Source organism: Chiloscyllium punctatum, chromosome 5, assembly GCF_047496795.1.
Source record: "Chiloscyllium punctatum isolate Juve2018m chromosome 5, sChiPun1.3, whole genome shotgun sequence".
NCBI lineage: Eukaryota > Metazoa > Chordata > Chondrichthyes > Orectolobiformes > Hemiscylliidae > Chiloscyllium > Chiloscyllium punctatum.
The window spans coordinates 135,260,788-135,404,966 of NC_092743.1; the positions used below are offsets into that span (position 1 = coordinate 135,260,788).

Below are 144,179 nucleotides of genomic sequence, written 5' to 3' on the forward strand. Positions count from 1 at the left end.
TCTTGTGAATATGGACTGATTCTTGGGATTAGTACATGTTCATAGTGTGAAAGGATTAACTTCACAAATGAACATGATATGACTACGATTTGGATCTCTGTGTAAGGAACTTGGCCTAGTGCAGCTTTTTTGGAGTTTCTAAATTAATTTTGTTTCCATAAATAAAATATTTGTTCTATTTGCTAAGTAAATGCAAAATATTTAATGATCTGAAAGACAAAAAGATTGTAATTCTAAATTACTTTGAAAACATAACAAATATTATTATTTTAAAATGTACAATTATTTCCATTATTATACCCCTAGGAAATCAGGCATTCAGCTCACAAGTTACTCTTCAGTATTTCAAAAGTTTGTCATTCCTGCAATGTGCACTTTGATGTACAATCACAGTTTGCACAACTTGCATTTTTTTGCTGCAGCGAGCTGTGTCAATTCCTTAACTGTACTGTTCTCTAATGTCATTAATATTCCATTTATCTTCTCCATGGTACATTGGTCAATTATCTTATTCACCTTGCAGCACTCATTCTCTTTTAATCAAGCTGAAAGAATCCCAAACTTGTTGGGACAATTGCAAAGGTTGGGGCTTCTGACCCCTGGATCCCTCACCTACCACAGTCATAGTCACATTCTCCTATTGCTGACCACTGCCCAAATCAGACAACACGATTCAAGGAGTGTACCTGCTACCTCGTACAAAAAATTCAGGTACCCCCTCCCTGATGCAGCATCTGTAATTCAGTCTCTGGTTCATCAATGTTTAGCCAGAGCTGCTTGGTCTTCAAACAGTTACTGCATGTATGTTTGCCCTGCATCAAACTGGCATCCAGGAACTCCCACATACTGCAGTTGTGACACGGTACCCATCCTGCCACCCATATGGTCTTCCAATTAACTATTTAATTATTTTAAGTGAATATTTATTTACGTTTTTGCATATTTTATTAACTTTACCACCAGTTGCTCTTTAAGGAGCTTCATTGTCAATCAAATGAACAGTACCAAGTCATCCATTAACTGCAGAATATCTGATAATGTTTATTCTAAGACCATCAAAACAATTCATTTCAGAATTCATTCTTCCTTTACATTCACATATATATTCACAGTTTTCTGACAGCTAGTATAAATTAACCATAAATTAATGGACACATTCTCCCAGCAGCTGGATGCACTTAGCAAATGTTGGTCATTTAATGATCGTGTTTTTTTTGACCAAAGTAGACATCAAATGCCTTAATTACTTTGTAATATGTGTCCACTTTCTCATCAATTTCTTAACTGACAAAAATATTATCCACACAACCTCTTATTCCACACAAGACTGTACTGACCAGGTCTCTGTACAGCTTTGGAGTTAGTCCAAATGGGTTGTAAATCTGCAGCAGCAGTTCATTACTGTCCAATCTGGCTTCAGCCTGCAACTCCCTTGAAGCAGTTAGCTAAGGGCTGTGACTTCTCCACTTCCTTTCTCTCTTTTGATGTTGCATTCCACATGGTGTTTGATGACCACTGCTCTTCTTTCCGATAACCTGCTTGCTTCTGCCACCCTGTACTATGGTTGGGGTCTGGGACAGAGCTTGATAAATATAGCAAGAATCCTTTGACATCATTTTTATTTCAACATAGTAAATACTAACTAGATAGTCGGTTCTGATGTAACATGGCAGTTCCATTCTCGTGCACTCTTGCATTATATAAAAATCGTGCAATAGCCGCACCATTTAAACTAATGGGGCTGGAATCGCGTTATAGCTAATGCAGGTAAGGAAAGTTTGTGCTCTACAAATAATGGTGCAAATTCTTCAACCACGTTAAAGCCAATTCGCGCTGAAGAAACGTGCTATAGCAGAATCAACTATACCCCGGTGTGATGGTGCTGTGACTTTAAGAGGTGTATTTTAGTCCTGGGATTTTTTGAAGAGAAGTTTTAAGGCAGAGATGATGAGCAGACGACCAGAGCCATTAGAGTAAACAGCTTGTGAGGTCTTGGGGTTTGTTATGGACGGGGCCAATCCCTCTCAAAACATTTTAGCCCAGACTGTAACTTTTTTACTCGTTTCAGGCAGATGTATGTTGGATATTCCAGGAGTGATGCAGCTGGTCCAAACCACTTGGCCTCAAATAAAACAGAATTTATTTACATACCACTGCATGAAACACAAGCAAAAGAAAACAGAATTTAGAATAACAACAATTTCAAAACCCAACCGATACGATATCCCTGCAACTTAACAAAGGAGCTGTTCCAATTTCCTGCAACATCCACATAAACACAACCCTTGGCAAAAAAGACAAGTTCAAATATAGGTTCTCACAGGAGAGATTTTAGAGAGAGAGAGAGAGAGAGAGAGAGAGCAGCTTCAAACAGACTGCATGCTAAAACCCAAACCAAACTAGAAAAAGAACCCTGAACTGGGAGAACTGGCCACTCCCCTCTCAATGTACAAGCATTAAAGAAAATTAAAAGCCTTTTCCCTGCTTGTTGCCTTCGGCAGCATCTGTTAGCCATTAGCAAAGTCCCTTATCCCAGACAAATCGGAACCTCTGCCTTTTACAACCTCTCTTGAAAAAAAAGGACAACATAACCTAGCTAAAGGAGCAGCATCGTTACAGTTTTTCAAGAAAAGTTGTAACAATAGAAGCAGCCTGATGAGTGGGATCCAGTCTCACTTAACAAGGATTAGTGTTTTACTTTTTCAGTAGCAGCAGTTATTGCTGGGGTCTCAGCAGGCTGGAAGCTGCAGTAAATCTCTCCTAACTGCTATACTCTGTCAGAATTTTCTCTTAATGTTTCTTTTGCTCCAGGACTACTAGGGCTGCATGGGAGACAGTCTGGTTTCTGAATTTGGCTTTTGCCAAGGGTGCATTTATGGGATGTTATTATATTGAAACAGCTAATTAGTAATAGTTACTGTGTCTGTGATTCTGTGAAGTTTTCCAGCAGAGTTAGGTTATTCCAATCCCTTCTTTATTTTGTTGTCCACTATAGTGGAGAAATAAATTATGTTTTACTTTAAATCCGGTAATTTGATCAGTCAAACTGAATTTGGAGTGCAACACCCTACATTTACCTTTAAAATAAGAAAAAAATGAGGGTCTTCTGAATATTTTGAGGGGTTTTGGTTTGGTCCATAACATCAGCAAAGGGGCTGCAAGATAGAACCAGCTTCAAGTAGCCATGTGATCTTACATCACTTCCCAACGATCAAGTAAACTACTTGATGAACATATTCACACTACACTTTTACACTATAGTCGACATGTCACATTTGATGAAAGAATGATAAAAAGAGCAACAAGAGTTTCCTCAGGGTCTCAAAAGAACTCTCATGTTCTCATGCTTGCTTCACCTCCAGATCCTCCAGAAACCAACTCCTGGTGACTTACCTGTTTGCTGGCAAGTTTTTGTTGTTTTCTGGCAGCTTCCAGAAGATCTGCTTCCATTTACCAGCCACATGCCATTCCCCAGCTGCCCGCCACTCCCCCCACCCCGTCCCCGACCCCATTTAGGTCAGCCATTGCCTTGGCAGCGTGTAGACGATGCCTTTGACCTCCTCAACCATTCAAACCATGAACTGAATTAAAAACAAAAACTACTGCCCTGCAGTTTTACCAAGTCTTGCAGACAATCTGGGGGCTTCCTGTTTGAACAAGAGCTAAACCATCATGTTTTACAGAGATAGATAAATTCTTGATTGCCAAGGGGAATCAAAGATTACAGGAAGAAAGCGGGAAAATGGGGTTGACAAACCTATCAGCCATGATTGGAGGGCAGAGCAGACTGACTGGGCCACATGGCCTAATGTCTGCTCCTATATCTTATTGCGTTATGGTCTTATTTTAATTGGACCATAGTTTGGGGGAGCTGTTGCTGCTCCTTTCCACTGGAACAAAACATGATTGAGGAAAGTGAAATCCTAATACATCAATGGAATTTTTATGATTAGATTACCTACAGTATGAAAACAGGCCCTTCAGCCCAACAAGTCTCCTCCCACAGTCCAAAGATGTGCAGGTTAGGTGAATTAGCCATGCTAAATTGCCCGTAGTGTTAGGTAAGGGGTAAATGTAGTGTTCTGGGTGGATTGAGCTTCGGTGGGTCGGGGTGGACTTGTTGGGCTGAAGGGCCTGTTTCCACGCTGTAAGTAATCTAATCTAGTCTAAAAAGTTCACACCAACTCCCTAAAGAGTAACCCACCCCGCTGAGCACTATGGACAATTTAGCACAGACAATTCACCTCACCTGCACATCTTTAGATTGTGGGAGGAAACCCGTCCAGGTACAGGGAGAATGCACACACTCCACACAGACAGTAACCCGAGGCAGGGATCAAACCCGAGTCTTTGGCACTGTGAGGCAGCAATGCTAGCTGCTGAGCCACTGATGTTTGCCCAGACCCTGGGAAAATAATTTCCTTTGACAAGCTGCTGCTATTTATTACTGTTATGGAATAATATTCTTCCCTGAACCTTTTGCAACAGCATCGATTTTAATGATTATTGTTTTCCTTGATTAAAATCTATGTCTTAATGGTTTGGCTATTCACTGACTTATTGTCTTAACTCTTATGTCCAATTATTGCATGATCAACTTGGGCAGTGAGTTCTAGGGATTTGACCCAGGATCAGGATATAGGACTTACCTGAAATTGGCCAAGTGCCATCTGTGACAGGTTTCATGTGCAGTTTCTTTCTGCCAACCTTAGTGAGTTTTCTCCCACTATTGTCTCAAATTTGCCTCATTAACCATACCTCAGAGCAGCCCCCCTGCTGGGCTCTCCCGTGTGCTGTCGGGGGAAGTACTCCCTACTGCCAGGATATCCCAGGATTCCTGGCACTGGAGCCATATTTAAAAGGCCATTGTGTACCTGGTCAAGGGCTGTCAGTCTGGAGATACTCTGTGTATCTTTTGCATCAGACAGGGTAGATAAGGGAAGATTGGTGACCCAATCATTGCAGCCTGTGACCTGGATGTCCCTGTGGATGAGGTGACACAGAGTGGGCCTATTCTCTTCCACCCACCTGGCAGAGGAGACCACAGCCACATTGCTATGCCAGTCCAAGATTGCTAGCTGTGTCAGTCCAGGCTCAATGGTTCAGAGGAACACCCAACATTGTCAGACGATGTAGAAGGGACTTTTCCCCTCACTGGTGGCATGGTAGCCAGGCCATAACCTCAGAATAAGGGGTGGGCCATTTAAGACCGAGGTGAAGAGGAATTTCTTGACTCAGAGGATGAAGAATCTCAGAATTCTCTACATTAGAGGACTGGGAAGTTCAACGATTGAGAATTTTCAAGACAAAAATCAATAGATTTCTTGATACTAATGACAGGCTTATGGGGAAACTGACCGAAAATGACATTGAGGTAAAGGATGAGACATGATCTAATTGAACGGCAGAGCAGGTTTGATGATCTGAATTGCCAATTTTTGTTCTTATGTTTCTAGATACGAAATGCATTCGCCAGGGATAGAAAAACCATCTTACTTTAGGTCTAAAAATAATTTTAAAATGTTGTGAATGCAAATTACTGACAGTCAACTTCTTTGGGACTGAAAATCAAATACCGGGATGTGGAGTCTCATTCCTTTGGTTTTAACTGTCTTTGAACAGTTCAAAAAGTTGTTAAAAAGTATAAAATTTAATCTTTTAACGATTTTCTTTCTAGCTTTATATTACTTCTTCTTAATCGCATGTACCTTTCCCTCTTTTCCTGTGTCTAATTTTAATTTGAATTCACAACTTGAACTTATAGTTCCTTGTCCAATCTTGTGTCTTAACTTCACAATGCTCCATTGTGGTTGATTACGGACAATGTTACTTGGCCTGTGCATGCAGATCCTGAATACCCTGCAGATTGTTATGTGTCATCTCCAGTTTGCACTTTCAGCAAGTTGCCTGACAAAATATCGTGTCAGGTAGTATCTGAGGAGCAAGAGAATGGACGTTTTGGGCATTTCTGATGAAGGGTTTATGTTTGAAATGTCGACTGTCCTGCTCCTTGGATGCTGCCTGACCTGCTGCGATTTTTCCAGCATCACACTTTTCTACTCTGATTGTCCAGCATCTGCAGTCGTCACTTTCTCCTAGTTGAAAAACTATAATGACAATTAAAAGGGTAAAGTTATATCTACCGGTATCAAATAGCAGCCATCACTTATTGGTCTTGCAGCAGCTTTATGTCATTATTACTTGGATATCCTGTTATGTATTTACTAAGTGTGATACACCAACAAATTGATGATGGTACTGCTACTAATGCTTGCCAATTCTGTTGTCAAATAACACACTTGACTGATTTATTAACCATTAGAGTTGTACTATTGCTTTTCAGGTTCGAAGGTTTGTGAATACACGTCTAAAAGAAAATTAAACAATGCTAGAGGGAAGCAAGGTATATTAAGAGAACAATGAAAAAAAGTGCAATGAAAAATCTTTTCAAAAGAGGGCATGTAAATAATGCTTATTCAACAGTACAAAATGTGCACGAATTAACTTCACAGAGGGATGGAAACATATTTAAGGTATGCATATAAAATATAGCATTTGAAGAAAAAATGATGAATTCTTGCCCATGTGAAATATGACAAGTATTCTTAATACTGCAAGATGTGAAAAATGCTAGCTATTAATTTGGACATGCACTATTTTGAAATTTGATTTTATCTCTTAGCTAGTTGATAGTGGAGATGTCACACAGATTGAAAAGTTAGTGGATGAAGATGTTGACTGCCTCAGCAGAATGGATGATCATAAAGCAACCCCACTGCATCATGCAGCTGGAGCAGGTCACCTTGACATTCTGACACTGATCACTGATCATGCCAACTTTGAAGGTAAGTGCTAATTAGATGATAACATGCACAAAAGTGTTCACTGTTTATACATAACAATAACATAAGCCACACCAATGTAAATTGTGGTATTTTCATAACCAACCTGTTACTCATTGTATTAACTTAGTTGAAATCAAGCATGGGAAGTCTATCCTTTGCTTTAACTCTGTGACTCGGAACTGTGCATTCACCAACTGATAAGATGAAGGAAATTATAGGTTGAGCTGAAAATATGCTGCTGGAAAAGCGCAGCAGGTCAGGCAGCATCCAAGGAGCAGGAGAATAGACGTTTCGGGCATGAGCCCTTCTTCAGGAAATTATAGGTTGCCTGGTTAAACTTATAAAGACCTAAAACCTCACATGCCATTGATTTCAGTCGATAAGGAGATAACAAGGATAGTTTGGGGTAGCTGTTCTACCACAAAGATCTGTGTGGTTAGTGAAAGAATCGGAGATTTGGGTGTAGAGGCCAGGAATTAGCAGTTTTGGATTTCCTTCCTTTTGTGTCAGAGGAACGTTTAGTTTTCAGAGGCTTTGTAATGAAAAAGCTGGTTAGCTGGATCTCCACCAGATACTGGATCTCCACCAGAATTACCTTACTCTTGGCGTTCTGGAGTATTAACCAATGAACACTTGCATCAAGTGACATTTTGAGTTCTTCCAGTGTTATGTTAAAAATAAATTGCAAGGCATTGGCATCAGTTTGCAAATTAAAGGTATGATAATCATCAGTAATTACCAGTGTGTCAAGAATAAACATCAAAATGAATCATTGCTGATTCCCAAAAATGTCCCTCAACTTCATCGAATCCCTACGGTGTGGAAGTAGGCCATCATGTCCACAGCAACCCCCTGAAGTGTATCCCACACAGACCCATCTTCCTAACCCTACATTTGCCATGGCTAATCCACCCAGAATACACATCCCTGGACACTATGGGTAGTGTAGCATGGCCAATTCAACTAACCTGAACATCTTTGAACTGTGGGAGAAAACCCACACTGACATGGGGAGAATGTACAAACATGAAGGTGGCATCAAACTGAAATCCTGGTGCTGAGGCAGCAGTGCTAACTACTGAGCCACCAGTCAATGCTGACTTCATGCAGCAAATGACTAGGACTATCATTGACTGCTGTGTTTCAGGGTCAGTGAAATGAAAACTATTTAGAAATCCTGCTGTTGCTCACTATTCAGTGGCTCTTACTGCATTTACAGGTATGATTATATCTGCTGGTGATCTGCTCAAAGATGAATCTTTGAGCACCGTGGGTGGCACAGTGGTTAGCACTGCTGCCTCACAGAGCCAGAGACCTGGGTTCAATTCCCGCCTCAGGCGACTGACTGTGTGGAGTTTGCATGTTGTCTGCGTGGGTTTCCTCTGGGTGCTCCAGTTTCCTCCCGCACATCTTTGGACTGTGGGAGGAAAAGATGTGCAGGTAAGGTGAATTGGCCATGCTAAATTGCCCGTAGTGTTAAGTAAGGGGTAAATGTAGGGGTATGGCTGGTTTGCGCTTCGGCGGGTCGGTATGGACTTGTTGGGCTGAAGGACCTGTTTCCACACTGTAATGTAATGTAATCTAATCTAATCCTATCACTTTGCTCAATTGTCATCCAGAACTCACTGTCATGCAGATAACAGCTATTTGGTGTTGAAACAGAAGCACTCTCTCGATAAGAATGTAGTTTATTTAAAGTGTCCAGAATAAAGGCCGAAATGGCCAATAAATGGCTGCATGCGCCCCCCTCTCCCCAGTATTAAAATCAGTTTGACTTCACTCTATTCCATTCCATTCCATTGGGCACACTGATCACTTATATCATACGCTGCTCCCCTCTGTCACATGGTCACATGCCCACAGTTCTTGTTTTAAGTTAAAAAGTAGTTAGGGAACATAGAATTAGAGGAAGACAAAGATCACAAACTTGGATGTAACATCAATCAGTGATCAGGAGTTGTCTTATTCCTAACATGTGTTTACTGCTAACAATGAAGGTGCCATAGATGTCACCTTGCAGAAGTGTCCCCATATGTTTTCATTTAATGATTTTGCATTACGCTTATGCAGCAGTTTGTATCAATTCATTACATAGCTGTCATCATGTCATTCTTGAGGACATTTATGTTTGTAACCTATGGAATTTATTATCTCTGACATTTTGCATTAAAAAGGTTTGAGTTCTCATGCCAATAACTTTATGACTTAAAGTCATTTTGATCTTGAAAGTGTAACATTGAGAGCAAGCAAACAATTTCAGAACAGTTCTATTGGCACATGACTAGCTTTCATTCAAGACTACAAGAAACTCAATGTAAGAAAGACACTTAAAGCAGTAATCTCTGGATGCTTGTTAATATCAGCTGACTGCTTTAGGTTTAAATACAGTATATATGGGATCTGTATTACAGGGACCTTGACATCTTGTTTGGATAATCCGAAATTCAGATTAGGTTAGGCTAGATTCCCTACAATGTGGAAACAGGCCCTTTGGCCCAACAAGTCCACACCAACTGCCTGAAGAGTAACCCACCCCCCTCTGACAAAAGCACCTTACAACTATGGACAGTTTAGCATGGCCAATTCACCTGACCTGCACATCTTTGGAATGTGGGAGGAAACCGGAGTACCCAGAGGAAACCCACAGAGACAATGGGCAAACTCCACACAGACAGTTGCCCAAGGCTGGAATCGAACCTGGGACCCTGGCGCTGTGAGGCAGCAGTGCTAAATACTGAGCCACCGTGCCGCCCTTAATTGATGTCCGGATAATCAAGGTTGTTCTGTATATCTAATCTTCTTTAGGAAGCATTCTCAATTATTTGAGGGCCATTGAATCTGGGTGCATGCCACAACTCCACTATGGGGCAGAATGATGCTGGAGGCTCAAAAGCTACTTCAGCCAGCACAGCTCCTTCACACCAGCTGTCTTAACTCATCGCAAAACGCCCCCCTCCACCATCCAACCCTATAGTTAATATACAACCTTCAATAATTCACAATCACATTTGAATTTGCCTTGAGAGTGTGGTAATTAGGGTCTGTACTTATGGCTCCAGTCTGGGTTTGGTCAGCATTTAGTTTGACCATAAGTTCTTCCTCTTGGCATTTGGTCAGTAATATGATGCCAGCATGCTAATTCTAGACATTACTGAAGTCAAGCAGCTGCACAAATCAGCAACCCAACCACCGTTTTTAACATCATCAAATACCTTAAATGTTGAGCCTGTAAAATGCCAATTGTAGAGAACCTTCAGTTGCCCACTGCATTAGGTAGGCATCGAATGGGAAAAAGTTTGGGAGAACTTCATAGGGGAATTAGACAAGGTGCCCCAAGTGTGGAAGGAAAGGCCTGGCTGCATTGAGCAGTAGAATCTGCTAGTGAAAGTGACAATAATTTCATATTTTTGACTAAACTTAATAATTATTTAGAGGCTCCAATAAGAAAAATAAGGAGATTGTGAAAGTAGGAGTCTATTTAATGCTGCGTTTTTGTTAGGTTCCTGTTTATCAACGTAACCCTGGCGCCACATGAGACTGAGGCCTAGTTTCGTGTTTGGATGTGGTAGCCCCTCTCTGTCACTAATTGCTTGTCTACTTGTCAGACAGCTGCTTCTTGGATGTTTGATGCTTGATTGGCTGTTGGCAGGGCAGAGACTAAACTGACCACTCACTTTATCTGACCTGGCCTAAAACAGCAAACCCAGTGCTTAACTAAAAACAGAAGATGTTGGAGAAACACAGCTAGCCTGGATTATGAGAGACAGGAAAGTGGTGGCTTTCATGCTGTTGATAGAGGGCAAGGAAGAGAGACAAAATGTGAGTGTTCCCAGAACAAAGCCAAAGGGAATGTAAAGAACATAGGAACAGAAGAACTAGGAGCAGGAGTAGGCCGTCCAGCCTGCTCCGCCATTCAATAAGGTCATGGCTAATCTTTTTGTGGACTCAGCTCCACTTACCTGCATTTTCACCATATCCCTTCATTCCTTTATTTTTCAAAAAGTATCTCTCTTAGCTTTAAAAGCGATTACTGAAGTAGGATCAACTACTTCCCTGGGCAAGTAATCCCAAAGATTAACAACTCTCTGAGTGTTGAAATTCCTTCTCAGCTCAGTTCTAAACCTGCTTCCTCTAATCTTGAGGCCAGTTCCCTCTGCAAATCAGCATGTCCTTTTACCCTTCAAGTAATAATCTATTTTACTGTTACTCCTACCAAAATGTATGACTTCATATTTATTAACATTGTATTCCATCTGCCAGATCTTTGACCACTCACTCGATGTATCAATGTTTCTCTGCAAAGTTTCACAGTACTCTGCACACTTTGCTCTGCCACTCATCTTAGTGTCATCTGCAAACTTTGACACCCTGCATGTGTCCCCAACTCTAAATCATCTATATAAATTGTAAATAATTGCAGTCCCAACACCGATTCCTGAGGCACACCACTAGTCACTGATTGCCAGCCAGAATAGCTCTCATTTATCCTCACTCTTTACTTCCTGTTAGTCAACCAATCCTCTATCCATACTAATACTCTCCTCTAACAACATGCATCTTTACCTTATGCAACAGGCTCATGTATGGCACCTTATCAAAGGCTTTTTGGAAATCTAGGTACACCACATCCACTGGGTCCCTGTTGTCCACCTTGTTCATAATGTTTTCATAGAATTCCAAAAGATTTGTTAATCATGACCTGCCCTTCATGAACCCATGCTGCATCTGCCCAATGGGACAATTTCTTTCGAGATTCCCTGCTATTTCTTCCTTGATCATAGATTCAAGCATCTTCCCCATGACAGAGGTTAAGCTCACTGGTCTATAATTCCCTAGCTTTTGTCTACTTCTCTTTTTGAACAGTGGCATCACATTTGCTGCTTTCCAATCTGCTGGAACTGACCCAGAGTCCAGCAAATTTTGGAAAATTACTGCCAGTCCACCTGCTATTTCTCCTGCCATCTCTTTTAGTACCCTGGAATATATTCCATCAGGGCCAGGAGACTTATCCAACCTTAGCTCTATCAACTTACCCAACACTACCTCTTCTATAATACTAATTGCTTCCAGGCCCTCACTTTGCTTCTGCATCACTTACTGGCATGTTATTAGTTTTCTCTGATGTGAAGACCGATGCAAAATACCTGTACAGTGCCTCAAACATTTCATCATATTCCACAACTAACTGCCCCTTCTCATCCTCTAAAGGACCAACATTTACTTTAGCCACTCACCTGTGATTTATATATTTATAAAAGCTTTTGCTATCTGTTTTTATATTCTATGCTAGTTTTTTTCTCATATTCTATCTTACTTTTCTTCTTGGCTCTTTTTGTGGTTTTCTGTTGCCCTTAAGTTTTCCCTATCTTCTAGATTCCTGCTGTTTCTGGCCAATTTGTATGCCTTCTCTTTCAATTTGATAGCCTCCCTTATTTCCTTGGACACCCATGGCAGATTGCCCCTCCTCTTACAGTCCTTCCTTCTCACTGGAGTATACTTTAGCTGAGCACTTTGAAAAATATTTTTGAAGGTCCTCCACTGCTTGTCAACTGTCATACCATAAAGTCTCTATTTCCAGTTTACCTTAGCCAGGTCCTCCCTCATTCTATCATAGCCTACCTTATTCAAGCACAGGACCCTGGTATTGGATCTTATCTTCACACTCTCCATCCATATTCAAAATTCAACCATACTATGATTACTCCTTCCAAGAGGATCCTGAACTATGAAATCATTAATTATTCCTGTCTCATTACATCAGACCAGATCTGAAACATTACCTCTGTTTATTTCTGCCAGACTCGCTGAGTTTCTTCAGCACTTTCTGTTTTTATTTCAGATTTCCAGCATCCACTATATTTTGCTTATAAATCTATCCTTAAGATCTTTCCAATTAGTTGGAGGTTGCTTTAACTGTTAACAATTTGATGTACTGTAAATCTCTTGGATGTTTTAATAATTTTGTTTTAAATAATTTTGATTATCAAAATTCCCGTTCACACACCTTCCTTCACAGCGAGGGATATCCCTTTGCGGGAAAGTGTAATAGTGTTGATATCAATTCAGTCGCCCATAATGTATCTTGATTTTTATTTCCAAAATTATTCCCTGCCACTCTTGTATACGAGTTGTATCATAGTTAAATTTTCAATGGAAAATGTCAACTAGTAAGTTATCAATTTTTTTCTGAGAGAAAGTCAGGATTGCAGATGCTGGAGAGTCAGAGTCGAAAAGAGAACAGCAAGTCAGGCAGCATCTGAGGAGCAGGAGAGTCGACATTTCGGGCATAAGCCCTTCATCCATTTTTACTGTTGAACTAAGTGCTTGGGAGTTGGTTAGCACAGTTGCATGCAGTTTGCACTGCATAGTAATGGGTTCAATTTCCACACCCGCTGAGGGTACTATCTCATTATGAACTTTTCCCCTTGCCTGGGGGTCGAGGTGATGACACTCAGGGTAAACCAACACCAACAGCTTTAACTCTCTCTCCCTCTGTCTCGAACAAGAAGCCTTATGGTCTCTTGGGAACGTGGGGACTTTATCTTTTAAACATTTAATTCCAGAACAATGGGCTAAAATACCTCTTCTGCACTGTATGACTCGATGAGTCTGACTCTACAAGGTGAAAAATTAGATGGCTAAAGTGGGAAACAGTTTGTGTCTGTGTGCAGTAAAATCCTTTCAGTTTTAAAATTGCACAGCCTTTCCCAGTTAGAGAAATAACCTAAAATACCTGGATTTTAATATGGGTCAGACCTAATGTTCGTAAGTTAAATGAAGACAGGATTCCAAAGTATTCCATTCACTGTGAAGAAAATAAATCATATAGAGGCATTTTTTGTCTGAATGCTAGTGCAATGAATTGTAAAACTTTTGGAAAGTGATTCTAGTTAGGCAATTCATCAGCAAATTGAAAATCATTACCACTGCAGGTGCCTAGTTGTTTGCTACACATCATAGCACAGTGATGCAATGATGTTATCAGAAATTGCATCGCTCAAAGCTGACCTTCACACCTTTTACAGCAGTTCATTATTTGTTGAGCAAAGAAAAGATATATTGCATTTTCAATAGAGGAAAAATGTTCTGCAATCTTTTGAAGAATGGTATAACAACTGATTTGCTGTGACATGAGGGTTTCATAATTTTGAAAACAACAGCAAGATTAAACGTACATCTGAAGTATGACCATTGATTTTTTTTTTAAGAAACAAACAATTCATTTTTTAGTATTTGTTGATGGTATGTAGGCATTGCTGAGCCGATAATGAACAATTATTACCCATCCCTGGTTGCCCTTGAGAAGGTGCTGCTGAGCTGCTTTCACGACCTGCAGCAGCCATTTGGTGTCAATAGACAATGCTGTTAGGAAGGGAGTTTCAGGACCTTGACCCAGTGACAGTGAAGGAACGGCGATGTGTTTTCAAATCAGGGTAGTGAGTCATTTGGGGAGGAACTTGCAGATGGTGATTTCTCATGTGTCTGCTCCCATGTCCTTGTAAAGGTAATCAATTTGGAATGTTCTGTTGAAGTGGTGAGTTCCTGCAGTTCATCTTGTCAATGGTAGACAGTGCAGCTATTGTCTGTTGCTGGTAAAAGGAGTGGAGAGGGTGCCAATCTGCAGGCTACTTTATACCAGGTGGTGTCAACTTAGAGTTATAGAGTCATAGAGATGTACAGCATGGAAACAGACCCTTCGGTCCAACCCGTCCATGCCGACCAGATATCCCAACCCAATCTAGTCCCACCTGCCAGCACCCGGCCCATATCCCTCCAAACTCTTCCTATTCATATACCCATCCAAATGCCTCTTAAATGTTGCAATTGTACCAGCCTCCACCACATCCTCTGGCAACTCATTCCAGACACTCACCACCCTCTGTGTGAAAAAGTTGCCCCTTAGGTCTCTTTTATATCTTTCCCCACTCACCCTAAACCTATGCCCTCTAGTTCTGGACTTCCCCATCCCAGGGAAAAGACTTTGCCTATTTACACTATTCATGCCCCTCATAATTTTGGAAACTTCTATAGGGTTACCCCTCAGCCTCCGACACTCCAGGGAAAACAGCCCCAGCCTGTTCAGCCTCTCCCTATCGCTCAAATCCTCCAACCCTGGCAACATCCTTGTAAATCTTTTCTGAACCCTTTCAAGTTTCACAACACCTTTCTGATAGGAAGGAGACCAGAATTGCATGCAATATTCCAACAGTGGCCTAACCAATGTCCGCAACATGACCTCCCTACTCCTGTACTCAATACTCTCACCTTCTTGAATGCTGTTAGAGTTGCATCATCCAGACAAATGGAGATTATTCCACCATATTCCTGACCTATGCTTTGGGCATGATGGACAATTACTGGGGAGACTGGAGGTGAGATACTCACCGCAGAATTCGGAGCCTTTGACCTGATCTTGTAGCCACAGTACAATCCCATTCAGTTTCATTTACATTTCAATGTCGACCTCCAAATATCTTTAGTTGTGTTAGTTAATTGGATGAACAAACATTAAGCTAATGGGCACTCATTCACAGACAAGTCTAGCTATTGTATTCATTAAGGTTACTTACAAAGTGCTTACTGAGAAATACAGTTGGGATAGAATTTCCACTTTGCTCACGACTGGCTATCTAGCATTGTTAATTCTCATGGAACAAAATGGAAAATAGCAGCCCAGATATGAAACTGGATAAGAGGCAGGAAACAGAGAAGGGGTCTGTAAAAACAACTCCTGAGCTTCCAGTTGCCTGCCACTTTAACATACCACTGTGTTCCCTGGCCAACATTTCTGTCTCAGACCTGCTGCAGTGCTCCAGTGAGGCTCAGTGTAAGCTGGAGGAAGAACACCTCGTCTTCTGCGTGGGGACCTTACAGCCTTCAGGACTCAAGATTGAATTTAACAATTTTAAAGCATGACTACATCCTTCCACGTTCATGATCTACCCCCACAGCACCAGATCTTGTCATGACTTGGCTTGCTTTTAGCACATCCAATTCATTTTCGATTACTCATTGTCCCCATTGCCACCAATGTAGCTTCTCTTCTTCCCAGGCTTACTATCAACAATTCATTTGCCTGTTTAACATTTTCTCTATTTTTGCTCCACCTCCACCTATCTACTCATACCTTCTCCCCCTCATATTCAGCATAAATACCATCTTCTCCCAGCTGAGAAAGGAACTCAACATGTCATCTCTCTTTCTCTCTCCACGGATAGTGCCGGACCTCTTGAAGGTCTCCTGCAATTTCAACTTTACATTGCTTCATATCTCTAGTTCTTTTGTGTTATTATTATGGTGGTGATTGGTTGGGTTTCTAACTGAACAAAGCTATTGAGAGTGGTACCCAGCTGTTGTAACTAAGATCACCGCTTTCTTGATGTTAACTAGGGATTGCATTTGTGTCAAGCAGGCACACTTCCAAAACTTGAAAATGGCACAAAACCTGAAAGTCTTATGAGGAGAGAAGTGGATCCTGAAGTCCCAGTCAGTGGAATCGATAGGCAGGACAGATGAAATGTTGATGCAGAGAGGTATGAAGTGATATATTTTGTGGAGAAAATTAAATGGAAGGGTACAACTCTAAAACTGAGTGAGAGGAGCATATGTGTGCAAGGGGAGGACAGGTTGAGAGAGGCATGAAGGATCCTGGCCTTTCTCAATGAAGGCATAGAGTACAAGAAAAGAAGCTGTAATGAATCTTTAAAAAGCATAGATTTTGCCTCAATTACAGCATTGAGTTGAATATTCTGCTTCTGAGGAGTGTTGGCAGGTGGTAGGAAGAGTAAAGAATGAGATGGATTAGTTACTGGATAGTTACCTGTCACCTTAGTACTCAAATTCTGGGTGAGAAGAATCACTTTATCTTGCAATTCCTCAACCCCAAGATTACTTATCTTCTCATTGGAACAGATCGTCATGACTCCACAACCTTCAACAAGCTTCTCAGCTTGGCTTAGCCTCTGTTTGGCAATCTGAATTATAGAGTCACACTGTATGGAAGAGGCAAATGGTGCAAACTCGCAAATGGTGTGGGAGCAAAGCGTGCCTGGCTCCTTACCTGCCTTTCTGGAACCCGTGGATTCTCCCTCTCTTCAGCAGGTGTTAACGATACCTTGGAATCTGAGATGGACATGAGAGATGTTTCCATTTCGATGTCCTTGGCATCTGAAAAAAAGATTCTGGATTAGTGGTGCGAGAAGACCACAGCAGTTCAGGTAGCATCTGAGGAGCAGTAAAATCGACGTTTCGGGCAAAAGCCCTTCATCGGGAATAAAGGCAGTGAGCCTGAAGCGTGGAGAGATAAGCTAGAGGAGGGTGAGGGTGGGGAGAAAATAGCATAGAGTATAATGGGTGAGTGGGGGAGGGGATGAAGGTGATAGGTCAGGGAGGAGGGTGGAGTGGATAGGTGGAAAAGAAGATAGGCAGGTAGGACAAGTCATGGGGACAGTGCTGAGCTGGAAGTTTTCAACTAGGGCGAGGTGGGGGAAGGGGAAATGAGGAAACTGTTGAAGTCCACATTGATGCCTTTGGGTTGAAGTGTTCCGAGGCGGAAGATGAGGCGTTCTTCCTCCAGGCATCTGGTTGTGAGGGAGTGGCGGTGAAGGAGGCCCACGACCTCCATGTCCTCGGCAGAGTGGGAGGGGGAGTTGAAATGTTGGGCCACAGGGCAGTGTGGTTGATTGGTGCGGGTGTCCCGGACATGTTCCCTAAAGCGCTCTGCTAGGAGGTGCCCAGTCTCCCCAATGTAGAGGAAACCGCATCGGGAGCAATGGATACAATAAATGATATTGGTGGATGTGCAGGTAAAACTTTGATGGATGTGGAAGGCTCCTTTTGGGCCTTGGATGGAGGTGAGGGAGGAGGTGTGGGCGCAAGTTTTGCAATTCCTGCAGTGGCAGGGGAAGGTGCCAGGATGGGAGGGCGGGTTGTAGGGGGGCGTGGACCTGACCAGGTAGTCACGGAGGGAATGGTCTTTGCGGAAGGCGGAAAGGGGTGTGGAGGGAAATATATCCCTGGTGGTGGGGTCTTTTTGGAGGTGGCAGAAATGTCGGCGGATGATTTGGTTTATGCAAAGGTTGGTAGGGTGGAAGGTGAGCACCAGGGGCGTTCTGTCCTTGTTACGTTTGGAGGGGTGGGGTCTGAGGGCGGAGGTGCGGGATGTAGACGAGATGCGTTGGAGGGCATCTTTAACCACGTGGGAAGGGAAATTGCAGTCTCTAAAGAAGGAGGCCATCTGGTGTGTTCTGTGGTGGAACTGGTCCTCCTGGGAGCTCTTTGGAGAGACTCCAGGCACTGGAGATGAGCTCCTGTATGTTACATGCTGCCTGTATCAGAGACAGTGTTGGAGGAACTTGACCTGATGCTAAAACTCCCCAGGAAGAGCTACAAAACATAACTGGCCTAGACCCAGAGGGGGAAGCATGCAGTGATTGTAATGAGGTCAGCCAAGTGGTCCTCATAGAATATGTCCCCTGACTGGGGCAGTTAATCTGGTCCAATGAAGGAGTTGTGGCTGACAGATATAAACAGGAGTGTCAGAGGTTCTGTTCACTCTGAAAGCTGGCTCTGATGAAGCTGGATCAGTGTCAAGGACGCTCCATGTTTAAATTAAGAGTGATTTGGTGATGGGATACCGGCCTCTGTGGAGTGAGTGCTTGGCGAAGGTGCAGAATAAGTCACAAGTACAGCTCTGGGGGTGAAGAGCCAGCTAATCTGCTTTTGCAGTGAGTCATTAAGGGCTTCACAGGTCAAATGATCTGCTACCCTCATTTTATGGTTAGCATCAATGTGCAAAACAATCAATTTGATTTGGGATCTGGCCAAGTTTGTGGGTAAGGCCAGCTTTGAGCCTGATTTTTTTTTAACCCAGCAGTAGTATCATGAAAACTTGAATCATGCTGAGCATAATTAGTGCTTAAAATTTCCTGTATTTGATTGACAAATTTTGAGCAAATTCCACTGCAGATGCTGATACAACCTAATGAGAACCCATGTCTTTATGTACATGTAGAGTTGTTCACACCATCCAGCTGTAATTGCATGGCAATCAAATAACTTTAATGAAGAATTAATGATATCCCACAAAATAAAACAAGCCCTAATGACAGTTCTGGAAAAGAGTTCTTTAGTGGACTCATATCATTTGAGGGATAATTTCATAATGTCTTGCCTAAAAACTGAAGTACGTCTAGTCAAAGAGTGCATTGTGTTTTGCTTCTTTTCCAGTTTTAAATGTGATTGATTCAAATGGAAACACACCTTTACACTGGGCTGCAGAGAAAAATCAGGCACTTTGTACCCAAGCTTTACTTGACAAAGGTGCAAACCCCAATATTCTGAACAACGCACTCATGTCACCTCTCCATTTGGCTGTTTCTTTAAGTCACAATTCAGTGGTAAAGGTAAGAAAGTTAATGATTGTTTTTATTATTACAAAGAAAAAATGATTATGAATTATTGTGCTTCAAACAGTGCACTGTTCTCCATGTGACAATCGCCCTTATTTCCCAAGTGCTGTACACAGTTTCTGAGGAACAGGCCATTCCTTAGCAACCATGGTGCTCATGTTCCTGTTCATCTGGAAGGAACACAAGAATCATTCAGTCATAGAGTTGTACAACACGAAAACAGACCCTTTGGTCCAACTTGTCCATGCTGACCAGATATCCTAAATTAATCTAGTCCCATTTGCCAGCCCTTAACCCACATCGCTCTAAACCCTTCCTATTCATATACCCATCCAGATGCCTTTTAAATGTTGTCATTGTACCAACCTCCACCACTTCCTCTGGCAGCTCATTCCATACACACACCACCCTTTGCATGAAAAGGTTGCCCCTTATGTCCCTTTTAAATCTTTCCCCTCTCACCCTAAACCTTGCCCTCTAGCTCTGGACTCCTCCAACACACGAAAAAAAAATTGTTATTTACTCTATCCATGACTCTCATGATTTTATAAACCTCTTGCATTGATTTTCCATTTTTAAAATTCATTTTGATAGGTGGAAGATCAAGATGAATTGACTAATGATCTTTACTGGTGTAATGCAGATAATTAAATACCTTTTTCCTCTGCTATGTAATTTTTTCCTCTAGCTTCAGTCAAAACCAATACTCTATCAATTGCCTCATACAAACATCTGCAAGATTCACTTATATAGGAATCATTAACATTGGATAGGCTGGCTGACAATGCAGAGATGGTTCAGACAGTGGGAAAGCATGTTGTCAAGATTAGATTAGATTAGATTCCCTACAGTATAGAAAAAGGCCTTTCATCCCAACAAGTCCACACCAACCCTCTGGACAGTAACCCACCCAGACCCATTCATCCCTGACTAATGCACCTAACATTATGGGCAATTTAGCATAACCAATTCACCTGACCTGCACATCTTTGGATTGTGGGAGGAAACTGGAGCACCCGAAAGAAACCCATGCAGATGTGGGGAGAATGTGCAAACTCCACACAGACAATTGCCCAAGGTAGGAATTGAACCCAGGACCCTAGCACTGTGAGGTAGCAGTGCTAACCACTAAGCCACCATGCCACCCAAAAGGTCATTAGGTTTCTCAAATCTACTCACCATTTGATGTGATCAAGGCTAATCTATGTTTTGAGTTTCCTTTGCCTCTGGAAATCAAACTCAGCTATTCTTCAATTCATCACTAAAGTTAAAGATTTTGTGATGTGCACAGAGTTCTCCAATTTACCTGACATTCAGATCCAAATTGATAAAAAGCACTGACTGGGTTTCTGCATATGCACCACACACACACACACACACAACATATAGAAAGGGTAAAATAGATTATAACAGAGGGGAGAAAAACACTGGAAAGACATTTCAGGTGTTTTTGTTCACAGGTAGTGTTGAGATAATCCTGATGAATTTTCTGCTGGTCACAGCATTGTTTCCGTCGTCTTTCCCTGGTTTCTTCAACAGGGCAGCTGGTACATACATACGTATGTACAACATATGTACAACATACATACATACACTTACCAATTAAAAGTCACAGCTTACAGCAACTGTTGCTGGACAGACAAATGGTTTTATTTCTTTGGGTTTACACTGAATATTGACTCCTTGTTGTGCAGTGTTATGTGAGAACCGATCACACAGTTATTGGCAGGAAAGAAAAATCTCTGTCATTGATAACTGTCACTAGTCCTTAGACCAATCAATTGCTTGTGCCAGCAAAAGTTGCATTGGTATACCCTCCTGAATGCCAAATTGTTTGCAGCTCTACAACTGCTGCTTCTTCAAATAGCTTTTTACATGATGTGTGGGTGACATGAGTTTTAGGTAATTTACATCTCAAAGCTGCAGTCACTCTTTGAAACGCTTTTTTTTAAACAGGTCTTTCTTTTTTAAAATTAGATTCCCTTCAGTATGGAAAGAGGCCATTCAGCCCAACAAGTCCACACCAATCCTCCAAAGAGTAACCCACCCAGACCCATTTCCCCTATCCTATATTGACTCCTGACTAATGCACCTAACACTATGGGCAATTTAGCATGGCCAATTCGCCTAACCTGCTCATCTTTGGACTGTGGGAGGAAACTGAAGCACCAGAAGGAAACCCATGCAGACACGGGGAGAATGTGCAAACTCCACACAGACAGTCGCCTGAGACAGGAATTGAACCCAGGTCCCTAGTACTGTGAGGCAGCAGTGCGAACCACTGAGTGACCGTGCTGTCACCATTCTTATTTCGGTTCCCAGTTTTTACAAACACAAAACAAAATGACATGGTTTTTACACATTCCACATTCCCTCAATAATAAACATCTATCTATCTCCATCTTAAAAATATTCAATGATACTGCCTTCTGAGGCAGGTAGTTCCAAAGTCACATAACTATCGGACAGAAAAAAGCTCATAGGGTCATATAGTACAGAAGAGAACATGCAGCCCTTTGAGAATATACTGCTGCCTACATGAGTCCCACTTTCTCACATTAGACCCAATGCCTTGAATGTTATGATTTCTGACCCTCCTAACTTCCTTGTGTAAGTTATTTTCCTCTTCCTTTGTGTTTGTCAAGGGCCTTGTTTGATTTCAATTTTCTAAAGCTTAGATTTGCTTTTCTTTTTGACTGAACGTTCAATATCTCATGACTTCCAAGGTTCTTGAATCTTACTATTGTTATCTTGCCTCCTCATGAGAGCATGCTGGTCCTGAACTCTGATCAACTGGCTTTCAAAAGGTTCTCAGATATCAGATGTGGATTTACCCTCAAACAACCACCCCTTTCCCATTCCTGCCTAATACTGTTGTATATACCTTCAACCTCTTTAATACTTTCACCCCAAGAACCTATCTAATGTTGAGGAATTTAAAATCATTCAATGCATCAACCCTGTTGCTTTTACATTTTTCCATGATCTGTTAATATATCTGTTCCTCTAATTCCCACTGGCTATTGGGATGCCTTTTCTGTAATACCATCAGAGTGATGCACCGTTCTTATTCTTAAATTCTACACATATTGCCTCACTGTATGAGCCCTCTATTATGTCCTCTCTTTTTACAGCTGTGACATGTCCCTAAACCAGTCATATAACTTCCCAACTCCCTTTCTCTCCATCTCTATCACACCTGAAAGATCTAAACCCTTCAATGTTGAGCTGCCAGTCCTTCCCTTCTCTCAATCAAGTTGCTGTAATGGGTGACCTTATAGAGGTTTACAAAATCGTGAGGGGCATGGATAGGGTAAATAGGCAAGGTCTTTTCTCCAGGGTGAGGGAGTTCAAAACTAGAGGACATAGGTTAAAGGTAGGAGGGGAAAGATTTTAAAGGGACCTAAGGGACAACCTTTTCACACAGTGGGTGGCGTGTGTATGGAATGAGCTGCCAGAGGACGTAGTAGAGGCTGGTACAATAACAACATTTAGAAGGCATCTGGATGGGTATATGAATAGAAAGGGGTTAGAGGGATATGGGCCAAATGCTGCAAATGTAACTAGATTAATTTAGGATATCTGGTCAGTATGGGTGAATTAGACCAAAGTGTCTGTTTCCGTGCTGGAGATCTCAATGGCTTTAAATGCACTTCAGACTACCAGCATTGCTATGTTCATTAATCTGGCCCTGTCTGTTCATCTTATTAGACTTACTTTACGTAACTTTGACCTTCTCCTCAAGCTCTCCACTTGCTGATCTACTGCGCTGTTTCCTACCCCAGCCATACCAGTATAAACCCTTCTGACTGGCACTAGCAAACCTCCCTGCAAAGATATTGATACCTCTGCAGATTAGGTGCAACCCATCTGTCTTGTACAGGACCCACCTGCCCTGAAGAGATCCCAATGATTCAGATATCTGAAACCTTCAATCCTACACCAGCTCTTTTGCTATTTCTGGCCTCACTAGCACATGTCACTGGGAATAGCCCTCAGATTATAACCCTGCTTTTCAGCTTCCTACCTAACTCTCTGAATTCCCTTTGCATGACCTCATTCCTCTTCCTGATTATTTTGTTGGTACCAATATAGACCATGACCTCTGGCTGCTCACCCTCCCCTTTCAGAATATCCTGTGCCCACTCAGGATTAAGCTCAGGTGATGCTACAAATGCAAAGGAGTTTAAACTTATAGCAGTTACAAAGTCATCTGATAAATAGTATGGCAGTTGCAACTCCTTTTCAAGCACTTTATTGTGGACAAACTGTAGAAGGTTGAAGTTGATTTTATGTTTTTAGCCATATAACAAAGTGATAAGCTATAGGATGATTTTCAAATTCACATAAATTGTCCCCACATCCAGACATGCACCATTTTAATGCCGGTGTATTATCTTCTTAAATGTTCAAGTCAGAAACTTATAAATTTCCTGCCATTCTCACCCTATGTCTTCATTCCACTCCAATGGAAAAGCTTACATCTCTGAATATAGACTAAATTGTTTCAGGAATATCTGTTTCAATCGAGAGAAGTACAAATCATGTGATCGTAATTCTTTGAGTACTTGGCTGTATAATGAGCTAATCATTTGGTCTTAAGTGATTTATTTTTAACTTAATGATATTTCTGCATAGAGTTCTGTCCTTTGGGATAGTGCTGTTCAGTTAGAATGCTTCATTTCCCTTTCCCCAAGTATAATTAGGCTTTTACTGGGATGCTTGAAACTGCAGAGAAGCATCATTGAATTATGGTATAACTTGCCTACTCCCATTTCCCTATAATCTCCAATTAATAGAAAGCCTGATATATTCTTAAAAGAATAAATGATTGCTGCAGTTGGTGTATTTGCAATTATTCTGATTTATTCTGATGGAAATATTTGCATCATTGTAAGGGTTAGATCATGACTTTCTGCGATCAGTGAAAATGCGTGGTTGGAGTTGATGGACTACTTCATGACAGGCTGTCTTTTGCCTATCTTTTGTTTTACACTGCTTAACTAAGTTCAATTCTACTGCTCAGAATTTTCATGTGAGATTTTTAATTGCCTTTTGCAAAATTATCATTTCCTTTAGGTATTAGCTTCACATAAAACTACTGAGCTAAACTTGGAAGGTGATCTTCAAAACACACCATTGATGCTGGCATGTTCCAGAGATAATGCTGAAGGACTCTCTATATTGGTATGCATTCTAATTTTATCAGCACTACATTTGTCTTACTCTTTTTATACTTAAACATAAGTGGTTGGTAAAAGTATAATTTTTTTCTGTTTGACATCCTGCAATAATCTGGAGCATTATTGTTTAAGAAATGTTCAATATTCAAAACAAGTTTGAACTAGCCCAGACCAAGAGATCAAAAGTGTCCTTAATTTAGCACAAGCTTCATAATTTCTACATAAAATATCTGGAGAGAATTGAATGTCATAATAGTGTAAAAGGGAGTTGTGCACTAAGTTTGGGGTCAAGATACTGTACCTTTATGAGGCATAATGAACAGTCCTTGCTGAATTTGACCTGAGAGTGCTGGAAGCTAACAAAATTATGCAAGATTAAATTATACAGTGGAGTTTGCCTGAGAGCTATGCCATCAATTATTCAGCTGAAACACCTAAGCATCTGCTTGATTGACAACTGTGCCTGATCTCTGCTATCAATTTCACAATGTTTCATGTGCTTGCAGTTTCAGCTATTGAAACTTTACTGGGTTTGTATGATTGACGCTTTTATTGTCCTGTAGTGAAAAGAAATTTTATTTAACATAGTGGAAAATTTTTAATGAATGACTCTTTTTAAAAACTTTTAAATATAATATATATGTCTATAACACATATCTAGATATTCCACTGTAATTCAAGGATTCATTACTTTTATGTAGCATATGGCAGGTGAATCAAAATGGAAGTGGCATGGAAGCATTTGGGGTTATGGGACTTGTTTGGGTGCATCATGTTGTATGGATCAGATATATGTTGAGCATTGGGGGGGGGGGGGGCTGAAGAAAAAATGGGTTGTGAGGGCTGAAAACAAATCCAGTTTTTATTCTGACTGGGTTGAAGTTACACAGAACAAGACCTTTTAAACATTCTGCTAACAGCCCTGTCACTGCTTCTAAAGATGAGTCAGCTGCTTGTCTCCTGTTTGCACTTTCAACTCTTCCCACAACCACAAGGATTAAAATCCCACATTTCCTGCTACAGTCAGTTCTGCTTTAATGTGTGTTTCTTCAATGCGCTTGGCTTCATCACGACTGAAGAATTTAAACTGTTATTCGTAGAATGCGAACTTTCCTTACCTATATTAGCTTTAACGTGGTTCCAGCCCCTTTAGTTTAAATGGCATGGCTATTGTACGATTTTCTTAAAACGTGAGATTGCACAAGAGCAGGACTATTGCGTTATATCAGAACTGGCTGTACTTTCCTCCTGAGCAGAAAGACTGAGCCTGAAGTTTTACCAATTCCTGCTACCCACCTTGAGGTTGGAAAAAAAAGGCCTTAGTCCTGATTGAGGGACTCAGCGTTAGGAAGAGGATGACTATGCTGAGAGTTACCTTGCTGTTTTTTTATGGCCCATACTCCTCCCACTTCCTCCCCAGTTCCCAAACCTTACCCTTGCATTTTCCCCATTACTGATTTTGGGCTAATTGTTCTGTAATTCCCTGGGTTTTTTTTCTGTCTCCCTTCCTTTTTAAATAGTAGGGTTGCATTTTCCACCCTCCAAACCACATGAATTGTTACAGAGCCTATAGAATTTTGGAAGATAACCACCAATGTAATATTTCCATGCTCACTTCCCTTAGTATCCCGAGATGCAAATTATCAGGCCCCTGGGGATTTGCCAGTTATTAGTCTTCTTAATTTGTCAAGCACCATTTTCTGACTATTTCAGATTTCCTTTAGTTCTGACCTCTCACATTTCTTCAGATTAGTTATAGCCTCTTTTGTGAAGACTGAACCTAAAACGTGAATATATTGAGGATATAGTGCACACAGAAACATCACCCATTCTACTCCTAAGCCATTGAGTCATGGAATCAAAGGGTCACACAGCATGGAAACAGACCTTTGGTCTAATCAGTCCATGCCAACCATAAAAGAGACTGTGATGTTTGCCATTTTAACTTTGTTTCTTGTTTTCCTGACTTGTGGTTATACTGTGTATAGCTGGAATATAACTTTGTTTTCTTCATTTCTCTATTCTGTAACTAAGGGATTGTACCAAGGCATCTTCGTACCGAAAATGGTGCTGTAAGCGGTGACATTAACTTTTCACTGCACTGATTTGAGTACCTTTGACAATAAAGCTCATTCAATTCAATTCATTATTAAAACAACATCACCCTCTCGCTCAAGAGTCATAGCAGACCTGTTTTTCTTGGAGATGTTAGGGAGGAGATTTGTTAGAGGAGTTTCAAATCATGAGGAGTCTGGAGAAAGTTGACAGAGACAAAAATGCTCCACTCCAGAAAGGATTGAGAACAAGAGGGCATGTATTTGAGGAAATTGGGGAAAAGAAACAATGTCGACATAGGGAAAAGCATTTTCAAGTTGTGACTGGTAGTGACGTAGAATGAGCTGCCTGAAATCTCTTGGAGATTCCGTGGAAATGTTCGAGGTGGAACTAAATTATTATCTAAAACTCAATCATGGAATGTGGGTGTTGAAGGGCGAGCCAACATTTACCCTCATCCATAGCTGACCTTGGCAGTATGCGGTGTTATACAGTGAAAACAGGTGGATGGTACGAGGCAGATTGCCCACATGAAAAGTCAACATAAACGTGATGGACTAAATTGCTGTCTCGTGATGTAGAAATTCTGTCATTTGAGGGAAGGTCTGCTGTTGACTTGAGCGAGAGGGTGATATTATTTTAATAATGAACTGAATCGAATTAGCTTTACTGTCAAGTGTACTCAAATCAGTACGACGAAAGGTTGATAAGCCACTACTTACAGCACTATCTGAGGTATAAAAGTACAATCCCTTAGTCACAGAGAAATGAAGAAAACAAAGTTACATTCCAGCTGTACACCGTATAAACATAAGCCAGAAAAACATGAAACAAAGTTAAAAAGACAAACATCACAGTCTCCCTTATGGTCAGCAAGGACTGGTTGGAACAAAGGGTCTGTTTCCGTGCTGTGTGACTTTCTGACTCCATGGCTTAGATGATGTTTCTGTGTGCAGGAATGTTCCTTGGAATTGCAGATTTTGAGAGGGAGAGACAGGGTTTCTTATTCTTTACTATTCTGTTTGGCGCTGTCTGCCTGTCTTTCCTTCAGTAGAACAGTATTTGGACTTCTGTATGTACTTCTCCCTTTGTTCTCCCTTCGTCAAAACTCCTTTCTGAGGATGTTTTCCTTGGAGTCAATCTTTGGAATTCTGTATGTTAAAATGACTGTGCAATCAACTTTATACAATTTCAAGTTGTAACACATGTATTTTAGTCTGATGAGTAATGTTTCCAACTGTGAGGGTTGATTAGTGCATAGCTCTGGGGCTGGATTCATGTATCGTTTTTAAGCTTAGGCAATCAGATTTCAAATTTCCACAATTATTGATTTGAATAGTTCTCACTCTGATATCGGTTTTGCAACTCACAGGAATCTATTGTATTGCCCAGGCTAGGTGTCTTCTAAATGTCTCTCTATTGTAATTTAACACGAAGTAATGGTCTGAGAAAAAATTTGAATAGTTCCACAAGAAAAAAATCTTCTTGTGATTCCCACCATGAAGAAGCTTTTGAAATTTCATTTGCAACATGTAAATCCTGTATGCAGGGAAATGTTTCACCTTTCTTATTTAAACCAATGCTATTAAATGTACACTTGTAATAGCCATCAAGTTTATTTTTCCACTTTATTGCACAATTCCTATTTACGTTATGCTTCCTTATTCCCAAATAACCCAATAACTTTTGAAATGAATTTATGGACTAGTTTCAGTAATGATTTGTGTCTGGTAATTGCATGTTTGCACCATTCTCTATGTAAAGCTTGATTACTACTTTTTTCCTTCATTCTTCTTGAGATTAACCAAAATTGTGACTATTTTTTCACCCTGTGGAAATGATCTGTCTCTACTTAAGTAATCACAATTCTTTTTGATGCACTATTATCTCAAAGAAACCTATCTAGTTGCTTTTTATTTTTATAATAAAAAGTGCAGCAAAACTCTTGATTTCTAAAGTTTCTATGTCCCATGCTAGTAGATCTGTGTTTTACCACATCGAATGTCTTTATGTGTTTTCTACAATGTAGACTGGAGGAGATCAGTTGCCTGGATGGCTCGTTTGCAGTGCAGAGTGATGCCAGCAGTGTGGGTGAAATTCCCATACTGGCTGAGTTCGCCATGCAGGTCCCACCCTCCAGTCCTTACCCCTTACTTGAGGTATGGTAAGCCTCAGGATAAACTCTCCAATCCCCCTCTCTCTCTCATTACCGGGGTCCTTTTGAACAATGGCACCTTAACCTTTACTTGAGAAATATGCTCTTTGTTAGAAACAAAAACAGAAATTGCTGGAAAAGCTCACCAGATATAGCAGCATCTGTGGAGAGAAATCAGTGTTAATGTTTGGGTACAGTGACCCTTCCTCAGAACTGATGGTAGCTGGGAAAAAGTTGGTTTTTATGCAGGAGGTAGGATGGGGGGGGGGGGGGAGGGGGTAAGGAGTAAATGATAGGTGGGGATAGAGCCCAAAGAGAACTAAGAGCAGCTGGGCAGGGAAACAAGTAGATAATGACCACCTTATGTTATGGACCAGGCTAGACCGCCTCAGACATTTCAAGAAAGTAGCCCAGATCCTCACATTGCTGATTGCTTTAAGCAGGGGTAACACAGATATTCCAGGAGTGATGCAGTTGGTCAAACCACTTAGTTTTAAACAAAACAGAATGTATTTATATGATTACCAAATGAAATACAAACAAAAGAGAACACAAAATAGAATAACTGAATCTATCCGAAAACCCAACAAATTAGCCCAGCTTAATGATGCTATTCCAAATACTTGCAACAATCCCCATGTACACCACTTAGCAAAAAAAGGGAAAATCAAACAGTTTCTTACAGGAGAGATGTCAGAGAGAGGGACAACCGGCGTGGACCTGATTCTTTGAGTCTAGCAGCTTCAAATGACTTCTTGCTAAAACCCAAACCAAATCAAGCCAAAGATATGCTGATCTGGGAGAACTGGCCACTCCCCTTTCATCATATAAGTGTATGTTTTCAAAACTCGAAAGCTTTTTTTCCTGAGGCAGTATTTGCTAGCTATAATCAAGTTAGCTGTAAAACCCTTCAACTTAAACTTTTCGGAATCGCTGCTTTTATGACGTCTTTGGAAACAAAGCCACGGTCAGCATCACCTTGTTAAAGCAGGAGCATCATCACACCCTGGGAGAATGAATAGCTACTAATGAGGACTGTTAGTATTTAATAATGGGTTGTGTGTAATACCTGATTAGTGGTCAGGACTGACCACCTGAAGGTGCTGGGTATTTGGTTCGGGGGGGCTGGGGCGTGCGCCAAGACCTGGGAGGAGCGGATCAGAAAGATGAGACAGAAACTAGGCAGATGGGGGCAACGGTCGCTCTCCATCGCGGGAAAAAACCTGGTCATCAGGTGTGAGGTCCTCTCAGTATTGCTATATGTGGCACAGGTCTGGCCTATCCCCAGGACCTGTGCCGCCGCAGTCACCCGGGCCATCTTCCAATTCATTTGGAGATCAAAGATGGACCGGGTCCGAAGAGACTCAATGTACAAAGACCGGTGCAATGGGGGAAAAAACACGCCCAATGCCACCCTCACCCTGATGGCCACCTTTGTGTGTGGCTGCATCAAGCTGTGCGTGGATCCCCGGTACGCAAACACCAAGTGTCACTACGTACTGAGGTTCTACCTGTCCCCGGTGTTGCGAAGGATGGGCCTGGCCTCGCTGCCGCGGAACGCTCCGAGTAGTTGGACCGTTCCGTATCACCTGTCCTTCGTGGAGAAATTTATGAGGAAAAACACCTTTGACCACAAGTCCATCAGGAAGTGGTCAGCACGTAGCGTCCTTGAGACCCTTCGGGAAAAGGAGAGGGCGGATCCTGTCGAGCGGTTCCCTGAGCAGACTGTCAAAGCCATTTGGCAGAATGCCTCATCGCCAGAACTTTCCAACAAGCACCAAGACGTGGCTTGGCTGGTGGTGAGAAGGGCTCTGCCTGTGAGATCCTTTATGCACGCCCGGACTCTCTGCCGCACCGCACGCTGCCCTCGAAGTGGCTGCGGGGGGGACGAGACTGTCACACACCTCCTTCTGGAATGTGCCTATGCAGAGGAAGTCTGGAGAGGAATGCAGTGGTGCTTGTCGAGGTTCGTCCCGAGCAGCGCCGTGACGCGGGACTCCGTGCTCTACGGCCTGTTCCCCGGGACTCACACCGAGACGAACATTAACTGCGCCTGGAGGATCATCAACTCGGTGAAGGACGCTCTCTGGGCGGTCCGAAACCTGTTGATCTTCCAGCTGAAGGAGTTGACCCCGACCGAGTGTTGCAGACTGGCACATTCCAAGGTCCAAGACTACGTGTTGAGGGACGCGCTGAAGCTTGGGGCAGCTGCCGCCAAGGCGCGGTGGGGAAAGACCACCGTGTAAGATCGGCCTGCCGAAAGAAGAACAGGGGGCCCATACAGACGTTTTTTTGGGCTCTGCTGATGCCTCAGCCAAATATATGTATATATACAAGATGGAAAAAATGCACAGGATTGTAAAGGACAAGAATAAAGTCGAATCTGTGTTTGTAAATATGGACATATGTATGGCATGATCCAATGTACAGACCATCAAATCATTTATGAATAAAGTATATTTTTGAAATAAAAAAAAAAAAAAATACCTGATTAGTGGTGCTGGAAGAGCACAGCAGTTCAGGCAGCATCCAACGAGCAGCGAAATCAATGTTTCGGGCAAAAGCCCTTCACTACCTGCCTATGAGGTAACAAGGTCTGATGTGTGGTGGCTAGAGTATGGACATCAGAGAAGGTGCCTCAATTCCTGAACATTGTTGAACTCGATATTGAATCCAGAATGCTGCAGAGTTTCCAGAGGCAAATAAGATGCTGTTCTTCCAGCTTGCACTGAGCTTCGCTGGAGCACTGCAGTACGCCTGAGACAGAGATGTTGGCCAGGGTACATGGTGATGTGTTGAAATTCTTTGCTAGAACAATTCAACATGAATACTGCTATTCTGCTTCTTCACCTTATACTTTCTCTTGCTTACAATATTGATCTAACTTTCCTTTGAAACATTCTATTGTCTGTGCACTTATAACTCTTTGTGGCAAACCATTCACTGCTCTAGTCCTTTGGCTGATATCTGAATCTCCTTCCTCTTCTGGTGACCACTTTAAGTCAATAACTCTGGATGTTCAAAACAAAAAAGGTAGTCTTCCATATTAACTATAACAGAATGTTGCATAGTCTTGAAAATAAAATCCTGCACAGAAATGGGTTTTCTCTGACAACAACTCCTGGGCATGTCTGAATGGAGCGATGTAGTTATTTCAGTTCATGTGGGACTGAGTTCTGTTGGAGAAGGTTCCTATTAAGCTTTAATCGACTGGGCTTATGCGTATTTTTAACAGGTAATAAATATTAATCATTCACAACATTCTCATGTCCAATATGCATTGAGCTCCAAGAGATTGAATGCTGATTTATTGTCAGTTATACTCTCCAATTAATAACACCGTGAAATACAGTGAGAAGCTTCGACTGTTGTCACAACTCGGTGCCATTCGAACCATTCAACAATAAAGACAATGAAAGGGTATAGCAGAAGAAAGTCCACTTTTACTCGAATTCTGAGTCCTGAGTCAGCTGACCAATGGCAACCACACTACCACTGCACCCACCAACATTGGAGTCTGCCCTCTTCAGGCACCATTTCTCGATCGCTGGGCCCACTCTCAGCCCACAACCAGGAGACCTCAGCTCCAGGCCTCCCACAACCAGGAGCCGCTGCCACCATCACACCAATAACCAGGAGCCCCTGCTCCAGACCTACCATAACCAGGAGTCCATGGCTTTGTCACCAGATCCCTGGCTCCACTGCTGATGCTGTCTTGCCAATGCCTGGAGTCCCTGCACCAAACCTACCACAACCAGGAGTCCATAGCTTTGTCACCAGGCCAGCTGCTGCCTCACCAAGAGTCCCGCTCCAGATGCACCCCCTCCGCCATGTCACCCTTTTCGCCACCACTGACAGGAAGAAGATGAAGAAAAAGAAAAAGGAAGAAGACAAAAAGGGTAAGAAAAGAAAGAGAGAAAGTGGCTGCTTGGAGCAGACTGGCCCAGGAGCCCAAACATTGCCTACCTGGCTGGTGCTGCCAACTTGGGTATAATGAGAAGTTTATAATGGCATTCCTACAAACCCTGCCTTAAACCTTGTCTTATTCTTTTTTTAACTTCGGTGAAAATAGTCTAGCTGTCCTAAGACTCCCCTAATGACTGATGTCCAACACTTGTATCATATTAGGAATTTATTCTGGGCCTTTAATGTATAAAGCGTATAAAATGCCAGTGAACTCTAAACATGAGCCGCCATAGTTTTGTAGCAAATAATAATCATCTCTTTGGCTTTAGCCCCATTGCTCTTACTTATGAACCTAAATAGTTTTAAAACTCAATACCTTTAACCTAAATACCTTTAAAACTCATACCAGCAATTCCACCCAAACTCCTAAGAGACACATGTGCACATTGATGTATTGAATTGCTTGATTTTCTCGCAAAGGGCATGCCTTACACTTCTCTACCCTCGACTGCCTATTCTACTTACCTTCACCTGATGTCTTTTATCATATGTTCCACTGATTACCCACTTTCCAACCTTTATGCTGTCAGTAAATTTTGATGTAATGCTCCTTGTGCTCAAGTTCAATTCACGCACACAGATTTGTCAAGGTTGATGGTGCAGTAACATCTCTGTTATTGTGTCTATAAATTCTGGAGTTATGACAGCATTTATTAAAGTTGTAAATCTTATCTCAATGTCTGTCTGAAAAATGCAGCCTGTTTCTGTAAAGGACATCTGTTGCCCTTTACTGCACTTTCAGACATATCAACTCTTAATCAGCTGATTTGCTGTGATTGGCAGATCCCTTACCAGGAATTTAACTTGTTTATCTAAACAGAAACTGAAAGACAGTATGGAAACCTTATGTACAGAGCACAGCAATCTACTGCATCAGATTAAGTGCAATTAGGAAAGATTTAGACAAGAGAAATTGGCAGTTGTATGGAGAGATTGTAATTTTGAAAATAAATCTTGTTGCCTAGTTCACTATCTGTCCATAAGTAGATTTCGATTTATTTTGTTTATTGCCTTTTTGTAAGGAGTGGTGGAATTCTTTCCCACTCGCTCTATTTGTGGACTGACTTTATAAGTACTGTAACACCCCTATTTAATAATTACAAAAACAGAAATTGCTGGAGAAACTCAGCAGGTCTGGCAGCATCTGTGAGGAGAAAACAGAGTTAGCTTTTTGGCTCCACTGTCCCAAAATGTGAACTCTGCTTTGTCTCTCCACAGATGCTGCCTGACCTGCTGAGTTTCTCCAGCAATTTCTGTTTTTGTTGCAGATTTCCAGAATCTGCAGTTTTTTGTTTTTTTTTATTTTCTGTTTAATAACAAAACCAGAATATGGTTTATTCCACATACGAAGACATAGCAGGGAGGTATACTGTGCAAAACAGGTATGCTTGCAAACAGACACCAGGCAAGAAAGAGTCGAAAATGATAGAGTGATTATTCAGTTCACAACAACTTAATTACAAAGCAACCAGGGATACCAGTTTATCAATGTCCTTAGTCTTAGTCTAAAACTGGAGTTAACAGTCTGGGAAACCTTTATGAATGTAAATGATTGGCGAGCTAACACTACAGGGGTTGTCGGTTATTTCTTACCTTTTAAAATTTCTTTTGAGATCATCTAAGAATTTTATTCTTACTAAAACTAACTTCTGATTCATGAGTCATAGAGTCAAAAGTCAGAGTCAGAGATGGAAACAGACCCTTTGGTCCAATTCGTCCATGCCGACCAAATATCCCAACCTAACCTAGTCCCATTTACCAGCAGTTATATTCCTCTAAGCCCTTCCTATTCGTGTCCCCATCTATATTGCCTTTTAAATGCTGCAAATGTACCAGCCTCCACCACTCCCTCTGGCAGATCATTCCATAACCACGGTAACTGGTCCCGTGCATTCAGAGGTCGGTCTGTGCTTTTCCTTGTGACAGCAGCGAATTTGGCTACACTAAATCCCATTAGATTAGATTACTTACAGTGTGGAAACAGGCCCTTCGGCCCAACAAGTCCACACCGCCCCACCGAAGCGTAACCCACCCATACCCCTACATCTACATTTACCCCTTACCTAACACTATGGGCAATTTAGCATGGCCAATTCACCTAACCTGCACACCTTTTGGACTGTGGGAGGAAACCGGAGCACCCGGAGGAAACCCGGTCTCAGGCGCTGTGAGGCAGCAGTGCTAACCACTGTGCCACCGTGCCGCCCATTGTTTTATCTAAGACTATTAATATTGATTGTAAATAACTGAGGCCTCTTCTGTTTCACTGCTTTGAGGGAAAGAGGTTTTTAGTTGGAGAGAGCACAATTACGGGCAATGTTTTACAGGCCAGAAGCTTTTCCTTTGTAGACTCAAGTTTGAAGTTTTAAACTTAAATAAAAACCAAAAGAATTATAGATGTTGTAAATCAGAAACAAAGACAGAAATTGCTCGAAAAGCTCAGCGGGTCTGGCAGACATCAGCGTTAATGTTTCCGGTCTGGTGAGCCTTTCTCAGAACACTGAGAAAGTTCTGAGAATGATTTGAGGAAAGGTGACCGGACCCTGGAACGTTAATTCTGATTTCCCTCCACAGATACTGCCAGATCTGCTGATCTTTTCTAGCAACTTCTGTTTTGTTTCGAGGCTTTGATATTATCAGTAAATACTGTATAGAGCATTGCTGACTCCTTAACCGACTGCTGTCTTCAAGTTGCATGGTTTAAAGGGCAGCTGGATTCACCTATTTGGAGATGCTGGATTCACTGAGGGGGATATCATGTGATCAAGTCTTCTAAGGGGAGAGGATGTGGCAAGGAATAGTTATCATTAAGGTGAAGGCTTGTATTTCAGATGACCACCTGTCTATGGCACATTGGAGAGGTAAATGGATGTAATTAAGGCATTTATTTTATGTTGGCTAGGAGTATGTTTTATATAACAGGTGTAATTTGCAATCCTATTACGTATATTTTTCTTTGGAGAACGCTTTGTCTTTCGGGCAAGTCATAACACAATAGTCAGCATTCCAAAGCCATCAGAAACTACATGAGGTTTTGCTTACCTGGCTGACTTGGGCTTCTGAGAAAGTTCTGGAAGTTTATTGTTAAGTCCAGTCACAATTATATCCGCTGCAAACAATGAATCTCAGAATGGTACAGGGTGGAAGCAGGCCAATTTGCCCATTGAATGTACACTGACCCTCTGAAGAGCATCCCAACCAATCCCACCCCCACTCTCCCTGTAACCCTGCATTTCCCATGGCCAGTCCACCTAGCCTGCACATCTTTGGATTCTGGGTGGAAACTGGAGCACCCAGAGGAAACCCATACAGACACGGGGAGAATGTGCAGACTCCACACAAACAGTCGCCCGAGGCTAGAATTGAAACCAGGCTCCTTGCGCTGTGAGGCAGCAGTGCGAACCACTGAGCTACTGTGCCACCCCATGAATTGCAGCATCCACAGTTCTAGAAATAGCCTTTTATTTCATGAAGTCATTTACCTTAGCTTAGCACTAATAAACACTGAGAGAGCTTTACAATCAGGCAATTGTTTTGATAGGCATGGTTTTACCATGCTGGATTCATTATGGAGATTTTGTCACTGATGGGGTTACATGGAGGAAGTAGTCAGTGGGTTTAAGCCAGCTTTCTAAGACACTGATATTCTAATACAAATTGACTAAAAAACAATTTTAATACTTATACTTGTTATGTATTATATCTGTATGGCTGTTTTAAAAACACATGAAGCAGTCAAAGAAAGGTGGCAGCTCTAATGAAACAAAGCACTGTGGATGTTGGAGATCTTAAACAAACAAAAAACAGAAATTGTTGGAGAGTGCTATTAACTTTATACTAAACATTCAAAACGAAATCCAGAAACAAAAAATTAAGAGCAGAACTATACCAAATATTTTCATGTATTTAAGCAAAATTGAACTTACTGTATTTATAAAGAATTTTAACAAAGTGATCACAATTAAATTTACACTAACGTTTATGAGAACATGGTCTGACTCTATTCCACTTTTAACCCCTCCCCAAGTGTTCACTTATTTTATGATGTTGAGGTGCCAGTGTTGGACTGGGGTGTACAAAGTTAAAAATCACACAACACCAGGTTGTAATCCAACAGGTTTATTTGAAAGCACTGGTTTCAGAGCGCCACTCCTTTGTCAAGGGGACAATGATCCAAAAGCTAGTACTTCCAAATAAACCTACTGGACTATCACCTGGTGTTGCATGATTTTTAACTTTGTCAACTTTTTTAATGAAATCTTCCTAACCTTTCTAGGTCTAATAGAAAAGGTATTCCACAACCCGCTAGAATTTCCTCTACTTCTCCTTACATTCCTGCTGTTCCTCATGGTAAGATTCATTCGAGATCCTTCCATTAGTTTTTGACTGTTCGACCTTCTACTTTTTCTTTACAAATCTGTCAACTGTGGATACCTCAATTCATTCTTTAGGTTTTCAGTAGATCTGACTGTTTTCACACCTTTCTGAGATAACTCTGTTGAGTGCTGCCAGCTGCAGTGCTCTGTGTGAACTATTGTAGATTTCTTCCACTAGCTATGACTTACTGCAAAGCTCTACACTGCCGTTCTTCTGCACATTTCAAATTGAACTCAAGCTTTTCACATGGTGAATGATGAAGCTTTTATTTTCTTGGCTGTCAAGTTTCTTGAGTGTCATTGGAGCTGCACTCATCCAGGCAGCTAGAGAATATTCCATCACATTCCTGACTTGTGTCTTGCAGATAGTGGATAGACTCGGGGAGTCTGGAGGTGAGTTACTTATCATGGAATTCCTGGTCTCTGACCTGCTCGTTTAGCCACTGAATTTATAGGGTTAATCCAGATCAGTTTCTGTAAGTGGTAACCTCTGGGATGTTGACAGTGTGGGATTCAGTACTGATAATACCACTGAATGTAAAAAGGCATTGGTTTGAATCTCTCTAGTTGCAGATGTTATTGCCAGGCACTTGTTCAGCTTAAATGCTAGATAGCCCTTATTGGCCCAAGATTGGACATTGTCCTGGTTTTGCTGCGTCTGGGCATGGACTGCTTCAGTTTCTGAAAGGCTGAAGGTGGTGCTGAACATTGTGCAGTCATCAACAAATTTCTCTGTTTTGGACCTTATCTTGGAGGGAAGGTCATTGATGAAGCAGCTAAAGATGGTTGGGCCCAGGACACTACCCTGAGGGACTCCTGCAGACCTGTCCTGGAGATGAGATGACTGACCTCCAACAACCACAGCCATCTTCCTATGTGCCATGGAGGATTCCAACAGCGGAGAGCTTGCCCCTGATTCTGATTTTGCCAGGGCTACTTCCTCGCTCACTTGAATGCAGCTTTGATGTCAAGGCAGTCATTCTCACCTCACCTCTTGAATTTAGTTGTTTCATCCATGGTTGGACCAAGGCTGTAATGAGGTCTGGAGCTGAGTGGCCCTGGCAGAACCCAAACTGGGTATAACTGAGCAAGTTATTCCTCTGCACGTGCTGCTTGATGATGCCTTCTGTTACTTTGCTGATGATTAAGAGTAGACCGATAGGATGGTAATTGGTCACCTTGGGCTTTTTACGCCTTGGATATGACTTGGACAATCTTCCACATTGTCGGGTAGATGCCAGTGTTATGGAGTGAAAACATTTGCATGATATCTTGCTGCTGATCTGATCTGTCTGTAACTTTATAAAAGGACTGTTGTTTACCCATGGCAATTTGTAATAAGAATGAGAGAAAGCATGAAATGAGAAAAGATCAATTGGTATATCAGTAATCTCCAGTAACCAATGAACTTGAAAGACCCCATACAGACAACAAGCAAAACTAATATCATTTACAAAATACCGTGCAAGAACTGTAACGAACACTACATTAGACAAACAGGCAGAAAACTGGCCACCAGGATACATGAACATCAACTAGCCACAAAAAGACATGACCCACTCTCACTTGTATCCTTACATACAGATAAGGAAGGCACCACTTCACCTGGGACAACACATCCATCTCAGGACAAGCCAAACAGGGATACGCACGAGAATTCCTAGAAGCATGGCATTCCAATCGGAACTCTATCAACAAACACATCGAGTTAGACCCCATCTACCACCCTCTTAGAAAAAGAACAGGAAATTACATCATCACAGGAAATGACATAACTGCAGAAAATGACATCACCAACCCAAAGAAACCCAAGCATATAAATAGAAAGCAGGAATCATGTACAGTGCTTCACCTGAAGCCCATCAAAGATGTTACCTAGTAGGGTGACGGAACGTCTGGAAATGAACCTCCCAGCTCAGCGAGCAAACCGACATCCAGAATGTATGTCTTGCTGATCTCTCAAACAATAATTTCCCTTCTATCACAGTGCAGTAGTGTTGCAACTTAATCTAGTGTTCCTCACTGAGCAGTCACAGTGTAGAACTGCAATGATGGTGTCAAGTTATCCAAACTATCACTCACATTGGACAAATTTCACTGGAACATGTACAGGACATGTGTGTCACTGAAATAAAATCACTGATAGAAGTGTCTAACTACAGCAAATTAAATATTGGAATATATATTTGGACTGAAGGTAGAAGATAAAATTAATTTAAAAGTTCAAAATGTGTAGCTTAAAAATCAACCAATTTAATCACTTAAAAGTATTCCTGATTATAAAAATTAAATTTTAGGGGTCAGTTCTGGTATTCTTTAAAGTCTATCAACTTCATGCTAAGTTATACCTGGACAAACTGCATCAAAACTTTTAAAGAGATTTCAAACAATTATGTGGGGGTGGGATGACTTGAAGGAAGGAAGGGAATGGACTGTGGCCAAATTTACAAACAACACAAAAACTGGGTGGAAATGTGGGCTGTGAGACAGGTCTAAACAGTTTCTGGATTAGTGGTGCTGGAAGAGCACAGCAGTTCCGGAAGCATCCAAGGAGCTTCGAAATCGACGTTTTGGGCAAAATCCCTTCATCAGGAATAAAGGCAGTGAGCCTGAAGCATGGAGAGATAAGCTAGAGGAGGGTGGGGGTGGGGAGAAAGTAGCATAGAGTACAATAGGTGAGTGGGGGAGGGGATGAAGGTGATAGGTCAGGGAGGAGAGGATGGAGTGGATAGGTGGAAAAGGAGATAGGCAGGTAGGACAAGTCCGGACAAGTCATGGGGACAGTGCTGACTTGGAAGTTTGGAACTGGGGTGAGTGGGGGAAGGGGAAATGAGGAAACTGTTGAAGTCCACATTGATGCCCTGGGGTTGAAGTGTTCCGAGGCGGAAGATGAGGCGTTCTTCTTCGAGGCATCTGGTGGTGAGGGACCGGCGGTGAAAGAGGCCCAGGACCTCCATGTCCTCGGCAGAGTGGGAGGGGGAGTTGAAATGTTGGGCCACGGGGCGGTGTGGTTGATTGGTGCGGGTGTCCCGGAGATGTTCCCTAAAGCACTCTGCTAGGAGGCGCCCAGTCTTCCCAATGTAGAGGAGACCGCATCGGGAGCAACGGATACAATAAATGATATTAGTGGATGTGCAAGTAAAACTTTGATGGATGTGGAAGGCTCCTTTAGGGCCTTGGATAGAGGTGAGGGAAGAGGTGTGGGCGCAGGTTTACAGTTCCTGCGGTGGCAGGGGAAAGTGCCAGGATGGGAGGGTGGATTGTAGGGTGGGCGTGGACCTGACCAGGTAGTCACGGAGGGAATGGTCTTTGCGGAAGGCGGAGAGGGGTGGGGAGGGAAATATATGCCTGGTGGTGGGGTCTGTTTGGAGGTGGCGGAAATGTCGGCGGATGATTTGGTTTATGCGAAGGTTGGTAGGGTGGAAGGTGAGCACCAGGGGCGTTCTGTCCTTGTTATGGTTGGAGGGGTGGGGTCTGAGGGTAGGAGGTGCAGGATATAGACGAAATGCGTTGGAGGGCATCTTTAACCACGTGGGAAGGGAAATTGCGGTCTCTAAAGAAGGAGGCCATCTGGTGTGTTCTGTGATGGAACTGGTCCTCCTGGGAGCAGATCCGGCGGAGGCGGAGGAATTGGGAATATGGGATGGCATTTTTGCAAGAGGTAGGGTGGGAAGAGGTGTAATCCAGGTAGCTGCAGGAGTCGGTGGGTTTGTAAAAAATGTCAGTGTCAAGTCGGTCGTCATTAATGGAGATGGAGAGGTCCAGGAAGGGGAGGGAGGTGTCAGAGATGGTCCAGGTAAATTTAAGGTCAGGGTGGAATGTGTTGGTGAAGTTGATGAATTGCTCGACCTCATTGCGGGAGCACGAGGTGGCGCCAATGCAGTCATCAATGTAGCAGAGGAAGAGTTGGGGAGTGGTGCCGGTGTAATTACGGAAGATCGACTGTTCTACATAGCCAACAAAGAGACAGGTATAGCTGGGGCCCATACGTGTGCCCATGGCTACCCCTTTGGTCTGGAGGAAGTGGGAGGATTCGAAGGAGAAAAAATGTTAAGGGTGAGGACCAGTTCGGCCAAACGAATGAGAGTGTCGGTGGAAGGGTACTGTTGGGGATGTCTGGAGAGGAAAAAACGGAGGGCTTGGAGGCCCTGGTCATGGCAGATGGATGTGTAGAGAGATTGGATATCCATGGTGAAGATAAGGCGTTGAGGGCCAGGGAAACGGAAGTCTTGGAGGAGGTGGAGGGCGTGGGTGGTGTCTCGAACGTATGTGGGGAGTTCCTGGACTAGGGGGGATAGGACAGTGTCGAGGTAGGTAGAGATGAGTTCAGTGGGGCAGGAGCATGCTGAGACAATGGGTCGGCCAGGGTGGTCAGGCTTGTGGATCTTGGGAAGGAGGTAGAACCGGGCAGTGCGGGGCTCCCAGACTATGAGGTTGGAAGCTGTGGGTGGGAGATCTCCTGAGGTGATGAGGTTCTGTATGGTCTGGGAGATGATGGTTTGGTGATGGGGGGTGGGGTCATGGTCGAGGGGGCAGTAGGAAGAGGTGTCCTCGAGTTGGCATTTGGCTTCAGCGGTGTAGAGGTCAGTGCGCCAGATTACCACTGCGCCCCCTTTATCTGCTGGCTTGATGGTGAGGTTGGGATTGGAGCAGAGGGATTGGAGGGCTGTGCGTTGTGAGGGTGAGAGGTTGGAGTGGGGGAGGGAGGTAGACAGGTTGAGGCGGTTAATGTCCCGGCGGCAGTTGGAAATGAAGAGGTCGAGGGCAGGTAATAGGCTGGCGCGGGGTGTCCAGGTGGATGCAGTGTGTTGGAGGTGGGCGAAGGGGTCCTCGGAAGGTGGGCGGGAATCCTGATTATGAAAGTAAGCTCGGAGGCGGAGGCGACGGAAGAATTGTTCAACATCACGGTGTGTATTAAATTCATTGATGCGTGGACGGAGGACGATGAAGGTGAGTCCTTTGCTGAGGACTGATCGTTCGTCCTCAGTGAGGGGGAGGTCTGGGGGGATGGTGAAAACTCGGCAGGGCTGGGAGCTGGGATCTGGTGTGGGTGTAGAGCTGGGAGTGGGGGTGGAACCTGTAACTGGAGTGGGTGTGATGGTGGGGGGAATGGGGGTGGTGTCATGAGCAGGGGTAGTGTTCCCCTCAGGGTTCTGGGGGGTGGGGATAGTGACAGTGGGGTCTGTGGGGGGCATGTCAGCAGAATGCAGGTGAGTACAGAGAGATATTGATAGGTTAAGCAAATGGGCAAAAATGTTGGCAAATGGAGTATGACATAGGAAAATGTGAAGAGAGAACAAAAGGACAGAATGTTATTAAATGGGGAAAAACTGCAGAAAGCTGCAACACAAAGAGAGATACTTTTCCATGAAATGCAGAAAACTCACATACAGGTGCAGCAGGGAACCAGGAAGGCGAAAGTCCATTCAGTTATCGGACCTTCCCAGTGCCTCAAATATATGGAAATAGTGTCCTGTTTAAGTAAGAAATGCCTTTGGGTTTGTTAGAACAGTCAGGAAAAGTCAAACTCCAATGTTTGGTTGTTTCTCCATATGCAAAGACTGCTGAACTGCTTTCCTGTTCGTGCACATACAAGAAGACTTTTTTATGAGTAAAGTATACTTTTAAAATTAAAAAAGCTGGAATATATGATATTATTTTGGATTAAACTGGTTAAATTTCTCTGAGCAATTTAAAATAAATTGCTGTATGGCACCGTGTGAAATATGCAAAAAAAAACTTTCTTTTAATTACAGGGGTTAACAGCGTTCAGTTATCTTACAAAGTCAGTCTAAAGTTAGATTAATGTTCTTCTTTGATTAATTCTTTTTAGATGAAACACGGCGCATTAGTATGCAAAAGGAATAGCCTGGGACGTTTTCCTATCCATGAAGCTGCTTTTTCAGGTGCAGAGAAGACGTTGGAAATGTTACTGCAGAAAGGTTGGTTATAAATCAAAACGTTGTTGACTGAGGAGACATCTGTCCATATGGCTTTGTTTGCTTTACAAACAGTGAATCACACAGTATTTGTTTTTTCAAGGTGAGGAACTGGGCAACTCCCGAGAAAAACATATAAATTACCTTGATGAAAGACACCATGCTCCTCTTCATCTGGCTTTGCTTGGGGGGAAAATTGAGACAATTAAAATCTGCATTGACAATGGAGCAAAAATTGATTTACCTGAGGTATGTGTCTTCAATGAAAGAGGAAGAAAAGGGGAAATGAGTTTTAGAAAATCTGAACTAAGGACAAAAACTTTGTCAATGAACAACCAATCAGTCAACGACTTGAAAAAAAGGACATTGCTTTAGGTAGAATTCTTGTTTTTGAACTGGCTGGTTATCAGATTATCATTTTAGTAGGAAGTGCTGGTTAGCTGTTAATTATCTTTGTATTGCCCTTATTGCCAACCAATGCTGAATTCTACTTTTTTTTAGTAGCGGAAAGGCTGAGGTCTGACATGCAATCATTAACATTTAAAAGAGTCAGTGATCAAAATACAAATCGCAATTAGTGATTATGTTACCCACCCCCCCCAAACTAAGATATGAAATGTGACAATCATAGAGGAAGGAAGGACTGAGACAGGTAAAAGTATTGATAGGCTTTGTGAGAATGATTTAAAGTTCAAGCTTAAGACCTTTATATTTCTTTGTTACTTGATTTTGCCTCTTACAGTAATTTTGCTGTGTGAAACCTCTTTTTCACAAGAACGCATAATTTACGCTGTAACGAAAGCAGAAATGTCTGAAGAAACTCAGTAGCTCTGGCAGAATTTGTGGGGAGAGAAACAGAGTTAACGTTTTGAGTCTGGTGACCCTTCTTCAGAACAGAATTTATGCTGTAGTGCTGTCAATGATATATCTACTGGAGAAAAACAGTTTCAGACCACTCCAGTAAAGATTGAAGGAGAAGGAAAGGAAAAGGAAAGAAGGGGAGGTGATATCCTAGTGGTATTATCACTGGACTGTCAATCTTGAGAACTGAAAATGTGTTGCTGGAAAAGCGCAGCAGGTCAGGCAGCATCCAAGGAACGGGAGAATCGACGTTTCGGGCATAAGCCTGAGGAAGGGCTTATGCCCGAAACGTCGATTCTCCTGTTCCTTGGATGCTGCCTGACCTGCTGCGCTTTTCCAGCAACACATTTTCAGTTCTGATCTCCAGCATCTGCAGTCCTCACTTTCTCCTGTCAATCTTGAGAACCCAGGGAATGTTCTCGGGTAATGGCCCACGTAATCCTATCCTGGCAGAAGGTGCAATTTGAATTCAATTTTTAAAAGTCTATAATTAGGAGTCTAAATGAGGATCATGAATTCAATGCCAATTGTTGGAAAAACCCATCTGGTTAACTAATGCCCTTTAGGGAAGGAAATCTGTCATCCTTGCCTGGTCAAGCCTACATGTGACTCCAGACCCACGGCAATGTAGTTGACACTTAACTGTCCTCTGGGCAATTAGGGATGGGCAATTAATACTAGCCTAGCCAGTGACGCCCACTTCCTGTGAATGTATAAAAAAAAAGTTCCTTTGGGGCTCAGAGGAACAAGAAAAGGAAATTTTAGAGGAACACAACTATCACCAGAATGGAGAGAAAGTTCCCAGTTCATACCCAAGTTTCCTTGTTTAACTTGATCTTGTGTTGTTCCAGCACTATAAGTGTGCCAAGGACTGGGAGTAAAATTCAGCTCTTAATGCCCACGATTATTTCAAGCAATAATTTCTAGGCTTAGACCTTTTATAGTTTGTTTGCATCAGAGTTGCCAGGTCTGAAAATGTTTGCTTTTCGTTTATAATTGACAGAAGGATAAGTCTACTGCCCTTCACTTTGCCTGCCTGCAGGGGGCAGTAGAGGCAGTCAAGCACATGCTGTCTAAATATGATGGAGAGAATGATATTCTTCACCTCCTGGATGGCATTAAACAAACACCATTGCACAAGTAAGTCTTTTTAAAACAGTTTTCAGTAAAAGAACTTAACTCTATTTTCAATTATTTTGTTTAATGTATAATGTGTAATTTTCACATGCAGGGCTGCAACATATGACTACTCAGAACTTGTGGAATATCTAATTGAACAGGTATTGATACATAACTCTTTTATACTGTCATAGATGTTAAATTTGATTAATTCTATACTGTTAAGGAAGGACCACAGTCTCCCCTTGGTGCTGAGTTTGCTGATCAAAAAACAAAAGAACTAGAGATGCTGGAAATCAGAAACAAAAACACAAATTGCTGGAAAAGCTCAGCAGGTCCAGTACCCATGGGGATGGCCTCAACAAGGGTTGATCTCACACTACAGGTGACCCCACTGCACTACCCAAGTACATATACACACACACACACTCCTACAGATCCATACGCTCACACAGACCCTCTCTCATGCACAAGCTGGCTCTCATAGGCTCACACATACACTCCCACACTCACACACAGCCTCTCACAGATTTATACCCCTTTACACTCACACTCACACACTCTCTCACTGACACTCGTGCACTCGCCCCCACACGAACGCACCCAGATGCGCGCTCACACACACATATAAGTTTGTGAGGTGAATTTGTACTTGCAGAATTACATTTTATTTTGCTCAAAAACTGCATGAATCCATGTAAGATTCTGTAAATCCCAAATTTAGATTAGAATCAGTCTGAACATTGGGACACAGACAGCCTCACGCAGGACACCTCACACCTTCAATGCATTATCAGGACCAACATGGCACCTAATGTTAAAGTTCACTTGAGAATGTAACTCTAAGGAAGTCCTGGGATGTATATATGAAAGCACTGAAACCAACATGGTCATTCTAAAAGTTGAGAGATTTAACAAACAATCCAGGTCTTTTTCAATAAATAATTTTAGTTACATCACACTGTAATCTTTTGCTATAAACACGGTGGCACAGTGGTTAGCACTGCTGCCTCACAGCGCCAGAGACCTGGGTTCAATTCCCGCCTCAGGCGACTGACTGTGTGGAGTTTGCACGTTCTCCCCGTGTCTGCGTGGGTTTCCTCCGGGTGATCCGGTTTCCTCCCACAGTCCAAAGATGTGCAGGTCAGGTGAATTGGCCATGCTAAATCGCCCATAGTGTTAGGTAAGGGGTAGATGTAGGGGTATGGGTGGGTTGCGCTTCGGCGGGGCGGTGTGGACTTGTTGGGCCAAAGGGCCTGTTTCCACACTGTAATCTAATCTAAATTCTGTGTCCTATGATCTTATACACCACAACCACCTGATGAAGGAGCAGCGCTCCAAAAGCTAGCGCTTCCAAATAAACCTGTTGGACTATAACCTGGTGTTGTGTGATTTTTAACTTTGTACACTCCAGTCCAACACCAGCTCCTCCAAATCACGGCATCATCTGGGAAGAGAAAGCAGAGTTAACATTTCGGGTCCAGTGACCCTTCTTCAGATTAAAGATGGCTGGTCTCAGCCTTCTGAGATGGAAAAAGTAATACATTTAGCTGCTAATGAGCATTTCCACCAGGATCAGATGGGAACAGAATCAGGCTTGACTTCACTAATTCAGTTTAGGAAACATGGTGGGAATGGAAAAGTTGGGCCGAAGGGTCTGTTTCCGTGTTGTATGACTGTTTTCCTAATAAAGGTTTGCACATATATAGTACCTTTGATGTTTAATCCCAGTCTGTGACTGGGAGATTAAACCAAGGACCACATCTGGCCCTCAGGGAAATTTAAATGACCTCATGGTTATATTTTTTTAAACAAAGAAGTGATGTTTGACCATCAGTTAGCATTAGAGAAACAGGTTCCTTGGCCTCTATCACTCTGTGTTTGTGGGAACTTGCTGTGTGGCACATTTTTCCCACATAACATTGATTGTAAATCAAAAGTTCCTTCTTTCCTGCTGCTTTATTCAAGTTGTTTAGAGATGGATTAAAGTAGGAAAGATGGACTGTCACATGTCCGAGCTCCAGAATGTGCATGTACATTGAATAATTTGAAAGTGAGTAAAGCACTCTCTGGATTTAAGTGCAAGTAATTTTCTTTTTTTTTTACATAACAGGGATCAGACATGAATGTGACTGACTGTGAATCCCGTACACCTCTTCTATGGGCTGCTTCAAATGGAGCTTGGAACACAGTGAACCTTCTGGTGACAAAAGGTCAGACACCTTCATTGTTCATATGTAGATATGTGACAGGATGGTATATTGTGCTGACTCCAAGTCGATTAAATGTGGAGCTGGAAAAAGCACAGCAGGTCAAGCAGTATCAGAAGAGCAGGAGAGTCAATGTTTTGGACAGGACCCTTCAGCACGGTGCTACCTCTCTGTTGCTTTATGATTACCTATGATATTTCACCTTCTAGACTCATGACTACTACTGGAAGGGTAAGGGCAGCAGATACATGGGGACACTACCTTCTGTAAGTTCCCCTCCAAGCCTCATACCATCCTCACTTGGAAAGACATCACTATTCCTACAGAGTGTCTGGGTCAAAATCCTGGAACTCCCTCCCTAATGGCATTGACCGTTTACCTAAAGCGCATGGACTGCAGCAGTTCAAGAAGGCAGCTCACCACCACCTTCTTAAGGGCAACTAGGAATGGACAATTAATGTTGGCCAGCTGATGGTAATTTTATCACATGAATGAATTTTTAAAAAAATCTATTTTTATTTCTTTGCTATTGGGTACCATTGGCAATGTTAGTATTATTGAGAGAAAGAGAGGACTGCAGATGCTGGAGAGTCAGAGTCGAAAAGTGTGGCACTGGAAAAGCACAGCAGGTCAGATAGTATCTGAGGAGCAGGAAGTTGATGTTTCAGGCCTAAGCCCTTCATCAGGAATGTTAGTATTGTTGTCCATTTGGAGTTGACTTCTCCTTGAACCATTGTACTGCATTGGATTGAGATGACCCTCAAGGCTCCTTAATTATGGTTAGATGCAGTTGAGCAATTTGCAAGCAATATCTGAGTTTGGTTAAGAACCAACTGTGTTGGTGTGGGACTGCATTAATGTATATGTCAGAGTTGTTATGGACCAGACCAGACTCCCTCAAAATAAATGTTTTCTTATTTTAAAGGTTGATGGGAAATGCTGTTTTCCAGATGGGATATGACTGGTCAAACTACTCGACAATAAGCAAAACACAATTTAATTAAACACTATATTAAAATACAAACAAAAGAAAGAGGGATTTAGAATAATTTAGCTATTGGAAATTTAATCTAACAATAGATAAAGTAACTATTACTAATTAACTGTTCAAATACATTATCGTCCCATAAAAAAACACCCCTTGGCAAAAAGGCAAATTCACACACACATTCTCACATGCAGTTCTCTAATCCAGGAGGAAAAATCATCAAGAGCAAATTCAGAGAGAGTAGCAGCTAAGAGACAGTCATTGAAGCTTCCAACATTTTTGAGAGTCCAAAGGTTTCTGACGTTACTGAAAAAACCCCCCAGAAATCTGGATCTGTGAGAGCTGGCCACACCCATTCAGGCTTCACAATTTGTTTAAACAAATCCTCTGCAGTGGTCAGTTCTGTACCTCTGCCTCACAACCTCTCTTCAAAAGATTCCAGGACAAAGTAACCTTTTAAAGTGGTAAAAACAATGACTGCAGATGCTGGAAACCAGATTCTGGATTAGTGGTGCTGGAAGAGCACAGCAGTTCAGGCAGCATCCAAGTAGCTTCAAAATCGACGTTTCGGGCAAAAGCCCTTATTCCTGATGAAGGGCTTTTGCCCGAAACGTTGATTTTGAAGCTACTTGGATGCTGCCTGAGCTGCTGTGCTCTTCCAGCACCCCTAATCCAGAATAACCTTTTAAAGTGACAGGACTCTCACTGAGTGAATAAAGTACATTGCTAAACAAACAATGTATTGAAAATCCAGTAGCTTCATTTTCACATTTTTAAATTCCAGATTTAGGAAGTAAAAATTGAATTCTCACTCTTGAGCTCATACTTTCTAAAATTGTTATATTTCTTGATTACTAGTGTAGTAACATAACCACATTAATATTGCTCTTAAAATTAAACAAGACTAATTTCCTTTTGTGTTTTAGTAGTGGTTTGAAAGGAATGGATTATAGCTGCTAATGTTATGGGAAATTATCTGCTCTGATGAGCATTTCTTCATAGTCATCTGATTATTAAGAAAAACTAAACAAGGATTACAAACATGCAACTCCTGCTTTTATAAGGTACATTAAAAGTTGCAAATCAACGAGGCAGATGTTCAACTATTACAGTAAATTTCTTATGTTTGGATTAATCTTCCTTTGTTTATCAAACCATTATATGAAATTCTGGTATATTTTTAATAAGAGGAGGTACACCAACCTTGCACTCAGATATGTGCAGATATGTGGGAAGGTACATAGTGAGGAATGCATGACAAGCTTTCCACACTTTAGCATGACCTTTGTGGGTCAGTCCGAACCTCAACAGAGATCCCAAGGATTGATGGAGAGCAGTCCTCCAATCTCATCATCATAGTTGGTGTGAGGAGTTGGGAATGGCTGTTCTTCTTATTGAAGCATTTCTCTTGACCTGAGGTCCGCAGAATTCATTTTCAATTTTCCCGACATTGGAGGGCACAAGAGTTGCTGAAGTGATGAGTGGGATAGGTCCACTAGTTTGAGCCTGTACTGGACATGTAGGATAGGATCCAATGTCTATCTCTGACTTAGTTCAGCATGGCTCCTGACAAGACGTTTGGAATTAATGGGTGGCAGGTGGCACAGTGGTTTGCACTGCTACCTCACAGCACCATGGATCCGGGTTGGATTCCAGTCTCAGGTAACTGTGTGTGTGGAGTTTGCACATTTTCCTCATGTCTGCCTGGTTTTCCTCCGGGTGCTTCTATCTCCTCCCACCATCTAAAGAGGTGCAGGTTAAGTGGATTGGCCGTGCTAAATTGCCCACAGTGTCCAGGGATATGTAGACTAGGTGGGTTACCCATGGGAAATGCAGGGATAGAATGGGGGAGTGGGGGAGGGGGGGAGGTGGTGAGTCTGGGTGGGATGCTCTCTGGAGGGTTGGTGTGGAATTAATGGGCCAAATGGCCTGCTTCCACATTGTAGGGATTCAATGAATGAATTTTTCCTCTAGTTTCATGTGCGGCAGTAGCTCTCAGCAACTCATTGAAATAGGCTTTCCTCATATATTTGGCAGAGGACTTATCAAGTGCCAGGATTTCATAGCTGAGCTTTACTCATATATACACTTACGTTGCATCGATGTCAAAGGGACCTGAAATTCTTGATACTGTCTCATTATTTCTGTAGCAAAGTTTATCTGGAAATCGAATTGATATTTACAAATTCAGCAGCAGGGGATGGGAAGGGAGGTTATTTGAAATTGGAGAACACAATGTTGAGTCCTCCTGGCTGTTGGGTATCCAGGCGGAAGATAAGGTGTTGTTTCTCCAATAGGCGCTGTCGTTTGTTTTGGCAATGGAGAAGGCACAAGCCTGCCGTCTAGCCAATTGAGCTAACCCTTCTTTCTCCTAGCCCTGCACTCCTGTCACCCACTTTATTTTTAGTATTCATGGGACCTAGGCATCATTGGCACAGTCAATATTTGTTTCCTGTACTTAATAGCCATTGAGGAGATTGTCTAACACCTCACAAGATGGGTCACTATCTCAGATTGGTACTTGCAGTTTCCCAGTAACATGTTGGAGATTGAATCTTGGGCCATTTAATTTTGGTATTTACTCCCAGCAGTCTAAAAATGTTTTGTTGCAGAACACAGTTAAAAACTCTTTGGAAATCTAGCTATAACATATCATAAGCTTTTTTTTTATCAATTCCTCTTAAGAGCCAAGGCATTGCATTCTGACTTATCAAATCGATAAACAATTTTATATTATGATTTTCTTAGGTGCTAATATCAACATAAAGAATTGTGCAAAATGTAACTTCCTTCATCTGACTGTCCTGCAACTCAAAGGTCTAAATAACCTCAAAGAAGAAATTCTTCAGGTAAATTCTTCGTTAAAGCTTCTACTTGATAGTTTTCAGGCATTGTTTTTTTTTAATGATTAACAAGTAATACTGTCAGACATAGTGTAAAAATGAGCAAACAGCTGATTTAAAAACTTATGATTTCTGCCACAGAGAGCAGTTGAGGCCAAGATGTTGAATGTTTTCGGGAAGGTGTTAGATATAGTTCTTGTGTCCAAAGGGATCAAAAGATGTGGAGAGAAATTGGGAACGGGACTAAGTTTGACGATTAGCCGATATCATATTGAATGGTGCAGCAATCTTGAAGCGCTGAACGGCCTATCCCTGTTCCTACTTTCTATGTTTTTGTGCAGAATTTTCAAAATGCCACATTCCAATTTAGAAACTACAGATTGCCTCTGAATATTCAAAAGCGAAAAGATGCTGTAAATCCTTTGGATTTGCAGCGCAAAAATTGTAGCAACTTTCTGAGGTATAATTTTAAGAAAATATTTTGTTTTAATCTGTTTACTTATTCTTATTTGTTCGTTCTTTAACATTACTGTGTATACTTACAGTCCGAAAAAGTACAGAAGCTGTTGAACGACCAAGATATTGATGGCTGTACTCCACTGCACAATGTGTGTAAACAGGGACGAACAGAATCTGTGGGGAGAATGTTGAGCTTAAAAGCTTCTCCTTATTTGAAAACCTTAGATAAGAAATCACCACTGCATTTTGCAGCATGGTAGGAAGTCTCTCATTTTCAATTTGTTTGTCTAATTCTCAAAGTTTTGTTTGCTGAAATAGATGTCAGAATAAACTTAAAACTAATGGAAACAACTGTTTGCCTACAGTTGGGTACTGTATTGCACTAAAGAGTATGTCATAAAAAAAGTAAATGATTTGGTAGACATTAAATAGGAGGAGACAATGCTGCAATATTACACCAGACTGACTCAAAAGCTTTCATAAATGAGGACAGCAAAATTCACACTGTTTATATATTTAATTGAGGGAAACTGATGTTTTGTGAAGTGTTATAAATTCTGAATGATATTTGTGCTAATCAGTATCAGTATCAAGATTTTGTACTTTATGATATTTATTTTACTTGTGTTAAACTTGTCAGTGTAACAGAGATAATGGAGATAACATGGCTTCTTCCTGTTTCCATGGTTCACATGTAGAACTCTTGTCTCTGAATCTGAAGCTTATGGGTTCAAGTCCCACAGCAGTGCAGTGAACATATGAGCTAGGCTGATATTTCAGGGAGTACTGCACTGTCTCGAGGATGAAACGGTAATCTGAGGCCCAATCTGTTCTCCTAAGTGGTTGTAAAGAAACACATAAAATTTTAAAAATAACAGTAGGGGGCTTAGTCCTGGTGGCCAAGTCAACATTTCCCTCAACCAACATCATCAAACAGCACATTAAGTTGCAATTACCTCATTGCCAAGTTTGAGACCTGGCTTTTGTGAATTGGTCACCATGATTCCTATGTCAGTGCAATAACTTAATTTGCTGTAAAACTCTTGGGACATTCTGATGACTTGAAAGGGTTCAGAAAAGATTTACAAGGATGTTGCCAGGATTGGAGGATTTGAGCTGTAGGGAGAGGCTGAACAGGCTGGGGCTGTTTTCCCTGAACCCTCACAGGCTGAAGGGTTACCTTATAGAGGTTTACAAAATTATGAGGAGCATGGATAGGGTAAATAGGCAAAGTCTTTTCCCTGGGGTCGGGGAGTCTAGAGCTAGAGGGCATAGGTTTAAGGTGAGAGGGGAAAGATATAAAAGAGACCTGAGGGGCAACCTTTTCACGCAGAGGGTGCCAGAGGAAATGGTGGAGGCTGGTAAAATTGCAACATTTAAGAGGCATTTGGATGGGTATATGAATAGGAAGGGTTTGGAGGGATATGGGCCGGGTGCTGGCAGGTGGGACTAGATTGGATTGGGACATCTGGTCAGCATGGACAGGTTGGACCAAAGGGTCTGTTTCCATGCAGTACATCTCTATGACTCTATATAAAAGGTACTACTGGAATGCAAGTTATCCTACTATTTTGCATGTGCATTCAACTTTTTTCTGCAAAACTGCATTTCCTGTTGCAGTCCCACACATTTTTGTCACATTTTTCATGTAAATTCTGATGCCTTTGATCTGTCTTTATTGTTAAAATTGTCAGTATAAATTTATCAGCTTGTAATTGTACAATGTGGCCACCTGATGGCACCATTTTTAAAGGTGAATCATTGAATGATAGAATACACTAAGTTAATTTGCCTGTTGTATTAAGTTCACTCATTGATAAAGCTTCCCCGCTAGCCCTTCTCAATTTCCCACAGCTCTTTCAATATTTTCCTTCTAAGTCTCTTTGCAGTAAATCACTTTTGTACATTCTCCAAGGTCTTGATACCTTTCTTAAAGTATTATTCTCAGATTTGAACTTGTATTCATAGTTTAAAACATTTTCATTATCTTAGGATGTTCCAAAGATCCTCCAGGAATCAAGTATTATGGAAATATAGTCACTGTGAAATGTTGGGAGTACCTGTTTTCTCCACTTGTCTCCCCAGCTTCAAAGACTAATGTGCATAGTCCATTACATCTCCTTTAAATTGCACCAGTTGGTTTACATTACCTCTCTTCGATTTTCTGACTAAAGTATGTCATTTCACATTCATGCTTCTCTGTGGTAAATTCCATTTGTTATGTATCTGCCAGTTTCTCCACTGTGTTATTATTCTCCTCATTGCTTACCTTTCGTGTCAGTTTGTTTTCTGAATGAAATGTCCTTTCACTCTGCAGAAGGCTCATAGACGTTCATCCGTGAGGATACTGTGGATGTGTGCCTCAACATCTTCTCCTCCCTGACACCTGGCTGGGGGATGATGCTGCCTTTCCCCTCAATAAAGCCTCCTTGCCTGGTTATATCTTCCAGCACTTGTCCACCAAACCGTCATCTTGGCTGTGTGACTCTGATCACAAAACAACACCTCAGTTTGATCCCCTGATCCTCCTTCATCTTCACTGAGCAACAAAGGGCATAAATTGATTCGTACAAATGATATGTGAACAGGAATAGGCTTTTTGACCCCTCAAGTGTAGTCTTCCATTAAGTATTTGATTCATAACCTTAAATCCACTTTCCTGCCTCACCAACCTACTGCACTTATGCGCCCCCCCACCCCCCAACCAGCCTTGATAATGTTTGACTCCCTTCCAGATCAAAAGTCTAATGCACTTTTGAATATCTGCAATGACCCCACCTTGATGACTCTCTAGGGTAGGGAATCTCAAAGATGAATAAAACTCAGAGAGAAGAAATTCTTCCTCACCCCCACCTTAGATTGGAGATTCCTTATTTCAAAATTGTACCTCCTTTTACTAGATTATATTTTCTCAGCACCTACAGTGTCAGGATCCCTCAGAATCTTCTGTGCTTGAATGAAATGACCTTTAATTTTCCTAAGTGCCGATGAGTATTGACCCAACTGACACAATCTCTCCTCACAAGAGAACCTCTTCACTCCTGGAATCAACTGGTGAATGGTGTTAAATGCAAGTCCATCTCTTGTTAAATAAGGAGACCAAAATTGTGCACAGTACAGCGGATGCAGTCTCACCAACATCCTGCACAGTTGCAGAAAGACTTCCTCACTTTTATGCCTCATCATCCTTGCAGTAGAGGAGAACATTTGATTGCACTTTTTAATTACTTGTTATTTGGAGATGCTGATGTTGGACTGGGGTGTACAAAGTTAAATCTCACAAAGTTAAAACTTGTTGTACCTACACACTAATATTTTGCAATTCACATACAAGGTCACCACAATTCCTCTGCACCACAGTGTCCTGCAATTTCTCCCTATTTAAAAAATATTCTACTTTTCTATTCTTCCTATCAAAGTGCACAAGCTCAAAATTTCCCACACAATATTCTGTCTTTCAAATTTACTCCCGTAGCCTATCTATATTCCTTTGCAGACCCTTTGCATCCTCTTGCACCTTGGTTTCATCTTCAACAGCAAATTTAACAACTATGTGTTCAATCCCTTCGACTGAGTCACATACAGTGGCCCCAGCACTAATCCCAATGTCCCCATGCATACCTTGGAGGGGTAAAGCTCATGAAGGGGTTTTAACACAAGGATGAGAACATTAAATACACTGTGATGGAGACTCACTGGGAACCGCCAATTTATTTTTAACCACAGTTGCGGCCGGCTCAGCACGTGCAAGTTATTGCTGCAGAACCTCAACGAGACCAAGCTGTTGAATGAAGGCGATGAGAAAGGAATGACTCCACTGCACCTGGCGACACAGAATGGACATACCAAAGTGGTTCAGCTACTTCTCAGAAAAGGAGCTCTCCTCATGCGGTAAACATGCACTGAGAATTATTTTGACACGGATTATAATTTCTAGCTTTGACTGTGATTTGGTTATGAACCTTGTTTTGAAGCTTAAGCAACTTATTGGCTCTATCATTTATTTACTTTTTCTTTGCTATCATTTATTTACTTTTTCTTTGTTGAACGCAGATAGATTTGACTTCACAAGGGAATAGACCTCTTTCCCTTATCTGCAAACAAGTATCAAGTAGGTTTTCTCTATTTCATCCAAAAATATGCATTGATCTTCACTTTAAGAAGCATCCATATTACACCAATGCAACATGCTTATTTTCCCACATCAGTTATGTTTATTTGGCTTTTGTAATCTACAGTATATAACCAATCTGATCAGTGTTACATTGTGGATTTATATTCATTTGGTGCATGGGTGAGCTGGCTCAAAATTTAAAAACAAAACCTTTTTTATTCACTGTATGTAATAAATGCCTTTTCCTAATATTTATTTGGGTAAGTCTATGAGTTTCCCTGGCTGTCAAGGAGCCTCAATCTCCAACTCAAGTATTTGTCTATCACAAACAGGATTTACAAAGCCACAAGAATTATGACAACTTATCACCTGTGTTAGCTTCCTTACCAACTACCTATTTAGCCCCAGTCCTTGCCCTTTCCTCTTTTCCATTACTTTCAAAAAAAATTCATAGATGCAATGAAGTAACTCACAGAGGCTTCTTTGACAGCTTCTTCCAAGCCTGCAACCTTTACCATCTAGAAGGACAAGGGCAGCAGATACATGGGAACACCACCACCTGCAAGTTCCCCTCCAAGCCACTCACCATTCTGAATTGGAAATATATTGCTTCAGTGTCACTGGAACACTCTCCTGGACTACCCTCAAAAACAGTGCTGTTGATGCTGCTACAGTCCTAAGGACTGTGACAGTTTAAGAAAGCATTTCAATTCCACCGTCAAAGAAATTAGGGATGGGTAATATCTGCTGGAATAACCAGTGACACTTGTATCCCAGGACAAATGAATGGAATTTGTTTCCCTTTTAAAATCCAGAGTCATGTGATCAACTTTAACATCATGATTTATTTGGATCCCATTGGGTCAAGGCCAGCCCCCACTATCCCTACTAGACTCATCTTCCTCTCTATTCAACCTGTATTATTCCAATGGAAAGTGCAAAGATCACATGTGGAGGTAATCTAGAACTCTGCCTTGACATCCAATCTGGTTAGCTTGAGTTCAGTGCCTTGAAGATGATGGCGTCCTGTGTTTGAAATAGTTGTACTCCTCTTTACATGAACTATTGTAGTGTAGCTATGGCTGTCCCACATTCTGTGCAAGATCTTGGACTGAGCAAGATCAATACATATCTGTCCTTGCTGAGTGTCCAGTCAGGTGCTCTGACATTATAAGATCTTGATTAATTGATTTCTCTAATGCCAAGACTACTGACATCCTGTCCCTTAACCAGATTTCCTTACTTGGCTTTATGTTTGATGGAGCTTTCATTCTGTGTCCAGAGTTGACTCACCTCTGCTGTTTTTTTTGCTGTAGCTTTTCTCGGGTTGTCCTACCTTCTTGTGGTTTTGGCAGATTATATTTAACCTGTAACTATGCTATTACAGTTGGGATTTCTGCTTTCACTTGGCCTAGGAAACCCTGATGAAATAATTGGCCCTGTAGGTTATAGATTTGGCACAAGAGACTGTAAGCTCATATGTCGTTTGATGTATCATGTTACCACACTGACTGTGTGCTCTTGCTCTGCACTGTGATACCTCAGTGTTCCCCTTGTGGTTTTGAAAGAGTTTCTCTTACCAATGACTTTGATATCACCATTCCATGATCATACAGCAATAGCTCTTTCCCAAGTGTTATTTTGGGGATTCTGTGCCTCTTTCGCACTCAGTTCCTGGGACTATGTTTTGACCAGCCCTGCAGGACACAGTTTTTCTAAACTCTGTGCCCTCTTTGAGAGATTTTGAAGCTGCGTGAATTTATCTGAGTTTGCCCTCAGTTGTTGGTTATTCTGATTTTATGAAGGTTCATAAAAGCTATTATCATTTGGGAACAAGCTTTCTAAAGTGGAAGAACCAAATGTGGCTTTTTGTTTGAGTTGCATTTCTATTTTGTAAGTGTTGACAGGAGTCATGGTTTGCTTCCTTATGGACTCACTCTTTGAGCGGGCTCAAAGCTTCATAGAATCACAGAGACCTACAGCATAGAAAAGGCCCTTCATCCCATCGTGCCCATCCTGGTCATAACCAACCACCTAGCTATTCTAACCCCATTTTCCAGCACTTGGCCCATAACCTTGTATTCCTTGGCATTGCAAGTGTACATTGAAATACTTCTTAAATTTTAGGAGGTTTCTGCCTCTGCCATCCATTTTTTAATCAATTTCCAACAGTGTAGAAGCAGACCACACTGACTCTCTGAAGACCATCCCACCCCCCTACCCTACTCCTGTAACCCTGCATTTCCCTTGGCCAATCCACCTAACTTCCACATCTTTGGAGTAGGAAAAAAACTGAAGCATCCGGAGGAAACCCAGGTGGAGACATGGAGAATGTACCAATTTCACACAGTCACCTGAGGCTGGAATTGAACCCAGGTCCCTGGTGCTGTGAGGCAGCAGTGTAACTATTGAGCTGCTGTACCACCCCAAACAGACACTGAGTTCCAGGTGAATGGGTTTTACCCTCACAGCTCTTCTAAACCTTCTGCCCCTTACCTTAAATCTATGATCTCACCATCAAGGAGAACAGTTTCTTCCTGACTACCTCCAGTTTGAAGTTTGTTGATGCATGCATTTTTTAACCAGACTTAGGATATACTTTGGGATGAACAGTTCAGTGCATTAGGAAACAAGGATAGAAGAGAAAAAGAATCTGCTGTTGCCTAGCAACAGGAGAACAACATCGCTGAAAGACAGAACCATTCAGAAGGTCATGGAAGAATGTCTAGATGTTAAGGCTTTTATTTTGTTGAAGGCTAAGGGGCGATTTAATATTCTGTCACAAAGGAGAGGTGAGAGGGAATTTAAATTATGATTGCATTTTCCCGTGTAAACACAAAACAGTGAGGTATTATTTGATTTATTTTTTACCCTTTACCCCGCTCCTTATCGAGATAAGTCACAAGTGTTTCCCCAAATCCGAATTTTCAGATTCCAGTTTTTGAAATAAATCCACATCGAGAAACCTTTAAGATTAAGTCAATGATCGGGTTTTCTTCCAAAACACACATCAGTGCAGTCACTACTCCAATCACACACAAGCACTCAGTAATTTGAAGGAAGCAAGGACAGAGAAGGTGATAGATTAGAAAATACACATTTTTGGTAAATCCAGAGAATAAAGCACCAGTTCACATGATTCACAACTTCCTGGTAGTCAGTGCTCAATAACAGTTTCCCTAGTTAGCTGGGCCCATTCATTTCACTTCCTGAAGGCATTTCTCTTCACTCAGCAACTTGGAGACAGAGATGGAAGGTTCAAGGCAACACATTGTGGAAGTCAAACAGCAACTGATTTATACTTGAGCACTGGATATTTAAGCATTTCAACAATTCCACTTTCAGTCATATGATAAAGACAGTCTTCTCAAGTGTCGAAAGGTATTCTTGGACTCTTTTGTCGGTCAAGAAGTTACCAGGGTAGGTCCAACTACCCCTATTTAAATTTCAATTGCTAGTTCATGGGGTAATATATCATGATGTTCCTCTTAGTTTAGAAGCAAACAGATTATCTTGTGGTTCTACATGCCACCTTGAGCTGAAATGGCCTGGGGTTCAGAAGCTTCTCGAAATATGATCACATGCTCAGTTTTGGCCATCTTATGAATCCAGCGTGGCTGTCTGTCTTTTTTAAAAGAAGGATAATTTAAACCTGCAAGAAATGGAAGAGGAAACTTACTTTATTTATGCCATAAGCCCATGAAAATTCTGTTTCACCTTCCTGTATCCCAAAATAAATTTTATCAAGGCTTATATAGTGATTCCTTGTTCTGGAACAGTGAAATTTCTTCTGATTTACATTTCTGTCTCTCCAGCTCTATTCTGCTTTGATATCCGATGTTTTGGAATTTAATCTTTTATCTATATTCAATCTATATTTAAGTTCATGGAACGTATGGATTACTTTGAAACGAACTTTGGTGTGCCTACTTTCAGAAACCTGAGAAAAGTCACAACAACAAAACAACATTTAATTGCTGAATTGTTTCTCGTAAATTAAGAGTAAGCATTGTTTCATCTGAGGAGGAACTAAATCAAAGGGTTTGTGTCTATCAGAGATTTGAACTTTTTTATTTCTAGGCTATTTTTGCTAAACTATGATTGCACGACATTCAGATCTATCCATAACTGTATGAGCTACTGGGTAGTGCATCCTGGCACAGCTTTGAAATAAAACAAAGAACTAAGGATACTGGAAATCTGAAACAAAAATAGAAATCTCTAGAGAAACTCAATGGGTCTGGCAGCACCTGTGGTGAGGGAAAGAGTTAACGCTTCAGAGAGTCTACTTCCTGTTCAGGTTTACTGTAGCAGAAGCTTCCAGCTGTCTGTATGTCTGTCTAATAGTATAAGGTCAGCTCACTCCACAATATTGCTCAGAAATTCAGGAGGTATTTGTGATAGGTGACAATACTAAGGTGTCATCAGGACCAAATGATAGGTAGACCAAATATTTTTCCCTTCAGTATTCGGTGATTCTGTAAAATGACGATGAAAAGCTTAGAGAGGTTGTTAGCTGTGTGAGTAGAGTGCTGCTTAACTGTCCTGATGAGGAATCCTGCAAATTGACTAATTTTTATTTTATTTTTCATGTTTTTTATTTTAATTTTCCTTTTCACTGCATTTTGTAACAAAGTAGACATGACAATAAATAAATCCAATCTTGATCATAGAATCCCGACAGTGTAGAAGCAGGCCATTCAGCCCCTCGAGTCCACACCAACCTCCAAAGAGCATCCCCACTTGGACCTATCCATGTAACCTTGTATTTCCCATGGCTAACCTATCCAGCCTGCAGATCCCTGTACACTATGGGAAAATTATCATGGCCAATCCACCCAATCTGCACATCTTTGGACTGTGGGAGGAAACCTGAGCACCCAAAGGAAACCCATGCAGACACAGGGAGAATTTGCACTGGCGCTGTGAAGCAGCAGTGCTGTCAACTGAGCCACCATATCCCCTCATCCTCATAGTTTAACAAATTTAAACCACCTGGCTTGTATGTGCAGTTTTTAAAAGAAAGCTGTCAGGCTAAAGGTAGTTTACAGAAATACCCTTTTATTGTGACTGATGGGTATTGATATTACCTCTTCATGATGGATAGAAGAGAGTTAGGGCGTACGTGTTAAAACATTAATTTAGGGACCTCATTCCTTTGGCACCTTTCATTGTTTGCTTGTCTGATTGTCCCAACAGCTGCTCATTTCATTTGGTGTTCCAGTTAAAAATTAACACGAATTCCCATGGATTGGATAATGTGGCAGTGAAAGAGAGATGGAGGGAAGGCTCCCCAGGGCCAATTGTAGAATCTCTAAATTGGCAGGAAGAGGCCATTCAGCCCATCAAGTACACTCTCCAAAGAGCATCCCACCCAGACCCCCACTCTATCATTGTAACCTTGCATTTCCCATGACCAATGCACCTAGCTTGCACATCTTTGGTTGTGGCTCTATCAGACTTGTGGCCATTGAGCTAGTCTCAGCCTGCAGAATCTCAAATGACATTCTCCCCAAGCCTGAAATAGGGCCTTGATCTCCATATTTCTTGACTGGAGACCACCCCAATTCCCGATGACCAACTGGCTCTTTCTCACAATGCTGAAATTCCCACTCCTCAATTTCCAGCCTGAATTTCCATTGCCCCCGCACTACCTCCACCTCACCCCACCACCAACCCCCCCCCCCCCCCCCCCCCCCCTCCCCCCAACTCCACAGATGCCAGGAACCATCTGCAAGGGTCTCCTACCCTGCATCTGCCTGGTACTGGTGTTGTTTCTTTCCTGATTGGACGGCTGTTGACTGGAAGGGGAACCGCAAGATGCCTCTGTTGTTAAAACCTGGCAGGATTTTGGTGCCCTTGGCCTCACCTGCTTCCTCCCTTTAAACACGAAAATTAATATGTTTGATGGATATAAACTGAGTAAATTTAACTCGTCTTTCGCTTTTTACTATTGAAGGGATTACAGGAGTTGGACAAATTTACATTACGCTGCTTCTGGAGGATATACTCAGACAATGGAAATATTATTACAAACTAATGTAACACTGCTTGACCGGGTGGATGACAAAGGGGTAAGTAAATATATTCCAAGTCAATGCATGTGCTGGTTATTTGAACAGAATTTGTGCTTTGTTTAAACCAATAGTTCCTTCTTTTATTGAATCCATGTTAATGTATTATTGTTTCATTGACTGGAATCTTCTGCTCAACAAGTCAGGTTCTGGGATTTCCTTTGACACACTTCGACATTGCTTTAATTTAACTAAAATACTCAAACAGTACTCAAATGCTCTGAATGTTGAATACAATGGGCAACATTTACACAGACCTCAAGATGGAGCAATAGGATGGTCAAAGTCTCCAGTGTACTCACCAATGAGTTACTCTGATGATCATTTTAACCAGACAGTTTATTCTGAAGTGACTGCCAGAATAGCTACTGATGCACATAGAAGTTAGTTTCAGCACCAGTTGTAATATCTGACAGCAAAACATATACTCAAATATTCCATACAGCTAAGCCAAACTTAAAAAAAGTATCATGTTATGGATTCATTAACAATATTATATTGGCCAGCTTTGTCACAAGATGATTTAATTTGCTTTAATGAACAACATATCTGTAGGTTTCACTTATCTTGATTGACCATCATTTGTTGATTTTGAGATTCAGCAGAAAAACAACTCAAGATTTAAGTTTCTGAAATACACTTCACCAAACAAAGAAGAACTTATGACACAGTGACTTGGAAATATATCAGCATTCCTTCACTGTTGCTGGGGCAAAATCCTGGAATTCCCTCCTTAATAGCATTGTGGGTCAACTCACAGCAGGTAGACTGTAGTGATTCATGAAGGCAGCTCACTTACCACCTTCTCAATGGACAACTAGAGATGTGCAGGAAATGCTGGCCTAACCAGCGACACCCACATCCCACAAATAAATATTTAAAATGTTCCTCTACCACTGATAGGCCCAGGTTCAAATCCACCTTTTGCACGAGTGGGTCATAACATATCTGAACGGGTTAATCTTTAAAACAATCTAGAAACAGGGTATTGGTGGCAGCATTGCACCCTCAACCGGCCATAGCTCAATGTATCAGTACTGTCTCTCCCTCTGGGGGTTTCAGATCCCATTAGGACTTCACAGTCACTGAAGTGTTACATAACCTGACTGAACACGTTGATAACCACTTTTTAAATGCCCTTGATATGTCCATAATAGGAGCAGACGAGCTTGTTAATCAACTTAACCATGCGGTACTGTTTAATTATATTTGGATTAACAATAGATTTAAGCACAGTCCGAAACAATTGCTGATGAGTTCAGAAGCGCATTAGTGCAACATGAGTCTGTATAAATAAAAGCTCATGAAATGTGTACAGATTAAGCTCCATTTCTGCCCTTCTCCAGCACCAAGCTCTCTAGATGAGGGCGTATTAAGAATCTCCACATGCAGGACTTTGCCATGAGCAATTCTGAAGGACTGTTATATACGCATCCATCGAGTAAAGGCTGTAAGCATTTTTATAAACCCAAATGTAGTTGTTATTTCATGTTATGAAATGCAGGTTTGTGATTTTCTCATTCTTGGCGAACTGGCACTCAGAACTTTCTCTTATAACTTATTCCAAAGAACACTGCCCTTCATTTGGCTGCGAAAGAAGGACACAGTAACGCTGTATGTCTGCTCCTAGCAAAGGGAGCTGCTATAACACTGAACCACGATGAAGCTTCTTTTTTCCATGAAGCAATTCGCAATAAGAGGAAGGAAGCTACTTCAACTATTATTCAAAGTGACAGGTATGAATGTCATGTTGGAACTATTAAGATGCTTGCAGGGCTCTGACTTTTTTTCTAGAAGAAATTTTACTGCTTAATAAACATAATTTATCAACCATACATTAAAAAAGGACTGATTTTAAGATAGTCAGCGAACTCTTGGGCTGACTCCATCTCAGAAAATACTTTGCTCTTTACTTGTAAGAAGCAACAATTCCACAGAAATACTGTGTTTCTTTATAGGATAGTGAAGAAGGCATTTGGTATTCTTTCCTTTATTGGTCAGAGTATTGAGTACAGGAGTTGGGAGGTCATGTTGCGGCTGTACAGGACATCGGTTAGGCCACTGTTGGAATATTGCATGCAATTCTGGTCTCCTTCCTATCGGAAGCATGTTGTGTAACTTGAAAGGGTTCAGAAAAGATTTACAAGGATGTTGCCAGGGCTGGAGAATTTGAGCTGTAGGGAGAGGCTGAACAGGCTGGGGCTGTTTTCCCTGAAGTGTCTGAGGCTGAGGGGTGACCTTATAGAGGTTTATAAAATCATGAGGGGCTTGGATAAGATAAATAGACAAGGTATTTCCTGGGGTGGGGGAATCCAGAATGAGAGGGCATAGGTTTAGGGTAAAAGCGGAAAACTATAAAAGAGACCTAAGGAGCAGTGTTTTCATGCAGAGGATGGTGCGTGTATGGAATGAGCTGCCATAGGAAATGGTGGAGGCTGGTACAATTGCAACATTTAAAAGGCATCTGGATGGGTATATGAATAGGAAGGGTTTGGAGTGGTATGGGCTGGGTGCTAGCAGGTGGGACTAGATTGGGTTGGGATATCTGGTCGGCATGGACGAAGGGTCTGTTTCCATGCTGTACATCTCTACGACTCTTTGACTCTATGGTGAGATCATAATCCACTTCTCCCATTGATCATTGCTTCTAAGAACATTGGAAGCTAACCATTTTGAAAAATTGTTGCCTGGTTGCCACCCATCACTTTTAGACAGACATTCATGTACCTTTCCAGAAAGCTAAGTGCTGAAGGACAGAAATGGAGCCTAATCTGTACACAGTTCATGAACTTTTAATCATGGATGTGTGCGTGGCAAACATGCACTTCCTAACAGATCAGCAACTGTTTTGGACTGTGTTTAAATCTGTTCTTAGTCTGAATATAATTAAACACTTGCTTAATAAACAATTAAAATTGTACTGTTTTGAAGAAGGGTCACTGGATCAAAAACATTAACCCTGATTTCTCTCCACAGATACTGCAGACCTGCTGAGCTTTTCCACCAATTTCTGTTTCTGTTTCTAATTTCCAGCATCTGCAGTTCTTTCAGTTTTTTTATTTTGGATTGTATTGTACCTAGCCTCCAACCTCCAGAAATGCAATGCTGCTTTCCCTCTCTGCTAATGGTCATGTCATAGAATCATAGAATCCCAACCCTGCCGAAAGAGGCAAGATGGTCCATTGGGTCTGCATATCCCTAGACATAGTAAACAATTTAGCATGGCCAATCTACTTAACCAACACATGTGTGGACTGTGGAAGGATACCAGAGCACCCATTGGAACCCAACCAGACAGAAGGAGAATGTGAAAACTCCACACAGACAGTCATAGAACATAGAACATAGAAAAGTACAGCACAGAACAGAACAGAACAGGGCCTTAGGCCCACGATGTTGTGCCGAGACTTAATCCTATGCAAAATATAGTAACTTAACCTATGCACCCCTCAACTCACTGCTATCCATGTGCATGTCCAGCAGTCACTTGAGGCTGGAATTAAATCCAGACCCCTGGCGCTGTGAGGCAGCAGTGCTAACTGCTCTGCTGCACTGTTCATGTCATTCTTTAATAGCAGATTTAGTAGTTCTCCATCTGAAGTAGAGACCTTCCCCTGATCCTGTACTGCCATTTTTGTGCCAGGTAAATGAGTCAGAGTAGCGTGTAATTCTTTGAAGGGTTTTGAAAATGTGTGAAGCATTTTGTCAGCAAGTGAATGCAGAGATAAAGAAGCCGTAGGCAGGATATTGTCCTTTGGGCCAGGACCCCAACCTTGGGGTCAGATGGAGATTGCAAACCTACATTACATTGGATGCAGTTGCTCAGCAGCAACTTCCTTGAATTGGCCAATTAGTGGCTGCTTCTCTGTCCAGTTAAAGATGGTAGACAGAATGTGAAGTTGGAGGACTGATAGATGTCCCTGAAAGAGGGGATCACTCTGAAATTTCAGGTAAGAAGAAGAGAGGGTCCTTCCATTTAGAAGCATCCTCCAATTCTAGTCAACCTCAGACTGTAGATCTTGACAGTCCTTAAAGTAAAGCGTCTATGGATGCTGAAGATCTGAAACAAAAACAGAAATTGCTGGTGAAACTCGGCAGGTGCTGGCAGCATCTGTGGGCAGAAAGCAGAGTAAACATTCAAGTCTGGTGAGCCTTCATCCGAACTTTTAGCAGCAAGGAAAACGTGACAGTTGTGCTGTAGACGAAGTTGTGGGGCAGGTTGAGGGGAAGACGGAGAGAGAAAGATAGAGGTGAGCAGATACGTAGAGGTGTACTCCGGAGAGAGATCTGCAAGGAGTAGACAAACAAGGAGCTAATGGGTATCAGGCCAGGATAGAAGAAAAACCGAATCAGCAATAATAAGAGCGCAGACTAAGAGAGAATGAGTCGGTGTCAACACTCCTCGGCCTATTAACACAATATGGGTTGCTTACAACACAGCTTACATATTCTCTCCAACTCTTATAATCATTAATTCAGCTTTTCTTCTGACTTGGCCTATTTTCTGTAATTGCCTTGTTTACTTACCCCTTTCTCTCTGTACTCCATCTATCCATTAACCTCTCTCCTTACCCAAACTATTTCCTTCCCTAAATGACATTAATGAACCAAATCATTCTCCCAATTGAGAATTGGCTTTCTCCCCATTGACAATGGATCTATGGTCATCATTCTACTCTTACTTCTGGATTTTTATTGAATTCAAATTCCACCTTCCGCTATGGCGGGATTTGAACCTGGATCCCCTGGACATTACCTGGGTCTCTGGATTGACAGTCCAGTGATAATACTGGAGGCCCACCTCCCCTTTACACCAACAATTTCTGGCTTTGTTTCTTAAACTATCCTATTTGGCTTGTAAGTTGCTCACCCTTCCAACATTGATCCTGCCATTAAAGAAAAATGGGCTGTGAAGAAGATGGAAGCAGGAAAATGGAACTTTGGCCAGTGCCACATAGTCCCATAAACAGCCGCCTCTGTGTTTGCCTCTACCTTGGCCTGAAAATTCTGCAGATTGTGGCGACAAACTGAAAGTTGTTGAGAGAGGAGATTGTGTGAAGATAAAGTGAAGGTTTCCATTGTGAGTGGAAAAGACAATTGGGAGGAAATGAAAGAATGATTGATAGCACAGAGGCTAAAATAAAATTCAGCGAGAAAGTGTAGTAGGTCTCATTTTTTCAGAGCCGCAAGTTATCTATCCCGCTCCAAGTGGGGTGAAGCAAAATCATCCTTAGACTAATTAACATCAAGCTTCATATGAAACGCCAGCATTCAACCAAGGGACTTAATTTTAATTCTAATCCCTTGAATTTAGATTGGCTGAGGCGACAGAAGTCTTTCTTCACGGCTCCCCCATGCAATGCCCTGTACTGGAGTTGATTGAACACCTTCCAGATGCTTTCAAAGTAAGTTAATTTCTGCAATTTTTTAAAAAAACTGCAATGTTGGAGGATTGCACTGTTTACATTGACTTTAGCAAATACCACCGGGTAATTTTGTTACTGCGAGCTAATAATGATTGAGACAGTGTGAATGGGTTAGTGGGGGGTGGGGGGGTGGTGGGGGTGGGGGGTTGGTGGGTGGATGTGCAGGCAGCTGCTTGAATGAGTGAGCAAATGACTGAGTGAGTGAGCTAGGTATACTTCCCATTTCTCCTACTTTCTCTGCAAAAACAGACCCCCATGTCAATTATGATAGAACCAGCTTCAAGTTTGCCACATCAGGGGTAAAATGAGCTCAAACTAGAGATGTACAGAGGATTTTACACAGAATAGTAGGTTGGGGGAGGTCTCTTGATAGCCTTTACAGAGGCATGATTGCAGGATGACATATATTATGACCAGAATATCGAACAGTACATGACATTTTGGAAGGAAAGGAAGCTAGGAAAAGGTGGAGAAGCGGCTACGTTAATTACTGATGCAATTAACACACATTAGAGAGGAATGACCTAACATCAGGAAAGTAAGATGTAGAGCAGTGTGACTGAAGATGTAAAATGTTAAAGGCAAGAGGTCACTTGTAGAAATGGTGTACAGCTACCTAATTGTAATCACATGGTAGTAGGAGATATAAAGGAAGCAATAATAGGAACTTGTCATAAAGGCACAGAAATAATCATGGGGGATTTTAAAAGTCTATACATAGACTATAAAAGTCAGATTTACAAAGTTTGCTGAGATGAAAGGTTCATGGTACATTTTGGAGCCAACCAGAAAGCAGGTCCTTAAAAGAAGTGGCTCTTGAGATAGTTGATGTGTGGTTTTGATTTTCTGAAATTCTCTGTATTTGTTCAAAACACAAAATAGTTAATTGCTTGGAAAGGGAGAGAGACAGAAAGATAGAAACTATACACCAGTTAATTGAACAATCCCAAGAGAAAATGTTAAAAGCCATTATTAAGGATGTTATAATTGGGCACTTTGAAGAAAAATCAAGCCAGTCAGGCAGGGTCAACATGGTGCTGAGAGGGAAACCATGTTTAACTAAGTTTAAAATCACACAATACCAGGTTATAGTCAAACAGGTTTAATTGGAAGCACACTAGCTTTCGGAGCGACGCTCCTTTATCACCTGATGAAGGAGCGTCGCTCCGAAAGCTAGTGTGCTTCCAATTAAACCTGTTGGACTATAACCTGGTGTTGTGTGATTTTTAACTTTGTACACCCCAGTCCAACACTGGCATCTCCAAATCATGTTTAACCAATGTATTGCAGAAATAACATATGTGGGAGGATGTACTGCACTCAAATTTCCAGAAGGTATTTGATAATGTGCCATGTTAAAAAAAAACAGAAAATTAAAGTTCATAGACTAATGGGCAACATATTGACATGGATCAAAAATTGGCTAGCTGACAGGAAACGGAAAGTAGATACAATGGGTGTTTTTCAGGTTGGCAAGATGTAATGAGTGGTGTGCCCCAGGGATCAGTGGGTGGGGTCTCAACCCTTTACCATAAATAAAGGTATGCTGATAACACTCTATCCTAAAGATAGATGAAAAAGTAAATTATGTAATATGGAAAAATATGTATTTGTTCATTTTGGCAGGAATGGGTGAAAAAGGCATATTATTAAAACAGTGAGGGATTGATCTAAATGGTGAGGAATTGCAGAGCTCTGTGATACAGAGAAATGTAAGTGTGAAAGTGCAGAAATCACAAAAGATTAGTGTGCAGAGACAGCAAGTAATCAGGAAAGAATGTTACTTATAGTATGGGGAATTGAATGCAAATGTAGGAAACTTATTCTTCCGTTATACAGGGCACTGGTCAGAGCATTAACAGAAAGCACTGGAGACACTCACCGTGAACTCTTCTTCCATTTTGATTCCTCCTCTTTCTCCCCATGCCCCAGTGTCTGTTTGCATGGATTTGCTCTCAGTAAAGCTGACCTATTTTCTGCCATTGACACCTATCATTCTTCATCTATATCTCTTTGCTACCAGGAGTACTCTCTCTGTCTTTTGCTTTGAGCCAATCTTATCATCTATTCCCCTTGTTTCTCCCCATCTCTTTAAAAGCATAAAACCCATCATTTTTCCAGCCACATCTGTTACAAAGAATAGTCATAATGGACTAAAATTGTTAACTCTGCTTCACTATTCATGAATGCTGTCAGCCTTGTTGAGTTTCTCCAGCACTTTCTGTTTATCTTTCAGATCTCCAGCAGTACTTTGTTTTTATTGTATTGGTGAGACCACATCTGGAATACTGAGTACAGCATTGGTCTTCTTCTTTAAGGAAGTATGGAAATGTATTTGAAGCAATTCGGAGACTGTTCACTCGACTAATACCTAGAATGGACAGGTTGTTGTATGGAGAGAGGTTGAACTGGCTAGGATTGTAACAGCTGGTGTTCCGAAGAGTAAGAGCAACTCAGTTCATAGAGTCATACTAGAAATGTGAAAAAAAATGTGAGAAATATAAAAAGGCCAAATCAGATGTTGTGAAAAGCATAGACATATTTTCTCTTCAAGCGTGACCTTGGCTTCACTCAATATTCTATGAGTTGTACAAAAAGGGAAAATTGTAGCTGGTGAATATAGAGTTCATAGAGTCATAGAGATGTGCAATACAGAAACAGACCCTTTGGTCCAACCCATCCATGCTGACCAGGTGTCCCAATCTAATCTAGTCCCACTTGCCAGCACCTGGCCCATATCCCTCCAAACCCTTCCTATTCATAAACCCATTCGGGTGCCTTTTAAATATTGTAATTGTACCAGCCTCCACCACTTCCTCTGGCAGCTCATTCCAGACACATACCACCCTCTGTGTCAAAACATTGCCCCTTAGGTGTCTTTCATATCTTTCCCCTCTCACCCTAAACCTATGCCCTCTAGTTTTGGACTCCCCCACCCCGGATGTCTCTTTAGCCTATCCATGCCCCTCATGATTTTATAAACCTCTATAAAGTCACCCCTCAGCCTCTGACACTCCAAGGAAAACAGCCTCAGCCTATTCAGCCTCTCCCTAAAGCTCAAATCCTTGTAAATTTTTTATGAACCCTTTCAACTTTCACAACATCCTTCCGATAGGAAGGAGACCAGAATTGCATGCAATATTCTCAGAGTGACCTAACCAATTCCTGTGCAGCTACAACATGACCTCCCAACTCCTATACTCAATGCACTGACCAATAAAGGAAAGCATACCAAACACCTTCTTCACTATCCTATTTACCTGCGACTGTACTTTCAAGGAACTATGAGTCTGCAAACCAAGGTCTCTTTGTTCAACAACACTCCCTAGGACATTACCATTAAGTATATAAGTTCTGCTAAGATTTGCTTTCCCACAATGCAACACCTCACATTTATCTAAATTAAACTCCATCTGCCACTCCTCTGCCCATTGGCACATTTGATCAAGATCCTGTTGTAATCTGAGGTACCCTTCTTGCTGTCCACTACTCCTCCAATTTTCATGTCATCTGCAAACTTACTAACTATAACTCCTTTGTTCACTTCCAAATCATTAATACAAATGACAAAAAGTAGTGGATCCAGCACCGATCCTTGTGGCACTCCACTGGCCACAGGTCTCCAGTTTGAAAAACAGCCCTCCACCACCATCATCCTCTGTCTTCTACCTTTGAGCCAGTTCTGTATCCAATTGACTAGTTCTCCCTGTATTCCATGAGATCTAACCTTGCTCACCATTCTACCATGAGGAATCTTGTCGAACCTGAAACATTTAACACCCTGACAGGATACATGTGGAAAGGTTGTTCCCTCTTTTGGGAGAATCTGGTATCAGAGGTCACCTTAAAAGAAAAATTGTTTTCCATTTAAGACAGAGATGGGGAGAATTTATCAGTTTCTGAGGGTTTTGTCTTTGCAACTTTTCCATGTTGGAGGTAGAGCCTTTAAAAATGTTTAAGGCTGAGGTGGATCAATTCTTGATGAAGAAGTGGGTGAAACATTCTCTGGTGTCGGCATGAATATGGAGTAAACAGATTAAGCATGATCTTATTGAATGGCACAGCAGGATCAAAGTGATCCCATTCCTTTTCCACTGTGTTATAGCCTCAGAAAAGGTTGCCCTCTGTTTGTGTCTCTACAGCTTCAATGCTTATTTCTAAAGGGAGTGAGAAAGAAATTTTTGCCTCTTCTCCAAGCCACCATATTGAGGTAAATATTGTGAACCCTGAAACACAACCACTGGGTCCTAATGACAGGTGTAAATAATCACAAACCTGGAAAATGGACTGGACTCATTCCTGATGAAGGGTTTATGCCCGAAATGTTGGTTCGCCTGCTCCTTGGATACTGCCTGACCAGCTGTGCTTTACCAGCACCATGCTCTTGACTCTCAGTACGACCCACTCAATTCTTACAAGTTAGAGTCAAAAAACTGTAGATGCTGGAATCCAAAGTAGACAGGCAGTGGGGCTGGAAGAACACAGAAAGGCAGGCAGCATCAGGAGGTAAAGAAGTTGATGCTTCAGGTGTAATCCTTCTTCAGATCCCGAAACATCTACTTCTGCACCTCCTGAAGGCATCTTTCAAGTAGTAGAATGTCCCAAGACTCTTCCAAGGACATTGTAAAAAAAAACGCACAGTAATGGTATGCTAGATTTTATAGTCCTCTCTTTGAAGGCAGAGATTTGTGAAATGCAGAGCATGGCTTGCCCACCAACTTCTTGTTTGCCCCCAACCCCTCCAATTTGTCAGTATCAGGTCCTTAAGTTCCTCATTCTGCCTTATCACTGTTTTACCCAACACATGGGGAGGCCCAGACAAGCAGGTAGCAAGAAGTGGGGAACTCCTTTATAGGAGGGGAATGTCCTCATTGGATGCACTGATTGTTAAGTCATAATAACTCTTTATACCAGCCTCCAAAACACTGACACAATGGGGACTGTTAGTGGTTAACAATGGGTTGTCTTTAATAGCAGACCATGTAATAACAAGGCCTGGTGTGTGAGGTTGGGCTAACAACATAGAAGAACATACCTCAAGTGCTAGCATTGCTGAAGTTGCTATTGAGTCCAGAACCCATTGTTAGCCACTAATGGTCCCCATTAGTAGCTATTCATTCTTCCAAACTGATCATTAGCTACTCCTTTGTCTGTCCAACTGTTCTTCTCTCTCTCTCTGGGCTCTATCTCCACCTATCATTGATTCATTATCCCTCCCCCACCCCTATATTTGCATAAAACCAATATTTCCCTAGTTATCATCAATCCTGAAGAAGGGTCCTTGGATCTGAAACATTAACCCTGATTTCCCTCCCAGATGCTGTCAGACCTACTGAGCTTTTCCAGCATCTTCTGCTTTTGTTCAAGATTTTCAGCATTTGCAGCACTTTTAGTTTCCAAAATATTGAACATGGCCACTCGCCTCCCTCAGGTCTTCCTTGGTCTTCCTGCCAGATTCATGTATAGTCCGATTTCCCTTCAGGAACTGACTATAGCAGCAGTAGCCACTATTTAACCCTGGCATTGTGGAACTTTAGACCTTCTGACCAATCTGATCAACTGGTAACTCTTGTCCTGAGCCATTTTTTGTGAGTGGGCTCCCAACCAACCCTTTTTATTTAGTGCTCAGCTGACCAATGCCTTGTCAAAGCATTAGGGTCTGAAAAAAGCCTTCAAAGTTGAGATTTATCACCCCAGATTGAGGAAACTCCAGTTTAAGACTGAACTGACTAAAGGTACAACCCCCAATAAAATCTTTGGAAATTGGGAATGCATAGGAGGCCAGAATAAAGGCTATTCTATTCCAGAATTGGATCACAGAGGATTGTTGGATTGCAGGAAGTGATAGAGATGGGAAGGACTTCGGCCGCTGTTGGATTTCAAGGCAAGGTTATGAATTTTAAATTTTATGCATTAATGGACTTCAAAGAACAGCATGAATTGACCTTGTAATGGAAAATGTGTTATTATCCTACTGCATTGGGATATGTTCTGGGTTTCTGTTACTTTACAGCCATTATGGAGAAAATGTGTTCTAGAATGTTTAAACAATCAAATTAAATTATTTTACATAAATCAGCTTCAAGGCAGTTTTAGGAATCATGCATAACAGTACTTCTGCTATCTACAGAGATTTAAATATTTGCAAATAAATTAAATGCAAATTGATAATAAGTCTACTTTCTGCTTTTGTGAAATTGACATAATTGACTCCATTTGAGATATACACATTCTGTCTCTGCCCTTCTTTCTATCTTGCTCAGCATCAATCATGCCTAAGATTTCTACTCTCTTATCCCAGCCAGTTACATCCCTGTTCCAGTATCATACTCATATACAATGCAGTGTTTTCAGTGCTTTCATTTGTAAACTAATACAGTAATCTTTCTGACCGCTTTCATTCTCATGTTGTATAATAATTATATGCTGCTTACTTGAAACTATTACACCTATGTTTAGGAGATGTTTGCATTTATTTTAAGGACCTTTTGGACAGATGTATGACAGAATCATCAGAAGACAGGAAAAGTGTGAACTTCTCAGTAAGTCTGCTCTTACCTGAATTGGTAGTTAGCTATTATTTAATATTGATGAAATGCATCTAACTCCATATTATTTGTTGCGCAGATTGAATATGATTTCAGATATTTACAATGTCCACTCAAATTCAAAAAACGAGCAAAGAAGGAAGAAAATGTTCAATATGCACCGCTAACAGCATTAAATGTGAGTACGCAATGACAATTTTGTATAACCTGTTAAGAATAATATGTAGTGAAAGAAAGCCCCTAGTAAGGGTCACTGGATTCAAAATGTTAGCTCTGATTTCTCTCCAGAGATGCTGTTAGACCTGCTGAGTTTCTCAAATAATTCCTGTTTTTATTTCAGATTTTCAGCATCCGTAGTTTTTTGTTTTGTATCGCTCCACTAGAATTGTCAAGTTAGATTACAGAAAGCCAGATTCAGAGATTTGACAAAGGGACACTTTACAAATTGGAATCTTGTGGGGATGCTCCAATGGATTATGAGATGTTACTCATAAATCTGCTTGTAAACTGGCTGCTAATAGCGATGCGGATCTTTCAAATGGTTGAAAGTGATTGCTTCACTTTCAGAAGATGTCAATTTCTGTGAGCAGAAAGCTATATCAGTCATTGTTAATTGGTTGTGGTTCTAAAATTGCACAGATGTAGACAAGAGGACTCATATGTTGCAGTAGTAGTGTCCCTACCTCTGGGCCAGGAGACCTGGGTTCAAATATCACCTGCTTTTGAGATGTAGCTGGAAACAAATTGACAAGAAATACAAGATCATAATGGTGTATGGTGTGGTTTGTGTGGAGTTGCACTGAAAACAGAGTGTTACAGAGAGTGTTAGTGTAAATTGGAATTTGATATGGAGGGGGAAGCAGGTGTTGCTGCTTCCCACTAATACGTGTAGTGGTTCATATAAGTTTGATTTGATGGAAAGCCTTTGTCCAGTGTTCAGGACCATAGCATCCCTCAAGTTTGTAAGCAGGCCATTTGATCCATTGAGTCTACACAACTGCGACCACTCCCACCCTATCCCTGCAACCTGCATATCCCATGGCTAATGCACCTAACTTACACATCCCTGGACAATATGTGCAATTTAGCACGACGGATCCACCAAACCTGCACATCTTTGAATTGTGGGAGGAAACCAGAGCACCAGAAAGAACCCCACACAGACACAGGGAGAATGTGCAAACTCCACACAGTTGCCTGAAGGTAGAATTGAACCTGAGTCCTGCTGCTATGAGGCAGCAGTGCAGACCACTGAGCCACCATGCCTCCAAGATGAGGTTGGAAAGATGGGGTGGGACTGTTTTCAGGTGCTGTAACAACCTATGGTTGGAACTTGATTAAAGTTAAGATTTTCATGTACACCTAAGCATGAGATACATTTCCTGCCCAGTTAAAGTTGGCAGGTGGACAGTGGTCCTCCTGCTTTAAATCAAAGGAGTTAAAGCCTCAGGAAAGGCCTTAACTGCTGTACAAACTGGGTAACTGGGTAGACATGTCACCATGCAAGAGTCCTGTCAATTACCTTGTGAAAATATCAATAAAAAAAACACTAAGAAGCCAGGTTGCCATTGTGTGGTGAGGGGCTCCTCTGCACAGTGTTCATTTTGTTCGACACTTTCCAACCAGTCAAACAGGCAGCCCCTGAGGCCAGCCAGGAATGCTGCAGTCCCAGCCTGGCGTGGATCCTGTACCTCAAGGCAGTTTGACCTTCCCTCCCCATCGCATTGGGAAATTGAAAGCCCACTGAAAGCAGCCTCTCAAATCCTGCACAATTACAGTCTAAGTGAGACTAATTACCCGCCTGCCTTCTGGGAATGAATGGATTTCCTGGATCTCAAGTGCAGACGATAAATTTAAGAAGCCAACACACTTTCAGTCCCTGCCAGCCTTCCTTTCCTGGCATCGATGGGGTCTCAAATTTCCACCCCTAATTTTGAAAGCATATTTCTCAATTTCATTGTCTCAGCTGAACAATCCAGTCAGAACACTAGAGCAGAAATAGATGACTAGTGCAGTAGTTCCAAGAAAAAATAACAGATAGCATCATACCTGTAGGTACGATGTAAGATTTCCAACTTTTTTTTAACATTCTTTGACATTGAAAACTGACCCGGTGTACACTAACTAAATATCACTGTTGCGTCTGCAATGGTGCAGAGTTCAAGCATAGCATTGTGGTTTTTCTTACAGGTCACCTATATAAGCCATTTATTCCTTGCACAGCAAATAATACATGAATCAGAGAAGATAATTGCATTGTTACATCTCTTGATTTTATGTACAGTAATTATTTAAAGTAATTTTGGTAATTGATGTCTGTTAGCTTTTAAAATTGATTCTGTTGTAATGTTTCTGTTGTATCTTTTAGGCTATGATACGTTTCAATCGAGCTGACCTTTTGAACCATCCAGTTTGTACACAGTTTCTGAAAATGAAATGGTATGCAGGGTGTTGAATTAAGAGCAGCCTGTTCTGGTATAATTCATTAGCACATAATCATGTGTGGTTTTTAACTGAAACTTAAAACTCTTAATACATTCTGAACTTCTACTTAAGACAATCCCCATTCTATAGGTAATCATACATTATTATGGCATGTCTTTGCTTACAAATATATGATGTGGAGGCACTGGTGTTGGACTGGGGTGGATAAAGTTAAAATTCACACAATATAAGGTTATAGTCCAACAGGTTTATTTGGAAGCACTATCTTTCAGAGCACTGCTCCTTCATCAGGTCACTAGTGACCTGATGAAGGAGCAGTTCTCCAAAAGATAGCACTTCCAATGAACCTGTTGGACTATAACCTGGTGCAAAGTGATTGCAAATTTCGGATGAGGTCTTGGCCTTGTTGGAGATGTGATTTTTTACTGCTGGCTGATATTAAATCAGTGGTGAAAATGGTCCAAGGCTTGAGTCTAATTGGAGAGATGAGTCAGAAGTCACATGACACCAGGTTATAGTCCAACAGGTTTATCTGAAATCTCAAGCTTTTGGAGCACTGCTCCTTCATTAGGTAATGAAGGAGCAACGCTCCGAAAGCTTGTGATTTCAAATAAACCTGTTGGACTATAACCTGGTGTTGAGTGACTTCTGACTTTGTCCACAAGCGTCCAATGTTGGCACCTCCACATCATGGAAAGATGAGAGAAACTTCAAAACTGAAGTTTTGAAAGCAGCCAGTGATGGTAGATTTTGTCAGGGTGTTAAATGGTTGCACAGGGTAAACTCAAAATATTTCTTCAAAGTTTGTCAAGAGAGGAATGAAATTGATAAAAAATAAATTTAATCTGGATATTGGAAAGGAACTCTTTACTCAACTAGCAATAATTTTTTGAATAAATTCACATATATAAATATGCCATGCAAAAATATTGGAGGAACAACAGTTGAATTCTAATATAATAGAATTGGATACAGAAAGAACAAAAAGATACCAAAATGATCTCGACAATGAAATGACTTTGAAGTCTCATCATTGTTGTTATGCTTGAAAACTCGTTGCCAATTTTTATCAAGATTCCATGGAGAAAAATTAAACAAGTCCCTGGATAACCTATTTTTAACGATGTTAGCTGAAGGGTAAATGTTATCCAGAACACTGTAATAAGTCACTTCTTAAAATATATCAGGGGATCTTTTACATTTATCTGAAAGGGCAGAAAGAGCCTCAGTGTAACCACATCCAAAAGACAAGACCTCTGACAGCACAGCACTTCTTCAGCACTGTGCTGAAGCATCAGCTTGGATCCTAAGTCTCTGGAATGACTTGAACCTGTATCTTTTGATTAAAAATAAAACTTACCACTGAGTCACAATTGACACTTTGTATGGGCCTTTTATTACAACATACTTAAAAGCATACACAACCTCTTAAGTCTTGTATGGATTTATCTTTACTCGCTGCAAACCTCTAGTTTTTCAGACATCTTTCCCATGTTCCCATTCCGACATAAATGGAATCTGTTGGAAAAGGGGCTGGACCCAGATCTCACCTGCCATTTTTAAACGTCTCTGAATTCTCCATTATTCTTCCGTTCTATTTCCTTGTGAAAGTCTGGTCCGAACAAAGGAGAAGGGTTTGGATTTTGAGAGAAAGAAGAAGTTCAGTTAGAAAAGAAACAAACAAATTTTATAATCTCTAAGAATAGTGCAACATTTGAAGGACCCAAAGGCCAGAGCTTAACTACTTCAAATTCTAGGCCAGAGAGATTGATTTCCATTGTATTCCCAAAGATTAAAAAGTGCTTACTCCAATAATTGTCTATCGTAGCTTTCTCTGATGATTTTGTTTGGCAAATAACCAGACAGCCAGGAATGAATGTAGTTTGTGCAGAGTCAATGATGAAGTGGATTCAACACAGTTTTGGAAATTTGCAAATCATAGTATCTGTCAATCTTCTGAAGGTGTACAGCAATAACAACATGTTTCATCAATGCGGTGGCTGGATCTTCCAAGGAGCCATGGTCTTTATTGATTGCCATTCTCACTGATCATATTTCTGAATTGACACTGCTTCACATTTCTCTTTGCTTGAAGTTTCCTGAGCCTTGCTACAAAATGAACTACCAATATAACTTAATTTCTCATGCATGTACATAAATATTTTCTCTGGTAATCTCCTTCAAGTATATAAATATGGGAATGGAATTTCAATTTAGTGGTTAGTTTTGATATTTACAATGGACTAATGTATTTAACTTTGTTTCTTGGTAGGCAAGCGTATGGACTTAGAGCACACATCATAAATATGGCTCTCTTCTCAATGTTACTTATACCATTGACATTCCTCATTATTGTTTCACGACCTCATGCCTTTGACAATGAACCAGCGATCATTTCCAACTTTACTCAAGGATTGACAGGGCCCTGGATGAGATATAAGGTCTGTTTATGGCATAGCCATTCTTTATGAAAGATGAGGATTGTTAATTTAGTATTTAATTTTGCCCAGGTACCAATGAACCAAGAATATGAATGAAGACGTGCATATTTTGTAATGTTTATTCTGTAGTGCGGTGACTCCCTCTTTTGATTCAGCAGGCCCTCCTATTATATATCTTTAACTTTGGCTGTTTCACATTGACTTTCTGAGTCCTGATTATGTCAATTAGAATGATTTGTGATCACAGCTGGAGGCTACTGCTACAACCCTTCCTCCCATTCTGACACTTTTCAGATAAGTAGCTGTTGTAATAGATTATTATTGTGTGAGTAAATCTCAGATTTACTTCTAATAAGCATTTGTTTTGACACCAGTTTTTGCCTTTGTGTAATATATAAATGTTTCTGATTGTATGACAACTATTTCCCAAGAACATATCTCAGAGTACTTTGACTTGTTCACGGTTATTAATTTATTGATAATTTCCTCCTTTCAGCATTTTGTGATAAATATCATTTGTAATCTCATTTTTGTTTCAGAAAGAAATTTTTCAATTTCTACCCTTCATTCAGAAGACAATTTTTAAAGTTGATGCATGCAGGTGACCGCAGAGATCAGATTTAATCCCCACTCTGCTGTCCCACCGATGAGATAAGGAAATTTAAATGGGGTCTATTATGAGAAACTAATTTATAGAATCCCTGCAGTGCATTAAGTGGCCATTTGATCATCAAGTCTGCACCAGCCCTCTCAAGACCATCCCATCCCCTCCCCCAGAGCCCTATGTTTACCATGGCTAATCTACCTAGTCTGCACATTCCTTGACACTAAAGATAATTTAGTATGGCCAATCTCCTTCCTTCTCCCCAGACCCTTCCACATTACTTCTATCCATAATAATCATCCAATACCTTCTTGAATGCCTCAATTGAACCTGCCTCCACCACGTTGTCAAGCAGTGCATCCTGCACTTTAACTTCTCGCTGCGTAGAAATGTTCTGTTCTCATATTACTCCAGCTTCATCTGCACGTCACATTAAATCTACACCACCTTGTTCATGTTCCTTTAATGAGCAAGAACAGCTTCTTCCTATCTACTCTATCGATTCAACACGTGACTTTAAAAAGACATTCATCAAATATCTGTTCGGATTCTCTGCCATTCTCTCCTTCACTATCATAAATTCTTCTGTCTCTACATTTTTTATGGCACCAGTTTGTCTTGCTAATCTTTTGTTCTCTTTACATAGCCATATAAGCCTTTACAGTCCATTTTTATGTTTCTCACTTGTTCATTTTCATATTCTACTTTCTCTTTCTTTATCAGTTTTTTGAACCTCTTTAGTTAAATTCAGTATAGGGGAGTTTGATTCTGATTTGGCAGTGGACATAAAGTTTCCCCTCTCTAATATGGCACTGGAGGCAGTCCAGAGAAGGTTCACTCGGCTGATATCAGCTATGGAGGGATTGTCTTATGAGGAAAACTTGAATAGGTTTGGCCTTTCCTCAGGGGAATTTAGAAGACTGAGAGTGATCTTATTGAAACAGATAGATTTCTTAGAGGGCGTGACAGTCTAGATGCAGAAAGGATGTTTCCCCTTGTGGGAGGGACTAGGAACAGAGGGCATCATTTCAGAATAAAGGGTCGATAACTAAGACAAAGAGAAGGCAGAATATATTTTTTCAGTGGGTCGTGAATCTATGGAATTCTTTATCACAGAGGGCTATTGGGCTGAGCTGGACAGGTTTTTAATAAGAAAGGAGATTAAGAGTGATGGGGAAAAGGCAGGAAAGTGGAATTGAGGATTATTAGATCAGCAGTGGAGAAATTGAATGACAGAACAGACAGGGATGAATGACCAACTTCTGCTCCTACATCTTATTGTCTTATGGTTTTAATTGTCATGTTGCAGAATCAGTGGTATTGTGGCCTTACGTGCTGCAGTCTTTATAGGCGCAGATCACTAACCCCTCTGCCTTCCCTGTGAGGATATGGAAACATTCTCGACCAAATACAATAAGTTATAGCAAGAACTCCAAAAACACTCCACAGTACTTCCAATAACTTTGCAATTGTAGAAATCATTGCAAATCACCTGATGCTACCCACTTTCTGAAATGGCCAGTCATCTGCTTTCCCTGTATTAGATTTAGAATAAAAAGATTCTCTAACCAAGTTTTTTAAGACAAAACTATTGATTTGTTATGAAACACTCAATGAAAATGTAAAACTGGATAAGACACACGTGTTGTAATAGGAGAATATAATTATTTGCTGCTTTAAATAGGTCAATATGCAAATGTGCACAGAAACACAGGCACATGAACATGCAAATGTGGTCTCGTCTGCATGAATGTATATTCACACACTTACACACATATTCATACAGACACTCACACACATAGTCGCATGGACACTAACACACGTTCAAACAGATATTCATGCTCACACACACACAGAGTATCAAGATGTTTTCCAGATGTTCCACAAGATACACAGTAAGAATGTTCCAGAAACAGCAGAGATCTGAGCTGGGCAGCCTTTCCTCAGCTGATGTTTCCCCAACTGACATCCAAATTATTATCCAAGCAAGACCTACTCTCTTTCATTCATAAACTCAGTCACACAGTTTTCAGAAGTGTCTTTTTAAAAAAAACATTCCATTCTGTCCTTTCATTGACCTTGTGGAAAAAGATTCAGAAATCTAGAAACATAGAAGGTAGGAGCAGGAGTAGGCCATTCAGCCCCGCGAGCCTGCTTTGCTATTCAATATGATCATGGCTGATCATCAAGCATAATACCCTAATCCCACCCTCATCCCATATTTCTTGATCACTTTAGCCAGATCAGCTATATCTATGTCCTCAAAGACACAGTGTTTTCACCTCAACCATCTTCTGTGATATTGAATTCCACAGGCCCACCACTGTTGGTGAAGAAATTTCTCCACATCTCAGTCCTAAGAAGTTTATCCCTTATCCTTAAACTACAACCCCTGGTTCTAGGCTCCCGCACTATCAGGAACATCCTGTATCTAATTTGTCTAGTCCTGTTAGAACTTTGCAGGTTTCTGTGAGATAACCCCTTCATTCTTCTAAACTCCATTCAACACAATGCGGACTGACTCAAACCTGTCTTCTTATGTCAGTCCTGCCAATCCAAGAATGGATTTGGGAAACCTTCGCTGCATTCGGTGTGGCATGGTGGCACAGCGGTTAGCACTGCTGCCTCACAGCGCCAGAGACCCGGGCTCAATTCCCGACTCAGGCGACTGTCTACGTGGAGTTTGCACGTTCTCCCCATGTCTGCGTGGGTTTCCTCCAGGTGCTCCAGTTTCCTCCCACAGTCCAAAGATGTGCAGGTCAGGTGGATTGGCCATGCTAAATTGCCCGTAGTGTTAGGTAAAAGGGGTAAATGTAGGGGAATAGGTGGGTTGCGCTTCGGCGGGTCGGTGTGGACTTGTTGGGCCGAAGGGCCTGTTTCCACACTGTAAGTAATCTAATCTAAACTTCCTCTCTGGCAAGAATATTCTTCCTCAGAAAAGGAAAATATTAACCACCGTATGTTCCTAACAGTCATGGTGCGGGTGTGTATTTAGAGAGAGAGACAGCTGAAAGCATTAAGTGGTCCAAGTTTGAAATTTGGATGAAGTCAGCCTGTCTAGCTGTTTCACATCCTGATCTGCTGGCTGTGAAGTTTATATCACACACATGACAGTCCGTGTCAGAAGTGACTGTGTCTCAATCGGGGATGGGGGCATTTGTGTTGTTCCAAATGATGCACACTCTATCTTTGAAAAAGTGAATTTGCATTTGCAGAATCATATTTGCAGATACATTCTATTTTGTTCAAAAAGCACACAATCTGTAGGCAATCAGTCCATGTGATGTTTTCCTACTTTGAAAATAAAAGCTGTCTGACTCTAGGTTGAGACACGAGCAGGCTCTAACTTTACAGCTTTAAGCTGAGCTGAGATGTCACCTTTTTTTATACTGATAAAACCTTAAGTTATCTTGGACCTATGACTTAGTCATAGAGTCATAGAGATGTACAGCATGGGAACAGACCCTTCGGTCCAACCCACCCATGCCGACCAGATATCCCAACCCAATCTAGTCCCACCTGCCAGCACCCGGCCCATATCCCTCCAAACCCTTTATATTCATATACCCAGCCAAATGCCTCTTAAATGTTGCAATTGTACCAGCCTTCATCACTTCCTCTGGCAGCTCATTCCATACACGTACCATCCTCTGTGTGAAAAAGTTACCCCATAGGTCTCTTTTATATCTTTCCCCTCTCACCCTAAACCTATGCCCTCTAGTTCTGGATTCCCCGACCCCAGGGCAAAGACTTTGCCTGTTTACCCTGTTCATGCCCCTCATAATTTATAAACCTCTATAAGATCACCCCTCAGCCTCCTACGCTCCAGGGAAAACAGCCCCAGCCTGTTCAGCCTCTCCCTGTAGCTCAAATCCTCCAACCCTGGCAACATCCTTGTAAATTTTTTCTGAACCCTTTCAAGTTTCATGACATCTTTCCGATAGGAAGGAGACCAGAATTGCACGCAATATTCCAACAGTGGCCTAACCAATGTCCAGTACAGCTGCAACATGACCTCCCAACTCCTGTACTCAATATTTTGGAATTTTTAGACTTGAAAGAAATTCTGGGATTTACATATTAATCAAATGAAACCCACATCCCCATTCTAAATGATTAAAGACTTAACAGCCATCGAGGTTTGTCTAATACTTGGCATCAGTTGTATGACATTTTGATCTTTTACTTATAAATTCTGTGTCCTATATACCTGCCCCACTAGTTTTGCAATGAAGGAGCAGCACTCTGAAAGCTTGTACTTTCAAACAAAAAGTATACAAAAAGTATAACCTAATGTTGTGTGATTTTTAATTTTGAAGAAGTTGGGTAAGATCCAGAGATATTGAATGTTTAGTCTAAAATTCTGAACACTTTTTCCCACCAATAAAATGCAGTTGCAATTTCTCATATCAGCCAGTTCACCCAATAAAAAACTCCAGCCCAAATTCCTCCACTCCTTTTCAACATGTAATAGTTTCTTAACCCAAATGTGATGGAGTTCCTAACCCTTTATTCTGAAGTATTTCAGACATAATTCCTATAGGTGTCACCTGGAATACTGACATGATATTTAATAGTTGACTAATTTCAACTTGTTTCTTCCATAGGAGTCACTGTTATATAAACTGTGCGCAAGAACTGTATTTGTGATGAGCATTCTTGGTTTATGTAAGGAAATTTACCAATTGCTACAACAGGTAAGATGCATATACAATAATGCTAGAGTCCTGTTCTCTCCTCAGTACTGGCCTTCAATTTTTAACAGTAAACTGACCCTTCTCGGGCATCATAACTTGCTGGTGAAAATGGAAGTAGCATGTTTCAACTGTGCTTATTAAAGGAAAGTAGCATGTTTCCTATGTTTTAGCTCCATATCACCATGTGACCGAATCCTAATGGCAGAAATGAACAAACCTCAAGGTTGTTTTAATCTTGAAGATTTGTGGAAAACAGTAAGAAATTAATGAATTGCTTTCTTTACTTTGTTTCATTTTTAAAATATAACATGGGATTTATTTTGGGTGCTGATTCTGGGAGATCATTGCTTGGCTTGATAAGAAAGCCTATTATTAAGGATGACACTAAAGCAATACTCAGAATGTTACGTTTCAAAAAAGGTACAGACCATGCCCACTGGGATATACCACACTAATGGTGCCCATGGAATTGACTAGTGTCAAAAAAAGAAACATGTGCTTCACTAATATCCTTCAGATATGGAGATCTGTGCCAGGACTGGCCTACATCTAACTCCAGACCAATAGCAATGCAGTTTGCTTTTAATTCCCCTGTGAAATGGCCCAGCTATTAAGCTTGATCAAATACTACAGAGTCTAAAAGAAGGAAATAAACTAAATGTAAAACCTAGAATTCACTAAGGCGCTGGAAATGGCAAATCACCCCTGCTGGCCCTGCAGAGTCCTTACCGGCATCTGGGGCTAGAGCTGTCTCACAGACAAGTCAAGCAGCAGCCTGACATAGTCATACTCACGGAATCATACCTTACCCATAATGTCCCAGGATCCACTATCACCATCCCTGGGTAAACCTTGACCCACCGGAAGGACAAAGTTGCTAGAGATGGGGCAAAGTATGGAGGGAGTTGCCCTAGGAATCTTCAACGTTGAACCCAGTGGCATCAGGTCAAGCATTGACAAGAAAATCATCTGTTGATACCAGCTACTGCACATGCTTCACTGATGAATCCATACTCCCTTATATTGAACACCACTTAGAATCCATACACTGTGGAAACAGGCTACTCAGCCCATTGAGTCCACACTGACCCTCTGAACAATCCCTCATCCAGAGCCCACCCCAGCCCCCCCACCCCCCACTCTATACCCATAACCCATATTAACCATGGCTAACTCACATACACATCCCTGGATACTATGGGAAATTTAGCATGGCCAATCCATCTCACCCACATATCTTTGGGCTGTGAGAGAAAACCCACACAAACTCAGGGAAAATGTGTAGGCTCCTCGCAGACAGTAACCCAAGAGTGGAATCGAACTCGGTTCCCTGGCACTATAAGGCAGCAGTGCTAACCAGTGAGCCAACATGCTGCCAACTTAGTGGGAGTAAGGAGTGTGAGGTACTCACTCCACAAATAACACACACTGTAGCTACAAGATACACTGCAGCAACATGCCAAACTTACCTACTAGCACCTTCCAGACCTGTCAATTCTGGTGCCTGGAATAATAAAAAAAGGGTGAAAAGTAACACTTCCATCTGCAAGTTTCACTGCAAATCACACCATCCTGTCCAGGAACGATTACAATCCTTCCATGAAAATCTTCCACACTAATGGCAATGTGAACATTATTGCCACAAATACTACAACCAATCAAGAAATGGCCAACATCTCAAGGGCAAATAGATAAGCAGAATAAATGTTAGCCTTGCCAGTGATACCAACATCCTACTTATGAAAATAAGATGAGGTAATAAAGGAAAGTAGATTATTCCTTCCAAATGGTTTCTACTCAGGCCCAATGTGGCAGACTTACCTTCAGGTCTTGCCTGCTTCATCAGGGTTGGATTACCAAGCCAATCTTATTGTAACCTACTCTTCCTCTTCTACTTCCGCCCCCCCCCCCCCTCCCCCACACACACTCCCCCCACCTCAGGATTGTATTAATTATTCTACATTTTATATTCAAATTGAAGAGTTTAGGTTACTGCATTTTTTTTTGACTTTTCAGATACAAAAGTGGGCCAAAAAAATGCTTGAAATCTTTTTGTCCACTGACAGTATCTCAGTGAGATTTTGTGAAATTCAGTAACACAACGCGAATGTAGTAGGGAAGTACGGTATAAGGATGACCCTGAAAATTTTTAAAGATGGACTTTCTCTCACTCTTGGTGAGAAATTATACAAAACAGATCAATAAAACTTGAAATAAGCCAAAGAATGGAAACAGCACCCACCTTTGGAGGGTAGGTGTGGACTCAATGGGCTGAATGGCCTGCTTTCATAATGTAGATGTTCTATGTTCTATGACTCTAAGGAAAATATCAATGCATCTGGGAGAGGTGCACTGACACAAGGTGAGTGTCTGGTATTTGGTGAGAACTTTCTGGGCCGTGTTGGGTTAGATGTAACACCTTAAGGTGAGGTCCTTTGATATTTCCAGTGATTAGTTAAGGAGGGGCACCCCTGGGACAACAAACTGTACAGAACAATACAATAGAAGGCAGCATCACCTCAAATTGATCAATTAGTGAAATAATACAATTATGTTCTAATTGTTTCTCTGATTGCATTAATTGCTACGACGCTAACTTTCTTTGTCTGAATCAACAGCGACTGCATTACTTTCTTGATTCAACCAACCTCCTGGACTGGAGTATGTATGCGGCATCCATTATTTTTGTAATTCCCTGGATTTTTGATGTCAAAACTTCAATACAATGGGATTGTGGTTCAATTAGTGCATTTGCAACGTGGGTGAACTTCCTGTTATACTTGCAAAGGTGTAGTTATTTTACATTCTTAATAATGTTTTAATTTTATAATATTTTATTACCAGTTATTAGCAGATATAACAGAAGAAACTATTACCCACCTTTAAAGAAGCACAAACTGTGTACAGAAATCCTTGATCTCTTGTTAGACTTGAGAACTGCTGGATGTTTAGCTATTTAGTGCTGGTTTTGAAAATGTGCATCCTTGCTAAGATGTACTGGGGCTAGCAATCAACAAGGACAAACTGGCTACATTGCTGTCATTTATTGGCCAATTTGAGGTCGAAGTTTTATCCCTTAGGGATGTGGAGACCTGCTTCAGAGCAATCCCAGTTAATTCGAGGCTGGTAGCTCTCTCCTGGCACTGGTAGCACCAGCGGGGCAGTGGTCACTGTCAATACTGCACTTAGCCATTGAAGGGAGAAGCTACAATCAATCAGCACGCTTTCAGCATTCAGTGAGGAAGTGTTGGCTGGGGAACATGGGGTAGATGTAACAATCCATGTTGAGGTCTTTTAATGGTGCAAGGGATCACTTAAGGTTTGGGCACCACTGGAGCCCCAAACTGGCTGCTTCACATGGGCCTCCTCTGCCATCGGTTTATTCCTGAAAATCGGTTGAGACGTTTAAATGGGCAATATTGACCTGTTGAGACAATTCAATTGGTCCACCACTGGTCAGACTTCCTGATGCCTACCCACCATTGGTAGATTTGTGATTGGGGAAAGCATGGGCAGATAGCAGGGCATTGAGTGGATTTAACAAGCCCTCCCATCACCTTCAAACCACCAGTGGAGGAGCATTGTTTACAATCCAGCAAGAAGGCCTTATGTCACCTATTCCCGAAACATTTGTGTGTGGTAATTCACATATGTGCTAAATGCACGTTATAACAATGGAGCTGCATTCCAGCAAAGGAAGGAAGCAAGCAGGAACATGAGAATATATTGCAGTCTTCTCTTGCAAGAACATAAGAACTAAAGAAATTGGTCAAGATTCCTCAGGCCTGATTTGTCATTTAAAAAGTTCCATGGCTGATCTTCAATTATCACCTTCACTTATCCGAACCTATTTCATATCCTTTGATGCTTTAGATTCTCAGTCTTACTGGCTCCTCATCCAAAGGCCATTCCCCCTCTCTAACAACCTCTCAGTATTTACCCTGTAAACCGTCTTTGGAGTTAAACTCCAACCTGTGTAGGCCCTTTGTACTAAAACTATACTCATCGGATAAACCTGTCATTCCGAGAAGCAATCCAGTAAGGCACAACTGTACTCCATAATTCAGTACAAATATTTTCTAATCAAAGTCTTGTTTAATTGCAGAAAGATTTATTTAGTCTTGTACTTCATCTGTTTTGCAAAGTCCAACACTTGGTACCAACGACATTGGAAAAGGATGAGATTTTGAAGGGAAAATGTAGAAAGTTAGGCATGAATTTAAAAAGGACGTCCTTGAGGGTAGTAATATCTGGATTATTCCCGGTGCTATGAGCTAGTGAGGGCAGGATTGGAGGATAGAGCAGATGAGTGTGTGGCTGAAGAGCTGGTGTATGGGAGAAGGATTCACATTTTTGGATCATTGGAATCTCTTCTGGTGTAGAAGTGACCTGTACAAGGAGGATGGATTGCACTCGAATTGGAAGGGGACTAATATACTGGCAGGGAAATTTGTTAGAGTGCTCAGGAGGATTTAACCTAGTAAAGTGCGGGGGTGGGGGGGGGTGGGGAACCCAGGGACATAGTGAGGAAAGAGATCAACCTGAGACTGGTACAGTTCAGAAAAGAAGTGAATCAAACAGTCAGGGCAGGCAGGGACAAAGCAGAGAACAAGGTCAGACTGATAAATTGAACTGCATTTATTTCAATGCAAGAGGCTTCACAGGGAAGGCAGATGAACTCAGGGCATGGCTAGGAACATGGGACTGGGATATCATAGCAATTACTGAAACATGGCTCAGGGATGGATAAGATTGGCAGCTTAATGTTCCAGGATACAAATGCTATAGAAAGGATAGAAAGGGAGGCAAGAGAGGAGGGGGAGTGGCTTTTTTGATAAAGGGATAGCATTACAGCTGTGCTGAGGAAGGATATTCCCGGAAAGACATCCAGGGAAGCTATTTGGATGGAACTGAGGAATAAGAAAGGGATGGTCACCTTATTGGGATTGTATTATAGACTCCCTAATAGCGAGAAATTGAGATACAAATTTGGAGGGAGATCTCCGTTATCTGTCAGAGTAATAGGGTGGTTATGGGAGGGGATTTTAACTTTCCATAGTGTTAAGGGTTTAGATGGAGAAAAATTTGTTAAGTGTGTACAAGAAAATTTTCTGATTCAGTATGTGGATGTACCTACTCGAGAAGGTGCAAAACCTGACCTACTCTGGGAAATAAGGCAGGGCAGGTGACTGAGGTGTCAGTGGGGGAGCACTTTGGGGCCAGCAACCATAATTCTATTAGTTTTAAAATTGTGATGGAAAAGGATAGACCAGATCTAAAAGTTGAAGTTCTAAATTGGAGGAAGGCTAATTTTGACGGTATTAGGCAAGAACTTTCAAAAGCTGATAGGGTGCAGATGTTCGCAGGTAAAGGGACAGCTGGAAAACGGGAAGCTTTTAGAAATGAGTTAATGAGAGTCTGGATCCTGTTAAGGTAAAAAGAAAGGCTGGAAGATGTTGGGAATGTTGGATGACTAGAGAGATTGAGGTCTTGGTTCAGAAAGAGAAGGAAGCATATGTCAGGTATAGACAGCAGAGATTGAGTGAACCCTTAGAGTGTAAAGGCAGTAGGAGTATACTTAAGAGGGAAATCAGGAGGGCAAAAAGGAGACATGAGATAATTTTGGCAAGTAGAGTTTAGGAGAATCCAAAGCGATTTTATAAATACATTAAGGACGAAAGGGTAATTAGGGGGAGAATAGAACCCCTCAATGATGAGCAAGGCAGCCTATGTGTGGAGCCGCAGGAGATGGAGAAGATACTAAACAAGTACTTTGCATCATTATTTAATGTGAAGAAGAACATGGAAGATATAGAATGTGGGGAAATAGATGTTGACATCTTGAAAAATGTCCATATTACAGAGGAGGAGGTGCTGGATGTCTTGAAACGCATAAAGGCGGATAAATCCCCAGGACCTGATCAGGTGTACCCTAGAACTCTATTGGAAGCTGGGAAATAATTACTGGGCCCTTTGTTGAGATATTTGTATCATCGATAGTCACAGGTGATGTTCCAGAAGACTGGAGGTTGGCTAATGTGTTACCATTATTTAAGAAATGTAGTCAGGACAAACCAGGGAATGAAAGACTGGTGAGCCTGACATCAGTGGTGGGCAAGTTGTTGGAGCAAATCCTGAGGGACAGGATTTACAAGTAGTTGGAAAGGCAAGGACTGATTAGGGATAGTCAACATGGCTTTGCGCATGGGAAATTATGTCTCATGAACTTGATTGAGTTTTTTGAAAAAGTAACAGAGGATTGATGAGGGCAGAGAGGTGGACGTGATCTATATGGACTTCAGTAAGGCGTTTGACAGGGTTCCCCATAGGAGAATGTTTAGCAAGGTTAGATCTTATGGAATACTGGGAGAACCTGGTACATACCTGACATATGCTGTCTATACCTGACATATGCTTCCTTCTCTTTCTGAACCAAGACCTCAATCTCTCTAGTCATCCAACATTCCCAACATCTACCAGCCTTTGTTTTTACCTTAATAGGATCCAGACTCTCATTAACTCATTTCTAAAAGCTTCCCATTTTCCAGCTGTCCCTTTACCTGCGAACATTTGGATACAGAACTGGCTTGAAAGTAGAAGATAGAGGGTGATGGTGGAGGGTTGTTTTTCAGACTGGAGCCTGTGACCAGTGGAGTGCCACAAGGATTGGTGCTGGGCCCACTACTTCTCATCGTTTATATAAATGAATTGCATGTGAACATAGAAGGTAGAGTTAGTAAGTTTACAGATGACATGAAAATTGGAAGTGTAGTGGACAGTGAAGAAGGTTACCTCAGATTACGATGGGATCTCAATCAAACGGACCAATGTGCTGAGGAGTGGCAGATAGAGTTTAATTTAGATAAATGTGAGGTGCTGCATTTTGGGAAAGCAAATCTTAGCAGGACATATACACTTAATGATAAGGTCCTTGGGAATGTTACTGAATAAGAGACTTTGGATTGCAGGTTCATAGCTCCTTGAAAGTATAGTCGCAGGTAGATAGGATAGTGAAGAAAGCCTTTGAAATACTTTCCTTTATTGGTCAGAGCATTGAGTATAGGAGTTGGGAGGTCATGTTGCAGCTGTACAGAACGTTGGTTGTGCCACTTTCAGAATATTGCATGCAATTCTGGTCTCCTTTCTATTGGAAGGACGTTGCAAAACTTGAAAGGGTTTAGAAAAGATTTACAAGGATGTTGCCAGGGTTGGAGGATTTGAGCTATAGGGAGAGGCTGATTAGGCTGGGGATGTTTTCCCTGAAGCGGCGATTTTTCATATCCATGCCCCTCATAGAAGTTTATAAAATCATGAGGGGCATAGATAGGATAAATAGGCAAAGCCTTTTCTCTGAGGTGGGGGAGTCCAGAACTAGAGGGCATAGATTTAGGATGAGAGGGAAAAGATATAAAATGGACCTAATGGGCAATTTTTTCACACAGAGGGTGGTGTGTGGATGGAATGGGCTGCCTGAGGAAGTGGTAGAAGCTGGTACAATTGCAGCATTTAAAAGGCATCTGGATGAGTATATGAATAGGAAGGGATTAGAGGGATATGGGCCAAGTGCTGGCAAATGGGACTTGATTAGGATAGGATATCTGGACGGCATGGATGAGTTGGTCCAAAGGGTCTATTTCGGTGCTGTATCTCTCTATGACTCTATGACTGATATTAGCTAACTGTCATGTAATTCCCTGTTTTCTCATACCCTCCTTTCTTGAAGAGCAGAGTTACGTTCGCCAACTTCTAATTTGTTTGGACAGTTCTGGAATCTGGAAACGTTTTGAAAATCAGAAAGTGCAGCATTTATCTCTTCATCTACCTTTCTTCAGAACTCTAAAATGTAGATATTCAGAAAATTGAACCCTTTGGATGTATCAGTTTTTAGGCCAACAATTTCATTAGTACAATTATTTACTGGTGTTAATTCATTTTGTCGAGGGTTTTGCCTTGTGTTCATCAAGATGTTCACATGAAGACCAGCAATTCCCAATGAAGGGAATAATTTATACTGTCTGAGCAGAGAATAATAATTTGTTGATAATTGGACTCTGACTGGTAGAGGTGCTGCCATGGAGAATACACCCAGTAGATAACTAGTTAACTGCCCAGCTTTGTTTAAAGCCAGGCAGGTTGACCCTGATTGTTGATGGCTGAATCAGACAATGGCTGTCACCTATCTTGTTACGATGAGCAAGTGCAACATATGTTAATGTTCTGTCTGTCTGCAGCTTCCAGTGCAAATAGATGTGCCACACTGTGTCCAAACAGACAATCATAAATTGGTTCTCAGCATAATATTGGGCACACTCAGGTTTGTTTGGCAAATGTTGTCTAATCATATTTGGAAAGCTTTCGGCCATGGAGAGGGTCAGGCTCTGAATGGCATAGCCCACTGGAGGAAGGGGAGGAACATGACCTGGAAGAGGACAGGGAGTAAATTACAAAATACTAGTTCTAGCTGCATTGGTTGTGGAGAGAGGTGTTTCTGCTGGTGCAGGATCCAAGGACCCCCATTAGGTATAGGGGTATGGGGGAGGAGGTGTGCAGTGGCATAGATGCATGTTACTGGTAATCTAATCTAAAGCCCTGAGGTCACATGATTCAAACTCATCTATAGCAGTTCATGGGATTTTAAATGTAATGATAAAATCTGGAATATAAAACTAGCTTCAGTAACAGGGTCATAAAACCCTTATCATCTGTTGTTGTGAAATCCTAGCTGGTTCACCAATGGATTTGGTATAAGTTTTTTGTAGGAATTGGAATTGGGATGGCCAGGTCAGTCACATTGACGATGAGTTCTCTGCTTGGAATTGTTAACCTGGGCCAATCAGGGAGCCCTGGCTGACAGATATAAACAGGAGATTCAGAGATTCTCCTCACTCTCAGGACTGTCTCTGAGCTGACTGGTCAGAGCTCATGTACTGTGCATGTGTAAATAAAGGGTGACTTGATGGAATGCCAGTCTCCATGGAGTTATTGTATTCTTATTGTTGTATTTGTGTCTATCCTTCAGGTTTGACATTTGTGGAATCTACGTGGTAATGTTTGGGGAGATTTTGAACACCTTGTTTCATATTATGGCTCTATTTCTCTTCCTTATATTGGCGTTTGGATTTACCTTCTACATTCTATTATATGAGCAGGTGGGTGTGGCCACTGTTAGGCATTTATAATCAAGTATAAAATAAATATAGGCAGTAATTAAATTATCTTGAGCAACAGTAGGCAGGATCTGACCTACAGATAAATAAATGTAGTTGTCCCAACAGGTACTTTGACATAAAGTAAGCTTCCTCTGCCCTCCCAATATTTGGTACATTTTGAGGGATTATTTAGAACATTCTATGAGTCACGACCTGGTATTTTAGATATGATTTTATTCTTTCATTATTCATCCCAAGAACGATTTGAATATTTTCGATGATGTAAAGCAATGAATCTTGCAAAGAAAATGTAACATGAGGTCTTTTCTCTTTATGTGTTACAAATAATTACGGTTGTGATATTTAATAGTAACTTCCATACAATGAGAAGCAGAGGACACTATATAGTTTTACAGCAGGGAAGAGAGAGCAGATCTCCTATTTCAAAATCTCCTTGCATGGAGTCCTCTCAGTTATCTTTACACCTGCATTCATAGTGGGTGGCACGCTGGCTCAGTGGTTAGCAGTGCTGCCTCACAGCACCAGGAACCTGGATTTGTTTCCACGCTTGGGCAACTATCTGTGGGTTTCATCTGGGTGCGCTGGTTTCCTCTCACAGTGGATTGGCTGTGCTAAGTTGCCTGTAGTATCCAGGGATGTCAGGGATGTGTAGGTTGGGTGGGTTAACCATGGGAGATGCAAAGTTATAGGGGTAGTGTAGATCTGGGTGGGAAGCTCTTCAGTTCAGTTACAGGGAAAATTCGAAAACCCGAATTAAAGGAGGAGGTAACAGTACAGAACTCAGGAGAGGTAATTAAAGTTTCCAGCGCAGACACAACCAGGACAGAATGTATGGAAAGAGTTAGCAATCATACACTGGACAAATGAAAGACAATGACAAGAGGGAAGGTTAATACAGGACTGAAGGTGTTATGTCTGAAAACACGCAGTATCAGGAATAAGGTAAATGAGCTTGAGGCGCAGATCGAAATTGACGTGGGCATCACAGAGACATGGCTGCAAGAGGATCAGGATTGGGAGCTGAATTTTCAAGGATACACATCCTATTGAAAAGATAGACAGGTGGGCAGGGGTGGGGAGAGGGTCTGCAAACAGTAGTCAGGAGCTGGGACGCGAGATACATCGGGACATAGAAAGGCAAAGTTACAGTGATCATGGGGGATTTCAATACACATGTGCACTGGGAAAATCAGGTTGTGGAAAGTCTATGAGATGGCTTTTTGGAGCAGCTTGTGGTGGAGCCCATGAGGAATCAGGCAATACTGGATTTAGTGTTGTGTAATGAGGCAGACTTGATAAGGGAGTTTAAGGTGAAGAAACTCTCAGAGGCAGTGATCATAATATGATTGAATTTTCTCTGCAATTTGAAAGGGAGGAGATAGAATCAGAGGTAGCAGTATTACAGCTGAGTAAAGGTAACTACAGAGGCTTGAGGGAGGAGCTGGGTAGAATTGACTGGGAGAGAAGCCAAGCAAGAAAGACAGTGGAACAGCAATGGCAGGAGTTTCTGGGAGTAGTTGAGGAGATACAGCAGAGATTCATCCAGAGGAAAAAGAAGCATGGTACAGGGAGGATCAGGCAACCATGGCTGACTAGGGAAGTCAGGGATAGCATAAAAGCAAAAAAGAAAGCATATAATGTGGTGAAGAGCAGTGGGAAACCAGAGGATTGGGAAACTTACAAAAACCAACAGTGGGCAACAAAAAAAGAAATAAGGAGGGAGAAGATTAAATATGAGGGAAAGCTAACCCATAATATAAAGGAAGACTGTAAACATTTCTTTCAATATATAAGGGGCAAAAGAGAGGCAAAAGTGGACATTGGACCACAGGAAAATTATGCTGAAGAGATAATAGTGGGGAAAAAGGAATTGGCTGTGGAACTAAATAATCACTTGGTGTCGGTCTTCACAATGGAAGACGCAAGCAAAATCCCAAAAATTCAAAAGAATGAGGGGGAAGAGCTGAGTATGGTGGCCATCATCAAGGAGATAGTGGTAGAAAAACTGAATGAGCTGAAGGTAGATAAGTCACCTGTACCAGATGGACCAGTTAACTCCCCCAGATTTCTAGGGGAGGTAACTGAAGAGATAGTAGAGGCGTTCGTGATGATCTTTCAGAAATTGCTAGAGTCAGGAAGGGTCCCAGAGGACTGGAAAATCGCTAACGTGATACCCCTGTTTTAAAAGACATAAAATTACAGACTGATTAGCCTAACTTCGGTCATGGGTAAGATGCTGGAATCCAGTGAGAAGGATGAGATTTCTGAATACATGGAAGTCCATGGTAAAAAAGGGCAAGGTCAGCATGGTTTCATCAAGGGGAGATCATGCCTGACAAATCTGCTAGAATTTTCTGAGGAAGTAACGAGCAGGTTAGACCAAGGAGAGCCACTGGATGTTATCTACCTGGACTTCAAGAAGGCCTTTGACAAGTTAACACACAGGAGGCTACTGAGTAAAGTTAGGCCCTATTGTATTAGAGGCAAGGTGCTAGCATGGAGAGAAACTTGGTTCTCTGGCAGAAAGCAGAGAGTGGGGATAAAAGGGTCCTCCTCAGCTGGTGACAAGTGGTGTTCCGCAAGGCTCAGTGTTGGGACCACAACTTTTCACTTTCTACATTAATGATCCAGATCTAGGAACTGAGGGCATTCTAGTTCCATAGTTCCATAGAGGGACAGGTAGCATTGAGGAGGTGGGGAGGCTGCAGAAGGTTTTGGATAGGTTAAGAGAATCAAGAGAAGTGGCAGATGGAAAAGTGTGAGGTCATGCAATTTGGTAGGAAGAATAGAGGCATGGACTACTTTCTAAATGGGGAGAAAATTCTGAAGTCCAAGGTGCAAAGAGATTTGGGAGTTCTAAACAGGATCGTCTCAAGGTAAACTTGCAGGTTGAGTCCATAGTTAGGAAGGCAAATGCAATGATAGCATTTATTTTGAGAGGACTTGGATATAAAAGCAAGGATGTAGTTGTGAGGCTCTATAAGGCTCTGGTCAGACCACATTTGGAGTATTGTGTGCAGTTTTGGGTCCCATATCTCAGGAAGGATGTACTGGCCCTGGAGCATATTCAGAGGAGATACACGAGAATGGTCCCAGGAGTGAAAAGCCTAATATATGAGGAATGCTTAAGGACTCTGGGTTTATACTCAATGGGGTTTAGAAGGATATGGGGTGATCCCTCATACGAATACTGAATGACCTGGACAGTGTGTATGTTGGGAAAATGTTTCCATTGGTAGGAGAGACAAGGACCCAAGTGCACAGCCTTAGAGTAAAGGGAAGACCTTTTAGAATGGAGATAAGGAGAAACCTCTTTAGCCAGCAAGTGGTGAACCTATGGAATTCATTGCCACAGAAGGCTGTGGAGGCCAGGCCATTGAGCATATTTAAGACTGAGATAGATAGGTTCTTAAGTATCAAGAGGATCAAGGGTTACGTGGAGAAAGCAGGAGAATGGCATTGAAAAACTTAGGATCCATGATTGAATGGAGGAGCAGACTGGATGGGATGAATGACCTAATTTCTGCTCCTACGTCTTATGGTGTTATGGATGGTTGGTGTGGACTCGATGGGGTGAATGGTCTGTTTCTACAGTGCAGAGATTCTATGGTGCTGTATTCATATATTTATTTTCCTTTGATAGCAGTTATTTCTCGAATAAGTCAAAATCTATATTTTTTTCAAATAATGAAGTTAAGATCAACTGAATGTTTCTCGAACACTGTCTTCTTTGTGAGATGAGAAGCTCCAGTTTGACCTTAGCTCAGTGCTGTAATTGTTGTTGAAACTAAAGCTATGTTCTACATTGTCAAATAGTTCAGGACAGCAATACAGATACACAAAATCAAGTTTTCTTCCATTTATTTTCAAAATGTAAATGGACTCTCTCATAATTTGCACAGTATGTATGTTAGCTGCTGATATACAAAGCTTTTTGGGCATGGTATTGTCTTCTGAAATGTAATTAGTACCCATTTGCAATCATTATAAACTTTATATGCTTATCTGTCAATGAAAATTTGAGAATATATGCATTTACATTCAGAAACATTGCCCAAAATTTTATCAGTTTCTAAATAGTGGTTTGCATCAATTCCTTCTGTAAATGTTAAATCATCATCGGAAGATGGGAGTGCAGATATTTCTAAATGAGCCTAGATACATATGTACAGTTTAATGTTAATTAGATCCTTATTTACCTGGCTTAGGCACAAAAAAACATATAACAGTGTACACCTCATGACATTTTAAAGAAATGTAAAGAAAGTGCATTATCAGAACCAAGAATATGGCTGCATTTGTTTAGAATTGATGAACAAAGTATTTTAATATTCTGTTTTCTTCTTTCAGATGGCCTATGGAAGTCCAATTCTTTCCCAATTGAAAATACTTGCAATGATGTTGGGAGATATTAACTACAATGAGAATTTCTTGATCCCATATAGCACAGACAAGATGCAGTTCCCTCTTCTCACCTTTATCATGTTAATTGTGTTTTTGTTGCTTGTACCAATCCTCCTCATGAATTTATTGGTAGGTTTTATGGTGTAAATCCGCTGGCCAAAAAAAATTGGGATTGCAACGGTGACTATGCAGTATGGTTGATGGAAGCTTGAGCTGATGGAATAGCGAATTACACAAGTCTTAATTTAAATTCATTATCATCTGTTTTTTTTGTCCAGCAATCAAAGTTTTAAAATTCTCCCTTAAGATGTGTGCACTTGTATTCCCAACGCTGTCAGTCTGGAGATACCCCTGTTGGCGCCCAACATGCTGGTCTGTCATGCTGAGGGAGTGAATTCCAAAGTCTGGAGCTCAAAGCTGATGCTACTTTAGGGTGTTGTACAGGGCCATCTTCAGTAGCTAAACCCACATTTGTAATGTTTCCAACATATCTATGGTGAATATACAGGTATGTGGCACCGCTCTAGCCCAAGTCTTTAACCCTGAGCTCAGCGTAAGAGATATCTGCAGACAGTGCAAAAAATCTTTTTTTTTAAGATTAGATTACTTACAGTGTGGAAACAGGCCCTTCGGCCCAACAAGTCCACACCAACCCTCCGAAGAGCAATCCACCCCCCTATATTTACTCCTTCACCTAACACTCCAGGCAATTTTAGCATGGCCAATTCACCTAACCTGCACATTTTTGGACTGTGGGAGGAAACCAGAGTGCCCGGCGGAAACCCACCCAGACACGGGGAGAATGTGCAAACTCCACACAGACAGTTGCCTGAGGCAAGAATTGAACCCTGGTCTTTGGCACCATGAGGCAGCAGTGCTAACCACTGTGCCACCGTGCCACCTATTATTGAAAGTTTAAACAAGGCAGGCAATTGCTTCCACAGAGTCCTAAGGCTCATCGCAGACTTAAAAATCAAACTTAAGTTAGATTACCCCACTCTGGTTCACAGGAGGGTTGTGGCTCGTACCATCAGCAAAAGAAAGTTTAAAGAAGCTCATCTCAAAGTTTTGATGATTGTACTGGTGGGAGAGGGGTCTGTCATATAGGTGATGCATGTTGAGCTGACAATGTGTGAAGTAGGGCATAAAGTTGACTTCTGAAAATGGGCGTTTTAGAATAATGAAAGAATTGGATCAAATTTGCTTGTTTTATAATTTGTTGCACCGTATGAGCTACATTATATCAGAGAAGGAAAATGGAAGCTGAAAAGCCACCCTAAAAACTACAATATACACTTCAAGGGAGTTGGATACATGTCTGAAGATGAAGAATACAACAGAATATGACAAAAGAGAAGGGAATTGGGAATACAGTAAATTGATCTAGTTGAGGAGTTAGCACTTTCTGTGGTGTCAGTGCTGTAAATCTATCACTTTAATTTTTCTCACAGAAAAACAAATGCAAAAGGAGAAAGTGTGAAACTAGTGATGGTTTTATGTTGTAATCCCATAAGTAAGATTTTTATCAGATGTAGGAGAGTTGATGCATGGCTTGTGTCTGAAAGACAAAAGATTGATGAGAATGTCTGTTTCTGATATATCTTTTATATTGAATTTAGATTGGTTTAGCAGTGGGAGATATTGCTGAAGTCCAGAGAACTGCATCCTTAAAAAGGATTGCAATGCAGGTTAGCCCTTTTGATTTTGTGAAGATGATCAACTTTTCTGAAGAAGAAAGGAATCGAACATTATCTCAAAAACATTTGAATTGAAATATCTTTATTCTTGTAGATTTCTCTTCATACCAGTTTGGAGAAAAAACTTCCCTATTGGTTTCTTAACCGAGTCGACCAGCAGAAAATAATAGTATATCCTAACAAGGCAAGTGGCAGTATGACTGAGGTACGTTTGTGAAAGGCTGCAACAATTTCATTGAGCATGCACTGGGCAGATGAAAGAGCTGAGGGATATGGTGGGTAAAAGTTGTTAATTTTGTTTCTGGAAAAGTACATATTCTTAATGCTGTGGCTAATAATGTAGGCTTAGATTTTTATGTGCATCAGAGATAATCTGATCAAATGGATTTGCCACCCATTAAGAAGCTGTCAAACTTTAATTCAAATTAAATGACTTCCTTTTGAAAGAAATAGAAAATAATATTAGGTCGTGTCCAAGAATATGTAGGTTAGGTGGATTAGCCATAGGTAATGCAGGGTTATGGAAATAAAGTAGGGATAGAATAGGATATACTCTTTGGAGGGTTGGTGTGGATGTGATGGGCCAAACGGCCTACCTCCTCACTATAGGGATTCTATGGTTCTATGTACAAAAATGTAAATTTGAGTCTCAATACAGGATCAATTGAAATCTGCTGCCTCCTCATAGACCATGAATATGTTATTAAGTGAGGTTGAGATGGACTACTCTGATCTTTCCAATATTCCATTGTTTGCCCATGGAAGAAATTAATGCATCTAAGCAAATATGTGTTGATATTAATTATTCGGTGACTAACCAGTGGAAGACACTGGCCACATGGCTGATTGTGATGGTTGAAGTCCTGGTTCATTATCATTTCACCTTGGGCACTCCATCATAACCAGCCTGATCAAAACTGACACCCTGATCCATCTGACAAGAAGGTAGAACTGCAGGGCCATTTGGAGTTTGAGGACTGGCATTTGAAAGTATTGTAAAGATCATCTAAGGCTTCAGGTTAAGCGAGGCTGTTTAGGGACCAGTTACCAATGCAGAGCCTAAATGCTGAATTATTGTCGAGGAACTGCTGAATAGCATCAAGGTGAACCTGAAAAAATAGTATGTTTCAGATCATTAATGATTGTGAGAGACATTAGAATTGGCTAAATTAGTAGACAAGCTCATCATCACTTGTTCAGAATTAGTATGCAGTGATTAGTGTGAGAAATACAACATACAACATTTAATAAAGCGCCTTCTTGTACAGTAAGTGTCTGTGGACATTTCAAGAGAAGTAAAACCTGAAGTCAATGGACCAGATTTGTATGCATCTGTTCTTGTTGGAAGCAGGGAGGTTTACTAATGGCAGACAGGGGCATAAATCAGGATTCCTACCTGCATTCCTGGTGTGCAGAACTGTTGTGGTTCCAGGGTAAGTGTGCAGGAAGGAAGGTTACACTCAGCTCTCCTGCCCTTGCCTACTCTACTTTGGGTATGGCGTTTCAGGGCTTCCAATATTTCTATGGCATTAAACCTGTTCGTTCAGGGCATCTAGTTCATGCTGTGGGGAATTCTACTGTGCAGTGAGTATTTTAACAGGCAAGTTGCCAACTTTATCTATCGTAAGTTTTCTCTTTCTGTGCACTGTTCAACTTTGGAACTCTTCCCTACAGAGTATTAGAAGCAGATTCACTGAATATTTTTAGGGCAGAGGAAGGTTGACTCCCATGTTATGGATCATTTGGCTTCTATGGTTATCAGGGTTATGTGGGAATGTGGATTGAGGCGATAATCAGGTCAGCCATGATCTTATTGAACAGCAGAAAATTCTTAACGGGTCAGTTCACTACTTCTGCTGTCATTCACTGTAATTAGCTGCTGTATAATCACTTAAAGTTGTTTTTTAATGCAGTGATTGTTCATAATGTTTTGCCTTTAAAAGGTAAATGATCACTAAACTGACCAGCATTGTGTAAGTATTCACTTGTATTAGTTTACGTATCCAGAGAGTAAAGAGCTCTTCTGCATTCAACATTTTCAGAATCTGCCTTTATTGTGTCAGCTGGACTCTGTGCTTTCATCTTCAAATTCTTTTAAAGTTCGGAGATCTGCTGAGCCTTTGAAGCACTTTTCGAATATTCATTGCAGCAGAACCTGAGTCCTTTAATAATGCTGGGAAGTCTCTGAAATGCTCATGGATCTGTCAAAATAAATAAACATTCATTCAAAACCCATTGAGAAATGAGTCCTGTCCATAGTGGATACTGGTTCAGTGGGCAGGAGGATGCACAGGGCACAGGGAGGGACATAAAGGGATACCAGAGACAATAGGGGTTTGAGAGATACGGAAGAGGCATGGGAGTGGTGGGGGTTTGAGGTTGGTAAAAGAATGAGTGCCAGAGTGACTAACATTCAATTACAGCTCTGAGCTAATGTCCTAGTGACAGAGATGAGACCTCTAGCTTTCCACTTCAGCATCTGCATCGGCAGCTGCCCTGGTTCCAATTAATCCCTGCCAAGACTTGATGAAAATAGTGTAGATGGGTACTGCAGGCAGGAGGTGGAATTGCAAATTGGAACATGGTCTGACTATAATTCCCATCTCGAAGATGAAAATCCAAGTCAATGTCTTTGATCCCTACCATAGGTGCCTTGCCCTAGCCACTAGTTTCATTCCCTTACCTAGCCACTTGGCTCAGGTGAACCAGACTCTTTGTAACCTCAGCATCCTATTCAGCCTTTAACCAAGTTTCTAACCATATATCCTTTCTTACACTAAGACCACCTACTCTACTTCTGTAATATTTCCTGTTGTCATCCTGCCTCAGTCCTTCTGCTACTGTGATCTTCATTCACCATTTTATTATCAGCTCATTCACTTAAATGTTCAGCTGTTCACTGTCTCATCATTAAAGCCATTCACCTAGCAATGCCTTGTTCATTAACAACACTGGTTCACAGGCCAGGAATGTGTAAGATTTAAAATTCCTGTCTTTGTGCCCAAATCCTTCTTTGGCATCATTCCTCCTTGTCTCTATAACCCCCTGCAGCCTCAGAATTCTGTGACCTTTGAGTATGGCATATTTTGCAACTTAATCTATTTAGGTCTATTGTGGCTTCAATTGTGTAAGATCCTGTGGTCTGGAATTCCTGTGCTAAACCATTCAGCTATCTACCTCCCTCTCCTTTTTTAATAGCCCTTAACATCTAAGTTTTAGATCAAATATTTAACCACTAGTCACACTATCTCCTCGTGACTTGGTGTCAAATTTTGGCCAATAATGTTCCTATGAATTTGAAATGCTCAATGTATTAAAAGTGTGGTGTGGAAGTACGTGTGTGGGACTGGGGTAGATAAGGTCAGAAGTCACACGATACCAAGTTGTCGTCCAACAGGTTTATTTGAAATCACAAGCTTTCTGAGCACTGCTCCATTGTTCACCTGGCAAAGGAACAGCACTCCAAAAGCTTGTGATTTCAAATAAACCCGTTGGACAAAATTAAAAATCACGCAACAAGTTTATTTGGAAGCACTAGCTTTTGGAGCGCTGTTCTTTCATCAGGTAGCTATGGAGCAGGACCATAAGATACAGAATTTATAGCAAAAGGTGACAGCAAAACCTGTTGGACTATTACCTGGCATTGTGTGACTATTAAAAGTGTGTTTTAGATGCAATTTATTGTATTTTTCCCTTTTTATTATAGTAGGATCAATGGTGAAAATGGAATCAAATGTTTTGAATGACAATTCAGCTCAGGTAACAGTTCCATCCACTGAGCCTGCATTCATTCCTATCTCTCCTAGTACTGTGCAAAGGCACAAAGATTTATCTTCAATTATACAGAAACTGCTGTTCATCAAGGATCAAATACCTTTTACTGGGCAGTTTCCCACTTAGTATTTGTATGTAATTTTTTCCTCCATTAACATGAATGTTCTAAGTATCTTTTCTCTTTATCTAAAATAACAATGCACAATCTTGATCAAATGAAAAGACTAGCAATAAAATTCTCTTGTATTGTTCAGCTGGTTGAAAGATTTATGGCTTGAAACTGAATGGGAATCAAACTTTTGTGACAATGTAGTTTGTAACTGCATCATTATGGAAGTGTGACACGAGATGAGAATATATTGGTCAAATGTGTTTCTCTTTACAGGCTCTGGTCCGGAATTTTTCAGAATCCCAAGTCAGTGACCCAGCCACTGAAGTGAAAAGTCACGGAATTGATTACCGAAAGCTTGAACTGCAACTGGAAAAACAGAAATATAGGTCTAAAATCACTGATCATAAATTCAGACTATATTTCATTGACATTTAACTTTGCTGTGCTCATTATTTTCACTTTTTTAAATCTGCAGGTTGAAGGACATTTCGGCCATAATGGAGATGCAGAATGAGCTTCTAATGCTCATCAGTCAAAACTTGGGAATTAATTTTGAGGCAGTAGAGCAAGATCAAGAAACCTTCTCTCAACACAGCAAAGCAAAAAGCAACAAGAAAAGGATGTACAGAATGGAATCTTGTGCTAGCATTGAGGATGTATAACCAGACGGAATAATTTTATAGTTTGGATATTTCTTATGATGAAACTAAGCATAAATGTACTTTATAATATGGTATTCAAAAATATTTCAAATATCTGCTGATCAAAATGAAAGTGCAGTGCTGTCTAAATTTTAATTTGAAATTCCTTGCTTAATATTCTACAGCTATTTTAACTGAGTAAAAACAAAAGAAAAATCCTTTAAAGTACAATAGATCTGTGCACTTTAGGGTGTATTTGTTTTAATTTATTTATTGCAGTGTAGGTCCATGTTCCATGAATCTGCATGGGGCATTTGGATTTTGACAGTATAATTTTCAAAGTAAGTTGATTTGTTCAAAATGAGCAATTATAATGCTGTTGAATTAGTTAACAACATGCTAAACCTATTATGAGGGGTTTTGTGTCTATTATTAACGGTAATGTCCAGGTGGTGTAAATCCTGTATGTGCTATGGTATAGATGTTCTTAATTTGAACTGTAACTTTGCCGTTCATTTCAGGATGACATTGATTATCAAACTACTGTAACTGGGCATCTAGGAGAAGTATCAAGAGGAAAAGTAGAAGGAGTGAATTTCCTTGGATGTATTTTTACTGTTCATGGTGAATGTGCTTCAAGCAGCTTTGAAATCCTAGAATAACATTGTATGTTAAATACTACCTCCAAATATCAGCAAGGTTATAGGAATGTACCATTTAACTTGAACGGCAACACATTCTTAATTTATTTGACAAACACAGCATCTAATAGAAACTTAGAGAACATAAGTTACTTCAGAGGATTCATCATTACATCTTAATGAAACAACCTTATGAAATATTGTTAATCATATTTAGCTATAAATGTACAAAGTAGATGCAGTGCTGAAAGATTATTCAAATAAATGTATGTATGAGCTTTGCGGAAGTGTGTTCTGTGGCTTATCTGGTCCTTACCAGTTTCACAAAATATGTGATTTTGAGATGCCGGTGTTTGATTGGAGTGGACAAAGTTAAAAATCACACTACATCAGGTTATAGTCCAACAGGTTTATTTGGAAGCACTAGCATTCGACACATATCTGTTAATCTCAGTCTTGGAAAATTAGAACTCATCGAGCATCCAGAAGATTTTGGCAGAGTGAGTTCCAGCTTTTCATGAACTTTTCATATGTGTGGAAATAGTATTTCCTGATTTCTCTCATAAATACTTATGTTCTAACTTTCAAGATTGTGTCTATCTCCACCAAATAGAACAATTTTTTATATGTATTCAGTTGCATGATTAATCATTTGAAAAACTTTGATTAGATCGCTCCCTAACCTACTGAATTCCCTGCAATGGATATCAAGTTTATGTAACCTGTTATGATGATTTAGCTCTTTAAATCCTGGTATCAGTCTAGTGAATCTTGACATCTTTCAAGGTCAATGTATTATTCCTGACATTTGATTAAATGGGTCTAATCAAGGCTGTCTACAACTGAAATGTCATTTGTTCACTTTTGTATTCCAGCCCCATTGAGATAAAGGTCAACATCCCATTCACCTTTTTTTATTGTGCTTTAAGGCAATAATTTGCAGAACACCCTCCCCCAATTTTTCTGCTTCTCTTTCTCCCTTTAAGATTCTCCTTTAAACTCACCTTCCTAACCAAATCTTCTACCATCTGTCCTTCATTGCATGATAGTGCTCCTATGAAACACTTGGGAATGTTTCACTAAATTAAAGGCATTATAGAAATACGAGCTGTTGTTTGATTTTATTTTCACTTGTTCTATTGTTTTTTCAGTATTGGTCAAAGCATTAATAAAAGGAAAACTTGAAATTTGAAAATATGATTCGAGATTTGAATTTATTTTGTGAAATATGCTGGAGGATTAAGTTGATTGCCCTTTGTCAACTCAAGTGAGACTAATTTAATTTAGGATTATGTCAGCATAGACTGTTTGGACAAAAGGGTATCAATGAGGGTTTTAAAAGCAGCTGATCTAAGGTAGGAGCAGGATCAGTTGAAGTTACAGAAATGGAAATAACACTGAGTGATAGATCATCAATAATGTATCTTTGGGTTCAACTCCAATACTATCGTTGAGAAAAGTTTGGTTTCCATACTGAATAATTCTATGACTCTATAACAGCAGGATTCCTAGCTATATTTCTGACTCTTTTTATGATTTTGAGTTTGTAGTGATTGGAACCAGGTTGACCTTTTGACTATGAGGTCGTTGATTGGCCCAGGTTAACATCCCCAATTAGGAAAGCCCTGACTGATTGCTATAACTAGGAGATTTAGAGTCTCCTGGGCTAGAGTTAATGTGTAACTGCTTTTTCTTTGGGGGAAGGGAAGAAAACATGATTCCTGAACTGGCTGAATTATTTAGCCAGTTTGTTAACTGGTATTCCTTCTTTATTGAGGACTGATTTCTAAACTGCCTGATCTATACAGTCAATGTGTTTCAGGTGTAACTCAGTTCTCATTAGGGGATTGTTGTTTCACTGGCTGGTTACAACCTGTGTTACTCTTCCCTTTCTCTTTGAGACAAGGACTATGTTAATTTTGTGGCAGGGCTTGGTCATTGCATTCTGGCTTTCTTTGTTTTTAAACATGTTTTTTACTTTTTTGGTATTTGGACTGAGCCTTTTTGAGAAAATACATCTTTCCAGATGAGCTTTTCCTGTGGGCAGGCCTGGACCTTGTCAGTGGACTAGGCCACTGTAAAGACTGAATGTATGTGTGTTGGGAGGTGAGCATTTGCTGTGTCTTGAAGTTTGGGAGTGGACCAAATGCCTGGGAGTTACTCCACCTTCACAATGAACCGTGTTCCTGTGAGTGGGCCTGGTTCTCTGTGGAATAGCTGTGTGCTGTGTGTTTGCTGCTTTCAGGAGTGGATTTTGCATACTGGTGTGGACTCCATTCCTAGGAATGGACTCTGCATTTTGAGGAGAACTGTCTATGGTAATGGACTCTAGAACCAGAAAGGACCCTGTTTGTTGGAAATTGACTGTCTTGTTGCTTGTTGGGTTATCACCTGCTCTGTCCTGTGACCCTGGGTCTGGCAGGCCTTACTGTGAGCTGGGTGGCTCATAGGTCATCCTAAGAGCCAGAGGGTGGATAGGCTGTCCTGTCTACCAGAAGGTCAGTAAGCTGCCCCAAGGGCTGGAATGTGGGTAGGCCATTCTGCTGCCAGTCACCCTGATAGTTGGAAGTTGGGTAGGCTGTTCTGAATGCTGTTGTCCTGAGTGGGGTAATTGGGATGGGCTGTCTGAGAGGTGTTGGAAGGGGTCAGAGTAGCTGAGCCAGCAGGTGTGTAGGGGCAGGCTAAGGTCTGAAAGGCTTGTGGGCTATCCTGTGCGCCGTCATCCGAGGGAAGGGGATGGGATATCCTGAAGGTGGCTGGAAGGGGTGTCAGGGAAGTCCAAAGGTAGAATGGCACATCAAGATGGGTGAGATCCCAATGGTATGTAGGGGCAGACTGAGAGATGGAAGGTGGGTAGGCTGTCCTCAACACTGCCACACTGGGCAAATAAGGGGACAGGCTGTCCTAGAGGTGGCCGGAAGGTGCTAAATGTGGTTAGGGAAGCTGGAAGGTGGGTATGCCATCCTGATTGCTATTTCCCTGGGGGGTGATGGTTGGGGAAACAAGACAGGCTGTGCTAGATGTGGCAGGAAGGGGCATGGGGTGGGCTGAGGTGGGAGAGCGCATGGAGCAGGCTGCCTTAGAGTGGCCAGAATGTGGGAGGGATGGGTGGGTTTCTGGGGTGGGGGGAGGTCTGTATTCTGTTTTTCTTAATCTAATTGGACTGTCTTATGTATTTGTTATTGTTTTGTAATGACTGAAAGTGGGATATTGAGGGTTTGTCCTCATTTCCCTGAAAACTGGTTGATGGGAGGGTTTGGGGCCTGGCTTTGCTGTCCCCCTTCCCTTGTAAAATTGCTGTTTCTCTGTATACAGCTGTTAATGTTAACTGCTTTGTAAACTGCATTTTTTATATTTAAAAAAACAGGAGTTCAGATTCTCCTCAGTTCAGAGACTCTGACTCTGAGCTGACTGGCTCAGTGCTGGAAAAATCCAACAGGTCAGGTAGCATCAGAGGGGCAGGAGAGTTGGTGTTTGCACAGTGTACTGTGCACAAATAAGGGGTGACTTGATGATAGAATACCAGCCTCTGTGTGCAGATATTAGAGTTGTACTGCATTGTTTAATGGGTTTTTGATGTTTGCTTTCTGTTTATTGTTACAGACACTTAAATGATGAACAAATCCAGCATTTTTAACAAATGAACTGACAGCGTCAAGATGATGGATATAAATTTAATGGCTGTTTTGAGAGGGGAGGAATTCTGAAATGTCACAACCATCCATAATCAGGGTGACTTTAAATGGAAAGCCTACACAGGAAGAGGGCTAAGCTGATTACCCAATCCCCTTTCAGCAGGGAGCTACATCTGCAGCCATGTTGTGCTTTTTTTCTTCCAGGGATCTAGGAGAAAAGGGAATAAGACTGATCTGCAAATGTGTGCATTAGTGGCCTGATGTTCTAAAGGGGGGGGGTTTAGTGTGCTCAAAGGTCACAGCCAAAAGATCCATCAGTTAAAAACCCCTGCGATGTAGGGAAAGAAAAGGGATGGATTCTGTCACTGAGTGCTAGAGGTCAAATAACCAATAGTTACTGTCAAAAGAATCTCCATCAACCTGCAAAACCACGAATCTCAATTGACTGCTACTGGTACCCATCAACATTCAACCATCCACTCTTCACAAACCATTCAGAGACCAATCCAGTTTTTTTTTTAAATCTCTCTCTCCTTTTTGCATTTGCCACTTATTTCATGCATTTGTAGATTAAAAATATTAGTTTCTTCTCATGTTGGTAAATTATCAACTCACTTTTAATTAATTTAAGAAAGCCTGGTCATGTTGGCACCTTTTTTAAAAGTAAAAATTCATCTGAGTCTGGGAGGAAAGTATTCACAATGGAAGGAATCCTACTTAAATTAGTTTGTGATCAAGCGAGGGGGTGGGTCACTAAAAGGCAAAACCGTTCACCCCTCCTCACCCGGGAGCTTCAAGGTTTGAAGTATCATGTCTAACTTTATCACCAATTGGAAACTCTCAACAAGGAGTGGTTGTAAGTGTGTAATATGCACATTTTAACTTGGGCTCCTCAATAGTTTTGAAACTGAGGAAGTTGATATTGATGAGTTGTAGATCCACACAGTTGGCATTGACTCTGGAATGTGTTACTAGTAAACTGTTGAGGAGAGTTTACAATCTTGTCAACTGTATTCACCTGCATTTTGACCTTGTACAGAGTGGATCTTCTCCACAGTATATATGTCGTGTTAATTCTTGCAGAGCTGCAGAACCAACACAGCACCAAGGGAAAAAAAATTGAGAATGAAGACAATTTTTGGGCATGCACCCAGTTTGGAGGTACTACAGGACTCAGAATATTGGTATCCTGGTGTCTCCCTGACACATCTTTGGAATGAAATACTGCTACCATTATCCCTTGAAGGGGAAGTCCAGGTCCCTCAACCCCCTCTTGCTGTGCCAATGAATGTATTGATTGATCTGCTAAACCTGTACTTGGCATGTAGGAGTGTACTGTAGAGTGATATGATGGCACTGTGGTTATCGCTGTTATTTTACAATGCCAGGGACATGGTATCAATTCCAGCCTTGGGTGACTGCCAACATGGAGTTTACATATTCTCTCCATGTCTGCATGGATTTCCTCTGGGTGCTCCAATCTCGTCCCGCAATCCAAAGATGTGCTGGTTAGATGGTTGTGCATGCTTAAAAAATAGTTCTGTAGCATGCAGGTTTGGTGGGTTAGCTATGGTTAAAAACCCCACGCAGGGGTGGGGTAAACTTGGGTAGGATGCTTTTTGGGGTCAGTGCAGACATGATCGGCCAAGTGGCCTCTTTCCATTTCATTTTCCAAAACAATCTTTTGCGATCTGTCTTATGTTCCTTGGTAATTTTCATTAAAATTATTTTTCAACTTTCCTATCATCTGAGGAAAAAGGCTCTCACTGTCCATCCTATATTACCCTCTGATTATCTTATACATCTTGATTAAGTCATGTCTCAACCTTCTCTCCAATGAAAACAGTCTCTGTGCCTTCAGTCTTTGCTCATAAGACCTTCCTTTCATATCAGGCAACATCCTAGTAAATCTCCTCTGAATCCTTTCCAAAGCTTCCACATCCTTCCAATAATGTGGTAACTAAACTGTATGTAATACTCCAGGTACGGCCTTACCAGTGTCTTGTACAGCTGATGCATGACCTCGTGGTTCCAAAACTCAATCCCCCTACCAATAAACACCAACACACTATATGCCTTCTTAACAACCCTATCAACTTGGCTGGCAACTTTCAGGAATTTATGCACCTGGACACCAAGATCTCTCTGTTCATCTATACTGCCAAGAACGTTACCATTAGCCCAGTACTCTGCATTTCTGTTACTACTTCTGAAGTGAACTACCTCATACTTTTAAGCATTAAACTCCATTTCTGTGGTTTAGAGTGCTCCTTATCAAGGGAATGGTTGTCCCGGTTTATACTATCACAGTGATCTACAGTACATCTTTCTAAGACAGCTGAGTGGCATAACTGGAGCGTGTTGAGCCCCTAACTTTGCAGTGGTGGGTTTAAAAGATGATTTTGCTATTTGGATCTGTGTTTCTGACACTGGCGGTGGCAGCTACATTTGCTCGCATTAGCTCAGTATCAGTTTCTTCCACACAGTCAAGATTTCAACCTGAAGAAGGTGGTGTTGGGGTTATATTTTAAAAGCAGGAAAATGACTTCATTCCTGATGAAGGGCTTTTGCCCGAAACAACATTGATTTTTTTTTCCCTGGTCCTCGGATGCTGCCTGACCTGCTGTGCTTTTCCAGTACCGCTCTAATCTCAACTCTGATCTGTAACCCACAACGTCCTTCGGCACTATCCACAGCTCTGCCTACCTTAGTGGCATCCTTCTACGTATATGTTCAGATCATTTATAAAAATGACAAACAGCAGTGGCCCCAAAACAGATCTTTACAGCATGCCATTGGTAACTGAGCTCCAGGATAAACATTACCCATCAACCTCCACCCTCTGTTTTTTTTTCAGCTCGCCAATTTCTGATCCAAACTGCTAAATCACCTTCAATCCCGAAACTCTGTATTTTATGCACTAGCCTACCACGTAGAACCTTGTCAAACACCTTACCAAAATCCATAAGTACCACATCAACCGCTTTACCTTCATGCACCTGTTTTGTCACCCCAAAACTAAGTTTAGTTAGGCACAACCTACCCTTCATAAAACAGTGTTGACTATCCCTAATCAAATTATTCTTTTCCAGATGATTATAAATCCTATCCCTTATAATCTTTTCCAATACCTTCCCCACAACTGAAGCAAGGCTCACTGGCCTATGATTACCGGGGTTGTCCTGACTCCCCTTCTTAAACAAGGAAACAACATTTACTGTCCTCCAGTCTTCTGGAACTACTCCTGTCGACAATGATGACATAAAGATCAAAGCGAAAGGCTCTATAACTTTCTCCCTGGCTTCCCAGAGAATCCGAGGATAAATCCCATCTGGCCCAGGGGTCTTGTCTATTTTCAGATCTTCCAAAATTGCTAAAACCACCTCTTTGTTAACCGCAATCCCATCTAATCTTGTAGCCTGTATCTCCGTATTCTCAATAACATTGCCCTTTTCCAATGTGAATACTGATGAAAAGCATCCATTAAGTGCTTCCCCAATGTCCTCCGATTCCACGCATCGCTTTCCACTGCTGTCTTTGATTGTCCCTAATCTTGCCCTAATCATTCTTTTATCCCTGATATACCTATTAGAAGGTCTTAGGTTTTCTTTGATCTTATCTGCCAAAACTTCTCATGTCCCCTCCTGGATCTTCTCAGCCCTCTCTTTAGATCTTTTCTGGCTAACTTATAACTCTCAAACCTCCTAACTGAGCCTTCACACCTCATCCTCACATTTCCCTTTTACACTTTCACTAGCACACATACACGCACTCTCTCATAGACACTCATTAATCTCCCCCTTCCTCCCCACCCGCCCCCCCCCCCAACACATTTGTGGGCTGAATTTGTACTTGCAGAATTACATTTTATTTTGCTCAAAAACTGCATGAATCCATGTAAGATTCTGTAAATCCATTTTTAGGTTAGAATCAGGCTGACCATTGTGGCACAGATAGCCTCACACCTTAAATGCATTATCTGGGCCGCCATGACACCAATTGTTAAAGTTCACTTGAGAATGTAACCTTTAAAAAAAGTCCTGTGATTTACAAATGGAAGAACTGAAACCAACATGTTAATTTGAAAAGATGAGCAACTGTAAACACACTAAACGTTTGCTATACATTCTGTATCTAATGATCTTATACTCCACAACCACCTGATAAAGGAGCAGTGCTCCAAAAGCTAGTGCTTCCAAGTTATCCTGTTGGACTATAACCTGGTGTTGTGTGATTTTTAATTTTGTAAATCCCCATATAAGCCGCCGCCTTTCTCTTGACAAGAGCTTCAACTTCGATAGTAAACCATAGCTCCCTCTCTCGACAACTGCCTCCCTGCCTGATAAGTATATACTTATCAAGGACCCGCAGGAGCTGTCCCTTGAATAAGCTCCACATTTCAAGTGTATCCATCCCCTGCAGTTTCCTTCCCCATCCTATGTATCCTAAATCTTGCCTAATTGCATCATAATTGCCTTTTCCCCCAGTTATATCTCTTTCCCTGTGGTATATACCTATCCTTGCCCTTTACTATTGTAAACATATCCAAATTATGGTCACTATCGCCAAAGTGCTCGCCTACCTCCAAATCTAACAGCTGTCTGGGTTCATTACCCAGTACCAAATCCACTATGGCATTGTCCCCTTGTTGGCCTGTCTACAGTCTGAGTCAGAAAACCATCCTGCACACATTGAACAAAAACAGACCCATCTAAACTACTTGAACTATAGTATTCCCAGTCAATATTGGGGAAGTTAAAGTCCTCCGTAGCAACTACCCTGTTACTCTCGCTCCTATCAAGAATCATCTTTGCTATCCTTTTCTCTACATCTTTGGAGCAATTCGGCGGCCTCCTCCCAACAGGGTGACCTCTCTATTTCTGTTTCTAACCTCAGCCTAAACTACTTCAATGGATGAGTCCTCAACTGTTATCTTAGCTGCTGTAATACTACCCTTGATTAACAACGCCACACCATACTCCCCCTCCCCAATCTTTTACCAACTTCTCTGTTCTTGCTGAAACATCTAAATTCCAGAACCTGCAACAACCATTCCTGTCCTTCCTCTACCCATGTCTCTGAAATGGCCACAACATCGAAATCCCAGGTATCAATCCATACTGCAAGTTCACCCATCTAATTCCGGATGCTCCTGGCATTGAAGTACACACATTTCAAACCAACATCCTGACTGATGGTGCCCTCTTGTGATCTTGTAAACCTACCCCTGACCTCGCTACCCTCAACCTCCTGTATACTGGAATGACCATTCACGTTCCTATCCCCCTGTTGCATTAGTTTAAACCCTCCTGAAGAGCGTTAGCAAATTTCCCCCCAGGATATTGGTACCCTACTGGTTCAGGTGAAGACCATCCTGTTTGTAGAGGTCCCAATTTCCCCAGACAGCGCTCCAATTATCCAAGAATCCAAAACCCTCCCTCTGGCACCATCCCTGCAGCCACATGTTCAGCTCTGTTCTCTCCCTGTTCCTTGCTTCACTAGCACGTGGCTCAGGCAACAAACCAGAGATAATAACTGTTTGTTCTAGCTCTAAGCTTCTATCTTAACTCCCGGAATTTCTGCCTTTGGTAGGTAGAAAGGTGGGGATCTATTTTATTGGTGCGTATGTGGACCACGACTTGGGACTGCTCCCTCTCCCCCCTCAAGGATCCCAAAAACACGACCAAAGACATCTGGCAGATGATGGAAGTTTTGACCTGCTCCAGTTAAAATTTGGCATTCCACCCATAAATGCATATGTAATAACCTGGAGAGAACTTAATTGTGTTAGAAAACGTGATCTGGCCCCAAACAGCAGTACAAGGAGAGTTAGCTATTTGGATACAGAACTGCCTCGAAGGTTGAAGACAGAGGGTGGTGATGGTGGAGGGTTGTTTTTCAGACTGGAGGCCTGTGACCAGTGGAGTGCCACAAGGATCGGTGCTGGGTCCACTGCTTTTCATCATTTATTTAAATAATTTGGATGTGAACATATGGTTAGTAAGTTTGCAAAAGGGACCTAAGGGGCAACATTTTCACACAGAGGGTGGTGCATGTATGGAATGAGCTGCCAGAGGAGGTGGTGGAGGCTGGTACAATTATAACATTTAAAAGGCATCTAGATGGGTAACTGAATAGAATGGATTTAGAGGGATATGGGCCAAATGCTGGCAAATGGGACTAGGGTATTTTAGGATATCTGGTCAGCATGGACGAGTTGGACCAAAGGGTCTGTTTTCGTGCTGTATGTCTCTATGACCTCCTGCTTTTAGACTCACCTCCAGACAGATTCTCAGAAGATTCTGCCGAATGGATTAATGAGTGGAGTGCAGTTGTGGATCTTGGGAAGCAGGTAGAAGTGGGTTTGGGGGTCTAATTTAAAGTTGTTGAAGTTTAACCTTCTGAGCAGGTGAGGTCAGTGACAGCCTCAAAATGATGTTGTGACATTTGGGGAGGAGGATCTGCTATAGAGGGAACTGCATGCGACTCGAGATGCATTGCTTGACTCTTAACAGTCCTCCAGATAATCAGAGATGGGAAATAGCCAGCAATACCTACAACCTGTAAATTAACAAAACAAAACACCCAGGGACACTCTACAACTGCACTTTCTGTAATGTGGCCAGATGACCACATCCTTTGCTTTCCCTCCCAGCAACACTCTTATTAAATACAACAACACTTCATAGTGCGCTTCGTAGACCGCTATGTGTTTATTTTTTGTGATTAAATTAAAAACTTGAAGCAGAATGACCATTCAGGTTTCCACCCACATTAAGACTAAAACAGATGCTGGGATTTTCCCCAAATATGGTTCACTTGTTTAGTAACTTCACAAAAAAATCTAACTCTACCAACACCTTACTGCTTTCATCTAACAAATTATTCAGAAAGAATTCTGATTTATAAAATTTTGAAGCTTCTTATCTCGCATTGAAAATATTTTATTAACGCAGCTGTGCTTGAGAAACGTGCCCATACAGCTTAGTTGCTAACACCCGCTCTGTTTTTCTAAGTCATCAGAATTTATAGCTTCAATCACAGGGATTACACTCCGAAAGGATTAGATGGTTCCCATTACCTTCCAGATCCCCATAATTCTGTTGAACTCACAGTTTTTATTGTGGTAATCTTGGCAATTAATTCTGTATTATGAGAGAATTTCTTAGTCCGGGAATTGTTTCCACCGTAATAACTTCACCCTTCTCTGACCTTGTGTACTGGGGAACCATTTGAATTTTCAGTGAAAATTCTGTTGAATCATAGAGCTACATGTTTTGCAGAGGGGCAATAAAACCTCTTTTTGGTTAATCTAGGGCTGTCATAAATCCAGATGATTAACTGATTTGCAGCTTTCAAAGTCCGGTTGAATGATGTGATCCTGGAAATATATTCAATTTATAAACGCACTCTCTCTCTGGTATTTTTAGTTAGCAGGAAGCCTGAAGCTTCTCTCTTAAAGGTACCTATATTGGCATATATCTGTGTTCTCTGATGAGTGGTTTTCAGTGTATACCATAAATAAACTTGTATCAAAGTATTTCCTTTCCATAGGGAAACTGATTCTACATCCATGTTCTACAGTTACAAATAATAGAAAGGAATGGATTGTTGAATAAGCTGCAATTTCCCAGAAAAAAGTCTTACCTTTGTGCATTTAGTTTAAATTCTTGAATATCATGATATTCATATCTTTTACCAGTTCAAGAAAAGAATCTGGAGAATTGGCTCCTTTATTAAGGAACAAGTTCCCCTGTCTATCCTGAGTTTTGGCCATATGTTATCATGTTCGGATATATTCATCTGTCTGGAACTCCCAACCACCTCTCCCCAGGCTGGTCCATTTGTTCTTCATGTGTATCATTGTGTAAAAAATGCATTTTATTTTGTAGCATTTGGACATTCTCACAGTAGTGTGGGAGGGATACATTCAAAACAGGTCTTAGAAACTATTTGATGACTGGAATTTAGCAAAAAAGGAAAACAGATAGAATTGGCATTTCTACTTGGATTTTCTGCTTGAAGGCAGGTTCTGGAAGATTATTCATAGCCCGGAACAAGGTACTATATTTGTTTTTACTGAGGTAGGGAGAAGTGAGAGGGTCCATGTTCACTTTAGTCAGAACCTGAATCAAATACCCCGCTGTTGTTGATGCATGAAGCCTCAAACTAAGTCTTCAGCTAATTGAGGGAATGTCTTCCCTCGTATTGGTCTAAATGGCAATATCTTGTGATACGTTATCAAATTGATTTGAGACCTGATCTATATTAAGTGTGGTTTACTGTGGATGGTCAGGTGATCTTATTTCTTGATCTGCTTAATTTAAATGATTGGATTAATTAATACAATGAATCAACAATTCCATTGTGGTCGTGTCATGCCACTGCAGGGATGAAAGGTAAGAGGTGAACTCGATAAACCCTTCCCTTTGTCAGTCCAACTATTATTTTGTTCCTGTGTTGCTATAGTGCAATAAATCCCCAGGCCCAGATGAGATGTAACCCAAGTTGCTGTGTGAGGCAAGGGCAGAGATTGCAGGCTCCAGGCCGTAATTTTCAAAATCTGCCTGAACACAGGTGCCAGAGGACATGGCATAAGAAGGCTGGCAGTGAGAAACCAGAAAACTATAGGCTAGTGAGTTTAACATTTTAGAAAAGAATTTGAGGGACAATATTAATCTCCAAGGATTACTCAAGAATAGTTAGCTTAGCTGTGTAAGGGGCAGATCATATCTGAAAGTTTAATTGAAATCTTTGAGAAGGTAACTAGAAGTGTAGATGGTAGAGCAGTGGTCCTAGTAATATATATATATATCTTTGATAAGGGTTTTGAAAATGTCTGACATGTGAGACTGATCAAGAAAGTAAGAGTCTATGGGTTCCAGGGCAAATTGAATGCAAATTTGGCTTAGTGGCATGAGGCAAGGGTAATGATTAAAGCTTGTTGTATCATAGCATCCCTACAGTGTGGAAACAGACCCTTCAGCCCAACACGTCCACACTCACCCTCTGAAGAATAACACACCCAGACCCATTCCTCCTACTCTATATTTACTCCTAATGCACCTAACTGGCACATTGCTGAATGCTACAGGCAATTTAGCACAGCCAATAAACCTAACCTGCATATCTGTGGGAGAAAACCGGTGCATGTGGAGGAAGCCCATGCAAATACAGAGAGAATGTGCAAACTTCACACAGACAGTCGACCAAGGCTGGAATCGAAACCGGGTGTCTGGTGCTGTGAGACAGCAGTGCTAACCACTGAGCCATCATGCTGCCCCAATTGTAGTGATTGGAGGCCTGTGCCCAATGGTGTACCACAAGGCTTGGAGTTAAATCCCTTGCTGTTTGTTGTGTATATTAATAATCTAGACACGAATGTAGAAGGTATGATCAGTAAGTTTGCCAATGACACAAAAATTGGTAGTGTGGTAAATAGTGATCCAAGGAACAGGAGAATAGCCTTAGAATACAAAACGATACAGACAGGCTTGTCAGATGGGCAGAACATGGCAAACGGGATTTAATCCTGAAAATATGAAGTAATCAATTTTGAGCAGAGGTACACAAGAAATAGTAGGATCCTCAGAAATACAGAGTATCAGAGGATTTTATAAGTGAGAGTTAACATGAGTTCAGAGGCATTATGTTCTTGTTAGTGAAAGGTAAGGCTGGTAAGAGTAGAGAACAATGGATGAATAAAGATATTGAGGTTCCAGACTAGAATAAGAAAGAATCACATTAGACATAGACAACTGGGATCAAATGAATCTCTTGAAGGCTGTAAAGATTGTCAGGGCATTCTGAAGAGGAATATCAGGAGGGCAAAGAGGGGACATGAGATATCCTTGGCAGATAAGGTGAAGGATAATCCACAGAGATTCTGTAAGTACATGAAGAGGAAAATAACAATTAGAGAGAGAATACAGCCCCTTAAAGGTCAACGAGATCATCTATGTATCGAACCTTAGGTGAAAGGAAAAATACTAAATTCACGTCAGTTTTTACAGTAGAGAAAGAAATGGAGGCTAGAAATCTTCGAGAAATAAATATTGATATTTTGAAAACAGTTCACATTACAGAAGAGGGTGTGCTGGTGGCCTTAGAACACATAAAGGCGGATACATCTCTGGGACTTGATCAAGTCTATTGCAGGATGTTGTGGGATATTAGGGAAGAAATTGTAGAGCCTCTAGTAGAGGTATTTGTATCATCGATAATCACAGGTGAAGTGCTGAAGGACTGGAGGTTGGCTAATGTTGTGTCTTTATTCAAGAAGGGCTGTAAGGAGAAACCTGGGAACTATAGACCTGAGATCCTGACATTGATGGTGGGTAAGTTGTTGGAGGTGATTCTGAGGGACAGGATTGACATGCATTTGGAGAGGCAAGGACTGATTAGCGATTGTCAGCATGGCTTTGTGTGTGGGAAATCATTTCTCATAAACCTGAATGAGCTTTTTGAAGAAGTAATCAGAAAACTTGATGAGAACAGAGTGGAGGACATTGTTAACATGGAGCTGAAAATGTGTTGCTGGAAAAGCGCAGCAGGTCAGGCAGCATCCAAGGAACAGGAGAATCGACGTTTCGGGCATAAGCCCTTCTTCAGGAATGAGGAAAGTGTGTCCAGCAGGCTAAGATAAAAGGTAGGGAGTTGGGGGAGGGGCGTTGGAAATGCGATAGGTGGAAGGAGGTCAAGGTGAGGGTGATAGGCCGGAGTGGGGTGGGGGGCGGAGAGGTCAGGAAGAAGATTGCAGGTTAGGAAGGCGGTGCTGAGTTCGAGGGATTTGACTGAGACAAGGTGGGGTGAGGGGAAATGAGGAAACTGGAGAAATCTGAGTTCATCCCTTGTAGTTGGAGGGTTCCTAGGCGTAAGATGAGGCACTCTTCCTCCAACCGTCGTGTTGCTATGCTCTGGCGATGGAGGAGTCCAAGGACCTGCATGTCCTTGGTGGAGTGGGAGGGGGAGTTGAAGTGTTGAGCTACGGGGTGGTTGGGTTGGTTGGTCCGGGTGTCCCAGAGGTTATGTGGCTGTGGTAGTGAGTCTGTTTGAGATCGTGGCTGAAGAGCTTCTGTGCAGAGGAGATGACCTGGTATGTGGCTGTGGTAGCAAGTCTGTTTGAGAACGTGGCTGTACATGGACTTTAGTAAAGCCTTTGACAAAGTTCCACGTGGTACACTAATTAGTAAAGTTACATCACATGGGATTCAGGGTGAACTTACCAATTGCATACAAAATTGGCTTGATAGTAGGACACAGAGGGCAATGGTGACGAGCTGTTTTTTTGGATTTGAGGCCTTGTGACCAGCGAGAATTTAGGAGGCATGGTTGATAAGTTTGCAGATGACACCAAGATTGATGATATAATGGAGAGTGAAGAAGGTTAGCTGAGAATACAAAGAGATTTTGATCAATTGAGTCAATCCGTCAAAGAATGGCAGATGGAGTTTAATTTGGATAAATGTGAGGTATTGCATTTTGGTAAAGAAAACAAGGACAGGGCTTATGTAATTAAAAATAAGGCCTTGGGTAATGTTGTACAACAGAGAGACCTAAGGGTTGAAGTACATAACTGTTTGAAATTTGTATCACAGGTAGGCAGGGTGGTTAAGACGAATGTGATTGAACTAGAGAGGGTGCAAATGGGATTCACCACAATGTTACCTGGGATAGAGCATTTAATTACAAAGAGATATTGAGGTTGGGTTTATTTTCTTTAGAGGAGAGAAAGCTGCATGTGGACCTGATTGAGGTGTACAAACCTTTAAAGGACGTAGAGAGGGTAGAGAGAAGATTTTTTTTCACTTTTGTAGAAGAATCAATAACTAGAGAGTATCGGTTTATGGTCAAGGGCAGGATGTCTAGAGAGGATTTAAGGATTTTTTTAAACCCAGAGAGTTGTGGGTATCTGGAATTCACTGTCTGAAATTTTGGAAGAGGTGGAAACTCTCACAACATTTAAACAACTAGATGATCACTTGAAACTCCATAGCATACAAGGCTACAGGCAAATGATATGAATTGGGATTGCAGCAGATAGGGACACTGTACTGTGAAATTCTATGACCCAAAGACTTTAATAAAATTTGATAACATTCACCATAAGCTGAATAAATAGAGAAGCTGTTTTCCATGATGCATGCGCCGTGTCTCATTGGATCAGATGGTCATGTGTTATATTGAAATGGATGTGAACAGTTCTTAGGCAGGCTGTCAGGATCAAAGGTCACTTCTGGTTTGATGGGCTGAGAGATTTTTGTCAAGTCCTGTGGGTGATCCACTACATTCAGAATGGTGGTGCTTGAAGGGTTGGGCAGATGGGTTCCTTAAGGACCTGCTTTCAGGCAAGAGGCAGGTGCTAGCTTTGCAACATTGCGAATTATCTGATTCCTCTCCCTAGAGGCATAACATACTGCCTCATGACTCCAGCCTGCAGTAGCCACCAGAGCACTTAATCCAACCATAACTTGTCTTGTCTTGAGGATACCTTTGACAAATTCAGTGAATACTTTGACAAAGCTGTTGCAAATACTTCACTGGAGGAAAATCCATTATGATGGGAAGCTATAATGTAAGGATGCAATCTGATTATCACACTTGGGATGATGTCCTGGAGAATCAAGGTGTGGGGAAATGTAATGCAATGGCATTTTTTTCCTGACCCATTTCCACTGCTAGAAAATGTCAGTTACTAACACTGCCTTTAGACTGAGAATATTTGAAAAAAGCACACGGATAAACACACCGCAAGATCTAAACTTTGGCCTTAAATTAGCTTGATGATCATCTGGCAGAACTACAAAATAGATGTTATAATCAGCAGGTTCATAGAGGAGCAGAGTGCTCTACAGACCACAGGATGTTACGCTTCAATATTAACCTTTTCAATATCATTCAGAAAGCGAGGCGTATAGAAACTTCATCCACAGTGCTGAGAGAGCAGCTCAGGCTCAGGAACAGCTGTCTTCCAGACAATGATGTCAAAGTGGCATGGTAAACATTCAAATTAACATTTCTGGAAGCTGCGGATAACGTTCTGGGAACACTGAGAAGAAATCGCTGAGATTGGTTCCACAAAAATGATGAGTGAATTTAGGAATGTCTACAGGAGAAAACTACATGCCCTAGGAAACAACCGTGTATTCACTAATGTGTTCACAAATCATTCCAGGAGAACAATGAGGATCTGCAACCGAAGACACATGATGGGCCAAATGAACAGACAGCTTCATACAACTAAGGACCAAGATTAGGCCACGGCCCTTCAGCCCTGCTCCCCCATTTAATGCGATCATGACTGATCTGATTTTAACTTTAACTCTACATTTCTGCATATCCTGATTCATCTTTCTTCCCCTTGGTAATCAAGAATCTATTTATTTTTGCCTGAAAAGTATCGAAATATTTTGCATCCACTTGTCTTCTGATTAAAGGAATTCCAAAGACTCAAAACTCTCCGAGAGGAAATGTTTTTCATTATCTCCATCTTAAATGGATGCCCCCTTGTTTTTATATTATGACACCCCCAGTTCTAGATTCTCCGACAAGTGAAAACATCCTTTCCATATCCATCTGCTCAAATACCTCAGGATCTTATTTGTTTCAATTATGTCACCTCTGAATTATCTAAATTCCAGATCAAACTGATAAGGAGACATGATTGTCTGGAACCTGATGACTTTATTAGTAGTTTGGAGGTGAATGATTTGTGGGTAGGCTGGTTAGAAGCCTGCATGAGTTATTTGGGACTTCAATCAATGTATAGGAGAGTATTTGACCCTTTAGTCTTCAACTTACCACTCACTACCACATATTACCTCAATGCCACTTTATAATCTCATGCTCCATTATGCAACCTAATACATCTCATTCCATCTGCAAAGCCAGTCACCAGTATTCAATGTGGGCAGACCTCAGGAAGCATGTGGAGATGAAAATGATTTAATTTTGTCACACACACTTGGAAAACAAAAGCACTTATTCATGAAACTCATTCATCAAAGTGGTCAGCCTGTTAGAAAAACTATTAAGTTTCTATTCTAAAGACAGTTAATCCTTTAATAGTCACTTAAAACTGTCAACCAAAATGCAAACTCAGCTCAGTCCCTAGATATGTGACTTTGGTCCTTGTGGAAGTTAACAAAGCATTCACATTGGATTCAGCTGTAAGAACAGTGCTGAAGACATGGCAACAATGAAGTTTACTGAAACTACAGGGAATTAGCTATGATCAATGGCCAGTCAATGCACTGGAGCAGTAAGACTTTAATTACTTTCAACAACAGCTGCAGCATAGTGTTCTTTTATCGTTAAAGGCTGTAAATTTAACTCATTTCAGATTGTTGCACTTAAGGGGCCTCAGTCTGACTTTAACAGAATTTACCTTTCTATCGTGAACTTATAACTCCCACTCGGCAGAGTCAGGCCCTTGGAGGGCATGAGTTTTTCCAAGATTCTGTAGTTTGTAACTATCCTAGTCCATTCGTGCTTTGCCTCTGTGTGTGATTCATACTCCAACCCTCACCCTGCCAGTGAAAATCGGATGGACTGAAATGGGAGTGGAACTGCCATGTCTGAATCTCATCCGCCATATTTAAAAGATTCAGAGTCCTGATACCATAAAAATCCAATTCCTAGTGTATTTTCAGCAATAACCATTGGATTATTAAGCTATTTATAGGGAATAAATAGCTCATCAGTCATTGGAGAATAACTAAAGAATCATTGTAGATCAGCCATCATGACTGGATCATATATATTCACTACCATGACTAAAATTTCAATGTTGTAGATGGTGCATTTGAAAGTGAGAATTGCTGAAAAGTTGAGGAGAATTTGTTATCACTCGTTCATGAAACCTGTTCATCAAAGTGGTCAGTCTGTTTTAAAAACAATTCCGTAACTATTCAGTTACGATGTCAAAGACAGTTAATCCTTTAATAGTCACTTAAAACTGTCAACCGAAATACAAACTCAGCTCAATCCCCATTTATGTGGCAATGAAGCCATTTTGCACAAATTAAATATAGTCTTCATTTGTTTAATAATCTGGTTCTTATTTTGTTATTTTCTGATATCTAGATTTCCTCATGTTTTCTACCTTAATGTTCATCTACAACAATATCGTGGTAGGTCATAGGAAATAAAACAGGATGAAAAGGAAAATAGATGTTTGTGTGGTCATCAAAAACTGGGAAGGGCTCAGGTAGTAAGCTAATTAAAGAACAATGGGTGGCACTCAGAAAAGTAGAATGAATGTGACTTGTCATTTTGTATCTCTGTAATTTACAGAGAACTGCTTTTCCATTTGTGAGAATTTTTGCAAACATTACCATCAGAGCTTAAAAATGAAGTGTATTACTACGGTTTACAGTAAATGATCTGCTTCCTTCATTTAAATGATTTCTTTATTTAAAGCTGGTAATAGGAAGTTTGTTTTGTAATTTATATATCAGTTTTTCAACACTTAACATATTATTGATCTATTTATTCTGGCAGGATGCTGTTTCACTGATCTTGCTTAATTCCAATCCCACATGAACATGTGAGCAATTACAGTACCAGATGACATTTTGATTGATATAGGTTGTGATAAGCTTTTAGGACAATTTTACAGTAGCCAGGAATATTGCCTCTCTGGGGTTACAAATATCTGCTATGTCTGACCATAATGGTATAAACGTAACAAGTAAAGATTGTTTCAGGGTTTATAGAAATATTTCATTTATTCTGATTGAAACAAGCTAACAAAAATTATTTCAACTTTTATAAAAAGAGAGTTTTCAATTTCCATGGAATAACAGGCTTTTAAACACATAACTTTCAGATTTCTCACTAAAGATGCATCAAATCCAGGGAGTCATTACTCCATTACTCACTCATAAAGCCATCTCTTTCTCATAGCTGAGAACGAGTTGCAAATGTTTTGTGACCTTTTTTATTTTATAACCATCAGACCACTGGCAATCTTCACAAGACAGCTGTATAATTCTTGGATATATGATTCAGCCCACAACCCGTGAACTGGAAATTTCCAGATAAAGATCTAAATCTGGCAGATCCAACCATTTTACAACAAGAACAGCTGGAGAACTCACACAGAGAAATACCAACATTCGGAATCTCATAATAAGATGTGATTTGTACTGCCAATCAGCATTCTGACAGTGACCTGTGGAATCCTAACAGTAAAATCACAGCACAGAAAATTATTTGATACTGCTTCTCCTCTTCTGATATTACTTTGTTAAAAGGACAATACTTGCTCCTACGGCATTCTTGTCCACTTTATTTGAAGATCCCACAAAGGTCCAGAGGAGCCACAGGAAATATTTTTACTGGTTCATTCTCAGCTCCCACAGGAGTCAATCTGCGAACTGAGATTTGGTCTAAATGACCTTTGTGGCCTCCTCAAACCCCAAATCTGGGTTGGGTGAATTGACTTCCCTTCTCTTCTTTAAAATGGGATCATTGGCATCCACCTGGGCTTTCATTGACTGCCACACTTAAGAGATGGCACTTTGATGTATACAGATCACACAGAAACAGGAAATGCAGCTTGGCAATCAACACATGCTCTGATTCTGAGAGCACTGACTTTTACCAAATCCCAGAATTGTTCCAGTGCGAGAAGAAGGCCATTTGACTTACTGGGTCTCCATTGACTCTCTAAATACTACTCTCCTGTAACCCTGCACATTATTCTTCATCAAATAATTATCAAAACTGTTGTCCAATTGAACACAGTCCTGAGCAGTGAATTCCAGAAATGAACCATCTTTGTTTGAAAAGGTTTTGGCTCTTATCACTTTATTGGGGCTGTACATCTATGGACTACTTGCAAAAAAATGGCAAGTATTGAATTGCTTGGGCTCTTTCGGAATTGAGAAGAGTTTATCAAGGAATGAGATCAATAATTTATCATGGTCTGTAAGCTAGTCACCTCTAATTACGGAAAGGTGAAAGTGAGGACTGCAGATGCTGGAGATTAGAGTCGAGAGTGTGGTGCTGGAAAAGCACAGCAGGTAAGGAACATCCAAGGAGCAGGAAAAGCCCTTCATCAGGAAAGGGCTTTTGCCTGAAACGTCGATTCTCCTGCTCCTCGGATGCTGCCTGACCTGCTGTGCTTTTCCAGCGCCACACTCTTGACTCTTATTACAGGAAGTCAAGTAAGTGACATTGAAAAAAATAGTCAAGGAAGGCAATAGGGAGATAAGGGATGGGATTCATTGCCTTTAATTGCTGGAAAACCTATTTGCATGGGGGTCAGGCAGCATCCGAGGAGCAGGAAAATTGACGTTTTGGGCAAAAGTTCTTCTTGCTCCTCAGATGCTGCCTGATCTGTGCTTTTCCAGCACGACTCTAATCTAGACTCTGATCTCCAGCATCTGTAGTCCTCACTTTTACCTAAACCTACTAACATGACCAGCTCAACTGTGGCTAAGGAAGGATGTGCTGACATTGGAGGGGGTCCAGAGGAAGTTTAGAAGAATGATCTCAAGGATGAAGAGATAGGAATGGACGGAGGACTCGATGGTGTTTAGAAGGATGAGGGAGGGGTCTCATTGAAACATAATCGACCAACAGGACAGACATGATGGGCTGAGTGAGCTGATACTGCTTTTGGATTCCCAGTTCCATGATGGCATGCTCAAGTGTGTCCTGGACAATGGTGAGTCTTTTAACCTGTTTCCAATCACTAATGAAGGTGAACATAACTGCATTCTCATGGCAACCTTCTGCCAGAAGTTTTTTCCCCCAGTTGTAACCAAGATGAGAGTGAGTGCAAATGATGACTGTTCAGGTGGAGCTATGAGAAAAGTAGCTGATGAAATGGGGATGGATGCAGCAGCAAGCTGAATTGATCTGAGGAGTGCTGTGCAGGCGAAGGCTGAGGAACTTCGAGTGATGGGTTTGATACGTGAACATGTCTCACCACACTTACCTTTCCTGTGGTTCTGAGGTCATGGAATAAAAATACTTCAGAAGGCCTGATAGCCTCCGTGGAAAGAGAAGCAGTCAATGTTTTGAGTCCACTACACTGTGTTCTTTGGAACATCCTTTGGCACAGTGTTTATTTCAATGCTGCACACCTCCTGAATCAGTTCCAGCCACATCAGCTTCCTCTTCCAGAAGCAGGGATTCCCACAATGAGTCCCCACCATTGCACTTGCTCCACCTATACTTACATACCTATTGGTTTATTTTGAACCCTGTCCAGGTCCCTTTAAATAGTGAGCCTTTAATAGTAAGGACCCAGTTGTTGTTATACCCACTCCCAATTGGCCTGGAAAATTGCAGGTTCATGTCATGATTGAGTTAATTCCAAAACCTGCTCCATTAACCTTCAGGTGTCACCTCCTCATTGCATGTCAAAAGGTCCTCAAGTGAGTAAAATACTTTTCGATAAATTTCATTCAGCACTGATACAGACATTGGTGTATTCTGCAAGAGGGGAAAAGATCTGCAAATTTGACGTAAAGACACCAGTTGTTTAAAATATTTTTAACGTATTGTTCCAGTTACTGAGGTAAAGGGTGTGTACTTTCACCGACGCTGGTTGCTGGATTTTTCTTTCCTTGATTTATGATGCCACCTGAGTCCATCATTGACATTGCAGCTTTGAAATTCTGCCCAAGTTATTCAGATTTTTATACAGTGTTAAATATTATCAGTGAGAATAAAATTGTAGGATATTACAAATGTACTTTCAACAATTTGGTTTTATGCTGTGAGTCATGGTTAAGTTTTGACTTTCAGTGAAAGATATAGTTACAGATCTTAGTTACAAAAAAAAAATAAACTGCATAACTTTAACCTTGGGAAATTTCTAGATATCATACTACCATAAATATATGAAAATTCCAAGTTATAAGGATTAAGCCATGTTCCTTCTGTAAATGAGCCTGCACACATGTCATCTTGTCAGAGAAATATGGGAATCTACTTTGACAACAGAAGATATAAAAGTAGCATAACATCATCTTATATGAAAATCTGATCTCCTGTTAGTTTTTTCCCAGGAATATTCTGCTACATTCATTAATATGTGTAGACAAAATTCCACACAGAGTGCACCTGCAAAATGGTCAGTTTCGACATTGGCTTTTTGTACAAATGACGCATTGAGTAAAGTGTCTCAGAGACCACCATCTGTCAGGAGTTGACATGTGCATCAGGATGTTACAGCACTCAGTTCTCCACAACATAGTTTTTATTTTACCCTTGGGTAAACTCCAGTAATGGGCAAATAATTCAGCATTGGATTTGCCACAATACCGGCCAAGTTGCCAATACAAAATTGTACGAGGCTTAAAATGGTTCTTACTTTGGGAGTATACACGTGTGTTTCATTAAAACATGGCTAGGGAAAAGTATTCCAATGCAAATTGCAAAACAGTAAAATCCTGAGACATTGACCAATTATATTCTTGTAAATTTCTGCCTGACTAACCTGGTTTGAGATTCTGGTGATCAGAATCTTGTGGAAAAGATGTGATTGAAATGCAACAGTGATCATAAGTCAATGCATGCCATTTAATGTTGATATAGCATTTATATACTTTTCTTACTCCAATTAATTTAAACTGATTTCTTCTAATACCCTATGACAATATCCTGAAAGTAAGTGCATTAAGTCGCCTTCTTTTTAGGAGCAAGATGTTTATTACATACACGACTGCTGATCCAATTACATTTTTATTTCAATGATTAAACATTGCTTAAATCATAATCGTCAACATTAATTTTACAGAAACAATATATTGCATAAAAAATATTGCTATAAATCAGTTTGAAATATTAAACTATAATCTCCAAAGAAGTTGCTATAAACCTAAATAAGTTTTATTACATGATCATTTAAAGATGCTATCGACAATTGCTTGTCAAAATCAAGTTATGATTTTTAACTGCAAAGATGTATTCTACCAAATCAATGTAAAACAAATTATTTGGCCGTTATTTTACCAGTACCGTAATTGAACATCTATCAAGGTGGGAGATCAAAGTTTATAGGTTTGACTGTAGCTAGAGATTAGTGGTTAAAACTGCTTTCAGTGGAGAATAGTGTAAAGAACACCTGGCTCTGACTCTCACCAGTGCATTAGCTAGAAACAGAAAAGTGAAACAATCCTTGGACTAATGAGCCCCAGATGAAAATACTGTTTAAAGAGAAAGCTTCACTCTTTAAAACCCTTGTTTTGATTGATGAGCAAATTGCCTGGAATTCCAAAAATGCCTCCCACATTAAAACACAGCCCTCATTACTCAATTATCAGGCAGTGGATATTTTACATTTTTCATGTTGCACAATGAGGTAAACAATCAAAACCTGTGTCAAGAAAGCTGAAAAAATTGTTTAGTAAAACCTTTTTCATTCTATTAGCATAACGAAATGTTAGAACATGACAAAGTGAGTGCCTATCGAATGGAAGTGGAGACATTTTCTTTTTATACCCAAACACAGCATTGCTTATGAGATTTAAGGTTGTAGCTTCCAAATGTGTTTCAAAATGTGTCCAATACATGGGCCCCAGAACTAATAGGGTTATGGCTGAAAACGCCTGAAGAACATGATAAGGAACAGGGACCTGGTGCTCCTGATATTCTTAACTGTAGGTTCATCTTACACCTTGTCTCTCAAAATCTGACCTGCCATACAGCCAAGTGATGTTGGTTGAAGGTTAAATTTTGGCCAGAAAGTTATGGAGAACATTCCCTGCTCCTCCCCAAAGCAGTACTGTAGAAACTCTTGTATCCTTTTGAACGCAAAAGCCTTGGATAATTATCTGCTCTGAAATATAGCACAGGAATTTGTGCTCTAAGTGTCTTTCAGTTCCTAAATCTAGAGTATAAAATGACTTAAAATCATCAGGAGGAGAATCTCATGTGGCAGAAGTCTGCTACCAGGGATCCTTGGAGAAAAACTACACAATTTGTCCCAATTCATAACAGATTCATAACCCATCCATGCCGACCAGATATCCCAACCCAATCCATTCTCACCTGCCAGCACCCGGCCCATATCTCTCCAAATCCTTCCTATTCATATACCCATCCAAAATGTTGCAATTGTACCAGCCTCCACCACTTCTTCTGGCAGCTCATTCCATCCACATACCACCCTCTGTGTGATAAAGTTGCCCCTTAGGGTCCCTGATGAAACCTGTTGCCCCTTCAGTTTTCTGAAGACCCTGCAGTACTTCTGATTTTCCAACAGGCAAAGGGATCATCTATATTCTCTAAAATAATAGTGTTCCAAAGTAATTTTATGCCACACAACACTTTTAAATACATTTAAAGACTGACTGACTGACCTGTGGTCTGGTAAATTCTATACTCTAGCAATGGCTGTGTTACAAAGTGGCTACATTAAAAATAAAAGACTGCAGTAACATTTATAAATGGATTGCAGAAATTTATAGATAAAAGTATTTGTTAATAAAGAGATAAAAAGCCTAAAGATGCAGCAGTGACATCATTTCAGCTTTAACTCAGGAATAAAACATAACAGGGAGACAATTCAGTTTTCTTTTTGGGAGAAGAGGCGGGTGGATGGTGATGTGTGGATTTTTGATAAACAATTCAGTATGTCAGAATCAACATTTGAAATGTTTGTCTCTCTGCCTCTATGCACTGATACAGGAAATCACAAAATTGACTTCGTTTCACCCATCTGGTTCACTAATGCCCTTTAGGGAAAGAAATCTGCCGTAGATTCATAGAATCCCTAAAGTCGGAAAGAGATCATTTCGCCCATTGAGTCTGCACTGACCCCCTGAATAGCAAAACCTTCCAGACCCACCCTCTCCCTGTTACACTGCCAGTCTTAACTGCCTATATGTGACTCCTGACCCACAAAAATATGATTGGCCCTCTCTAGATACATTCAGCGATGATCAGTTCAGAAGCAATTAGAGCCGGACAACAAATAGCCACCGTGCCAGAGACGCCTATATCTTGTGTGAGAGTAAAAATAAAGTTCATATCATCAAAAAATGTCTGGCATCACAAATAATTTCAAGGTCTTTCTGGAGAACTGGTAAATTGCTCACATGTAAATGCACATCTCGATCAAGCAAGACCTGCCGGTAGAGTGGGGCACTGATTACCCAGTGTGCCATGTCTGAGGTGAGTGTCATGAATGGTGCCAGGTAGTTCTGGACTGACAGCAGCCTTTCAAAGATGATAAGCTCTCCCTCATGACGTTTAGCTGAGAAAATGCTAATCGTCTGGCACTAGAAAGAACACCAAGTGAATAAAACCTCAATCATTGTCCAAAATGCTGATGCGTTAGTTTTTTTAAGAGTCTGAACTTGTACATTTTTATGAGTAATTGGAGGAAATTGGCATTTTTGTCATGGACTTGCACTGCATTTCTCTCTTTTTTAAGTTCCAATAAACGTTAGTGGATCAAGTGATTGATGACAAATGGCATTAAAAGGGCTGACCTAGAATACTCTGCTTTTTAAAAAAATATCAGCATTGCACACAGATTGCTGCAGTAAAGCTGGTTAACAAGGACGGTCCATATGAGCCACAGGATTGGGAGCCATGGCCTGTTGGAATAAACTGGTAAATGCAAACTGACAGTCTGGCATGTTTAATGTTAACAATTTAGCATGAAAACAACCATAACCAGCACTAAAATATTGTTTAAACACAGCTGGGTCAGCTTGAAAACCCTTACTCAAGAACTCAAGCACTTTTAACTCTCCAAGTTGATATAATCTGCAGTAAACATCGTCAGCTGTAAAAGGGCTAATGGTACATTAAGTCAGCTTTTCAAAGAGAAGGTTCTGAATGTTGTAAAATGCTGTGGGGTCCTAATTTGTGAATTTACTGTTTGCTGTTTTAAATAAGCTAATAATCATCGATCAGAGTCATCTTCTAGACTGTTATGCAAAGGGCAACATTTCAAAATTGTAACATCACTTGTTCCAGGTGACTTCATACTATCTCCACTTAGAAAACAAAAGGTTCAAGGTATCCCAGATTCAACTTTGATTTATTTCCTTAGTCAGAAAATGCTTGATACTAGGAGAAAGTGAGGACTGCAGATGCTGAAGATCAGAGTCGAGAGTGTGTTGCTGGAAAAGCACAGCAGGTCAGACAGCATCCGAGTAGCAGGAGAATCAATGTTTTGGGCATAAGCCCTTCATCATGAATGCTTAATAGTAAACAATTTAATTTTCTCCTGGTCAAACTGGAGCTAAGATGACTGACCTCCAACAAACACTTCATCTTCCATTATTCCAGGTATGAGTTCATTGGGTATGTCATTCTCAGAAGACAGTGGAAGCAGAGTCTTTGAACATTTTTAATGGGAAAGTGGATAAATTCTTGATGGACGAGGAGGTGAAAGAATATGGGGAGCGATTTAGGCAGGAATGTGGAGTATTTAGATGATCTCATTGGTTGATGGAGTAGGAGGCCAAATAATCTACTGTCATTTCTATTCCTGCTCCTAATTTAATACCTTCATATCGACAGACATAATAGTGGCTAGGAATGTGTCAAAGAATGTCCACATCACAGTGGCTGACATGGAAGGATTGTGATAATTTTCTTCAGGCAACTAAGTTTCTCCATGATTTTTCAAGGGCTCTCAGAGCTGACTAACTGTGTCTAAGACATTGGCCGGGTCAACAATGATGGTGCATAGGTCCATGCTCTGCTCTTGCCATTTGTCCTGGAGCTAACAAACTGCAAAACAACCTTATATGTGGTTCCTCAAACCTTTTGAATAAACAACATGGACTCTAAGGCAGCAGATTCTGATCAATGGTGTTGCACTAAACTGTTCAGAAGGATTCTGGTGATGCTTTTGCTAGCAATGGACAGGAATGACAATTCTCTGTGATCATTTGATTTTATTTTATTTATTATCGTCACATGTATCAAGATACGGCTATAAGTATTGTATTGCATGCTAATCAGACAAATCAGACCTTTCGGCAAAGGTGAGGCCTGCAGATGCTGGAAACCAGAGTTTAGATCAGAGTGATGCTGGAAAAGCACAGCAAGTCAGGCAGCATCCGAGGAGCAGGAAAATCGACGTTTCGGGCAAAAACCCTTCATCAGACCTTATATAAGTACATCAAGATAATAGAACAGAATGCAGAATATAGTATTACAGCCACAGAGAAGGTACAAAGAAAGCTCAACTCTAATATATGAGAGATCTATTCATAAGTCTGATAACAGCTGGGAAAAAGCTGTTCTTCAATCTGTTCCTGCGTGTTTTATAACTTCAGTAACTTCTGCCCAATGGAGCTGAGTATAACCAGGATAGGAGAGGTCTTTGATTATGTTGTAAGAGCAAATTACTGCAGATGTTCAGATCTGCACTGAAACCAACAATGCTGGAGATCACAAATAGCAAACCAATGTTTCAAGTCCAGATGATTCTTCATCAGAGCTCTGATTGGGATACAAAGCATTAGCTTGCTCCCACTCCATGGATGCTGCCTGACCCACTGTGATTTCCAGCAGTTTTTTGTTTTCAGGCTTTGATTATGTTGGCTGCTTTCAGGCAGTGAGCAATGTAGATAAACTCAATGGAAGGCAGGCTGACTTTTGTGATGGATCGGGCTGCAGTCACAAATCTTTGTAATTTCTTGTGGTCTTGGGCAGAGCAATTCTCATACCAAACTGCAATGCATCCAGTTAGAATGGTTTTCTATGGTACATCTATAAAAATTGGTAAGAGTCATTGTAGCCATGCTGAATTTCCTTAGCCTCTGAGGAAGTAGGGGCATTGGTGTGCTTTGTTGACTGTATCATTGACCACAAAGGAAATGAAGGTTGTACCTGCCTAGACCATCTCTCCTTAGTTGGGTTTGTTGTACTGCCATGACACCAATTACACCTCCAGCTGTCTGAAGATTCTTCAGAGTTTCTGATTTTCCAACAGGCATGGGGAATCATCTATATTCTCAAAAATAATGATTTAGAGATGCTGGTGTTGGACTACAGTGTACAACAGTAAAAATCACCCAACACCACGTTATAGTCCAACAGGTTTAATTGGAAACACTAGTTTTCGGAGCGCTGCCCCTTCATCCTGATGAAGGAATAGCGACATGAAAGCTAATGCTTCCAATTAAACCTGTTGGACTATTACCTGGTGTTGGGTGATTTTTAACTCAAAAATAATAGTTTTTCATCTAATTTTATGCCTCACAGCTCTGGTTAAATCTGTTTAAAGTCTCCTATCCTGACCCTGACAGACCTGTGATCCGGTAAATTCTATAGTCCGGCAATGGCTTTTGACTTCTGACTGTGCTGATGGAATCCCTGTCAGCTGTGACCTAAAGACCATGAAGGTGAAGCAGACAGTGCTCAAAGTACTTTCTCTAGCCCCTTCCTGATCCTGGTGAAGAAAGCTTCATGCTCCTGAAAAGGAATGTTCAATCACTCAAGGGGCAGCCAAGATCCATTTCTGCTTCCTTCCAACCCCGTGGCCTGAGCTGACTGGACAGAGTTCATACACGTCGCTCCCAGTGAACCCCCCCAACCCCCCATTCCCCAACCTGCTGCTACTTGACTCAGGACCTGTGAGAGATCAATGTTGGTCAAGGGACAAGACGAGGCTAGGTGGTGGCAATAACTCAATGTCTCTTTGTCGTGTTGCGATCTATAATTTCCACAACTTGCTTCTGAACCCCTTCAAGACTGACAGACATTGAATTGTTCCCATCTGCTATGAAGTCATCTTTCTCATGCCAGGCTAGGGAAAACCTTATGTCCTGCACTTACCTGACAGTTTTGACACATGTGACTTGTAAACAATTACAGGTAGCCAGATAGACAGTCAGGACCAACAGAGGATGAGCAACTCTACTGCAGTGAGACCATCTTTGAGAAATAGTAACCCATCCTTGTAATGCACATTTCTAACACATTTGTAGAGTTCAGAATGAGTTACCTCTTGGGTAAAATATTACTGGATTTCATTGAGAGAATGAACAGGCAAGTCTTGTTCTCAGCATCATTGAATGATCAGAAGGCTGGCCACCTGAAACAGCAATGTACCTCAAGCCATTTCCCAGTCATCTCCCTATAATCTCGCATTCTTCTTTTTCAAAGAATAATCCAATTTCATCTTGAATGCTACAATTATACCTGCCCTCACCATACCCTCCAGCTGAACATTACAGCACATTGTTACCTAATTCTAGTTTTGCAAAAGATATTGGGACATCTTAATTGTCAGCCAACAAAATAAATAAATCTGCTTCAAAATGTTCAATAGTTGTATTAGCAAATAATTATGGTAGTAATTAGGATTTTGTCTCTGATACCTGTGCAGGCGAGGGAATATAATTACACTGTGACAGGTTTACATTGGCCCTTTTATTAAACTAGACACGGAATTAATAAAAGGAAAAGATTTACACACTTGACAAAAAATCCTGACATGATGTGTAACTTGACAGTAATTGCATACATATGTGACTTTTCTCATTTGATAAAGACATATACATGAGCATTACATCCAAAAACACACAATATGAGCAATTTTCTTAAAGGGCAAATCTAGTTTAGCACCTTTCTGGCTGAAAGCATACACTAGGAATTCAGCTGTGCACCCCCATGGATTTCCATCTATTTGTTTTCGGGATATGAGGTCCTGGTTTGTTAATGGTCTGCACTGAGAATTTGATTTGGAGGAATTGAGTTAGACTTTTATCATTGTACATCTGTATATCTCATGGTGTTGTTCATTGACAAGTTAGTTAAAGATGGAATTGAATTGGACTATTTCCACCTTTTTTTTGCATTGCCATTCTTTTTCCTTCCTTTCTTTTCGGCTATGTCTCTGTCATATTTTGCCTTGCACTTATGCTGCATTGTTATATCCATATTGTTCCATTTGTCTTCATGTCATTTTGCAGTTTCTGAAAGTCTTCCCTTTGTTTTATTTTCTGTATGTCTTTCATGTTCCCTGTATGATTGAACCACCAGTTCACTGAGAGCTTATTTGGAATCGTTTGCCTTTTGGCTGGGTGCACTGTGGGATGGGATTTACAAACAGTAAGGCGTTACACACATTATGAATGGATAACTGTATGTTCTATCATTAAAAGCTCCTGAGTAGCAACTTTAGAACATAGAACATAGAACATAGAACAATACAGCACAGAACAGGCCCTTCGGCCCACGATGTTGTGCCGAACTTCTAACCTAGAACTTCTAATCTAATCTAATCTAATCTAATCTAATCTAATCTAATCTAATCTAGATTAAGCACCTATCCAAATGCCGCTTAAAGGTCGCCAATGATTCTGACTCTACCACTCCCACGGGCAGCGCATTCCATGCCCCCACCACTCTCTGGGTAAAGAACCCACCCCTGACATCTCCCCTATACCTTCCACCCTTCACCTTAAATTTATGTCCCCTTGTAACACTCTGTTGTACCTGGGGAAAAAGTTTCTGACTGTCTACTCTATCTATTCCTCTGATTATCTTTTAAACCTCTAAGAAGTCACCCCTCATCCTTCGCCGTTCCAACGAGAAAAGGCCGAGAACTCTCAACCTATCCTCGTACGACCTACTCTCCATTCCAGGCAACATCCTGGTAAATCTCCTCTGCACCCTCTCCAAAGCTTCCACATCTTTCCTAAAGTGAGGCGACCAGAACTGCACACAGTACTCCAACTGTGGCCTAACCAAAGTCCTGTACAGCTGCAACATCACTTCACGACTCTTGAATTCAATCCCTCTGCTAATGAACGATAATACTCCATAGGCCTTCTTACAAACTCTATCCACCTGAGTGGCAACCTTCAAAGATCTATGTACATAGACCCCAAGATCCCTCTGTTCCTCCACCTGACTAAGAACCCTACCATTAACCCTGTATTCCGCATTCTTATTTGTTCTTCCAAAATGGACAACCTCACACTTGGCAGGGTTGAACTCCATCTGCCACTCCTCAGCCCAGCTCTGCATCATATCTAAGTCCCTCTGCAGCCGACAACAGCCCTCCTCACTGTCCACAACTCCACCTATCTTCGTATCATCTGCAAATTTACTGACCCACCCTTCGACTCCCTCATCTAAGTCATTAATAAAAATTACAAACAGCAGAGGACCCAGAACAGATCCCTGCGGAACTCCACTTGTAACTGGGCTCCAGGCTGAATATTTACCATCTACCACCACTCTCTGCCTTCGACCGGTTAGCCAGTTTTCTATCCAATTGGCCAAATTTCCCTCTATCCCATGCCTCCTGACTTTCCGCATAAGCCTACCATGGGGAACCTTATCAAATGCCTAACTAAAATCCATGTACACTACATCCACTGCTCTACCCTCATCCACATGCTTGGCCACCTCCTCGAAGAATTCAATAAGACTTGTAAGGCAAGACCTACCCTTCACAAATCCGTGCTGGCTGTCCCTAATCAAGCAGTGTCTTTCCAGATACTCGTAAATCCTATCCCTCAGTACCCTTTCCATTACTTTGCCTACCACAGAAGTAAGACTAACTGGCCTGTAATTCCCGGGGTTATCCCTATTCCCTTTTTTGAACAGGGGCACAACATTCGCTACTCTCCAGTCCCCTGGTACCACCCCCGTTGCCAGTGAAGACGAGAAGATCATTGCCAACGGTACTGCAGTTTCCTCTCTTGCTTCCCACATAATCCTAGGATATATCCCGTCAGGCCCGGGGGACTTGTCTATCCTCAAGTTGTTCAAAATGTCCAACACATCTTCCTTCCTAACAGGTATCTCTTCTAGCTTAACAGTCCGTTTCACACTCTCCTCTTCAACAATACGGTCCCTCTCGTTCGTAAATACTGAAGAGAAGTACTTGTTCAAGACCTCTCCTATCTCTTCCGACTCAGTGCACAGTCTCCCATTAATGTCCTTGATCGGACCTACCCTCGTTCTCGTCATTCTCAGGTTTCTCACATACGGGTAAAATGCCTTGGGGTTATCCTTGATCCTATCCGCCAAGGATTTTTCATGCCCTCTCTTAGCTCTCCTAATCCCTTTCTTCAGGTCCCTTCTGGCTATCCTGTATCCCTCCACTGCTCTGTCTGAACCCTGTTTCCTCAACCTTATGTAAGCCTCCTTCTTCCTCTTTACTAGACATTCAACCTCCCTCGTCAACCAAGGCTCCCTCACATGACCATTTCTTTCCTGCCTGATAGGTACATACATATCATGGACACGTCGTATCTGCTCTTTGAAAAAGTTCCACATTTCCACCACATCCTTCCCTGACAGCCTATGCTCCCAACGTATGCTCCTCAAATCCTGTCTTACAGCATCGTAATTTCCCTTCCCCCAATTATAAAATCTACCTTGTTGTGCGCACCTATCTCTCTCCATAACCAAGGTGAAAGTCACAGAATTGTGGTCACCATCACCAAAATGTTCACCCACTAACAAGCCCACCACTTGTCCTGGTTCATTACCGAGTACCAAATCCAATATGGCCTCCCCTCTGGTTGGACAATCTACATACTGCGTTAGAAAAGCTTCCTGGACACACTGCACAAACACCGCCCCATCCAATCTACTTGATCTAAAGAGCTTCCAATCAATATTTGGGAAGTTGAAGTCGCCCATGACTACGACCCTGTGGCTTCTGCACCTTTCCAAAATCTGTTTCCCAATCTGTTTCTCCACATCTCTGCTGCTATTGGGGGGGGGGCTATAGTAAACACCCAACAAGGTGACTGCACCTTTCCTATTTCTGACTTCAGCCCATACTACCTCCAGAGGCAGATCCCCCTCAAACTTCCTTTCTGCAGCCGTTATACCATTTCTAATTAGCAATGCCACTCCCCCCTCCTTTTTTACCACCCTCCCTAATCTTACTGAAACATCTGTAACCAGGAACCTCCAACAGCCGTTCCTGTCCCTCATCTATCCATGTTTCCGTGATGGCCACAACATCGTAGTCCCAGGTACCGATCCACGCCTTAAGTTCACCCACCTTATTTCTGATACTCCTTGCGTTGAAGTATACGCACTTGAGCCCATCTCTGTGTCCGCAAGTAGTCCCTGTCAGTGCTACCTTCTCCACAGCCTCCCTACAGTCTTGGGCATCCTGACACACAGCTAGCTTACTTGCTGGACTACAAGTCCGGATCCCATCGCCCTGCCAAATTAGTTTAAACCCCCCCGAAGAGTGCTAGCAAACCTACCCCCCAGGATATTGGTGCCCTTCTGGTTCAGGTGCAACCCGTCCTGTTTATACAGGTCCCACCTTCCCCAGAATGCAGTCCAATTGTCCAAATATCTGAAGCCCTCCCTCCTACACCATCCTTGCAGCCACGTGTTCAACTGCACTCTCTCCCTATTCTTTGCCTCACTGTCACGTGGCACCGGCAACAACCCAGAGATGACGACTCTGTCTGTCCTAGCTTTTAGCTTCCAGCCTAACTCCTTGAGCTCTTGAATGACCTCCCCACCCCTCTTCCTACCTATGTCATTGGTGCCAATGTGTACCACGACTTCTGGCTGCACACCCTCCCCCTTAAGGATTCTGAAGACACGGTCCGAGACGTCTCGGACCCTAGCACCCGGGAGGCAACAAATCATCCGAGAGTCTCGCCCATGTCCACAGAACCGCCTGTCCGTCCCTCTAACTAGAGAGTCCCCTATAACTAGCGCTCTCCTCCTCTCCCCCTTTCCCTTCTGAGTCTCAGAGCCACAGACCCCTTCACTGCAGCTTACACCTGCAAGGCTGTCCCCCCCAACAGTTTCCAAAGCTGTATACTTATTTTTTAGGGGAACGACCACAGGGGAACCCTGCACTGCCTGTTTCTTCCCCTTCCCACCTCTAACTGTTACCCAGCTACCTCTGTTCTCCGGCGTAACTATGTCCCTGTAGCTTCTATCAATCACCCTCTCAGCCTCTCGAATAATCCTCAGTTCATCCAGCTCCAGTTCCAGTTCCCTAACCCGTTCGGTGAGGATCAGGATCTGACTGCATTTCCTGCAGACGAAATCGGCAGGAGTATCGGTGGTCACCCCTACCTCAAACATCCTGCAGGAGGAACATTCCACCACCTGCGCTGCCATGACTGTACACTTTGTCTCCAAAAACAAGAACACTGAGTCAATAACACTGAGTCACTTACCTGTGGACTTTAAAGTTAGGTTAGAGGAGGCCCTACGAAAGTAGAACCTGGGGTCTAGAACACACCCACTCAAATACTCATCACTTGCCTTCCCGCCCAGCTATGCGCTCCAACCTCACTTCCGCTGCCCGCTACAGGTAAGTAATTTTGAAACAAACTGTCTTACCTTAGCTGTAGTCTCCCGGGTTCGCTTTTACTCGGCCGCTGCTCCCACTCAAAAAAAAACAATACTTTATGTTATTCCATCTGTCCATAATGGAACAGTAGCAGCCTGAAAGTCCAGAGTATAGTAAACCATCTGTTCCTACCACTTTGTCTCTGTTTCCACCTGGTGTCACTTTTCTGGGAGTCCCATTATCAATGTGCAGCCCAGCAACTATCTGAAGAAGGAGAGGACCTAATATAATTTAAATTCAGGTCTAGTGGTGTTAGCAAGAGTCCAGTGCCACTTACATTCGAAGATATCGTTGTAGGGTGGGGTTTTCACCCTGACAGCAGGAAATCATACTTGGAAGCATGAGTTAAAATGACACTCACCTTCAATCATTCCTCTGCCTCGGTTTCTTTTTCAAGAATTTTCATTGCAAATCCTGATTTTCTATTTCCTCAGAATTTGAATGTATAAAATGCCCAGAGTTCAAATTGTTGTCTTCCTCATCACTGTGACTGAAGGAAGATATGCAGACATAGTACTAGGTCAGGGAACATTGAGAAGCTACAGCTGGCACACTGAGGGAAGCAAATATGAGACATTCTGTCTATTGCCATCCTTACCCGGCCTATACGATAACTAACTCCTGAGTCAATTGCCTTTATAGCTGAGTAACAACAACCAGTATAGCCTCTTCCAATCACAAGCACTATCTGAGGCACTGAAAGTAACAATCTTGCAATTCCTTTTCGCCTTGGGCTCTTTCAAGGCTTAAGCAGTTACTTTCATCATATTAGTCACTCTGCAAGCCTGCAGTTAGCAGGTGGCAGATACCCTCTTTCTAGTTTTCAACATAGATATCAACAGTTAGCAGAGAAAGACTTTACAAAAGAAGGTCTTCCTACCATTGTAAGCATCACAAAGATTCAGGTTGTGATTGGATTCACTGAATCCATACAACCAGTAGAGAACTTCCAAATAAAGCAATACTCCCAAGAACAGAAAATATTTGCATTTAATTAAGATGAAACCAATAAATGATTGACATTAGAACCAGTAACTTGGCAGTTGTCAATCATAATGCTTACTGTCGTCTCAGACAGATTGTACCAACAGCAAGAACAAACATTGGTGGAAAAGCTCAACAGGTCTGGCAGCATCTGTAGAGAGAAATGAGTTAATGTTTCGGGTTGAGTGAACCTTCCTCAGAAAGGTTCTAATGTTAACTCTCATTTCTTTCTTCACAGATGCTGTCAGATCTGTTCGAGGGATTTGACTGAGACAAGGTGGGGGGAGGGGAACGGAGGAAACTGGAGAAATCTGAGTTCATCCCTTGTGGTTGGAGGGTTCCTAGGCGGAAGATGAGGTGCTTTTCCTCCAACCGTCGTATTGCTATGGTCTGGCGATGGAGGAGTCCAAGGACCTGCATGTCCTTGGTGGAGTGGGAGGGGGAGTTGAAGTGTTGAGCTACGGGGTAGTTGGGTTGGTTGGTCCAGGTATCCCAGAGGTGTTCTCTGAAACGTTCCGCAAGTAGGCGGCCGAGTCAAATCCCACGAACTCAGCACCGCCTTCCTAACCTGCAATCTTCTTCCTGACCTCTCCGGCCCCACCCCACTCCGGCCTATCACCCTCACCTTGACCTCCTTCCACCTATCGCATTTCCAACGCCCCTCCCCCAACTCCCTCCTCCCTACCTTTTATCTTAGCCTGCTGGACACACTTTCCTCATTCCTGAAGAAGGGCTTATGCCCGAAACGTCGATTCTCCTGTTCCTTGGATGCTGCCTGACCTGCTGCGCTTTTCCAGCAACACATTTTCAGCTCTGATCTCCAGCATCTGCAGTCCTCACTTTCTCCATTTCTCTTTGACTAATGCACCTAACACTATGGACAATTTAGCATGGCCAGTTCACCCAACTTGCACACCTTTGGACTGCGGGAGGAAACCGGAGCACCAGGGGAAACCCACGCAGACACAGGGAGAATGTGCAAACTTCACACAGAGAATTACCTGAGGCTGGAACCCTGGTGCTGTGATGCAGCAGTGCTAATGACTGAGCCACTGTGCTGCCCAAATGTAGCAACCAGCAGTTAAAAACGGCTGCATGTGAACATACAAATGTACAAACAAGGAGCAAGAGGAGGCCACTCAGCCCTTTGAACCTGTTCTGCCATTCAATAAGATCACAACTGATCTGATTTTAACTGTGACTCAACTTTTCTGCTTACTACCCATTAATCTCTCATCCACCTGCAGAAGCAATATTAGGACAAAGCCCATCTGTAGAAGCTCAAAACCGCTAGAAATTGTGAAAATGCTGAAAACCTTTGAGTAAGTCACTGAGCTATGTCAAAGCTAAGAGGAGGAAAAGCCAAACCATAACCCAGGGCTAAAATGGTGGATATCAGATACTTAAGGGAAGTTAAGTTCCTGAAAGGAAGGGTAAAAGTCCTTATGTAAGAAGTTCTAGGCTGAGAAGATTAGTTTAAATCATTATATTTCACAAATGAGGATTGTTATCATTGTTTAAAATGATTAGACAAATCTTCAGATAAAACTTTAAGAAACAGATGCCTGTTAAGAAAATTGAGAAATTGGTCCTGACGTGATATCACTAATCAATTTCCTAATGTTTCCAGAAGCTTCATGGCTATTCCTCTTCCTCTCTTCGATATTGATCCATAGCATGAGTGCATAGCTGGCTAGTCCAGTATTTATTGCTAAATAAATGCAATTATGAATGCTTTTGAAGTGCAATCACTTGGTACAATCAGGGACAAAAAAACATAATTTATCCTTCAAAATTGTTATGTAATGGAATTTGGATAATGTACAAATTTAGCTTTGTTAGATTATAGTTTGTTCTTTTGTTCACTGTTCAATGATGCTGAAGGGATAAATGTTTTACTGAAAATACATACTGCAATCTGTCATTACTCAAATTTAGCAAAATCATTAAGATTGCTTTTGAGGACATATAATAATAATCAAATATAACAGCCATATCATTTAATGTGTTGACCTTATCTAGAACAAAATAGCTTTCCCTTGGCTAAAACAAAAAGTGATCAGAGTCATTTTTAAGGTTGTTTTAGACCAAATACTTTTTGTAACTACTTGTCCTTACATAATGTATCATTAACAATCACGTGCATCAGCTTGCTTATCACTGTTGGTAAATGCTGTACTTAGTCATAACTTAACCTCTGAATGTGAAGTGAAATGAAAATGTATCTATCAGCGTGATCAAACATAAAGGGAAAGAAATATAGGAAGAGAAAAAGAGGCAGTTTTAACACTTCTCTAAGTTTTATTCACATTCCTTCAGACACAAAAGAACTTTACACTTTGAAATGACCCAATTTAACCATACTTTCTTGAATTGACATAAAAAGAGTTTATTAATTACTAAACACGAAAAGAAATAGTAACACAAAACACATGCAAACAGATTAGAAATAAGAGGAGACTCACAAGAGAGTTTAAAAGTTTTTTAAAAACCTAAATTGGTCTGAATTGTTTGTGAAGGCTGGATGGTTAAATGTTGAGTCTGTTGTGAATGTCACTGGTAGCTTTGACATTGGTAGTTCAACATCTGACTTCAAGGTTCTTGGCTTTATATGTTGATGGAAATTCTTCTGCCTGAATCCTTTCAGCAGTGGCTGACTAGCAGCAGTCAGAGTGTAACTGGCCTTTCTTTTCCTTTTACCTATAGTGTAGGGGTATTTTAAAGAGTGCTGTGACCTTCACACCACACTATTCCAAATACTAGACTGTCAGGCCACTAACATATACAGACTAGTTTGCAGTCGGTTTATGATAACCTCATTTCGCATATCCTTGGTTTGAGCAGAATGCTGGTGGCCTGTCCCGACAGCCCCGGATACACCTGTTCCCTTGGTCACCCCTGCAGACATCAGATCGGTCTTCCCGGGGTCAACCCAAGGAAAGTGACGTCCCCAGCTGAGCACTCGGATCCTGTATGGACCAGCTGGTGGAGCTATTCACGGATATCATCAACCTCTCCCTCCTACAGTTCCCACATGCATCAAGAAGACCACCATCACCCCACATCTAAAAAAGCACATCCAATGTACCTTAATGACTAACGCCCAGTGGCTCTGACCTCAATAATCATGAAGTGCTTCGGAAGGCTGGTCATGGCCCACATCAACTCCAGTCTCCCAGCCTGCCTCGATCCCCTGCAATTTGCCTACTGACATAAAACAGGTCCACAGCAGATCCCATATCCCTAGCCCTGCACTCATCCCTGGAGCATCTGGACAACACGTACACTCACGTCAGACTCCTGCTCATTGATTACAGCTCCATCTTCAATGCCAATATCCACTTCACGCTGATCTCAACACTCTGCCACCTTGGTCTCAGCTCTGCCTTCTGAAACTGGATCCTCAGCTTTCTGACCCACAGACCGCAATCAGTGAAAATAGGTAACTTCACCTCCTCCATAACAACAATCAACAGTACAGCACCCCAAGGATGCATCTTCAGTCCCACTGCCCTCCCTGTACACTCATGACTGTGCTGCCAAATTCCGAACAAACGCCATCTACAAGTTCGCTGACGACACTACAATAGGAGGACTGATATTTAAAACAACGAGTTAAAATACAGAAAGGAGACAGAAAGCTTGGTGACGTGTTGCAATGGGAACAACTTCTCTCTCAATGTTGGCAAAACTATAGATCTGATCATTGAGTTCTGAAAGAAAGCAGGAGGACACCCCCACACCTACATCAATGGAACTGAGGTTGAGAGGCTGGAGTGCGTCAAGTTCCTCGGAGTGACAATAACTGGCAACCTAGTCTGAACTTCCCATGTTGATGCAACAGTCAAGAAGGCACCTACAACACCTCTTCTTCTGCAGGTGGCTCAGGAAATTCGGTACATCCATAAAGATCCTCACCAACTTGTACAGGAGCAAAAGAAATTACAGAAGGTGGTGTGCACAGCCCAGACCATCACGGAAGCCAACCTTCCATCCATGGACTCCCTTTACTGGCTCACTGCTGCAGAAAAGCTGCCAACATCATCAAAGACCCATCATACCCTGGTAATGCTCT

General features: G+C 41.4%; 1 protein-coding gene across 1 annotated transcript; it reads left to right on the forward strand.

Moving 5' to 3' along the window:
* The first annotated feature begins 5,344 nt into the window (after positions 1–5,344).
* On the forward strand, positions 5,345–103,749 carry LOC140476815 (transient receptor potential cation channel subfamily A member 1-like). Its single transcript, XM_072569606.1, has 27 exons — positions 5,345–5,374; positions 6,683–6,845; positions 19,074–19,249; positions 24,335–24,442; positions 42,824–42,932; positions 43,033–43,178; positions 44,794–44,930; positions 45,022–45,070; positions 47,023–47,122; positions 50,856–50,956; positions 51,496–51,665; positions 55,136–55,300; positions 61,483–61,597; positions 63,167–63,333; positions 66,912–67,002; positions 73,506–73,565; positions 73,651–73,749; positions 75,940–76,010; positions 78,289–78,457; positions 83,669–83,758; positions 86,377–86,546; positions 92,778–92,907; positions 97,279–97,461; positions 98,952–99,020; positions 99,124–99,234; positions 103,189–103,301; positions 103,391–103,749. Exons 1-27 carry the CDS (start codon positions 5,345–5,347, stop codon positions 103,575–103,577), a joined length of 3,279 nt encoding a protein of 1,092 aa, XP_072425707.1. The 3' UTR covers positions 103,578–103,749.
* Positions 103,750–144,179: the final 40,430 nt, after the last annotated feature.

Excerpts from the sequence above, each read along its gene's own strand:
- LOC140476815 (XM_072569606.1), top strand. The coding sequence starts at position 5,345 with ATGGGGAAACTGACCGAAAATGACATTGAG. Across the intron at positions 99,021-99,123 it reads TAAAAAGGATTGCAATGCAG|ATTTCTCTTCATACCAGTTT; the intron begins GTTAGCCCTTTT and ends TTATTCTTGTAG. Across the intron at positions 99,235-103,188 it reads CAAGTGGCAGTATGACTGAG|GCTCTGGTCCGGAATTTTTC; the intron begins GTACGTTTGTGA and ends TTCTCTTTACAG.